This window comes from Ambystoma mexicanum, chromosome 6q (assembly GCF_040938575.1).
Source record: "Ambystoma mexicanum isolate Mex_15411 chromosome 6q, UKY_AmexF1_1, whole genome shotgun sequence".
Taxonomy (NCBI): Eukaryota; Metazoa; Chordata; class Amphibia; order Caudata; family Ambystomatidae; genus Ambystoma; species Ambystoma mexicanum.
In genome coordinates, this window is record NC_090937.1 from 1,548,854,481 (window position 1) to 1,548,998,659 (window position 144,179).

The following is a 144,179-nucleotide window of genomic DNA, read 5'->3' on the forward strand; positions in this document are numbered from 1 at the left end:
CTCTGAATTAATTAAACTAGGCACTCTTGCGGTACTTTCTTTGCACCTTAACAATGGATGATTCATCCTTCGCACGTTCGCTCCTTTCCAGAATAGATAGCTGACCTTGGCTGCTTCGGTCTTGACTCCAGGCCAGACAACCTTGCCATGCGGCTCGACGATTCAGCTTATTCTTGCTGCAACACAGTTTTACCTTTCCTCTTCATGAGTCCTGGCTTACTAAATTCATGATACCGATGTCCAGCTTCTATACAATGGCGGATTCGCCTGTATTCTATTCACTACGTATAGCCAGCTTCTATGATTACTTAGTCTACTTGCGTTTCAACGTCTGTACAATTACTGAACGGTTGGTTCTCTGCAGCACTTTGTGCATGTGTAATCTTCTTTTTCGTATTTAAAAGTTCACTTGATTCTTTACTTGTTCATTAGTTTCTGTAGAAATCATACTTTCTCTTCAGTCACTATCTCAGGACGTTGTATAGTCTCTTGTGATGTCACTAGCTCCTTTCTTTCCTCTTTTTCATATTCCTTCAAGGAGTTCCTCCCTTAGGTTGTCATCGCTTCGGGGATACATTTGGTATGGTTGTCTCAATGTATATCTTCTTTCAAACACAAGTTGCGGTATTGGCACAACTGCTACCGTTGAACACGGCACAATCTCAGGTCTCCAACATATGGGAGGTAGGGGGGCAGGGTTTCCTGCAGAGGCATGCAGCTGCTCCTCTACAAGACCACATGGTTGGGCTGTTAATTTATCCATCCCCCACCAGACAAGGACAACATCGACGAGATCCACAAGGCTATAGACTTCGTCTGTTCAGACTGGGTACTAGCAGGGGATCAGGAATTTATCTTGCTATGGGGTGACTTAAAAGCCGGGTGTAGAGAACACAATCCGAAATATACATGTGTCATGCTGATCAGCACAATGATCCATTCAAGGGGAAACATAAAAGGGTGCTAGTGGATTGACATGTTAAGAGAATGGGGGATGGTGATTTATAATGAGTGGTCCCAGGGAAGTATTCCGGGTCAGAGCGACTGGTCAATGGTCAAAAAACAAGCAACTCTGGACTACTTCTTCTGCACAAATGACTGTTCCCAAAGGGTGCAGTGATTGGAAGCCACTGGGACCCAGTTCAGTGACCATCACATGCTGACCATATCTTTTGCTGTTCAACTGCCTTCAAGGTCAAGGGGGGGAGTGCAGGAGGTGGCGATAAACCATGGGGGAAAGCAGATTAGTTGGACACCCAACATCTCGAAGGCCACTAGATATATTAATCTGCATCTTCAGTGGGAAACATACTGTTGGGACGGGTGGTCAGTTGATCAGTTTGGAGAAGGGCTGGATGCTCCGTCAGTTTAAACTGGGATGGTGAGGGTTAAGCAGGTGACCATACGGGAAGGTAGAGAGGGTAGAATTTTTATATTGAAATACGTGACACCAAAAGGAAGATTCGCCGAAAGTTGAGTAAGTTAGACAAATGGAACAGTCTACATTGATTCTCAAGGTCAAAATAAGGAAAATAAAAATAAAATAAAAAACTGGTTGAAGGCACACAGCATTAAATAGCTGTTGGCAGCAGGTGATAGTTACATTTTGTAGTGGAAATGCGAGGACCATCTGGCAATCATTGGCAAAGGCCAAGGGAGAGACCAGGGGAAGTATGATTAACCCAATCCCAGGGAGTAAATGGTTAGAGTTCATAGGGGCCAACTTCTAAACAAAAGAAGATCAACGAGTAAAAGTAGGTGAGTCGGGGAGATGGCCACTCACTTTAGAACTGGAGGACATCTACCTGGCAATAAAAAAAACTAAAGGGGTCGTGAGCTCCAGGACCAAACCGGCTGTCGAATGCTGTATTGAAAGACAACCCCACAACATGGGCACTGGTCCTGAAAACTCTTTTTGAAAGGGTGTGTGAAGAAGGTGTAATACCAGATTCATGTTTGAAGGTAATTCCTTTGCCAATTTATAAAAAGGGTAACAGGGAGAGTCTTGAAACCTACAGCTTAATAGATGTCACAGGCAAATTGTTTTCCGGCTTTGTGCTCCAAGCCCTACAGGGCTGGGCAAAAGAAAAGAACATCCTGGACTACACACAAAAAGGCTTTCGCTCGGGGTCATTACCACACACAATATACGAGTGCTTGACAGCCTAATCAGAGAAGCCAAGATCAAAGGTAACCCAGTGCTCTATCTGATTTGGGTGGATTTCAGTGTGGTGTTCGACTCCGTGAAATGGGAACAACTGTGGTTAAAGTTGAGAAATTGGGGTTCCCCACAATGGCTACTGGGAATTCTGATTTTATTATATACTAGGAATAGTGTACAAGTGCTACTGAATAACATGGGGGATTTGTCCAGCCCGGTAGAAGTAAACAGGGGTGTCAGACAAGGGTGTAATCTAGCTCCTCTGTTGTTCTGCCTCTATCTGGCAGTCCTGCCCGCTAAGCTATTTGAGAGTAGCGGCTGCCCAGTGAAGATCTGTTTGAAACACTTAGCCAGTCTGCTATATACGGGCGATCTTGTCTTGCTCGATCGTACAAAAAGAGGTGTGAAAAATAAATGTAAGACACTTCTCGAATCGATCTAACTGTCAACATGGGCAAGACAAAGATGATGGTGGTGTCAGGGCGGAGGATAGCAAGGGTGGGTTTGCCACTAATAAGAATACGGTAACATTAGACACCCCTTGCCTCAATCCCACCCTCTCCTCACCCACACATACCCAAACTAATAGCACCAACAATAAGACACCACCCATTATGGGTATTGACCTACTCAAAAGACTAATGACAAGAACTAAAGCTTACCTCCAAGTCACCTCACCCACCACCACTCCCAATACATCCACCAAACCAGACATCACCCCTAACAACCACCAACACAAAAGCCACCACAACACACATATCAATCATCAAACTAAGACCAAATCCATCAAACCCACCCCAAAACTAGGCAGCACGCCGCCTCCTGCCCCCACCTCCACACTCAAAGGCCCACTCATCAACACTCGCTCACTAGGAGCCCATGCAATAGAAATCCATGAGCTTATTGTAGACCAACATCCTGATGCGCTGGTAGTCACCGAAACTTGGTTACACCCAGCTGCAGGCCCACTATTAGCTCTTGCCATCCCTCTGGGCTTTAGTGTCCTCAGAACAGATGGGACTAACAATCAAGGAGGTGGAGTCGCCATAAAAGCCAGAACCACCCTGGAAATCAGAGACTGCCCTCTAGAACAAATACAGGGCTTCGAACTCCTGTTAGCAAAATATACATCGAACCCCAAAACCACCACAAACCTTTTGGTAGTGTACAGAGCACCCAACAAAAACACACATCCCGATCTGGACATTCCCCTACTCCTAACTCCCCACATTAAGCCCAAAACCAAATGCATAATCCTCAGTGACCTTAACTTTAACGCTCACCTGATTCCCACGGAGGCGCTGGTCTTGGCAGGAAGGTGTCTGTGACTTGAAAAGTGATGTGCAGGACTCGATTGGCTTCTGGGGTCGCACCTCTTCGCACTGTGTGTAGAACTCGTAGGGTGAGGTTTCTGCAGGTGAAAGAATATGGGGGTTAATGGTCTGGGTTGTTGAATGTCCCTCTCTCTCTCAAGGTCAAGGGGGGGAGTGCAGGAGGTGGCGATAAACCATCAGGGAAAGCAGATTAGTTGAACACCCAACATCTCGAAGGCCACTAGATATATTAATCTGCATCTTCAGTGGGAAACATACTGTTGGGACGGGTGGTCAGTTGATCAGTTTGGAGAATTGCTAGATGCTCCGTCAGTTGAAACTGGGATGGTGAGGGTTAAGCAGGTGACCATACGGGAAGGTAGAGAGGGTAAGATTTTTTATATTGAAATACGTGACACCAAAAGGAAGATGCGCCGAACGTTGAGTAAGTTAGACAAATGGAACAGTCTACATTGATTCTCAAGGTCAAAATAAGGAAAATAAAAATAAAATAAAAAGCTGGTTGAAGGCACACAGCATTAAATAGCTGTTGGCAGCAGGTGATAGTTACATTTTGTAGTGGAAATGCGAGGACAATCTGGCAATCATTGGCAAAGGCCAAGGGAGAGACCAGGGGAAGTATGATTAACCCAATCCCAGAGAGTAAATGGTTGGAGTTCATAGGGGCCAACTTCTAAACAAAAGAAGATCAACGAGTAAAAGTAGGTGAGTCGGGGAGATGGCCACTCACTTTAGCACTGGAGGACATCTACCTGGCAATAAAAAAAAACTAAAGAGGTCGTGAGCTCCAGGACCAAACGGACTGTCGAATGCTGTATTGAAAGCCAACCCCACAACATGGGCACTGGTCCTGAAAACTCTTTTTGAAAGGGTGTGTGAAGAAGGTGTAGTACCAGATTCATGTTTGAAGGTAATTCCTTTGCCAATTTATAAAAAGGGCAACAGGGAGAGTCTCGTATCCTACAGCTTAATAGATGTCACAGGCAAATTGTTTTCCGGCTTTGTGCTCCAAGCCCTACAGGGCTGGGCAAAACGAAAAGAACATCCTGGACTACACACAAACAGGCTTTCGCTCGGGGTCAGCACCACACACAATATACGAGTGCTTGACAGCCTAATCAGAGAAGCCAAGATCAAAGGTAACCCAGGGCTCTATCTGATTTGGGTGGATTTCAGTGCGGTGTTCGACTCCGTGAAACGGGAACAACTGTGGTTAAAGTTGAGAAATTGGGGTTCCCCACAATGGCTACTGGGAATTCTGATTGTATTATATACTAGGAATAGTGTACAAGTGCTACTGAATAACATGGGGGATTTGTCCAGCCCGGTAGAAGTAAACAGGGGTGTCAGACAAGGTGTAATCTAGCTCTTCTGTTGTTCTGTCTCTATCTGGCAGTCCTGCCCGCTAAGCTATTTGAGAGTAGGGGCTGCCCAGTGAAGATCTGTTTGAAACACTTAGCCAGCCTGCTGTATGCGGGCGATCTTGTCTTGCTCGATCGTACAAAAAGAGGTGTGAAAAATAAATGTAAGACACTTCTTGAATCGATCTAACTATCAACATGGGCAAGACAAAGATGATGGTGGTGTCAGGACAGAGGATAGCAAGGGTGGGTTTGCAGATAGACACTAATAAGGTAGACTACGTTGATAGTTTCACCTACTTGGGTCTGGACCTATCGGTAGATGGGGGACACAGTGTTATAGTTGATTAGTAAAAAGAGAAAGGCTCGACAATTAACATGTTTGATCTGCAGATTCAGCAAGCAAATGGCTGGCTGCTCGTTAGATGAGATCTAAAAGCTCTATAAAGAGAGCTTTGCGCTCCTGCCATTCTTTATGGTCTTGATGCGTCGGCAATGCAGGATATGACTTGGCTAAAAGTGGTGGAGGGCCAATTCTGGAGAAAGCTCCAGTGTCCCCCACCCGCCACTCCAATTGCCTATCTGAGACTAGAATTGGGACTAATGTCCCTCAGGAGCCAAGCCCTAAAGCAAAGGAGAAATCTGTACATGAAAGCGAGACATAGACCAGTGTGCAAATTGTTGAATCTAATGGGATCAAAGTACGGAAGGGAAAGCAATCATGACTTATGTCACCCTGAATGATTCATGCTTTTCTGCTCTAGGTTAGTCTGCAGATTTTGCAAGAGAAACTAGGCCCAAGGTATTGAAAACACTGTTTAAGAACAAAGTCCATTGTTATTTTCAGGCCCAAAAATACCTGCTGAGGTGCCCTAGTCCGGTGGTTCGCAAGTTCATCTTGAAAATATGGACAAACCAGTTGCAGTGATCCCAAGCCAAAATAAGGGCAGAAGAGAGATTCTGCTGTATTTGTGGGCTAAAAGACCATAAGGAAACACCTAGACACTTGTTGATATTGTGTCCCAGATGGGGCCCTACGTATATAACAAGGTTGGGGGAGTTTGTAGGTAACTATAAAGTGAATAAAAGTGATGAATTCTGGAGCTGTTGCTTATACAGAGACCACAAATCTGTACATATGGCTTTGTATTTGGTTTGGCAAGTGGTCTCGGGTGTCTGAATAAGATGACACAAGTCAATTGAGGAACCCTACAGGGGGTCCTACTAGCGGTATGTAAGAGGGGGTCCTCTTCCCATCCCATCAAGCATGCTGGCATCTATGAACATCTTTGAACAATTCTCTGAGACTGAGGCAGGAGAAAATCAGGCACCTGGGAGGTTCTCAGTAGTCTTTATTGGATGTACTTTCAAGACACACTCTTGACACACTCTCAAAGACACTATGCCTTTCCCCTGCTTTTATAGTCTGGTGCACACCAAGCCCACATTAGTCATAGTTGGCATTAACAATTTCTTCTGACACACAAAATTGATGAGCTTATTTTAGACCTGGCTAGACACATTTAGGACATTTCTCAACTTCTGCCAACAGCAACCTAATTACATCAATGTCAACTTTCTATCTACTTTTTCAGGCCCTGCCAAGTCAGTTAGTACCTTGTACCATGGAGAAATGCATAACCTCTATTATATGATGCCAAATAATGCAGCTGGTCTTCTCAAATTGGTCTACATAAAGTACAATCTGTTCTTCTTATTAACAAAATACATAAATGTGTCCAAGTTTCATCATTATTCTTGTCTGCTTTTCCTGCCAAGTTCCATTTTTGGTTAACAATCCAATTATCTCACAGCAAGGTGCTGCCAAAGACTGTCCCATGTATCAGCCTCGGTTGCTTATCAGCATAAGTCAGGGTTTTTCACACCTGTCCTTAAAACTAGACACCATTTTGTACTTGAGTCACCCATTTTGAAATATATCTCCGTGTGCCACTATATTAATTCTTTAGGGAGCGATTATTCATTAATGTAAGCATTTCTCACTTTGTATCCCTCATTCATGATATATCCTTATACACTTATGATATATGTGTGATATTCAAAGCATGCTTCACTTCCTGGGTCATTTTTACCCAAATATGCACAGTGCCATGTGCACTCTTTACCTCAAATAAATGCACTACAATCCTGATTTCTGCAATAATAGAACCATTTAATTTGCCTATCATATTTATCTATACTCAGTTGAGGGAAAGGGGTTGGCACCTCCTATACATTTTCTAAAGCTGGAATGTGTTACCATAGACCCCATGACCTGGAGAGAGAACTGGACACCACTTGTAGTAGGTGTGCGTCAAACACTCTTGTAGAGAAATCATTGGCACAATTGTAAGTCGAATCTTAAATTAATTTTATGAATTTTTAAGGGTTTATGAACACTGAGCTTATGAAACCTGGAAATCTTGAAATTAATTGTTTAGTATTGTCTTATATTTTATATTGTCTTGTTTTGTAAAGGTTCTTCGGAATCAACACAAATAAAATAAAATAAGTATGCAATGGTTTAAAACAGTAAATGCACAGTCCAACTGCTCTGTTCTGAAGACATGCTATTTCCACCCGTGTTGGATAGTTATACTTAACCCATTTACCTAAATGCTAATTGTGTTTTGCAACAGCCTGTCTCCCACCCGTGCTAGAAAATTGTATTTAGGCCATCTGTCCATTTGCTCACTGTGATCTGCCTCAGTCTACCATCTAATTATACTGGATAGTCATATTAAGCCTATGTGCCCAAATGCTTTTCTGAACCCTGCTTCAGCTCAGCTAGCCCCCGCCTACATAATGCTAGCCCTCCTGACTACCATCATGTTCCCTTTTTGAATAATACCCAACTCCACGCCATGCACAAGAGGACATTTCATTAAGATTAACGAAGGCCTAGCCAGACTAGGATGTCAACAACACTTTCCTATTGCCTGCCCCACCCCTTTCCTTCCCTCACTTCCTCCTTTCCCCACACAAATTGCAAATTATATCTGCCTTGGCTCACATGACAAGAGGCCATGATTTGGTCCATTTTGTAGGTTTTAAATGCTCTGAATTAATTAAACTAGGCACTTTTGGGGTTCTTTCTTTGCACCTTAACAATGGATGATGCATCCTTCGCTCCTTTCCAGAATAGATAGCTGACCTTGGATGCTTCGGTCTTGAATCCAGGCCAGACAACCTTGCCATGCGGCTCCACGATTCAGCTTATTCTTGCTGCAACACAGTTTTACCTTTCCTCTTCATGAGTACTGGCTTACTAAATTCATGATACTGATGTCCAGCTTCTATACAATGGCGGATTCGCCTGTATTCTATTCACTACATATAGCCAGCTTCTATGATGACTTAGTCTACTTGCGTTTCAGCGTCTGTACAATTACTGAAGGGTTGATTCTCTGCAGCACTTTGTGCATGTGTAATCTTCTTTTTCGTATTTAAAAGTTCACTTGATTCTTTACTTGTTCATTAGTTTCTGTAGAAATCATACTTTCTCTTCAGTCACTATCTCAGGACGTTGTATAGTCTCTTGTGACGTCACTAGCTCCTTTCTTTCCTCTTTTTCATATTCCTTCAGGGAGTTCCTCCCTTAGGTTATCATTGCTTCGCGGATACATTTGGTATGTTTGTCTCAATGTATATCTTCTTTCAAACACACGTTGCGGTATTGGCACAACTGCTAGCGTTGAACACGCCACAATCTCGGGTCTCCAACATATGGGAGGTAGGGGGGCAGGGTTTCCTGCAGAGGCATGCAGCTGCTCCTCTACAGGACCACATGGTTGGGCTGTTAATTTACATCTATGCCCCGCCAGACAAGGAAAACATGGACGAGATCCACAAGGCTATAGACGAAGAGGGTAATTCATAGAATTTCGCAGAAAAGTGTCGCAAGCGGCTGGCGCAGAGTGTCCGCGTGCGATTGACTGCGCCAGGCACGTGCGCTAAAACCGATTTCCGCGCACAGCGTATTCATGGATTTTAGGCTCCCAAACCAGCCGTGGCGCAGAGAATCGCAGCGATCCTGCAGCAGCGCCAGTAACGCCCCGAAGAACGCCCTCGCGCAAGGAAAATCCATCAAAATTGCTAAATCATCGCAAAGGGCTGCGCTAACCCTGGACCAGTTCACCGGGCTGGCAAACAGCAAACGCCAAGTGGGGAACGTGTATTTCAGGGGTGCGCGGGAAGTTCCACACGCGATTGGCCCAGTGCGAGCAAGGTATGTGTATTTCAGGGGTGCGCGGGAAGTTCCACACGCGATCGGGCCTGGGGGAGCGGGCTACGTGTATTTCAGGGGTTCGCGTGAACTTTCTCACGCGATCGTGCCTGGGGGAGCGGGCTACGTGTATTACAGGGGTTCGCGTGAACTTTCTCACGCGATCGGGCCTGGGGGAGCGGGCTACGTGTATTTCAGGGGTTCGCGTGAAGTTTCTCACGTGATCGGGCCTGGGGGAGCGGGCTACGTGTATTTCAGGGGTTCGCGTGAAGTTTCTCACGCGATCGGGCCTGGGGGAGCGGGCTACGTGTATTACAGGGGTTCGCGTGAACTTTCTCACGCGATCGGGCCGGGGGAGCGGGCTACGTGTATTTCAGGGGTTCGCGTGAAGTCTCTCACGTGATTGGCCCCGTGCAAGCAGGGTACGTGTATTCCAGGGGTGCGCGGGAAGTTCCACACGCGATTGGCCCCGTGCAAGCAGGGTACGTGTATTCCAGGGGTGCGCGGGACGTTCCACACGCGATTTCAGCAGGGTATGTGTATTCCAGGGGTGCGCGGGAAGTTCCACATGCGATTTCTGCAGGGTATGTGTATTTCAGGGGTTCTGGGGAGTACTACACGTGAATTGGCCGTGTGGGTCCTCCCAGGTGTATGCTCCACAACCTCCACGGCCCCTGCAGGCAGCCCACACCACGGGGGACTACCCTGCACCCCTGCTCATGTCCCGCAGGCAGCCCATCCACCATGGGCATGCCCCCCAGCCAACCCACATGTCACCTTGCACTACTGATCAACAATGCATGTCTCCCACCACCCCCACCCCCCCAGCAGTGCAGGGGCAGCCTCCACCAGGCCCCCACTCATGTCTCCCACCACCCCCACCCCCCAGCCACCAGGGGCACCCTCCACCAGGCCCCCACTCATGTCTCCCACCACCCCCACCCCCCAGCCACCAGGGGCACCCTCCACCAGACCCACACTCATGTCTCCCACCACCCCCACCACCCAGCCACCAGGGGCACCCTCCACCAGGCCCCCACTCATGTCTCCCACCACCCCCACCACCCAGCCACCAGGGGCACCCTCCACCAGGCCCCCACTAATGTCTCCCACCACCCCCACCCCCCAGCCACCATGGGCAGCCCCCACCAGGCCCCCACTCATGTCCCCCTGCACCCCCACCCCCCAGCAGTGCAGGGGCACCCTCCACCAGGCCCCCACTCATGTCTCCCACCACCCCACCCCCAAGCAGTGCAGGGGCACCCTCCACCAGGCCCCCACACAATTCTCCCACCACCCCACCCCCAAGCAGTGCAGGGGCACCCTCCACCAGGCCCCCACTCATGTCTCCCACCACCCCCGCCCCCCAGCCACCATGGGCATCCTCCACCAGGCCCCCACTCATGTCGACCACCACCCCCACCCCCCAGCCACCATGGGCAGCCCCCACCAGGCCCCCACTCATGTCCCCCTGCACCCCCACCCCCCAGCAGTGCAGGGGCACCCTCTACCAGGCCCCCACTCATGTCTCCCACCACCCCCACCCCCCAGGGGCAGCCTCCACCAGGCCCCCACCCATGTCCCCCTGCACCCCCACCCCCCAGCAGTGCATGGGCACCCTCCACTAGGCCCCCACTCATGTCCCCCACCACCCCCACCCCCCAGCCACCAGGGGCACCCTCCACCAGGCCCCCACTCATGTCTCCCACCACCCCCACCCCCCAGCCACCAGGGGCATCCTCCACCAGGCCCCCACTAATGTCTCCCACCACCCCCACCCCCCAGCCACCATGGGCAGCCCCCACCAGGCCCCCACTCATGTCCCCCTGCACCCCCACCCCCCAGCCACCAGGGGCACCCTCCACCAGGCCCCCACTCATGTCTCCCACCACCCCCACCCCCCAGCCACCAGGGGCATCCTCCACCAGGCCCCCACTAATGTCTCCCACCACCCCCACCCCCCAGCCACCATGGGCAGCCCCCACCAGGCCCCCACTCATGTCCCCCTGCACCCCCACCCCCCAGCCACCAGGGGCACCCTCCACCAGGCCCCCACTCATGTCTCCCACCACCCCCACCCCCCAGCCACCAGGGGCACCCTCCACCAGACCCCCACTCATGTCTCCCACCACCCCCACCACCCAGCCACCAGGGGCACCCTCCACCAGGCCCCCACCCATGTGCCCCTGCACCCCCACCCCCCAGCAGTGCATGGGCACCCTCCACCAGGCCCCCACTCATGTCTCCCACCACCCCCACCCCCCAGCCACCAGGGGCACCCTCCACCAGGCCCCCACTCATGTCTCCCACCACCCCCACCCCCCAGCCACCAGGGGCATCCTCCACCAGGCCCCCACTAATGTCTCCCACCACCCCCACCCCCCAGCCACCATGGGCAGCCCCCACCAGGCCCCCACTCATGTCCCCCTGCACCCCCACCCCCCAGCCACCAGGGGCACCCTCCACCAGGCCCCCACTCATGTCTCCCACCACCCCCACCCCCCAGCCACCAGGGGCATCCTCCACCAGGCCCCCACTAATGTCTCCCACCACCCCCACCCCCCAGCCACCATGGGCAGCCCCCACCAGGCCCCCACTCATGTCCCCCTGCACCCCCACCCCCCAGCCACCAGGGGCACCCTCCACCAGGCCCCCACTCATGTCTCCCACCACCCCCACCCCCCAGCCACCAGGGGCACCCTCCACCAGACCCCCACTCATGTCTCCCACCACCCCCACCACCCAGCCACCAGGGGCACCCTCCACCAGGCCCCCACTAATGTCTCCCACCACCCCCACCCCCCAGCCACCAGGGGCAGCCTCCACCAGGCCCCCACTCATGTCCCCCTGCACCCCCACCCCCCAGCAGTGCATGGGTACCCTCCACCAGGCCCCCACTCATGTCTCCCACCACCCCCACCCCCCAGCCACCAGGGTCACCCTCCACCAGGCCCCCACTCATGTCTCCCACCACCCCCACCCCCCAGCCACCAGGGGCAGCCTCCACCAGGCCCCCAATCATGTCTCCCACCACCCCCCACCGCCCTGCCACCATGGGCAGCCCCCACCAGGTCCTCACAATCCCCAATCATGTGCGTAATGGTCAGCCTCCACAGCCAAAAAGCCCTACCAAGTAACCCATTCACCCACATGGAAATGGAAATCACATGTTACACCCCCAATGTTCATGAAGCTAATGAAGCCATGTCCGTCACACACAATGTTTGCAATTGAATGGGAAAACACACAACATGACATGCATGAAACCAATGAGATGATACCACACAGTGAAGTATGCAAACAAAATTGTATTGAAAAAAAATAAGAATGCTAAAGAAAGAAAACTAACTACAATGTGAATGAGAAAAAAGTAAGCTGCATGTCCGTATGAAAAAATGAAACTTGAAATCCAAATAGAAAAATTTTTTGTCCAAAGTCAAATGTAAAAAAATCTCCATGCAATAAAGAACTATGTACAAAAATAACAAGGGTCCATGAGCCCAACTGAACAAAGGAAACCTACTAAAAAATCTACCTAAAAATCAACTATATACAAAAAGTGGAGCAGTGTCCGTCGACTCCAAATCATAATACGAAAGAAAGGAAACCTAAAACTAAAGAACTATATACAAAGGCGGCGGGCAAGTCCAGCGGCTCACTCTGTGGTGTCCCGGGCCAGGGCATCATCGAACTCCTGTTCGATGTCCCGGAGGCGGTCCAGTTCCATGGCCCCGAGGGTCCGCAGGGACGACGCTGTGCCCTCCTCCAACCCCCTGCGGATTGCCTCAAGGCACTCGGCCCGCCTCAGGGCCCTCCGCATGGAGTTCTCCGCCCTGACCATTGTGAGCCGCGCCTCTTCCGCCCGCCGCCGCTCCGCACCTATGGCGTGGCCCAACCGCTGCCACACGGAAGACGCTCTCTGTCCTGGGTCCCCCTGCCCTCCGGCCGATGCCTGCCCCTCCGATGTCGAAAGCCCCGAGCCTTCATGGCTCCCACCATGTTGCTGCTGCTGCTGCTCTGCCTCTGCCCATGCACTGCCTCCTGCTGCCTGCACATCCTCCGCCGGCTGGGGTGCACTTGTTGATGTGGCCACCCCTGCTGGACATCCGACTCCCGACTGTGGCAGGGATGCCGCCTCCACCGGCCTGGCCGCACCGTCTTAGGCAGCTCCACAGGGCACCCAGGTGACTGATGGGTGGGAAGATGGCACAGAGGACGATTGGCGCGTAGGGGGTCCAGTTGAGGAGGGGGTCGGAGCAAGCCCCATGAGACGGAGGAATCCGGCCTGGGTGACCTGTCCCAGCAGGCTGACGTGGTCAACGAGCCATTCGAGATGACGTGCAGTCTCTCCATGAAAAGACTGCAGGTCACCTCGCATGGCCCGCTGACGCAACGCCACACCAGCCAGGACAGGCTCAACCTGGACCTGGATAGCCACGTCCGCAGGCAGAGGAAGGCCAGTTGACGTCAGCTCATCCCCTGCCTGGAAACGGGTCTGGACGTAGGCATCCCTGCTGGTGCAAGATGATGCAGGGACAGGATCGGGGACAGGATTGCACACAGGCACCTCCGCTGCGGCCTGTGCTGCCTCCTGTCCCTGGTCCTGGACTGCACCACTAGCACCAGTGGGATCCCCACCTCCAGACCCCGTCTCTGGTGCTTGCACGGCCTCCTCCTCCACCAGACCCCCCACCAACCTGGATGACTCCGTGCCATCTTCCCCTGTTGGGCCCTGTGGGGTCCCAGCTGCCCCTTCTGCTGCCGAGGAGTCCAACTCCAACCTCCGCCTCTTGGACCTCCCCCCGGCAGCTGCGGCCTGGGACGCGGCACCGGACTCCTCACTCCCCGACGAGATGACAACACGGGAGGGGAGCCGGGCCTTGCGTCTCCGGCTGGCGGTCGGATCCCCGCCGCTGTGCTCCACAGCACCTTCTCCGCCCTCTTCATCAGTTGACGCTGCAGACAGGGAGAAACAAAACACAGGCATCAGGGCACTGTACAATGGACACATACACACATGACAGTTGCACATGAGTGGCATTGGCAAACCTCAGACATGTCATCACAATCCCCAACACACATGTCATTGCAACTCGCACACATGAGCCATACCACAGCCATATCGCAACTGCCACCACCATCCATACACATACAACAGCATGAGCAGCCAAAGGTGACCCAGACATCACATGCAACACAGGAAGTGCACCACACATGTACACACACCACCACACTTGCATGCATGTGTACACCTCGGCCAAGTGTCGCACTGTTCAGACGGGCATCCATGTCACATCTGCCAATCAGGCTTACACATACTGCAGTCACATGCATCCATGTTGCATCACTGTTGCACCCTTGTCAAATACACACACATGCACATGTACACAGTGCTCATACATGCAGCCCAATACAACATACATGCGTGACATCACGGACATGTCTACTTACATACACATACATACAAACATGTGTGCATGCACAACTGCATTTGCCATGCAAGCCTACACACACAAGCACCATCCATGTCTCACACATTACAGCCCTCGCATGTGTCAGCCCCACGGCCATGTACACCCCAACCCATACTCGACCCCATACAAACAGATGTGCAACCTGCACAATACCGAATAATCACCACACGCACTGCTCACAATCAGGATGCATGTACACTCACCACTCGACTCCAGACGGGTCTGCTTCTCCAGGACCTGGATGTGGAGCGCTGGGGATATGCGTTCCAGGACCCCCATCTGTTCTTCCGACAAGTGGCCCCGGCGCCCCTTGGCACCCGCTGCCTTCAAGAGGCGCCGGGCCTTGTTCAGGGTCCTGGACCTGAAGTCCTCCCAGCGCTTCCTGACATGTTGTAAGTCCCGGACTGCCACCCCCTCCGCGTTGATGGCAGTCACGATGTCAGTCCAGATCCGAGTCCGTCCTTCCTTGTCGGCGCGGGAACTTCCGAAGAGGGCATCATACTGCCCCAGGACTTGCTCCACCAGGACACCAACTTCGGTGGCACTGAAGCTGGTGCCCCTCTGCCTCTCTGGCCGGGGGTTGTCAGTGGTCACAGATGGTGTTTGCCCCGACATGACAACCCCAGAGGCAGGAGTGGGTGGGCAACTGGGTCCTGGGGCTGGGCTGTGGAGCGATGGAATTCCAGTCGGGAGTCTTCGGTACCAGCAGGGGTGGTCACAGCAACAGCACCCCTGGCTGATGTGCAGGCAGCAAATGGCAGTGCACGTGGGCAGCAGGCAGTCAGGCAGCAGCCGATGGTAGGTGGGAGCGTGCTCGGGGCTCTGGGGGGGCAGTAGTTCGGCCTTCTGGGCAGGAGCGTGGTCTTCCGTGTGCTTACCCGTGGCCAGCTTGGTACGGAGTGATTTGGCACGTGAAAATCCTGCACGTCAGCGTGAAAATCGAGGAAAGGCCCTTAGCGCGTAAGCGCGTCAGCACGCATACGCGATTCTATTGGACCAAAGGCCCTCAGCGCGTAAGCGCGTCTGTGACGTGACCCGCACGGGTGTTTCCCACACAGCACGTGATGACAGAGCACACGTGGAAAGACTGCACGTCAGAGTCTCATCGCGTGTGATTGGTGGAAATGGCCCTACACGTAGAAGTGACAAAGCGTGTAATTGGAGGAAATGTCCCTACACGCAGAAGTGACAAAGCGTGTAATTGGAGGAAATGTCCCTACACCCAGAAGTGACAAAGCGTGTAATTGGAGGAAATGTCCCTACACGCAGAAGTGAGAAAGCATGTAATTGGTGGAAATGGCCCTAGCGTGTACACGCCGCGTAAGTGACGCTGGACGTGTGGGCCTGTATAAAAGGTACGCGTAGAACACCACTTCCTTGTACGTGCTTTTCGTGGAGAGCGAGTGGGTGAATTCTGTACTTCTTGTCGTTTCACACGCGATTTACTTCATGGCGTTTCAAGTTCGTATTCCCTGTTACCTCTGACAGCTTTTTCTCTTCTTTCGCTTTTACTGGTTTACCTGGGCCTGTTCCCTCAAACAGTGTTCCCTTCTACTGTTGTCCTGTCTCCTCAGACAGCGTACAAATCTTCTTTTGGCGGGGGTGTTGCCAACCAAACGTGCTCCTTTTACACGCTCGTTTACCAGGCAGACGGTGAGTCACGCACGTATCTAACATCTGTGCTTGCCCCGTGTGTAGCCTACCCCTTCAGAGGTCATTCTAGGCTGTGTGTGACACGCATACGTTCATTCTTGTGTTTCTGGGTGCCACAGCGTAGTGCAGGTTTTTCTTTCTGCACACTTGGTCTAGGAGGGGTTGCGTGCACGTCATCTCCCTTTTTTGGGCCTCCTGTGCGTTGCGTGACCCGTCATCTTTCCCCAGGGGTTACATTCAGTCTTGCTAGAGCACTAGGGTACAATTACCATCTGGTACCCAACCCCTTTGACCCCCAATTGCCCAGGACAATAGTCTACATCCACTCCCATACGCACATTAACATCAGTGCCATGGCTGGGAGGCGAGGATTCCGTAAGGGTGGCAAAGGTGGAAGAGCCACAAGTGGTGGCCGTGGTGGATCCGGTAGGGGACGTGGTCGTAACTTGCAGGGTGAGCCTGTCCCCCCATGTGTGGAGGACCAGTCACGGGCACCCATAATCCCCCCCTTCCCCCCCTCCCATTGAGGCTGATGTGGCTGACACCATCCATGCTCAGCCCTTGTTGGACCAGCCCATTGTGGCACCAGACCTGGCTGACTCCATGGCTGACTTCCAGGTCAGCAGGGCTACGACACGTGCGCTGGTGCACGTTGATGCCATCATGCCACGTGGATCTGGGGCAGCAAGGTCATCTGCTGCACCAAGGAGGCAGGGCGGAGAGGCTGCAGGGGCAGCTGCGGCTCCATCCACCCCAGTCCTCACACACCCAGCCAGGACAGTGTCGGTCCTAGTCCATGCTGCTGACATTCCCCCTGACACCATCACACTAGAGCCAATGCCTGCACCAACTCCCATGCTGAGTGTGCAATCCCACACTCCTGATACAGAGTCCACCAGGGCTCCTGCCCCTAGTGTCCAGAGCGGCGCAGGACACTCAGGATCACCACCACCTTCCAAGCGGAAGAGGAAGAGTGCTCGTCCGGCACAGGCTGATGCCCCAGACACGGCTACACTACCGGCCCGTCCAGGAAGCCCAGCTTCACGGATGACGAACTGAATGCACTTGTCGAGTATGTGTCCGGACATGACAACGAGATGGTCATTGTTGCAGGATCCAAGACCACACCTGCACAACGCCAGGCACACTGGCAGACCGTTGCGGACATCGTAAGTGCCCTTGGAATTGTGAGGCGCACAGCCAATGATTGCTATAAGCGCAATCCGGCAATACCGCATGGGAGCAATCCATTTACGGTATGGCAACCCAACAGGCTGCATCATCCGAGATGATGGCTCAGGCCATGGATAGGGTGGCCACTTCCATTGTCCCCCCAGAAAGGCTGATGGAGCGACTAGAGCAGGCAACCGACTCCATCTGCCAGTCACACAGGGAGGACATGTTGGGGTCCAACAGGGACAGGCGGGCGGCACTGGCGACTCTGCAGGAGGCCATCTCCATTGAGTCCCAGGGCCACAGGGAAGCCCTGAGGCAGGAGCTCCTTCACCTCAGGACGACTCTTGTTGAGCTTGAGGCTTCAACACACCAAAGGACAGAACAGCAGCTGGAGCGTCTCACCCGTACGCTCTCAGCTGAGATGCAGGCAACGAGGGCGGAGGTCCGGGCATCCCGTGAGTTGTTGCATGGGGACCTCCGCACACTCATCCTCCAGAACCAGACCTACCACACCCGCCATGCTTGCAGCCATGGAGGAGCAGACTAGGGCCTTGCGTGGGCTGCCTCCCATAGTGCAACCACCTCCGGATGCAGCTGCACAGGGTGATAATAGCGACAGCAGTGATACTCCCCCATGGAGGTGTTTTATCTTCCCAGGATCCACGCAGGTGGGTTCTGGTGTGCATCCTGTCTTCGGACCTCCTGGGTGACCTCCCCAACCCCCCCGGGCCCATCAATGGCCATTTTTGATTGTTTCTTATTTTTATTTTTATTTTGATTTCTTTTATTCCCAATTTTTTTGGGACGATCTGTTGGCTTCCGTGGTTCCTGTGGGCATACGCTGCATTGTGGCTGGGCACATGCAGGCTTGTAATGTATTTGGTTCAGATGCTTGGGTTTGAGTCACACACACCCCTCCTGCTTCCCGTTTCCATGGGCTTGCAAAGGGTGTGCCCAAGTGACAGTGAATTACACAGTGACGTTGGACTCCCATGAGCTGTGTGGCCAGTCTGTAGTCAATACTGTGTATACATTCATAGTGCATATTGCTGTTGTGTTGTACACTGCATGTTGCATTGATGTGTAACTCTTCTTCTGTGTCTACCTCCCAATTTGCAGGTCCCTTCCTCATGTCCACACAAGGACCTCTAGTCTGGAGATGGGGACCATGTTGGCAGCAGTGCACCTACAACTCTACATGGCGACAACACTGCACAGTTGGTAGTGGTGGAAGTGCAGGCATTTCCAGGTGGTGAGACTACTAATATGTAACATTTGTGATGTCATGTTAATGGTACTACGTGCTCAAGTATGTTGTTGGTCCGGCATTGCTGTGAGCATTTCAGGTGTTGCAGGTTTCTAATAGTGCCACTGTACATAGTGAGACTGATGTCATGTTGTGGGGATTACTTTGTTTACCTGCAATTAGCATGACATGGCACAGTGTGTCGTGTGGCGGTGCTGGGGTTGGGTTGGCTGACATGGCACTGTCCTCTTGTTGCATTTTGCAAGTGGGTATTCATTTTAGCTGCTTCAATGTGTAACTTCACAAAACTGCATTGGTGGTGTCTGTGTGGGTAGGGATGCACACATTGTGACACTTCCAGGTGAACAATCTCAGGCTGACATGGTATTCCCGGTTCATTCTCCAGACATTCAGGATCAGTGTCAGGTTGAGTCATCATTGATTGTCAGATGGAATGTGCCAGGGCAGTATGCACTCCACAGGGGTGTGATTTCTATGTGAAGTAATTAGCCACTAGCTGTGTACGGGCTGCCTCCCCCCGTGCCCTTTCCCCTCCCATGCGCAGCGGCTGTGCATGTGGTTGGGGATGTGGGGCCACCACCATGTCCACGGCCAGGCCCCGGCGTGTTGCAACGTTGTGCAGGACACATGCTGCCACTATGATCCTGCACACTACTGGGGGAGCGTATAACAGCTGCCCGCCAGAACGGTCAAGGGAGCGAAAGCGTGACTTTAGCACTCCGAATGTGCGCTCCACTATGCCCCTGGTTGTAATGTGGGCTGTGTTATATCTTACCTGGGGTGGCGTGGTGGGGTTCCGAATTGGCGTCATCATGTGGGGGCTGAGAGGGTAGGCACTGTCCCCTGTGGAGGTGGTGATTGGTATCATTGGTGGGGTTGTGACCTTGCTCAGTATCCAACATGCATGCATGTGCAGTGGCATACATACTCACCAAGCAGCCATGTATCGCCATGCCGCCCAGCTTCTAGGTCCCGGCTTAGGGTGGACATTCGGTAAATGAAGCTGTCGTGGGTGGAGCCGGGATAGTTGGCATATACTGAGGTGATGATTCCCTTGGCATTACATGCTACCTGCACGTTGATGGAATGCCAGTGCTTGCGGTTCCTATAGATGTGCTCAGATGCCCTGGGGGGACGTAGAGCCACATGGGTGCAGTCGATGGCACCTAGCACTTTGGGGAATCGTGCCACAGCGTAAAAATCCAGGGCGGCAGCATGCCTTTCTGCAGGTGTTCTGGGCAGGTATATGTGCCTGCGGACTGATGGGTGTGCAGTGATGATGTTCAAGACCTGGTGTAGGCAGCGTGACTGGGTGGCCTGTGACACCCCACCCACTATGGCACTTGTCCGCTGAAATGATCCAGTGGCTAAGAAGTGCAGTACATTGAGGACCTTCTCCAGGGGGCTGAGTGCTTGGGAGCACAGGGTGGGTGATGTGAGGTCATCCTCCCACTCACTCACCAGGTCCAGTATGATGTGTGGTGGAAACCTGTACCTCCCATACACCTGGTCATCAGGCATCCCGAAAAGGCTGGTTCTGGGTGTGAATATTCTGGCCCTGACTATCCTCCTCCTCCTCCTTTGGTAGCCCACTGCCACCTCTGCTAGGAACGGTATGTTCATCCTGCCGTCTGAGCTTGTTATTGTTAAAGTCCGCAAATTTATGCTTTGCGCGTGTTCTAGGCGAGCGTGTGACCCGCGCACCCCTGGAATCCAGTTCCCAGTCCAATAGTGTGTGGAAATTCACACGCACCACGGGATACAGCGTGTGACCCGCGCACCCCTGGAATCCAGTTCCCAGTCCAATAGCGTGTGGAAATTCACACGCACCACGGGATACAGGTTCGCTGACGTACTTGCGTGTGTAAGTGCCCGCGCACCCATTAAATACACGTACATAGGCCAATCGCGTGTACGCGCACTTTTGTCCAATTACACGCGATGACACTCTGACGTGCAGTATCTCCACGTGTGCCCCGTCATCACGTGCTGAGTGGGGAACACCCGTGCGGGTCACGTCACAGACGCGCTTACGCGCTGAGGGACTCTGGTCCAATAGAATCGCGTATGCGTGCTGACGCGCTTACGCGCTAAGGGCCTTTCCTCGGATTTCACGCTGACGTGCAGGATTTTCACGTGCCAAATCACTCCGTATCAAGCTGGCCACGCGAAAACACACGGAAGACCACGCTCCTGCCCAGAAGGCCGAGTTACTGCCCCCCAGTGCCCCGAGCAGCCTCCCACGTGCCATCTGCTGCTGCCTGCCTGCCTGCCTGCTGCCACCGTGCCCTGCCATTTGGTGCCTGCACATCAGCCATCTGCAGGGGTCCAGTTGCTGTGTCCACCCCTGCTGGAACTGAAGACTCCCGACTGGGATTACATCGCTCCACAGCCCAGCCCCAGGACCCAGTTGCCCACCCACACCTGCCTCTGGGGTTGCCATGTCGGGCACTTCCACATCTGGCACCAGTGGCAACCCCAGGCCAGAGGGGCAGAGGGGCACCAGCTTCACTGTCACCGAAGTTGGTGTCCTGGTGGAGCATGTCCTGGGGCAGTATGATGCCCTCTTTGGATCGTCCCGCGCCAGCAAGGAAGGACGGCAGAGGATCTGGGCCGACTGTGTGGTTGCCATCAACGCGGAGGGGGTGGCAACCCGCGACGTCCTGAAGATCAAGAAGCGCTGGGAGGACTTGAGGTCCAGGACCCTTGTGAAGGCCCGGCGCCTCGTGGAGGGGGGCCGGGGCCGCATGAGTTCCATCCAGATGAGGGTCCTGGAACGCGTACGCCCAGCGCTCCACGCCCAGATCCTTGAGAGGGAGGCCCGTCTGGAGTTGAGCGGTAAGTCTCCATGCATTACTGTGTGAGACAGGGCATGTTGCGGTGTGCTGGTTCTATGATACTTGCCTGTATGTGTGCCATAGGCCATGTATGCATGTATGTGTGCAGGGACATCATGGTAATGCATGTGCGACCAGTGATGTGTGATGCACATGGTTGTTGCATGTGTTGAAATGCCGCATGGGGAGCCCTATGCAGATTTTGAACATGAGAGCATGCCAGTCTCTGTACCTGGACATGGGTGGGGGTGAGGGATGGGTGCTGATGCCAGGTACATATATGGTAGCCATGTCTGTGTGCCTGACCTGCGTGTCTGTGACTTGTGCATGCCATGGATGCATGACACATGTGTGTGACAATGCACAGATTCAGTAAAGCAGCCAAATTACCCTTGTATCCGCTGTTTTTGGTGTGTTTGGGGCCAGATGGATGTGACTGAGGTGAAGTGTGTGCATGTGATGGGCATGAGCCATGATGCATTTGAGTTACATATCATTGAATGTTTCAAGAGTCCATTGGACATGCATGGAAATGTCCATGGCATGCACCATGCCTGTTACTGTGTGTGTTTTGCCTGGACTGACCCATGTGTTGTGGAGGGACATGATGGAAGTGTACTTTGACTGTGGTGCTCATCTGCTATTGCTTCCTGTCTAGGGGACCATTGTACAGTGCCCTGATGCTTGTGTTCTTTGTCTCCCTCTACGCAGCGGCTAGTGAAGAAGAGGGCGGAGACGGCGCTGTGGAGCAAGGCGGCGGGGATGCCCCCACGGCTGCAGCGGAAGGGGTGGGTGAGCCCCCACAGGGGCCTGCTACGGTGGGAGACGGTGAGGAGCCATCCAGGTTGGTGGTTTGCACAGAGGAGGAGGAGGCCGCCACTGGGGCACACATGGGGCCTGGTGGGGGCATCCCTGCTGGTGCAAGTGGTGCAGTCCAGGGCCAGGGGCAGGAGGCAGCACAGGTCACCGTGGAGGGGCCTGTGCATGTCGCTGTCCCTGACCCTGTGAGTGCACCACCATGCACCAGCAGGGATGCCCCGTCCCAGGCCTGTCCGCAGGTAGAGGGGATGTCCATGTCACCTGACTCCCCTCCACCTGCGGACGTGAGAACCCCTGGCCGTGCGGAGAAGGTCCTGATTGGGGTCGCGATGCGCACGGCTGTGATTCGTGATGCCGTGCGTGCTTCCCGGGAGGAGCACGCACGTCATCACGAAGTGCACCGTGCCGACGTGGCCCAATTGGGATCGGCCATGTTCGGGGGTTTCCTGCATGTGTTGGACAATGTGGCGGCCCTCTCCTCCTCTGTGCAGGCTATCCACCAGTCGTTCTCCTTGCCGTCTTCCAGCCCAGATGCCACCAGGGCCCCCTGTGGACCTGCCCCGACCAATGCAGCCAGCTCAGTGGGGATCCCATCCCTGCCACAGTCGGGAGTCAGAGATCCAGCAGGGTTGGGCACCAGAGCAACTGGACCCCAGCAGATGGAGGATGTGACGGCATCATCGGGCAGGGCACGTGCACGACGGCGTCGGTGGTTTCCATCAGCCTGGATGCCGTCGTGCTGGCACAGGCAGTTGCGTCGGAGGCAGCAGCAGGCTCAACGTGGGAGGCATCATGGCTCGGGGCCATCAACATCAGGGGTGCAGGCATCGGCCGGAGGGCAGGAGAACCCTGGAATGGGAGTGGCTTCCGTGTGGGAGCGGTTGTGCCAGCGGATAGGTGCGGAGCGGCAGCGGGTAGTGGAGGAACGGCTCACGATGGTCAGGGCGGAGGACTCCATGCGGAGGGCGCTGAGGCGGGCTGAGTGCCTCGAGGGTCTTCGCAGGGAGTTTGAGCTTGACACTGCGTTATCCCTGCGGGACTTCGGGGCCAGGCAACATGCCCGCCTCCAAGCCATTGACCATTAGTTCGTTTATGCCCTGGCCCATGACAACAACCAGTGAGCTGTCCGAATAGCCCGCTGCCTTTGTATATAGTTATATAGTTAGGGTTAGGTTTCCTTTGTTTTTTTGATTTTTTTTTGGTTGCGATTGGACAATGCACCACTTTTTTGTATATAGTTCAGTTTTTAGTTAGTAGTCATAGTTAGGTTTAATTTGGTTGGGCTCATGGACCCAGGATGATCTTCTTCATGGTTCTTCATTGGCTTATTTTAATTTTTCAGATTATTTTCTTGGACATTCATCTTGTTTTGTTTGATTTGCTTTGTGTTTTTTCTTATTTCATTTCCATTCTACTTGCTGTTCAATACATATTATTTTTTTATTCTTCAATGTGTCGTATCATCTCATTGCTTTCAGGCATGTCATGTTGGGTGTTTTGTCATTCACTTGCAGCCATTGTGTGTGACAGACATGTGTTCAATTGCATTATTTAAATTGGGGGTGTAACATGTAATTGCCTTTGATATGTGGGTGGGTGTGATAGTTGGTTGGGCCTTTTGGCAGGGGAGGATGGGCATTACGGACATGATTGGGGAATGTTGGGACCCAGGTGCAGGGGGGCATGGATTGGATATGGGTGGGGGCCTGCTGGCAGGTGCCCCACAGTGCTGGGGGGGTGGGGGTGGTGGGAGACATGAGTGGGGGCCTGGTGGAGGGTGACCCTGGTGGCTGGGGGGTGGGGGTGGTGGGAGACATGAGTGGGGGCCTGGTGGAGGGTGACCCTGCACTGCTGGGGGGTGGGGGTGGTGGGAGACATGAGTGGGGGCCTGGTGGAGGGTGACCCTGCATTGCTGGGGTGTGGGGGTGGTGGGAGACATGAGTGGGGGCCTGGTGGAGGGTGCCCCTGGTGGCTGGGGGGTGGGGGTGGTGGGTGACATGAGTGGGGGCCTGGTGGAGGGTGACCCTGCACTGCTGGGGTGTGGTGGTGGTGGGTGACATGAGTGGGGGCCTGGTGGAGGGTGACCCTGCACTGCTGGGGTGTGGGGGTGGTGGGTGACATGAGTGGGGGCCTGGTGGAGGGTGACCCTGCACTGCTGGGGTGTGGGGGTGGTGGGAGACATGAGTGGGGGCCTGGTGGAGGGTGACCCTGCACTGCTGGGGTGTGGGGGTAGTGGGAGACATGAGTGGGGGCCTGGTGGAGGGTGACCCTGCACTGCTGGGGTGTGGGGGTGGTGGGTGACATGAGTGGGGGCCTGGTGGAGGGTGACCCTGCACTGCTGGGGTGTGGGGGTGGTGGGAGACATGAGTGGGGGCCTGGTGGAGGGTGACCCTGCACTGCTGGGGTGTGGGGTGGTGGGAGACATGAGTGGGGGCCTGGTGGAGGGTGACCCTGCACTGCTGGGGTGTGGGGGTGGTGGGAGACATGAGTGGGGGCCTGGTGGAGGGTGACCCTGGTGGCTGGGGGGTGGGGGTGGTGGGAGACATGAGTGGGGGCCTGGTGGAGGGTGACCCTGCACTGCTAGGGGGTGGGGGTGGTGGGAGACATGAGTGGGGGCCTGGTGGAGGGTGACCCTGCACTGCTGGGGGGTGGGGGTGGTGGGAGACATGAGTGGGGGCCTGGTGGAGGGTGACCCTGCACTGCTGGGGTGTGGGGGTGGTGGGAGACATGAGTGGGGGCCTGGTGGAGGGTGACCCTGGTGGCTGGGGGGTGGGGGTGGTGGGAGACATGAGTGGGGGCCTGGTGGAGGGTGACCCTGCACTGCTGGGGTGTGGGGGTGGTGGGAGACATGAGTGGGGGCCTGGTGGAGGGTGACCCTGCACTGCTGGGGGGTGGGGGTGGTGGGAGACATGAGTGGGGGCCTGGTGGAGGGTGACCCTGCACTGCTGCGGTGTGGGGGTGATGGGAGACATGAGTGGGGGCCTGGTGGAGGGTGCCCCTGGTGGCTGGGGGGTGGGGGTGGTGGGAGACATGAGTGGGGGCCTGGTGGAGGGTGACCCTGGTGGCTGGGGGGTGGGGGTGGTGGGAGACATGAGTGGGGGCCTGGTGGAGGGTGACCCCGCACTGCTGGGGTGTGGGGGTGGTGGGTGACATGAGTGGGGGCCTGGTGGAGGGTGACCCTGCACTGCTGGGGTGTGGGGGTGGTGGGAGACATGAGTGGGGGCCTGGTGGAGGGTGCCCCTGGTGGCTGGGGGTGGGGGTGGTGGGTGACATGAGTGGGGGCCTGGTGGAGGGTGACCCTGCACTGCTGGGGTGTGGGGGTGGTGGGAGACATGAGTGGGGGCCTGGTGGAGGGTGACCCTGCACTGCTGGGGGGTGGGGGTGGTGGGAGACATGAGTGGGGGCCTGGTGGAGGGTGACCCTGCACTGCTGGGCTGTGGGGGTGATGGGAGACATGAGTGGGGGCCTGGTGGAGGGTGCCCCTGGTGGCTGGGGGGTGGGGGTGGTGGGAGACATGAGTGGGGGCCTGGTGGAGGGTGACCCTGCACTGCTGGGGTGTGGGGGTGGTGGGTGACATGAGTGGGGGCCTGGTTGAGGGTGACCCTGCACTGCTGGGGTGTGGGGGTGGTGGGAGACATGAGTGGGGTCTGGTGGAGGGTGCCCCTGGTGGCTGGGGGGTGGGGGTGGTGGGTGACATGAGTGGGGGCCTGGTGGAGGGTGACCCTGTACTGCTGGGGAGTGGGGGTGGTGCGAGACATGAGTGGGGGCCTGGTGGAGGGTGACCCTGCACTGCTGGGGGGTGGGGGTGGTGGGAGACATGAGTGGGGGCCTGGTGGAGGGTGACCCTGCACTGCTGGGGTGTGGGGGTGATGGGAGACATGAGTGGGGGCCTGGTGGAGGGTGCCCCTGGTGGCTGGGGGGTGGGGGTGGTGGGTGACATGAGTGGGGGCCTGGTGGAGGGTGACCCTGGTGGCTGGGGGGTGGGGGTGGTGGGAGACATGAGTTGGACATGGGTGGGGGCCTGCTGGCAGGTGCCCCACAGTGCTGGGGGGTGGGGGTGGTGGGGGACATGAGTTGGACATGGGTGGGGGCCTGCTGGCAGGTGCCCCACAGTGCTGGGGGGTGGCGGTGCAAGGGGACATGAGTTGGTGTTCATTAGTTCAAGGAGACATGTGCCTTTGCTGGGGGGCATGCCCATGGTGGGTGGGCTGCCTGCGGGACATGACCAGGGATGCAGGGTAGTCCCCTGTGGTGTGGGCTGCCTGCAGGGGCCGTGGAGGGTGTACAGGGTACACCTGGGAGGACCCACACTGTCAAATCACATGTGGAACTTCCCGCGCACCCCTGATATACACGCGCCCAGGCTATTCGCGTGTGGAACTTCCCGCGCACCCCTGAATTACACGCGCCCCCAGGCTATTAGCGTGTGGAACTTCCCGCGCACCCCTGAAATACAAGCGCCCAGGCTATTCGCGTGTGGAAATTCCCGCGCACCCCTGAAATACACGTACCCTGCTGTAATCGCGTGTGGGACTTCCCGCGCACCCCTGAAATACACGCGCCCAGGCTATTCGCGTGTGGAACTTCCCGCGCACCCCTGAAATACACGCGCCCAGGCTATTCGCGTGTGGAACTTCCCGCGCACCCCTGAAATACAAGCGCCCAGGCTATTCGCGTGTGGAAATTCCCGCGCACCCCTGAAATACACGCGCCCAGGCTATTCGCGTGTGGAACTTCACACGCACCCCTGGAATACACGCGCCCCGAGGCTATTCGCGTGTGGAACTTCCCGCGCACCCCTGGAATACACGTAGCCCGCTCCCCCAGGCCCGATCGCGTGAGGAACTTCACGCGAACCCCTGTAATACACGTAGCCCGCTACCCCAGGCCCGATCGCGTGAGGAACTTCACGCAAACCCCTGTAATACACGTAGCCCGCTCCCCCAGGCCCGATTGCGTGTGAAACTTCACGCGAACCCCTGATATACACGTAGCACGCTCCCCCAGGCCCGATCGCGTGAGGAACTTCACGCGAACCCCTGTAATACACGTAGCCCGCTCCCCCAGACCCGATCGCGTGTGAAACTTCACGCGAACCCCTCAAATACACGTAGCCCGCTCCCCCAGGCCCGATCGCGTGAATAACTTCACGCGAACCCCTGTGATGCACGTACCCTGCTGAAATCGCGTGTTAGACTTCCCGCGCACCCCGGTATACACGCACACGTATTTTTTGTCAGCGGGTGTCCGTGTTTGTGGGTACCCCTTTGCACGTCATTTTTCCTGGAGGCCCACAGTATGGGACATTCATCATGGCAGTATATAGGTGCTATTTGTTGGCGCACCTTTTGGCGCACATTTCTTACAGCCGCAGAGACGCTACCGCCTGCTTTCTTGTGGCGGTCGTGTTTGTGCCTGTGCGCTGGTTTGAGCGTGCGCTTTTTTGCCCTATTCTATTCCATGAATACGTGTTGTAGGCGAGCGTGTGGGCGTTCCGCGCACTTGTGCCCTGTACTTCCCCCGTGACGCCCACGTTTTGGCAAGTTGTTCCCCATTCCGAGTGTTACGCCCGTGTTCCGCCTACTTTTGTTGCGTGCGCCGCGCTATGTGCGAATTTCGCTGTGGCCTGTGCGATTTTCGCTGTGACCTGGCGCACGCTGTTAGATGGCCTGTGCGCCAACGTGCGCCGCGCACTTTTTTATCGCACATCCGCTGGTTTTCTCGCGCACGGCCTTCCATGAATCGACGTGCGCTGCTTTTCGTGCGATTTTCGCAATTGCACTGCGATTTTCGCTATTCCACTGCGATTCGCACGTTTTTGCCCACTTGCGCCGCGCTAATTATTCCATGAATCGGCCTGTTAGTCTGTTCAGACTGGGTACTAGCAGGGGATCAGGAATTTATCTTGTAGGGGGTGACTTAAAAGCCGGGTGTAGAGAACAGAATCCGAAATATAGATGTGTCATGCTGATCAGCACAATGATCCATTCAAGGAGAAACATAAAAGGGTGCTAGTGGATTGACATGTTAAGAGAATGGGGGGTGGTGATTTATAATGGGTAGTCCCAGGGAGGTATTCCGGGTCAGAGCCCCTGGTCAATGGTCAAAAAACAAGCAACTCTGGACTACTTCTTCTGCTCCAATGCCTGTTCCCAAAGGGTGCAGTGATTGGAAGCCACTGGGATCAGTTCAATGACCATCACATGCTGACCATATCTTTTGCTGTTCAACTGCCCCCAAGGTCAAGGGGGGGAATGCAGGAGGTGGCGATAAACCATGGGGGAAAGCAGATTAGTTGGACACCCAACATCTCGAAGGCCACTAGATATATTAATCTGCATCTTCAGTGGGAAACAAACTGTTGAGATGGGTGGTCAGTTGATCAGTTTGGAGAATGGCTGGATGCTCCGTCAGTTTAAAGTGGGATGGTGAGGGTTAAGCAGGTGACCATACGGGAAGGTAGAGAGGGTAGAATTTTTATATTGAAATACGTGACACCAAAAGGAAGATGCGCCGAACGTTGAGTAAGTTAGACAAATGGAACAGTCTACATTGATTCTCAAGGTCAAAATAAGGAAAATAAAAATAAAATAAAAAGCTGGTTGAAGGCACACAGCATTAAATAGCTGCTGGTAGCAGGTGATAGTTACATTTTGTAGTGGAAATGCGAGGACCATCTGGCAATCATTGGCAAAGGCCAAGGGAGAGACCAGGGGAAGTATGATTAACCCAATCCCAGGGAGTAAATGGTTAGAGTTCATAGGGGCCAACTTCTAAACAAAAGAAGATCAACGAGTAAAAGTAGGTGAGTCGGGGAGATGGCCACTCACTTTAGAACTGGAGGACATCTACCTGGCAATAAAAAAAACTAAAGGGGTCGTGAGCTCCAGGACCAAACCGGCTGTCGAATGCTGTATTGAAAGACAACCCCACAACATGGGCACTGGTCCTGAAAACTCTTTTTGAAAGGGTGTGTGAAGAAGGTGTAATACCAGATTCATGTTTGAAGGTAATTCCTTTGCCAATTTATAAAAAGGGCAACAGGGAGAGTCTCGAAACCTACAGCTTAATAGATGTCACAGGCAAATTGTTTTCCGGCTTTGTTCTCCAAGCCCTACAGGGCTGGGCAAAAGAAAAGAACATCCTGGACTACACACAAAAAGGCTTTCGCTCGGGGTCAGTACCACACACAATATACAAGTGCTTGACAGCCTAATCAGAGAAGCCAAGATCAAAGGTAACCCAGTGCTCTATCTGATTTGGGTGGATTTCAGTGCGGTGTTCGACGTGAAATGGGAACAACTGTGGTTAAAGTTGAGAAATTGGGGTTCCCCACAATGGCTACTGGGTAATTCTGATTTTATTATATACTAGGAATAGTGTACAAGTGCTACTGAATAACATGGGGGATTTGTCCAGCCCGGTAGAAGTAAACAGGGGTGTCAGACAAGGGTGTAATCTAGCTCCTCTGTTGTTCTGCCTCTATCTGGCAGTCCTGCCCGCTAAGCTATTTGAGAGTAGCGGCTGCCCAGTGAAGATCTGTTTGAAACACTTAGCCAGTCTGCTATATACGGGCGATCTTGTCTTGCCCGATCGTACAAAAAGAGGTGTGAAAAATAAATGTAAGACACTTCTCGAATCGATCTAACTGTCAACATGGGCAAGACAAAGATGATGGTGGTGTCAGGGCGGAGGATAGCAAGGGTGGGTTTGCCACTAATAAGAATACAGTAACATTAGACACCCCTTGCCTCAATCCCACCCTCTCCTCACCCACACATACCCAAACTAATAGCACCAACAATAGGACACCACCCATTATGGGTATTGACCTACTCAAAAGACTAATGACAAGAACTAAAGCTTCCCTCCAAGTCACCTCACCCACCACCACTCCCAATACATCCACCAAACCAGACATCACCCCTAACAACCACCAACACAAAAGCCACCACAACACACATATCAATCATCAAACTAAGACCAAATCCATCAAACCCACCCCAAAACTAGGCAACACGCCGCCTCCTGCCCCCACCTCCACACTCAAAGGCCCACTCATCAACACTCGCTCACTAGGAGCCCATGCAATAGAAATCCATGAGCTTATTGTAGACCAACATCTTGATATGCTGGTAGTCACCGAAACTTGGTTACACCAAGCTGCAGGCCCACTATTAGCTCTTGCCATCCCTCTGGGCTTTAGTGTCCTCAGAACAGATGGGACTAACACTCAAGGAGGTGGAGTCGCCATGAAAGCCAGAACCACCCTGGAAATCAGAGACTGCCCTCTAGAACAAATACAGGGCTTCGAACTCCTGTTAGCAAAATCGAACCCCAAAACCACCACAAACCTTTTGGTAGTGTACAGATCACCCAACAAAAACACACATCCCGATCTGGACATTCCCCTACTCCTAACTCCCCACATCAAGCCCAAAACCAAATGCATAATCCTCAGTGACCTTATCTCCGTGCCATCCACTGTAGTAATGACGTCTTTTACTGCCTTAGGGACAAGGGGTAGATTCATCCTTGATACCATTTCACGGTCCACGTAATTACCGATTGCTCCGCTGTCGATGTAAGCTTCAATTGCATGCAAACGATCCGGACGTTCAGGACTAATGAGGACCATGGGCACCACGAAATGCGAGGTCACGGGACAGATCTTAACGCTCGGCAAGAGGACCTCTACACTTGCCGGGCTAGGTCGTTTCCCTGCTCAGGACTTGTGGTACAGGTATCTGCGGCTCCTACAGCCTTCTTAGCTGGTTTCACTGGACAGTCTCGAAGAAAGTGCCCTGAGTTCCCGCAATAGAGGCATAATTGCAGCTGTCTTCTTCTTTCCCGCTCCTTTTGGGTTAAAGGACCTTTCATGCCCCCTATTTGCATGGATTCCACAGTGTCAGCTCCCTTAGTAGAGGTCTGTGGTTTAGAAAACACTTGGGTATCAAATTTAGAACAATCAGCCTTCCTGTTCTGTAATCTGTGGTCCAATTGGACAACTAAGTCAATATAGTCTGAGCATTCTTGTGGAGGGTTCACAACTTGAGCTAACACATCCTTGAGCTCTCCACGCAGGCCTCTGTAGAAAAGCGTTATTCTCTTATCCTCGGGCCATTGAGTTTCCACTATGAGTCTGTTGAATGAGGCTATATAAGTCAAGAGGTCTTGATTACCCTGTCGTAATGAAAGAAGTTCATTGTCCAAGGCCTGCCCTTGTGCATGTCTTGCGAACAGTTTCTCCATGCTGGACTGGAAGGCCTGGAAATCATGTAAAACCGGATCATCCTGGGTGACTGAAGGGATCGACCAATCTGCGGCGCTGCCACTGAGATAAGAAAGCACGAAAGCCACCTTGGTCTGGTCTGTTGGGAATGCAGCTGGTCGACATAAAAAGTGTAGGCGGCACTGATTGATGAACACTGCAAATTTCTTTGGGTCACCAAAAAAGCGTTCGGCTTGATTTGCACTGGATTTAAAGATGATGCAGAAGGATAACTTCCTCCTGGAGCGGGCAGAGGTGTCTGTCCTGCCTGTGTTTGTAGCAATTGCCTAGCGAGGTCCTCTGTTCGCTCCTTGGAAATTATCAGTTCTCTTCTTAGAGAGTTTGTTTCCTGACGAGCTGCATGTACTTCTGCTCTTAATTCCCCGAGCAACTGGGCTAATTGATCAGTGTCTGAGGTTTCCATTGCTCCTGGGTAGGAGTTTTGCGGTGGGCTTCGCGTTCTGTAACGCTCACCTGATTCCCACGGAGGCGCTGGTCTTGGCAGGAAGGTGTCTGTGACTTGAAAAGTGATGTGCAGGACTCGATTGGCTTCTGGGGTCGCACCTCTTCGCACTGTGTGTCGAACTCATAGGGTGAGGTTTCTGCAGGTGAAAGAATATGGGGGTTAATGGTCTGGGTTGTTGAATGTCCCTCTCTCTCTCTCTCTCTCTTCCTAGCTGCTCCGTAGAGCCCCCAGGTCAACGTGCTCACCTTAGATAGGTGAATGCTGGACTCTCCATCTGCGTCTGGTGCAGGGTGCCGTTGCCAGTCGCTTCACTGGTGAAACGTAGGCCTCTTGAACTCAGAGGATCGTTACCGTCGTTAACTGCACGAGCGGTGAGTTTCCAGACACCTTTTTAGTCTTTATAGTCTTTAGGGGCGTGGCACGTTAATATTGAACAGGACTCTGTATAATGCTTTGCTCTTTTTGTCTTGCAGGACTCTTGAGATGGAAGATGGAGTGAAGCGCCTGGAAATGCGTAAGTAAATGCAAGCGCTCTAACTGTCTTTTTCCCTTGCAGCTTAGTTCGTGCTGAAGAGACGCCGGAGTATTTGCAGGCGTTTTATTGCGACGAGCGCGATGGGCGTAAGTAAATACCTGTCTAATGTCTCTTCTTTTGTCTTTCAGAAGTTGGGTTGCAGCGCCAGAGTCCGCGGAATGCCCGTAAGTAATAACAATGCTTTTGTCTTCACAGGCGGCGATGCAGCGTGAAGAAATCCGGAATTCGCGGAGTGCCGGTAAGTAATAACAATGGTTTTGTCTTCACAGGCGGAGGTGCAGCGTGAAGAAATGGCCGCAGCCGATGGATCAGGTGAGTAAACAATGCGAGTAAAGGTTGCCTTGCTAACCTGCTGTTTCTTGTCTTTGCAGGTGCTGCTGTTGACTGGATACAGGAATGGTAAGTATAATTCTTGCAGGTTCAGGATCGAAAGAAGAAAGGCTGGAACAGACTCGGTGAGCGTTCTGCTGCAGATGCAGAATAACGCGAAGCACGTTTCATCTATCGGGTGTGGTTTAAATAGCCTTGGAGTGATGAGGCGTCTTCCTCCACGGCCCCGCCTAGGTAAGAAAAGAGTTCCAGTTCCAGAAGAGTTCCAGTGCTGTATCCAGGGAGTGGAGCTTGCCCCACCCAGGTAAGAAAGTAGTTCCTGTTCACAGGGGACTTCTAAGTGGCTGGTAAGTAAGCAGCATGGTCTGCTGCAGGTAAGTCCACCCAAGCATCTTCATACATATTATGAGCCCGGCGCTTCCAGTGCCGGGACAGATGGTTTTGATGAGCCTGGTGCCACCGGCGCCAGGACAAGGTCCAAAAGGTCCCAGTGGGGACCGGCTGGTGCCTAGGATTAGGGTTAGGGGCCTGCTTCCCAGGACGTTGGGCTGGTCCTGGCTCCTTGGAAGCAGTGATCATGACATTAACCTAGGATATAATGATTCCCTAGATCCTGAAGCACTAACCTTCCATACAGCCATGGCAGAAATAAACTTTGCACAGCTGATAAACAAACCTACCCATTCCAAAGGAAGAACCCTGGAATGGCTCCTCTCGCTTAACTCTGATGTCTCCATCGACTCCATCCTCCCTGTCAAAAGGTCAGACCATTTTATAATCAATTTCACATTAGACAATGCTAGAACAGACTTCACCACTCCTCCGAAACCTATGAAACTAGAAATATTAAAAAACTCTCTCCTGACAACCTCACTTCAGCCCTGAGTTCAGCTTTAGCTAATACAGTACAAGGTACCAACAACCCTGCCTACCTTGCTGAACAATACCAACAAAGCCTTACCAACACCATCGATCTACTTGCTCCCATTACTACCAAAACCCGTAGACCCGACAAACGATCCTGCTTTTGGTTTAACGAGGAATTAGTGTCCCTAAAATGCATAAAAAGATCTCTCGAATACCTCCACAAGAAAAATAACACCCCAGAATCAGCAATAGCCTTTACGGAAGCCAACAAAAAATACAAAAACCGCAATAATCACCCAAAAAGCCAATGCTTTCAACCTACGTATCACCAATGCGCCCTCAGACAGTAAAGAACTGTTCACTATCCTTAGAGAGTTCGAAAACCCCTGCCAAACCACAGCACCCTCTAACACTAGTAAAGACTGGTGCACCACCATACAAAACGCCATATCATCCAAAATCCTACTGCTGCAAAACAAAAGCGACAGTAAAAAAACACTGCTAGCAGATAAAACAGCCCCCACCAGAGTAGTAACCCTAACCAACATCACTGCTGGCCCCCCATTTCAATTCACCCCAGTCTCTCACAAAGAAGTATTAGACACCATAACTAAAGTTAAAGCCTCCAACTGTAAAGAAGACCAATTCCCTTCTCACCTAGTGAAACTCTGCGCCCCCACCCTTGCACCGATCATTACTGAGTTTGTCAATGCCACATTTCTCCCCAACTCAGTCCCCACTAGCATTAAAAAAGCTTGGGTGACACCCCTTCTAAAAAAAAAAAAAACCTTGGACCCAACTATACCTACCAATTACCGACCCATTACAACTGTCCCATTTCTCCTAAAAATAATTGATAAAATAGCCTACTTCCAAATTCAAAACCATCTGGAACAATACCAACTGCTAGGAGACAGACAGTCAGGCTTCCGCCCAAACCATAGCACAGAGACAGCCCTTCTTGATTTAAAGATCCAAATGGATGCCACCAGAGAATCTGGCAAACTCTGCCCAATAATGTTGCTGGACCTCTCAGCTGCCTTTGATCTGGTCGACCACGACAAACTCTGTAATACATTATCCAACAATTTCAACCTTGCCAAGAATGCCACTGACTGCATCAAGTCATTTTTGGCAGATAGGACCTCTAGAGTATCCATCGGCAAAGAATCAGCAGTCCCTGTGCAAGTCCCCACAGGTGTTCCGCAAGGCCCTTGCCTATCTCCCACACTGTACAATGCCTATACTAAGTTGCTATTCGCAGCCTTGGACGCTATGGGTATCATCTACACCAACTTTGCTGATGACAACCAGATCCTCATACCACTCTCAGGTAATTACGAACAAGACTCGCTGTTAGTCAACCAAATCTACTCTCTCATACAAAACTGGATGGCCAACAACAGCCTCTGTCTTAACGACGATAAAACAGAGCTCCTCATATTAGCTTCCTCCACCAAAATTGACAACCTTAGGCCTGTCTTTAAATCATTCACCATTGACGGTACCACAATCCCCGTTCTTAAACAAGTCAAGACTCTTGGCGTTTACTTAGATGCCAGCTTAACGATGTCTAAACAAGTAAACACGCTAGCCTCATCCACGTCTTACACTTCCAAACTCATCACCCTTAGTCGCAAATTCCTCTCAGCCAAAAACTGTGTTATACCAGCCAGAGCTCTCATACTCTCCAAGCTAGACTATTGGAATATACTTTTCCTTGGCACCTCCAAATCCAACCTAGCCAAACTTCAACTTATGCAGAACAAAGCCCTCAGAGCTGCTCTAGGCATCAACAAATTTGAACATATCTCCAACATCAGAAGAGACCATCACTGGCTCCCCATCCAAGCCAGAATCACATTCAAAACCCTGAGCATCACACATAAATGTCTGGCCAATAAAGCACCCAAATACTATATGGGAGGATTGGTCCAAGAGACCCACCTCCCCTGCAGCCTCTCCCCCCTGTGAAGTCCCTGGCTCGTCAGGGATTCCCCCTGCCACCGGGCCCAGGTGGCGGGTGGACCACTGGCTGAAGACATTGACCAAACATGCTGTATTTAGCTAGGCCCTGGAAACCATTTTGTGAAATCAAAATGGTTTGAGCCCTGTGCACCACAGCGCGGCCCCCACCCCTGGAGAGTCTCACTTGTCCCTGCGGCCGCAGCTCCCTGGCAGATCCGCTGAGAGCCCGTTCCCATGAACAGACGGACATGAGCTAGTGTTAGATGCAAACACTGTAACATTTCACCTTCCGCAGTGTATCACTGTTCCCAGTATGACCCGGCCAGCAGGGCCGGGGTGGAAAAGAACTGTAAAATGGTCCCCTGACAAAAGCAGAGCCCCCAAATACTAATGAGCAAACTACCTGTGAGGAAACTCTTCTCTCCATGACCTTTCTGACTAAAAACATGTAACCTCCATGAAGATGGCAGAATGTGTGCTTATATGGCATTCGGGTTGAAGTACCCACATCCCCGTAGATATGCGCAAATGGTAAAAGTGTCCCGGGGTTTTCATGTTATATGTTTCGCCGAGAAGCCTGCACCCCAAGGTCCCATGCCATAACTGAACTAATGCTGCTAGAGTGCAATGGAAGACAAATACAGCCCTATTGTGAGCTCATGTAAATGGTGCACGAAAATGTACACTATGTATGTCCAAGTTCACCATGTGTCACTGCCATCAGTCTTATTAGCCAGTTGTTCCTGCATGCTCCACCAACCTTACTACTACCTCGCTTAATGCGCATGTATAGAAATGTAACAAAATGTTGTGGTTTTTAAATACTTAACATATAAGTAACGCATTTGAAATGGCCATGTAAAAGGCACTAACAATTTTGAAAACATAAGCTTTGAAAAGACTCAATGGGCCTCATTACACGGAAGGCGGTGAGCCATGGCACTATTAGCGCCATGGCTCATGCCGGTAAAATACCGGCACCGCCTTGGCGGAAAGGGGATTTACCGCCCCATTCCAAGGTTGGAGGGGCGGTAAATCCCCCTTCCGCCATTGCCCTTCCCCATTCCCATTTCTGCCCCATAGGGCTCTATGGGAATGGGGAAGGCGCTAATTACGGCACCGCAATTTTGCGGTGCCGTAATTAGCTCCGAGGTCCCTTAGCGGGTTGGTTTTTAACGCCTGCAAAAAGCAGGCGTTAAAGCACCAACCCGCTAAGGGACCTCGTAGTAAGGCGGTAATGGTTAACGGTCACCGTTACCATTAACGGTGGCCGTTAACCATTACCGCCTTCCGTGTAATGAGGCCCAATGAGTATTGTATATTATATGAATGTTTATGCCTCTTCCACGTAAATCTGCAACACACGAGGAAAATACCTTTATGGGCATATCCAAGGCCGTTCCCCCTTCCTCCCATTGAAGCCTGCCAGATGGAAAAGCAGAGGCCTGTGCTGCTCTGCTCCACCTCCCCCAATTCGGCTGGAGCCGCTTCAAACATTCATATTCCCCCGCAGCACCCAAGGCCACGGCCTGCCACCTGAATTATTTACAACCCAGCAGTAAACCCCGGCCATAAACACAGGCCCGAAGGCGCCCTTTCTTAGGCTCCATGACCCACCTGCTCACCTTAGGTTAATGGCCCCTAGGACACCCAATATTATAGCAACACTACAGGAACACATTCATAATGACTTCTAACGAGACATGATAACTCGGCAGCTCGTCCCTTGCCCTGAGACCCAACCTCGCGACCTATGATACCGGTCAACAGGACAATGGTAACCATGTATTGACGTATCACCACAAGACCCCACTCTAGGTGCATTCCTCCTGTGCTGCATTAACCTGTAGAATAACTTATTGGAAGATTGACCGGGGAAGATAATATTGCAATGTTGAATGACTGCGGTGTGTGTGTCCTTAGGGCAGAAAGCCAGGAAAGACATTCATCACTTACACTGGTCACGGCTAGCACAACAACACCGTCTGGATGAACCCAGCTGACCTGCCCGGCCCACGAGGGTAACCAGTGACGTCCACCAACCACGGCAAACCACATCACAGCGGCACCTATAGTTAGTTGTCGCCACCCATTCCCCACAAACTTGTGCCCCCTATAGTATGTAGGTTCTTATGACGTTTTTTGTAAATATATACGCCTGTCTTTGCTATTGCCAGACAGAGTGCTCTCGGAGTTTGCAGAGTCCTTTGCATGCCCTATTCTGATTGATAAACTCCCATTTAAGCTCACCCGCACTTTGTCTTAGCCTTATTCCCATCTTGGGAGAGTCCATTATTGTCTCTCATTGTGGGGAGGATCGTGCTATCTGGGGGACGCTCCCCTTCAGTGGTGACCCCGACAGCGTGATGATTATTTTCTCTTAACATATATATCCCTACCATCCCCTTTGGCACGAAAATCTCCGGTCGAAAAGGGATACGCACGGTGCACCGGCTCCGGAAGGCTGCCCGCCAACGGCGACCGGTACGCTCAGAAGTGCGCACTCAACAGAGAGAGGGTACGGGATCCCGGTTGAAAAATCCCCTTTGAGTACCGCTCGCCGGAGCCAGGGCTAACCGTTGAGCGTATGGCAACACTGCCTGGCCGGACCCAGTTCGGAGACTCTCGGTTCAAGACGGGCACGTGAGTATTAAGTGCGAGCGACCATAAAGGGAGTAGGGGAGGAAAACAGGACAGGGAACGAGGTTGTTTGAAAGGGGACACTTTGGGACTACTAAGAACCACTTTATGCTTTCTTTACTTTTTCTTCGTATATGGCCATTAGGATTAAGAGGTGAAAAGAGATAAAGAGATGGGAACCTAGCTCCGCGAGGGGGTAGAAGGCGTCGCCGCATAGTGCTATCTTGACTAGTACTGGGAATATATAAGGACGTGAAAATAAGATAAAGGTGTCAGGTAAAAGGGAGACACGGCAAACATATTAGTGACTGCTATTCTTTCTATTCTTCTCTCTGGGTTTATGGGGAAAAAACAGGGTTAGTACAAAAAAAAAAAATAATAATAATGTGAGAAGAAAGACGAGTGTATATCAAAACTACAAGACAAATTAATATCAGATTAAGAAAGAAAGGGACAGCTAGTAAGGGAGGAAAGGGATTACAAATTGAGCGGTGAATAGATTGTTGTCTATGAGTGGGTAAGCATCACATGTGCCAGAACGTATTTGTCACGTTGAATGTATAAGAATGGTCATAAGTGTGTAATTATGGTGTGGTCATGGTAAGTGCGACCAGAAGAAATTTTGCAAGGAAAAGAGCAATACAGTAAGGTGACTGTTTTTTTTGTTTTCCATTGGATAAATGTGCTGAAGATATTGGCGGGGTACGAAGGGTGCTTTGCTCTTGTATGTGCCCCCTAAAAGCATATGGGGAAAAAAGCTATGTGCAGCAATTCTTAGATTGTTCAGGTGACGGAAGCACACGCAGGTCCCCACACACAGTGATACGCAAATACTCAGATATATAAGGTGACACATCTATATAAGGATATATATATATACCCACTCATATATACAGATATACATCCGTATCGAGCAGCCACAAACTATGGGGACAGAAACACCATTAGCGCATATTTGTAAGAATTAACCTGGGTATGCTGAACGCATTAAAAAATATCACGATCAGTGGATTACAGAGCTGAAGGGGGAAGGGTTACCCCAAATATGGCCCGAAGGGGGATCGTTTGACAAGAGTGTCCTAGATATGGTAGCTACATGCATTTATTTGAAATACAAGGGGAAGAAGCTACATAATAGGAGAGAAATATTAGACCTATGGAGATTGTTTGAAGAAGTACCCCCACCTAAGAAAAGGGAATTAGGTATTGATCTGCCATCTACCACTGACAATCCATTACTGATACCAAAAGACGACAAGGTGTTGCCAGAAGGGGAGCCACCAGTAGAGGTAACTAGGTTGTACCCAATACTAAATAAGCCAGTGCACGCAGAAGGATACAGTGACCCAACATATGTACCCCCAACAACAGTCACTACGACTCAAGGGCCAACAGCACCCCCACCGTATGAGAGTCATAGAGAGCGTGACCAGGTAAGCACACCAATAGTGAACATAGAGAAACTAACAGAAGACATAGAGTCCAGGCTCTCTGTAGCAAAAGACGAACTCTCGAGGATAAAAAGCATATTTGAACAGACTGCGACTAATGCTGCTAGGTCAGAGCTCACATCAAGAGCGCAGAGTCAGGATAAAACCATTGAGGAGGGGTGGAAGAATGGGGAGATATTGTTTAGGATACAAGAAGAACCGGCCCGAATAATTGAACTAGAGGAGAGGGAGAAGCGCACTGACGATGAGATAAGGACCACAGGAGGTAGAGAGGAGTTATTGTGTGATATAGGAGAAGACTTAGAGGAAAGTGAAAGATTAAGCATGGCAATCGGAGGAGGAAGTGAGGGGTTGGATGGCGCATGTTCAGGGAGAACAATGGAAGAAGAGTGGGCGGGACGATTAAGGAATAGGTTGGGGAAAATGTAACCACTAGGAAAGAACGGAGTGAAGGCGAGTGCAGACAAGACAACAAAGGGGAGGTTACAACTCCCACTAATACACAGGGGAGGAGGGAGGCCGAATTACATACCCTGGGCTCAAATGGATAAGGCCAATTTGTTAAAGTTATTGCCCCCGCTATCAGGAGGGGCAAGCAAGTGGATATATGCATTTGAGAAACACACAGCCGGGGTACCTCTAGCAATAGGTGATGTGAAGAGTCTGCTAGTATCAGCAGTCGGGGATCAAGCTGAGAGAGTATGGGTAAAGGCTGGCTTCCCGGGAGTAACGTTAGACTGCGATCACCATGATGCTGCCTCTTTTAACACAGTACATGCCAGGGTGTTGGACGCATTGAGAGAGACGTTCCCAGACACCCCAGATTTGCAGTCAGTCATGCAATGTACGATGAACGATGGGGAAGATGCTATGGATTACATTTTTCGGGTCCAGGAGATGTGGAGAGCAGAAACGGGCACGCCCTGGTATCAATCAACATCATTATTCTACTTCATAATAAAGAGGGGGCTCCCTAAAGAGGTACAAAAGGCACTTGACAAAATCGCAGGTATTGAAGCAAAAGGATGGCCCGAAATACAGAGCATAATAGTTCACCACTGTAAACGAATAAAAGAGAATAAAAGAGAGGGAAAAGGAGATAGCGCAGAAAAGATTGGCAGACGAGGCAAAGTTATACAGACGAAGCTGGTGAAGATTGCTGCACACGGGAGGGAGAAGAGGAGGAGGAGGGGCTGGTAGCAATACAGGGGAGGATGGCAACGAATTGGGCAGGAGCAGGGCAACGACAGTGGAACGAGCAGGAGCAGAGTGGAGGTCCACAGTGGCAAGAGTGGGCCCCTCGAGGGGGACGAGGTGGGTACAGGGGTCGTAGAGGGGGTGGACAAGGGTACGGGGGAATGGGAGGAAGTGGATGGCAAGGTCCCAGAGGTGCTCAGGGAAGCTGTTGGAACTGCGGGAGGTGGGGGCACTTTTCCAGAGAGTGCAGGAGTAGAACAAACAACGGATTTCCAGAGATAGAACACTATGGCAACCCTCACCCGGGAAGCCCATATGGTCTTCCAATGGGGCGACAACAGAGGGAACAAGAGCAGGGGTACCCAGAGCAAAGGCAAATGCATCACTACAGAACACAGAATCACCCACAAAACAACGACATTATGCACTTCACCCCAGGCAACCCCTTCGCAACGAATGCCAATGGAACACCAGCACCAGCCCCCTACGGTGGTGTGTCAGTAGTTTCAGGAAGTGTCTTCAGCCAGGGGGGGACAACGAGACAACCAGCATAGGACAGCCCACAGAGAACACTTGCATGTCCTGTTCTACCTACAACCTACGATGCAGCGGAGGAACCATTGGTAGGGGCGCAGATAGGAGACAAGCAGTTCATATTCATGGTGGATTCGGGAGCGGAGAAATCATGTATTCGTGAGGGCCGGTTTCCGTTATCTAACCGGAAGTTAGAGATGCAGGGGTTCTCTGGGGCTGTATTTGAAGTTCCTTACACAGAAGATTTGGATGTGACAGTGGGGGGTAAAACGGTAAAGACACCCTTACTGTATTATGAGCAATCGCCAATAAACCTGCTCGGAAGGGACCTTCTTAGCAAGCTTAACATGACAATATCCTTTACAGAAAGAGGGATAGTGTGCTCGACACCAGGAATATGCCCATTACGCGTAATGCTGGTAGTGCAGGCTCGGACAACGGCACCGGAAATATGTGGCATGCCAGTGGACGAGAGAATGTTCATCGAAGGCTTAAAAACGCTGGCCCAAGTAGTCCCCGAGCTAAAAAAGTTGGAGTGGAAAATACCCGCAGAATTAATCTTCCGCCCAATAGTGCGCCCAGACATAGCACCAGGGTCAGTGGCATCCTTAGACCTGCATGCTGTACGGGTATCAGCAAAAAGGATTGCAGTGATTGGGATGGACATAGATGGGTGTGAATGGCGCACTGTACTGTGCATCAATGCTAATATTGCCCTACGGGACTTATCTGATGAGGATCTCTTTTCTGATGCGGAAAATGACGGCGATATAATAATGAAAATAGCAATGCCCTGTGACATTTTGATTCAGACTAGACAAGTTCCCGTCCAGTTGATGGCAGTGGTGGGAACGCCACCGTCCTTTTTTGATGATGACATGCGACTGGTGCCAAACAATTTGTGGACAACAGGCCCCCATAATGTAGGTTTGTTGCATGGAGTTACACCAGTGGTAATAAAGCTCAAACAAGGGGCAATTTTGCCCCGAGTGAAACAATATCAATTGTCCCGCGAAGCTGAGGAAGGGATAAACGAAACAATAAATGCATTGTTAGCACAGAGGATAATAGTGCCTTCTAACTCCCCATGTAACACCTGTATCTACCCGATCAAAAAAGCAAAGGGAGGAGCTTGGAGGATGATCCAGGATTAATGCCCCCTAAATGACGTCATACAGAAAGAGTTCCCTTTAGTCCCGAACCCTGCATCAATATTATGAAGCATCCCAAAAACGGCATCACATTTCACAGTGGTCGATTTGAAAAATGCATTCTTCTCCATCCCCTTGGCAGAAGAAAGCAGATACCTGACAGCATTCACATTAGGGGGAAAGAGATATGAGCATTGCAGGTTACCTCAGGGGTACTGTGAAAGTCCAAGCATATTCAACCGCATACTACACAAAGACCTGGGTAATTTATCAGTTGAAAGCACGATCATTCAGTACGTGGACGATTTGCTCGTCTGCGCACAGAGTGAAGAGGCGTGCAGAAAAGACTCAGTAACACTTTTGATGCTGCTGGCGAATAAAGGGTACAAGGTGGACAAGGGAAAGCTACAATACTGTCAGTCAGAGGTGCTGTACCTGGTACAACTGATATCAAAAGACGGGAAAAGAATAATCCCTGACAGAGTGGAAGCAATAAGGTCAGTGGGAGAACCAACAACAGTGAAGGAGATGCAGAAATTCTTGGGAATGTGTAACTATTGTAGAGCATGGATATTAGATTATGCAGCCTACACCAGGCCATTACTGCAAGCACTCAAGGAGGCCCAGCAAGAGAACAGGAAAATAGAGTGGTCCGAAGAAATGAGTGACTCGTTTAAGTCACTAAAAGAGCTGATTTTGAGTTCTCCAGTACTCGCCAATCCTGATTATGAGCGCAAATTTCACCTGTTCTCACATTGTAAGGGAACTCTTATGACAGCTGTACTGAGACAAAAGACTTCCCTAGGACACAAACCATTGGCTTACTATAGTGGCACATTGGATGCAGTGATGCAAGGCCACTTCGCGTGCGAGCAATCTCTCGCCGCCGCCACGTTCGCCATTGAGAAAAGTGCCACAATTGTAATGGAGTGCCCTGTCACGTTGTTCGTGAACAGTCATTATTTGCAATACTTGAAAGATCAAAAAGTACACTGACCACACAGCGAGCAACTGCCTATGAAATAATATTGTCCAGCGCCAATATTCACGTGGTAAGGTGCAGGACAGTAAACCCGGCAACATTCATCACAGAACCATGCACACTAGAGGACATGCAAGAACACAATTGTGCAACTTACACAGGAGAAACAGGGGAGGGCACGGTGGTGTGCGAAAATGCCCTGAGCGAGGGAGAGGTGTACTTTGTGGATGGGTCAGCGTCGATTGACATGGACACAGGAGAGAAACATGTGGGACTGGCAGTAGTGAGGCTAGAAGACAGTGAGTATGAAGTACTAGTACAGTACCGCCTCCCGTCCCATTTCTCAGCCCAAGCAGCGGAACTTATCGCCCTCATAGAAGCATTACATGCAGCTAAAGGATGTGCCGTAACAATATATACAGATTCAGCCTACATGACGACGACGGTACACGGAGGTCTAGCCCGGTGGGGGCGGAGGGGGTTTCGAAGGGCAGATGGGACCCCAGTGCAACATGCTGAACTACTGAAAGAATTGATTGAGGCCCTAAAAGATCCAACAGTGGTAGCAATAGTGAAGTGCCAAGCACATACGTCCAACACAGACATTGTATCTTTGGGGAACGCAGCAGCAGACGCTGCTGCCAAGGACGCTTCATATTTTGTAAGACATGGAGCAGGTGAGTACCTATTACATCACAAAATGAGCGAAGAGCTCCCAGAAGGATACAATGCCATGCCCATATCACAAATACTAGAGCTGCAGGAAGGGGCCAGTTATGATGAAAAGATGGTGTGGGAAAAAAGAGGGTGCAGCCAATCGGCAACAGACTTACTATGGCGCCAAAATAACTCAGGAAAAGTAGTAATGCCCGTCAAACTGTTAGAGATAGCATTTCAGCAATTACACTTTCCCGCGCATAACACCATACAACACATTGCAGCAGAGATACAAGAAGACTGGTTTGTGCCATGTCTCCAAGAACACATATCTAGATTGACGATGGAGTGCACAACGTGCCAAATATATAACTCTGGAATGACTCTACGAACACTCAGGGGGACGATTCCAAAACCCATAGGGCCCTTCAGAGAACTGCACATTGATTATGCAGACATGGGGGAGAGGTGTAATGGGGCACGCTACATGATAGTGGTTGTATGTCCATTTTCGAGGTGGGTGGAAGCAGGCACATGTGCACGAACTGATGCTAAAAGCGCTGAAAAGTTCCTAGTAAGGGAAGTGTTCCCGCGTTAGGGAATTTGCGACGTAATTCGCTCAGACAACGGCACTCATTTTGTGAACGAGCTCTTCAAAGAAGTGACCACGTTATTGGGAATAAAACATAAATTGTGCTCGATTTATCATCCTCAAAGTAATGGCATTGTCGAAAAGATGAACGGACTGTTAAAAGGGAGACTGTCTAAATTGTGTTTTTCGTTAAAGAAAAACTGGATCTACTGTTTACCCCTTACGCTGTTTGAGCTGAGGAATCAGCCGAGCAAGGACCACCATCTGTCCCCACACAAAATTGTGACAGGAAGACGGATGCATACTGCACATTCTCCACTACGCCAACACTCAGATGCACACAGAAGCGACACGATATTGGGAGATGAATTCACAGAATGCCTGAAGAAGCTAACTAGGGCAGCACGTGCAATCTCAAATCAGCTCTCACCGCCATTCACAAGGGAATAAGGAAACACAACGGTGTCCCTTGCAGAACTTGAGGCACAGGCACAATTAATGCCAGGAGAGTTCATTTATGTCAGGAGCTTTGTGCGCCAGTGGAATGCCACAAGGTTCCATGGGCCGTACTAAGTGGTATTTTGCACCCCTACAGCTGTAAAAGTAAAGGGGCTCAAATACTGGATACATCTGACAGATGTGCGAAAGGCATATAATAGTGTACAGGAAGAGGTGGATGGGGAGGCACAGACAACAGCAAACAAAAGTAATGAAAATGATGAGTGAACGTGAACAAGTGAATGGAGGAGTGTAACTGACAGACAAAAAAGTTAACGAAAGAAATTATATTATAAAATAATAGAAATTATAGAATATATTATCGAGATAAATGAATAAAAAAAAACGTTCAAGTGTAACTAACGATGTGAAAAATATGTATATTGTCTGCTCCCTTCTCTGTACTTTTCCCACCTTCCCCCCCTCCCCTACCCAACCCATCTCCTTTCCATGGCCTCCTGGCACAAACAGTGCCAAAAAAGAATGTTTACATGCACGCACTTAATGCACTTTTATATCTCAAACAGGAACTACCATGGCAACTAACAGGCAGCCTGCAACGGATAGATTTGTTAGATATAGAGAAGTTTTAGCTGAAAGATGTAGATATTCGTATGAGTGTGGATTGTCTGTATGCATTACATTATTTTTTACAATATTGTTTGGCTTGGTTACGTATTGGTTTATAGCGTTCATCTCTATCGAGATGAATGAGGGGGGAGGGAACAACGGGATTAATGCGACAAATGAAACAACAACTGCAAATACTAAAGAAGGTAATTTTTTGGTGTGGGACGGATCTAAACTTGTATGGGGATATTACACGACACCGCCCAATGTTGCTATCTCGCCAAATGAAAGACTGCAGGAAAAAACGCGAAACAGCACACCTTCCCCACCAAAAGCATCTAATTACAATGCCCACAGTTTAAATGATCGCAACCCCTCTGTTATATCATGGTTATACAACACCCCCACCAGCGTGTCCACTCCCGCAATAGAAAACACACTGCTAGATAGTATAAAGAAAGAGAATGAAAAGATGGCTGTGAGATACGAAGCATTATACAATGAATGGGGAAAGGGGGGCGAAGGGGAGAAAGGGGGGCCTACACTGTTCCTCGCCCACGGAGCTGGGAGATATCTTAGAAATAACAGGAGGAAAAGGGAGGCGGGAAGGAGAAAATACGACGAATATTACGGGTTGGGACTGGACAAAATGGAAGACCCACAACACCCCCACCAGACAAATAAATGGTATGCGGACATGAGTGAAACGGCTAAGCAAACAACAAATGAGAGCTGTTATGTCGGCTCCCTCATTGTCCATGCGTCAGGTACACCCAAAGTATTGCTGCCCAAAGAGTTGCCTATTGTCGATGCCCAATGTCTCCTTCATCTCACGTTGTGCAGAATTAAGAACACCTTCCAGGCACATGAGGTAACTTTTAAAATGCTGCAGAATGAGAAGACATGTTATCCAAAGGCGGTAGGAGTGATATGTTTGGAGGAACCATTTTTTTATAATACAAGGGACATTATTTTCAGAATATAAGTGGAAAGATGAAGAGATAATGTGCAAAGCTGAAGCGCTGTGAGGTGTGGCACCAGAGAAACTGCAATGGATAGAAAAAACTTGCACACCAGTCTGGAAGGGGCACATCTCAAAATTGACTTGGGTGACGGCCATTGAAAAGCCCTTCAAGCTACAGAAAGAAATAAACTATGAACTGTGTTTCAAGGGAGACGGGAAAGTCATCATGGGGGTAAACAAAAATTGCAACAAGACCCTCACCATCCCAGATATGAGAAAGGGGACAGCGGCCCTCATGAACACTTATTGGGTATGTGGCAACACGGCATATCTGCACCTCCCACAATCCTGGAGTGGCAGCTGCTCATTGGCTACCCTACATTCCGCACTAATGGTGATACCGGAAAGCCACATTGATGGGAGCAAGAGAATGCGAGAGACCCATCAGCAGAATGAGGCCCAGCCAACTGCAGAGTCACAAGTATATGTCCTGTCTTCCGGTAACAAGGAGGAGATGCTGTCACGAAACAGACGATCATCGAACTACATATCAAAAGCATCATCAGAGCTACTGGCACAGATCCCGGACAGATATCGATTATTCAGCTCTGCATAAACTTTCTTTGCCTCACTCATCCCTAGCATCCAGGCACGAGCAAATGAAAAATGGCTCCAAATTACACGCTGGGAGCTGATCCAGCTGGCGAATGACACTGAAGAAGGATTTAACGTAATAAAGGTGGAACTGCGAGCACTGCGGCTAATGACCATGCAAAATAGGTATGTCTTGGACCTGTTGACAGCAATGGACAGAGGTGTTTGCCGAAAAATTGGAAGTGCCTGCTGCACTTTCGTACCTTCCGAAGACGCGGATAATGGTTCCTTGTCCCATGTGATCGAAGCAGTACATAACCTAGGAGAAAGAATGAAAATGGAAGGTGGAGCAGAAGCAAGCACATGGTTCGACAACATCTTCTCCTGGGTCCCATCATGGCTGGGAATGACTGTTAAATTTTTGATGCCGACAGTAGTGTTCCTCCTTTTTATCTTTTGTATGTGCCAGGTGGGCCTTCGATGTTGTGCAAACGCAGTACCAAACGGTGCAATGATGATGGTGACAATGGGCAACGCTCGCGGTACGGTACAACATATGCAGGAAGTAGAGGTACAAACAGGAACAGAAAACACACCAAGATACCAGATGGTGCCTAGGTACCACAGCGGAGATGTGGTAGACAGGCTGTGGCACACTACAATTAAAGAGCCCCGTATACTTGAATGGTATGAGGAGGTGTGGGTGGATTTGAACGAGGATGAAGGGTTTATATATCTGACGTGCACCCCGGACGAGTATGCTAGAAGGGGAGAAAGCCTGCGAGGAGTGTGTAGGGCATGGATGCACATAAAAGGTACCCCTGCATGGGATGAGGCTGTAGCTGAAGAAGAAGAACGCAAGAGATTGAGGGAGTTACAGTATTCGTTACTTAAGTAACGAAAGGGGGGAAATGTTTGGGAGGATTGGTCCAAGAGACCCGCCTCCCCTGCAGCCTCTCCCCCCTGTGAACTCCATGGCTCATCAGGGGTTCCCCCTGCCACCAGGGCCCAGGTGGCGGTTGGATCACTAACTGAAGACATTGACCAAACATGCTGTATTTAGCTAGGCCCTGGAAACCATTTTGTGAAATCAAAATGGTTTGAGCCCTGTGCACCACAGCGCGGCCACCACCCCTGGTGAGTCTCACTTGTCCCTGCGGCCACAGCTCCCTGGCAGATCCGCTGAGAGCCCGTTCCCATGAACAGACGGACAGAAACTAGTGTTAGATGCAAACACTGGAACATTTAACCTTCCGCAGTGTATCACTGTTCCCAGTATGACCCAGCCAGCAGGGCCGGGGTGGAAAAGAACTGTAAAATGGTCCCCTGACAAAAGCAGAGCCCCCAAATACTAATGAGCAAACTACCTGTGAGGAAACTCTTCTCTCCATGACCTTTCTGACTAAAAACATGTAACCTCTATGAACATGGCAGAATGTGTGCTTATATGGCATTCGGGTTGAAGTACCCACATCCCCGTAGCTATGCGCAAATGGTAAAAGTCTCCCGGGGTTTTCATGTTATATGTTTCGCCGAGAAGCCTGCACCCCAAGGTCCCATGCCATAACTGAACTAATGCTGCTAGAGTGCAATGGAAGACAAATACAGCCCTATTGGGAGCTCATGTAAATGGTGCACGAAAATGTACAGTATGTATGTCCAAGTTCACCATGTGTCACTGCCATCAGTCTTATTAGCCGGTTGTTCCTGCGTGCTCCACCAACCTTACTACTACCTCGCTTACTGCGCATGTATAGAAATGTAACAAAATGTTGTGGTTGTTAAATACTTAACATATAAGTAACGCATTTGAAATGGCCATGTAAAAGGCACTAACAATGTTGAAAACATAAGCTTTGAAAAGACTCAATGAGTATTGTATATTATGTGAATGTTTATGCCTCTTCCACGTAAATCTGCAACACACGAGGAAAATACCTTTATGGGCATATCCAAGGCCGTTCCCCCTTCCGCCCATTGAAGCCTGCCAGACGGAAAAGCAGAGGCCTGTGCTGCTCTGCTCCACCTCCACCAATTCGGCTGGAGCCGCTTCAAACATTCACATTCCCCCGCAGCACCCAAGGCCACGGCCTGCTACCTGAATTATTTACAACCCAGCAGTAAACCCCGGCCATAAACACAGGCCCGAAGGCGCCCTTTCTTAGGCTCCACGACCCACCGGCTCACCTTAGGTTAATGGCCCCTGTAAAATTAGGACACCCAATATTATAGCAACACTACAGGAACACATTCATAATGACTTCTAACGAGACATGATAACTCGGACAGCTTGTCCCTTGCCCTGAGACCCAACCTCGCGACCTATGATACCCGGTCAACAGGACAATGGTAACCATGTATTGACGTATCACCACAAGACCCCACTCTAGGTGCATTCCTCCTGTGCTGCATTAACCTGTAGAATAACCTATTGGAAGATTTACCAGGGAAGATAATATTGCAATGTTGAATGACTGCAGTGTGTGTGGCCTTAGGGCAGAAAGCCAGGAAAGACGTTCATCACTGACACTAGTCACGGCTAGCACAAAATCACCGTCCGGATGAACCCAGCTGACCTGCCCGGCCCGGCCCGGCCCACGAGGGTAACCAGTGACGTCCACCAACCACGGCAAACCACATCACAGCAGCACCTATAGTTAGTCGTCGCCACCCAGTCCCCATGAACTTCTGCCCCCTATAGTATGTAGGTTCTTATGACGTTTTTTGTAAATACATACCCCTGTCTTTGCTATTGTCAGACAGAGCGCTCTCAGAGTTTGCAGAGTCCTTTGCATGCCCTATTCTCATTGATAAACTCCCATTTAAGCTCACCCGCACTTTGTCTTAGCCTTATTCCCATCTTGGGAGAGTCCATTATTGTCTCTCATTGTGGGGAGGATCGTGCTATCTGGGGGACGCTCCCCTTCAATACCTCAACAACACAATCTCGAATAAACCCCAGACCAGACTTCTCAGATCCAATAAGAACGCATACCTCGAAATCCCAAGATACAAAAGAGAGAAAGCTGGGGGTAGCAGTTTTAAAATCCTGGTTCCCAGACATTGGAATTCTCTTCCCGCTAATATTATGAATGAAACATCTCTCCCAAAGTTTAAAAAGTCGTTGAAAACCTGGCTTTTCAACAAGTACTAATTCAATCTAGACCACCATCCTACCCTGACCAATTGTACATATCTGACTGTAATGTATATAACTGACTGTTGTTTCTGTGTTTCTTTGTGTGCACATTTAAGATTGCATTTTCACTGTCTGTAACTACGCCGTGATACCTCCGGGTCTGGGCGTACAAAAAATGTAATCAAATAAAAAAAATAAAAAATGCTCCACAGAGAAAATCTTTGTGTCTGACAAGGCGTGTTCTTAATGGTTACAATAAGTAGCCACAGGCTTATCAACTGTATGTTTAATAATAGCTGATTTGTGTTTTCTGAAGCGAGTGAGGAGATCATTGATAGTTTGTTTTTTTGCATTTTGCTCGTTCACACTGAACCACATAAACAACATTGGATGATCGGCAGGTAAAATGATGTTTTATTCCAAAGGATCTTCCAGTGGGAGATGTGGTAATAGTGGGGGTTTGTAAAATATATTTACATGTGATACATCTTGTAGAGTCACAACAGAAGATTCCTGGGTTTGTGACTGTTTGTTTTGATCCCGCCCTAATAATACATTTGCTTAATACGTTTCACGATTAGCAATGACCGTTGGTTGAGGGGAAAAACGTTTGCCAATTTCTGAGGTGGCCAATATGGGAACTGTTTCTTGACTGATGCTTCGGTTGATGGGTTCTGCAGGATCATAATCCACCATCAATAGGATCCTGCCACATTTACTTTTGCTTTGGTGGTCTAAATAAGGGTTTTTCTGGGTAATTCAAATGATGTTTTAATCTGTCTCTGTATAGTATGCAAAGGGTAGCCATTCAGTTGAAATACATTAGTGAGCTCTCCTGTGTGTCTTCATTACTTCAGATGCGACTCATTCTCAGAACCCGCCTGCAGCCGATGTTTTCGGGAGGATAGCTATGGGGCAACACGCTCGTCGTGGAAGCAAGATGACACAGAGCAACACAGGTTCGAACCCCGGGTTAGCGCTTTGAAACCTCTAGGTATTAAGCGTGTTATAAATAACCAATTAAACACACTTTCATATGATGCGGGTGACATGGGCTCCAGTCTTTAGACAGATGGGTAGGCAGATCTCTTACTATCTTGTTTTGACAATGCAGAGTAACGCATCCAGGAGGAGAAGGTGGGGCCTTTGCAAGGTGTTGCTATTGGTGAATTTGGTGGTGGGATGGAAGCTCTTGATAAAGGTTGTACATTCAGCCAGTGTTTTTCTCTCTGCATACCAAACTATGAAGATGTCATCAAGGTGTATGAGTCACACAACGGGTTTATTGGAGCATTTGGAAAATTATTAGAAGTTTTGTTTTGCACATAAAGATGTTGGCATTGCAAGGTGTAATGGGAGTGCCCATGGCTATGCCCTGCATGTGTAGATAGTGTGTATTATTGAAGGGAAGGTTGCTGCCTGTTAGTATGAATCCTCCCAAGTTGGTGAGAACGTTTTTGGATGGTGTTTTATGGATCTTTGGTTGAGAGCCTCAGTAAGTGCCAGAAGACCATTGTATTTGGGTTTTTGGGTAAATAGAGAAGTTATCTCAAACGTAGACAAGACATTATGGGCCTCATCACGAATTGGGCGGTAGCCCTTAAATGCGGCAGTAACGGTATTACCACTGAATTTAAGGGTCTGCACAATCTCAGGTTTTTGCCCAATCTCAGTATTACGGCCGGGATACCGCCACGGTCATGATAGAGAAAAAAAAGACTGCGGGGGCTGCGGTATAGTGAGTGGGGTGTTGCGGGGGCAACCCCTCAACAAACCCGGAAAAATAAAAACGGGGGCTGCAGGGGTGTCCCCCGCAACCCCTGCTCACTATACTGACAGGTGGTGCGGGGGACACCCCTGCAGCCCCCGTTGTATGTAAGTGTGTTTGAATGAGAAAGGTGCGAACCTTTGGTAGTACATCCCTGAAACCAATTCATGAAGTGCTGAGGTGGAGGTCTATGGATATTCAATCTAAGCACGTCTTTCTTTAGTTTAATACATTTTATCTGTATTTTTTACCATTTTCTTGGTTGTCTTTCGTTTTACTTCGGCAATGTCCCGCAGCAGATGTGGGATCTCTAGGTCATCTGTACTGTACCTTACTTTTCATGTCTCACTTCTCTTTGTAGTTTGGCTTCCAGAAGATCCATCTGTTGAATGTTGGCTTTCATTGAAGCAGCCTGTAGGGCCAGAGAAGGGTTTTTATCAGCAATATATAACAAGAGGCAGACAATGGGCCTCATGACGGGTGTGGCGGTCCGGAATCAAGGGTGCTGGTAAGTTTATCGGCACCCTTGTTTCCGGGCCGCCACACTACAAGCCTGCCTACAGGGGCCATTGCGGCCGGCAGGTCTCACCCTACAGGGCACAACGCCCTGGAAGACAGAGTTGTTACAGAAGCACAAGCACAGTTAGCAATAGTGCCAGTGCCTCCAAGTCCCCATCCCCATGGAGTCGGGAATGGAGACTTACCAAATCTGATAGCCTGACTTCCAGTGCCGCAGGGACTTCCTGGTTGCACTGGGAAGTCCGGCGCCAGACAAAGTGTTTCGGGGTCAGCGGCAACCCGCCGGTGGCACCAGCGGGGTACCGTCTACCTCATAATGAGGCCTAATGTATTATTGTTGCAGATACGTTCCTCCATGCCTACTAACTCAAACTGGGATGCTCAAAGCAGCAGATGGTCCAGGTCTCTCAATGAGGAAAGAGGCTGGAAGAAGCTTGACGGCAGGATGTCTTGAGTGGCTTCCGTGGAGGGTAGCCAAGCATAGCATGGCTTGAAGCAAAGAAAGCGGTGCAAAGCGTCAAGCATTGTGTAAGTCCGTTGGGGCTTTAAGACAGCTTGATTGCTTAAAGCAACCCTACGACTCTAAAATTATTCTGGGGACGAAGCCTCTATTTAGCACTTCCTTCACAGGAGGAGCAATGCCAACTACATTATATGCTCACCATACCCATTCTGGGTACTGGAGTGTCCTGGTGAAAAGGGTCCCTGGGCTGGTAACATCCAAAGCCAGTTAAATTTTGCAGGGACAGTACGGAAAAGGTCTCTATCCTTCCTTGGATCAGCCATTGTACACCTGTGTAACACGTGTACATGTATGTCTGTGTATGATTGTCCATGATTCAGATATGCACTCTGTGGGCTTGTACGCACAGCTGTTAAAAAACATGAAACCCTCTTTTGAACACATAGGGCCTCATTACGGGTCCGGCGGTAACCCTGATGGTGCTACCGGTGGGTGTCCGCTGGACCCATAAAAAATTACCGGCGCCTGACTTTCCGGTGCCACCGGACTATTACAAGATTGGTGGCACGCTCAGAGGCCCTCTTTCATTTCCATGGCAATGACCAGGAAGTTAGGGGGTGGGTGCAGCCTGGGCGGAGGAGCCCGGTTCAGTTAAGGAATTGGTGCGTGAGGGATTTTGAAGGGCTGGATTTGGGGTACAGGAAGCCGGGGAGGAAGGAAAACAGCAGCGCTGGGTGCGGCAACCCGTCAGTTTGCTCTGAACCTGGGTTTGCATCGTTAGATTCAGCCCGGGTTTGGAGCAACCTGATTGACTGCCGCACGCACAACCACAAAGGGTGCTATTATTATATGCATCCCCCATTGCCAGTTATAGAATTGAACCGGTTAAATAAGAGGGTAGACGGCATAGTTTCCATGCGGGAAACAAGAATGTCCAGATGTTAAGGCGCCAGTCGCGAGAGCAAGTATACCAGTGAGCTCTGTTATCTAGCCTTTTAGTTGTAGGAACTGTCTCTCTGCCACACAGACAGCTGATAATTGGTTATCCATCAAATGGGCATAGCTGGAATCATTGGGAAACCAATGATTCCGGATAATAACGTTTTTACACTACTGCGCCAGCTGGCACAGTAGTGCTTGCCCAGCGCAGGGTCTAGAGACACATTCAAGCAGACCCGACACACTCTCCACCCCCGCATCTCAACATACATACAAAAACAAAAAACACAGTCAGGACGGACCCGAGACAGACACACACACACACAAACATACAGCCCCCCCCACCATGTACTTACCCAGACGTGCTGGAATGCTGGCGAGGTCTCTGTTACTACGGCTGGCGTGGCAAGCAAGGCTGAAATGCCTTCCGGCATCAAGCCTTTCTGGCCACGCCAGCCATAGTGCTGGCACTCCATTGGTGCAGCACACACGCACTACGTGGCTCGTAGGAGCTGCGTGGTTCGTGTGCACTGAACCAATGAGGGCCAGTGTTTTGTCCGGCCCGTAAAACAACAAACACTTTCCTAATGGAGGGCGGCCGATGTTGCTTGCGGACCGCCCTCCATTAGGAAAGTCTTTGTGCCTCGCAGGCCGGACAAGATGGCATGGCGGGCCGCAACTGGCCCGCGGGCCGTATGTTGTGCACCCATGGTCTAGACAGATGGGTTCTACATATTTTTTCAAACTTCTTTTTTTTAAAGAGGTCATTTTGGCCGAGTCCTTTTGTTTGAGAATAATTTGACCAGTTTTGTTTAATTAATTATGGAGGGGGGTTTGCCCCACCTCCCACTAACCCACGCCCCATCTCCCATCCGCCAGCTACAGCATATCTGTGCAGCTGAAAAGGTGAAAGGGGATAAGGGGTGGGGAACAGGGGGGCCAGAAGCCACTTGAGTGGAGCTAAAACTATGAATTGTGTGAGAAAGCAAATATTTTGAATTTCACATCATTAGAGGCCTGTGTAATTGGAAGATCACTATCATTATGTATTTATTGTGTTATTAGTGTTAAAGAAAACAAGGCAGAGTTTGTAAGCAGTGATAGAAGTGTTCCGAAAAAGTAGTGGAACTGTGACTCAGGGAGGACAGAGTAGGAAGGAAGGGAGCAACAGATAACACATTTTAAGGGTTGCAGTCATGCTGGCTGACAGCCAATTGAGTTGAAACGGATTTCAGTTTAGCTGTAACTGACATCCGGTGGTAAAGTGGATACATTTGCTTTAACTAACTTCACAAAGAACAGTTCCGGAATGTGGAAAATGGTTGCAAAAAGTAGTGGAGCTCTTAACAGTAAAAAAAAAAGTAGTGGAACACTGATGCCGACCGTTCCCGCTCACTTCGACCACTGTATGTAAGCAGCTTTGAACAAAAACAAATTTCCTTTGCCATTTGGTTCCTGCGCATAAACCTGGCCGCGATTTTCAGAGTTCGCTGCAGACACACTCCTTAAAGGTTTAGTGCTCGCCAAAGGGAAGGGGGTTTCTATTAATCTGGTGGGCTTTTTTTCGGAGAAGCAGTCTCTGCAGGAGGTGTGCATACGCCACCCCCAGCTACGGTGCCCGAGAAGAATTAAGAAGGCCGCGGATCCAGGAGGACCAAGGTCAGCTCGGAGCAGTAAACCAGGGGCACGCTGTAATTGGTGCTTTCCTTTGTAATCTCTTCTCTAGCCCTTTTCACAGCCTTCTGCTTGTCTTTTGGGTCTTTTGTTTACAGATCGTGCCTGTCTAAGACATCTTTGCATAATTGCCTCTGGCTGATTTCTCCAGAGCTCGACTGCTGCATGTCACTCTTTGCAGCATCTCCCTCTGTGCTCTTTATCATTTTGCACATCTGTTTAAAGAAGGTGAACATCTGATGGTAGGTTTCTGTGCATGCATTGAACTCTGCCATGTGCCCTCCAACCAGCCTGGGGATTTGCTCAGCAGAAGGCTGTTTGTCATTTCCAGGTGTGCTATTGTCAAATTATGCATGCATCCGGTGTGGGTGTGGGCAATTGTATTAGGTGTAGCTTCAGTGACATATTTTTGTCTGAGGTGAATCCGGTCACTGTTTATGCCTGATGAACACAGAGATGCAGGGGCACAGAAGAAACTAACATTGTGGGGTAGAAGAAAAATCCTGGGGACGCTGCTACTGACACCACACCACACATCCCAACCAAATGTGCTGTATATCTGGAAGACATAGGCCCTGATTCACAATGCTTTTTCCAATGAGGTTTTTCCATTATGAAATGCCCATAGCCTTTCCTGCCCCTAGAAAAATGGTTATTGCTATATTTGTTATGGACTGTGGGAGGGGTTGCTATAATGGGATAATGAACGGAACCAAGTTATGGCCCGAAGCGATGCTACCCCGGGAAACGTACAGGCACTCCTCTTGGGCTGCTTTTCACTTGGATCCATGCTAATCTGTATCCTTTTTTGTATTCAAGTTGTTATTGTAATGAACTAACATCATGAATAATCAAATGTGGGGAGAAGGATCCTAGTGGCATCCACAGGCAGTAGGTTTGGAGCACGTCTGAAATGACCTGTATTACAGTAGCTGCTCCCAGACCTACCCCTCATCTATATCATTCTGCTATCCATATCTGTAAAGGAATTCTGATCACATTTTCCAGTGGGTACATAGTTTCTCCTTTCTTTTCCTCAAATTCTCTCCGCCTTACCACAAACAACCGCAAACAAACCACTCAGGCACAGCTTTTAATAAAAGACTCTCTACCCAGACTTCGAACACCACAAACGTACACCTCTAACTACAACTTGCGAACTCTGTCCATGGCCAACACACATCCACACTACAGATACAAGACCATCCCATCCCCCCTGGACACAAAGCCTTCACTAGCCCTTACATGTGACACCTGGATAGCTAATAAGCATGTAGAGCTCAGGGTACTTCCGGTCTACATCCTCAATGGTAAGCACTGCAATCTCACCTTTCCCTCCCTTCCAAACTAACCAAACCCACCCACTCTCTCGATCCGACATTGTAGCGCAATGATTATTCTTTAGAAAAGATTGAAAGGGAAACTTGATTTTTGCTTTTTTGTGTGTTTTGGGGGAATAGGAGATCATTGTTTTTGTTTTTGTATTTTTAAGGAGTTTTATTACAGAAAAGAATATTAAGGAAAGGATGTCAAAAAGGAACAGTAAACCAAGTCACAAACAGACAAAAAACCTAAAGGGAGACTCAAAACATTCGTCCAGACTGCGGTCGGACACACTTGCTAAAAAATGACGTCAGCATATTCACAAGTCACTATCACCTGTGAAAATTGGGTAGTCACATTTGGGTGAAAACCGCACCCTGCCGCGTCCCTCCAAACCACATCTTTACCCTCCTTCTCCATGGCCAACCTTGCCCCCATCAGCCTATCAATAGCTGCAACTTTCTTTCTATTTCAAGACAAAAGAGAGCTAGCCAAAGATTACAAGCGTTACTTGCTCCACGTGTCTGCTGCCTGCTAGGACGCATGCAGGGCATGCTATTTGGTGCTGTGGGAGGTGGCAGCAGTTTGCCCTCCTCTGTAGGGCCCCCATTTTTGACACTTGGTCAAAGTGTAAAAGAAAATTCCAGATGAACTTAAGGAAAAGCTTGAAATGTTCTCAGAACCTACATCTACTGAAAATGCAGGTGATTTTGGCAAATCCCCAAACTAGTTTACCCTGTTTGTTTTCTTTTATGTATTTATTTTGCATTTGTAAGGCGCTTATACATCAAGTAAATTAAATTAAACGCACCCACATGGCAACGGGGAGTGAACATGGGAACGAAAGGCAAATATAATAACAATGAAGAGAAAGAAAGAGGTGGTCCTACTAGGCCTTGTGAGCATTCAGAGCGTGCAAGTGCAGAGAGAGAGAAGGGACGAAGGAGGGGCTAAGTGCTGTTCCCCACTACTCCCGACTATAAAACGCAAGGTAACTCTCCTGTAAAAACTTTTCTAGCACTCTCTCTGCCTTCAGTTTTGGGCTTGCCCTGTGTCGCGAGAAGCAGGTTGACGCGGGTCTGTGCTTAGAAACCTCTGCGTATTAAGATGCGTTATAAATAACCAATCATAATCATAGTCTCCTTATAAATAACCAATCATAATCATAGTCTCCCTACAAGAGCGCAAAATAAAGCTACAAAAGAACAAGCAATTCCCTTGGCCTCGTTTTGGAAATTCCAGGCCTCTACTTTGCTGCTCTTAACCCATTCCTGGAGTTGAGGTCACGATTGGTTCCTCAAATTGTGAGTCAAACCCTGGATTCTAGCATGATTTCAAACACAGGGACAAACCATTGTGGGACTCAAACACCAGGCAAGATTGGGCCTTAAGTATGAGTAGCCAGGCAACCCACAGGTGTTCTCAAGGGCTCATATGTCCCTTGGCCATGTCGATTACACTTTACAAGGCAATACTGCATATGTGGTGGTGGACGGTGCCAGGAGGCATGCTCCACATGCGCTTCGTGGTGAAGTCTTGCACTATCCCTGTGCTAATTTCACCACAAATGTCCACAGAATAATAGTGATCTGAAGAAGCAAATCCGGGCGACTCCAAACACTATTTAGAGCATATTCTATTTTTCAACAAAAATTACCAAAGAAGGAACTTGGTCTGATTTCTCAGCATGGTTTAATTGCAATATTGTGTCTTTCATCAAAATGAGGCCCTTGCCTTGTGATTTATAGAAAGCTCTGGCAATGTAATCTGGGGATCTTTAATAAATGAAAGTCACATTTAATTACTGACTATTTTCTCATTTTGATAGCACAGCACACATTCCAGAACACACCTGCAGGCATGAAACCCAATTGGAAAAAATAGCTAAATTATTTAGGCTGTTTCAGTTTTCAAGACCAAGTCAATTATGAATAATACTGCCACATTAGCTCGGAGCTTCATCGGGTCATTTTTCAAACAGTAGTAATGCTCCACCTGAGCCACTTCCCCTTCCTAATGAGGACAATTTCTGCAAGAATGAATGAAGGTCAACATTTTGGTTCTTTTTTTAGGTGCGGCAAGAAAGAACGTTGGCACTCTCACACATCTATTGTATACCTATCTTACATGGACTCTTCTGTCACCCAGGTGCTTACAATTGGTTCATCGTACCTTCGTTTGGTTCTCTGATTGGTCCATTGCACCTTGGCTTCCTACTGGGATTTGTACCGGCAGTTGTGCATCAGCTGGCAGAATGAAGAGTCTTGTTGGATGGAGGTGAGGGCTACTGAAGGCAGCTGCAGGCGTTATTTCTTTTTACAAAGTGAATGAAAAGGGTATATCAGCCGAGGAACAGGTGCATTTTAACTAAATGCTTATGGCTATTCAGAATCTCCATATAGAGTGGACACTCTGGCAACACAATACACATTACAAGCTTACTAGGGAGACACTCTGCAGTGCGGCTTGACACTGCGGCTTGACACTCGATTGTTGGTCATCGCTGGACTCTGCTCCGGGACCTGTTTTTTGGGTCATTTCCTCTAGTACGAGGCTGCGGAGGCAAGGAGTGAGTGAGCGAGGAAGAAAAAAAGTCAGCGAGGAAGAAAACTCCTTGACTACAGCGTGCCCACATCGGACAGAATTGAGTCCTTCTGAGGCTGCCAGTTTCCCAGGAATGAAAGCCCTGAAGTGAGCAGTGAATGGAGTGGGGGACGCAAGGCAGGTTGCTGTGCCTGTTGTGCACCGGTGTGTGTGCCACGTTGAATAGCACATGTGCGGTCCGCTGTGCTCAGAATGCCGCTGCCCTTGGTGCATTGGAAGGCAGGGAGGACTAGGGTGACCTTACCAGGATCGCGAGCGGGGACTGTGGGCTTTGACCCATTCGTTTGTCAAACTAACAGAGGAATGATAGGATGGATCACCAGAGTCAGAGATAAGAGTGCTGACGAGCGCAGCGTAAGACTCGTGACTCGTGACAAGTACGCGTTTTACTTCCCAGCTATCTAAAACCAGGAAGTGCACCTCTCTAGAGAGCAGTGCCAAACTTGACACAAGAGGGGCTACCAAACGGAATTAAAGGAACCTGAGTATAAAGAATTAGTGTGAGGCCATAAACAACAAAGGGCTACACTATCTTACATAACACTAGAAACCAGGGGAAAAAATACTAAATAGTAATCAGCCCAAATGGAAAGTGGGAATAGAACGGAACGAAAACTCAGGTATAACAAGCCCCCCCATCCCCCCGATAGTGGGAGGAGTATAAGGAACCCCAGTAAACAAAGGCCAACGAGATGACACTAAAATTATGCAGTGGCAGGCTTGCCATCACAGAGAAAGGAAAGGAGACGCTGAAAGCATATCAGGAGAGGTCTGGACAGACGAAGGAGATCCAGAAGGCCCCCACACTTGAGGCCTGCGAGGGTAAAAGAGGAGGGGAAGCAAACCAGCAGGAGACACAAGAAATAAGTGAATCACCCCAAAGCCCTATGCACCTGGATATGCTGGAAGAGGGGGGCAAAAGGCCCACACTATATCCAGAAATAGTATGTCTGGGAAAGGTTGTTAACGTAGTCAACTGCTGTTCCCTTGGAACACACACTAACAATCAAAAAACACGTCACCTTGGTAACACCGAAAAAAAAGGGCAATGACATTATATATGGAACAGATACACTACCTTAAGGAAAGGGAAAACTTGATCCAGTAAAAGGGTTGAACACCTCCCACCTATTACTGGAAAAGGTCGACACATGCTTTAGAAGAAAGCATAAATGAAGAAGAAATACTGGACCACTCCTTTGTGCAAATATGCAATGACATTGAAGGATTTACGCAGAGGTCCTACCGAACATCACTGAGAGGAGGGGAACACGGCTCTAGTGAAGGACAAGTTCAACAAAACAGCCCATTAAGTAGCACCAATCAAGACCAAAGGCAGGATCAAGAAAAGCAGACTTAAATGCAGACCCAGGTAATAAATGAAAACTGCTTCACGCCAAAAAAACATTACGATCAGACGAGAGTCAAACATCATGCAACAAATGGATACCCTAGGACCAGCCTCCATTTCAGCACTACATTTGGTCCTGGAATCTGTTACGATTATACGATAATATTAAATATCTGGTGCAGGGAAACAGATAAATTAAAAGTGGTGGAGCAAGGATTGAACATATTGATGGCAAATAAATATGACAAGGAGATATTGGTGGAATCCTGTCACAAAGGCATGGAAGTAGAAATCAACCAGGGTGTTGGAAATCAGAAAGCCACCAAGACACCGAACCAATGATGTGGATAGAGACATCCACGGGATGGGTGTAGCCAGACAGAGAAGAGAGTCTCTTTATCGATGACCAGGAACAGCTAGACTCCCCTTCACCACTTTGCACACAACTGGAGGCGGAGGCTACAGAACTAGACCGTTCTCTGTAAATAAGAGGAAAATGTGGACACGTCTCAAAACCAAGAAGGCTGGGTGAAAACAAATCAACAAAAGAGGAAGGGAAAAAATTAAAAGAATAAAAAAAAACAAGAACCAACAACCCCGAACACAAACAAAAGATCTAAGACTAAGCAGCTTGTTGGAGGATTAACAATTGGGGGAAGTCAAAGAACACTTCTGAACAAAGAAGTGGAACAAAGCAGTTACCAGACCAACAAGATAAAAAGGAAACACTGTAAAATAGCATTCCAAAATAACAAACTTCCTGGACAAAAGAAGACACAAGCTTCCTCAAACAATGAACAGGAAGAAAATGAAACACTGCCAGAGGTAACCAACAGGGAAGACTTGCCAGCAACACCACCAGGGGTTCCTCAATTGGAACAAGGGAAAGAAGGGACTAAAAAGGTATCCCCCGAAGTATCGGAAGTTGATCCACCAGGCAACCAAAAAGTGGATAAGCCGGTGGAAACTGAAAGAGACTTCTTCCAGGGCACTGGGATGGAGATCGGATAACAAACTGCACCTGAAGGGCAATAATAAAAGAGTTCCAAGCAGTCCCTCAGTTAAGGGACATCCTGCGAGTGGCATTCCCCAAGACAGGTGCAGAACGATCCGTCTGCTACTTTGCTTCCAATCTGCTGGCACAGATGGTATGGAGCAATAGAGAAGCCCTTAAAACCCTAGGCTTTCACCTCCGCGAAATGAATACACAAGAAGAGATACAAGAATATCTAAATCTGTTGCCAACATCAAGCACCCTGCATTTCAGGACTGGAGGCGAAGTCACTTTGGCAGGCCTAAGGGTGAATGGGGATGATTGGGCCTGGTTGGAGGGGGCCCTGGACATGCTCCAGAAGGTAAAAAAGGACCAGGAGCAACTTCAACAGATGTGATCTCAAGATTACCACTTGGAACATCTGTGGCTTCCAGAAACTAAAGGAAACTGCCTATGAAGCCTTCGAAGTGGCTAACGTGATTATCCTCCAAGAGACAATGGCGAGAGAACACCTGGAACTCAAGGGGTACAGAACCTACTGGAAACCGACAGTCCAGAGAATTCTGGGGCGACCAAAATCAGGCTTGGTTATAGCTGTTGATCAAAGCTGGGACGAGATACACTACGAGCTGGAGGTAGTTTCACCCGATCTCATGGCTATAGACATTGCCATGACTTCTCAGGAGACAAATCTCCTAATAGTGAACATTTATGGAAATGCATCCCAAAAACACACGTCGGAACTGCAAAATGATCTGGGAACACTGTTTGAAGAATGGCCGGAGAAAGAAGAAAACATTTATATACTAATAGCAGGAAATTTCAATGCGCTCTGTGCAGAGACCAAACCGACAACAAATATAAGGAGAGGAGAAACTGCAGGATCAAAGAAAGACTATCTGGGAGCACTATGGAGGATATTCCATGCCCAGTGGGACCTAGGGCCCTGTGAGCCAGCTGGGGACACAACAAACTTTTACACCTGGAGGAGGGGACGGCACGTATCATGGATCGATCACATTTTTGTCTCAGCTGATTTGTTTAAAAGAAATAATGCGATATTCGAGGGGACTCTAGAGATAGCGACCATTTCCCACTATTCTATAACTTAAATCTATCCCCGCATATGCATAAAATATACCCTCTTATGAGCTTTGCTGAGGTCGCCAGGGGAGGGGCAGCGATAAGGTTGAATAACAAGGCAGTTAGGGAATTCACAGTCGCATGGGAAAAACCGACAAGAACTATGGTGGAAAATGGATTCCAACTAACCGCTTGGAATTACAATGAGATGCTGCAAATGTGCCTGATATCTACCACTAAGAAGGGTCATGGAGGTAAAAAGGAGTAAAAGAGCGTAGATTAACACGTGTAGGCTAAACTCAGCTTCCTTTAACTTCTACCTAGAGAACAAGAAGAGGAATATAACTTATTATAGACAGGTTCTTAAGTGGACTAAAAGGGAAACAATATTCCAAAGAAACAAAGAGATGGTGACTTCCTTTCTAAAAAAGGAGGCAGGAAACTTCTGGTCAATGATGGCAGGAGTAACAAAAGGAAATACGACCTTTAAAGAAGAGTTCAAAATTCCAGCAAAGGATTGGGTTTAGTTTTTCGGGAAGAAATATATGATCCCTGATAACGAACCTCTACTTAGTCTGAAAGAGAGGGTCCAGGAGGAACCAAAGTGGCCATGCGACCGAGAAGATGTGGGCAATGGGAAGAGCAGAAGCTTCAAGAGCCCCATGCCCTGACAGTATCCCTCCTTTAGTTATCAAGGAAAATGTGGAGATATGTGCAACACCCTTATGCAAACTCTTTCAACATATACATGACACTCTGATAGTCCCACATACGTGGAAACATTCCCACATTGTTCCAATTTATAAAAAAGGGGTCAAACTAAACCCAGCATATTTTATGCCAATAGCTCTTCAAGATTCCAGCAGCAAAATATTTGGGACCTTGTTACTTAGAGATCTTAAAAGAGAGATACATGCACGAGGAATACTGTTGAAGTCAAAGATAGGCTTTCAAACAGGCATGGGTACTCCATTAAACACATTTACCCTAGCCCATATAAGAACAGCAGTGAAGAACCAATCCATCTGGAACGTGTACATGTCTTCAGTTGACATAGCCAGTGCCTTTGATACCGTTAGTCATGGTCGACTGTGGGACAAGCTGGCAAGGTACGGGATTTCACCAACCTTGGTGAAAATGCTAATGTTGCTCCACAATGGAACAACAATTAGAGTCAGATTGAATAGGGAAGGAACCATGACCCGTCTCCTAGAGACCCATGTGGGGTTAAAACAGGGGTTTGTTGTGGCCCCAACCCTTTACAACCTGTACACAGCAGACATCGACAAAATTTGGGAGGGGGGACCAACAAACGCAGTGAAGTTTGGGTCGGCAACACTAGATTGCATCGCTTCACGGATGACGTAGTGTTGTTTGACCTCACAGCCCGGGGATTACAGTGTAAATTGGCACTCTTCCACAGTTACACGTTACAAAACAACCTAAAGGTAAATGAGGAAAAATCTAAGGTACTCATCTTTACAACAAAAACAAGACCAAAAAACATGAACTGAAAGGTGGGGGATGAGCCACTAGAAAGGGTTACTGCACTAACCTACTTAGGTTATGAGGTTCTAAATTCAACATCCAAAGTAGGAGGGGTAAATTATCTGAACCTTAGGTATGGCCCCTTGCTTACGATGATGAGGCGGGTTTATGCAGAACTGTGTAGTTTTTCACTGGTCCGACTCATTCGGTTTTACCAGATGCAGGTGGTACTAAGAATCCAGTATGGTCTGGACATAAGTCTTAATGATTTTGGACAGTACCTAAACACGCTCCAAGGGAAGTTATGGAAAGATACCTTCAGACTAGCCAAAACAATCCCAAATTCAGTAATTCGACACAAGTTCGGTTTGGTCTCACTCGCCAGAAGGGCTGAGTGGAGGAAACTGATGTCCTATTCCAAGCTACTAGATCCACCAGCCCACTCCCTGTATGAAGCATGGGGAACGGCACAGACTCGAACCTCAGCAGACTATATTACTGGACTGAAAGCAGAAATGAATAAAACGCTCACGGAAATAGGGTCTACCGTGGAAGAGCTTACTGCAAATCAGGCAAAGGTAAAGAAAAAACTGTTTGAGCAAGACTGGGGTAAAACAAGAGAAACATACCAAAATGAGTCCTGTACAGGGAGTACGCTAGGCTTGTATATAGGAGGGAACAAATCCTGAGATACATACTTATTTTCCCTTGTTACAGGAGAAGAATACTATATCTACGATTCCGACTCAACCAACTTACGACACTAGAGGGCGGGAAGTTGGTACGGTTTGACAACAGAGCTAAGTTGTAGATTGTGTCGAGACGTGGCACAAAAAGAAACAACAAAGTACTTGGTACTCAGCTGCAGTGCGTTCAAGGAAGAGCGTTTAAGATGCTTAGAAAAGGAACAGGGCACAGAGGCCTGCTGGGCTATCCTGATGGGGGGGGGCAAGCACATAGCCGTATCCTTGCTTTATGTGAATTGCTTTACAACATTTTTGAAAAACTGGGTAGAGTGGGGGTGGAAGGGAACAAGAGCACATTAAGGGAGGAAGCTGGCTAAGAGGCCTCTCCACAGCTTTTCCCTCTCCCCAAGTCTGCAGGGTATAGGAGGACTGGGGTATGAGGTACTTTAGGGGCGTAAGGAAAGGGGCGCAAATTGGACTATGAATCTTCCTCTGATTTTGTTTTGAGCATAAATTCTTTGCAGCGTTCTCGGTCATTTCCGCCCCCCTCGTCCCCTCTCTTCATGTTTTTTATTTCATAACTGATGCGCTGAACTTTTATTATTTTAAAGTTGCTCCTATTTGTATTTTCTTGTATCTTTTGTATTTTTTGTATCTTTTGGACTGTAAGAATTGCATAAATTGTGAAAGATTTCTTTCTATTGTAGTTGGAAATCAAAACACAAACAAAAACATTAAAATTAAAAATTAAAAAAATACACATTGGGGGTCATTTCGAGGTTAGCGGTCTCGCTGTTTCCGGACCGGCAAACTATGAGCTCTGTGAGCGGGTGCCTTTCTGCCCGTCAGGTCTGAAAGGCACCCGCTCGCAGACCTTGACAGATGCACCAGCACTGTTGCACACAGTGCCGGTGGATCCGGCCTCCCCATTTGGACTCGAGTCCAATGGGATTCGAATGGGGATTTTCTTTTTCCGGCTCCATAGGGCTGTAATGCCTCGGTAAATCCCCATTGATGGGCACCGGAAAAAAAATGACTCTGGCGGCAGCCGTGCCGTTTTTACCGACACGGCTATCGCCGGACTCATAATGAGGCCCATTGTGTGTGTGCATGTGTGTCTATTTGTGTGCATGCCCATGATTGTATATGAGTATTTGTATGTGTCTGTGAGTGTGATAAGCCTTCCATATGTCTTGACATGCGTTTGAGTATGAGAGTGCATATGTGCTTATGGTGGGGAATACATAAGCATATCATGAACTTTACCAGTGCACATGGAGTGACTACTTAAAAATATGAGGGTGCTACCTGCCATATGTAGGGAATCCCAGGGATTATTTCAGACCAAGTAGGGAGGGGCTAAATTGTGGAGGCATTTGAAAGCCACGAAAACTATTTTAAAAGGAACTTCCCATTATTAGAATTAGAGCGCCCTGCATTAGTAAACCATTCTTGAATTTGCTGCAGTGCCCAATACTAGCTCTCTATGCCCAGGTTACAGCAGGGGAACACTCTTTCCTAATAGTTTAAGATTAAAAAAGGCAAGTGCTTATTATTGTGTTCATTGGATGGGCAAGGCTGAGGTCTTCATCAAAGTATAAGCTCAGATTTGTAACTTTGGGGCTGGGCACCAAAGCAAAGTCTAGAAAGGGAGAATACCCGTGTTTTCCAATGTGTTCCTATTCCTGAACCCAAAGGGGATTATTTCAGTTTTGGCATCATTGAGCTAGGGGAGATGAGTCTCCAACCATTATATGCTGGCCACGAGGCAGGATTGTACATTTGCAAACTCCCTTTCTTCCCCCCACATTCCTCAATGACTTGATTTCCCTTGCTTAAGACATCAAGATTCTACGTCTCCTTATTAAAGGGGAAGTTCTCTCAAGAAAATATTAATCTTAAAATAGTGGCCATAATTAAAATGATATACTGCAAATGTGCCTGCAAGTTCTGACTTGGAGGCATCCATTTTGTGTGCAGAACACTATCATGTGTTTATTTAATTCTCTGCTCTCACGGCAGCAATCAAGCTGGAGCTTGTTAATGCCGGATAGCACAGAATGAAAATACACGTTTACTTTATTTTTAAAATTTTATTTTGCATTTAGTTCAGCGCACAAAACCAGAGGCATCTAGGCGCTAGTTCGATAAAATACATAGCACATGGTATAGTTCATAAAGTTCAGGAATACATGTATAGGTTACAGCGTGGATGGCGTGGGTGCTGCTACACCCATGCAGACAGGCATAAGAATAGATAAGTGTATACATACTGGCACAGCCTCCCTTCCTGGAGCGGGGGCTACTTCCAGCATGCAGACAGGCATAAGAGTCTTAATTTGGTGGAGAAGGGGTAATGTAGTTGTTGGGATACAAACCATAGACAGTCCTGTAGGTTTATATCATATTTATTTAAGTTAAACTGGAACAGCCCCCCAGCACAGCTTCTCCCTTGATCACTCTCCACCAACCGCTGTGCTTAGAATCCAAAACATAAAATACATTCTATATGATACATTCTATATGGAGTGTTGCCAACAGCACACTCCTTACATAGCAGAATACACAAGAACACATCTCCCTTCGTTTAACTAACACATCCTCTTTTCACCACTGCAATCCTATTCTTGTTCCATACCTGACCAACACTCACATGCACAGCACCCTTGAGCACAACCACCACACGGATAGGATCTGAATATAATACATCTCCCTTCTTCTTAATCACTCTTTTCTTTATCCCCACCCAATCACCATTCCCCACTCTCAATTATTTCTTTCCCCATCTCACATTCTCTCTCATCACCCACCTCTCTTTCTTTTCCTTTAAACTTCTCCTCAATTCATCCACCACACAATCTGACTCTCTCTCTCTTCCCAGCCAAGGAGGACTAACCTTGGTATTGCATCCTCTCATGAGTTCAAATGTACTCACACCAGTTTTGGAATGAGGTTACATGCGTAAGGCATATAATCTCTCCTGGATGGCAACTTTCTTGTCCATTCACATGCTCCAGCCATATGAATAGCATCCATAGCACATCTATTCATCCTTTCCACCATTCCATTCCCTTCTGGATGGTACAAAACTGACCGCTTATGATTCACACCACACTTGATGTATTCCACAAAACATCCACCTGTGAACTGTGTACCATTGTCCGTAAGTATACTTCCTGGGAAGCATTCCCTCACAAAAATGTCTTGAATCAATTCAACAATACTGTCACCACAAATCTCTCTTACAATCTTGAATTCAGACCATCGCAAGAACATATCCACAAGCAACAGAATATACATTCACACCCATAGCCTCTAAGGGCCCTAAAATATTGAGTGCTACTTCTACCCCCACTTTACAACGAATGCCAAACTCCACGATGGGTTGACCCTTGGCGTCCACACCTTTGCCCACTTTAATACTTTGAATGCAATTAGCCAATCTTCATTCAACATCTCTATCGAATCCCGGCCACCAGTATTCACCCCTCAAAATAGCTTTTGTCCTTGTCACACCAACATGTCCGCTATGAGCTAAATCAACAATTTTGGCCCTGATAACCTCAGGAAAAACAGCACGTTCCCACCAGAATATGATATCATCAACTACACTCAATTCCTCATGCACCTCCCAGTACGCCTTTTCACATTGTTGTAACTCCACCTTTTTAGGCCATACAGATTCCATATATGCCTTTACTCGCATAAGGACTGTTGGGTGTCTTGGCCCACGTTCAAGTTATTATGCGGCAACACTTGGTGCTGTGGGCTTAGGAAATCCAAGAGGGCGGAAAAGCCCACATTTGCGCCAGAATCCTGGAGAACCGCGCAGTTTTGCGCACAGCAAAATGGTCCCCTGACCTGCCACCCACCAGTGCGAGCGTGAGGGGCCAGGAGTGCCATGAGTGAAATGTGTGCCAAAGGAAAAACAGCAGTGCTGGTGGCAAAAATAAAAAAAAGCGCGTTGAAATCACCTTTGTTTCTCTGAAATGCAAGCTAAAAATGCCTATTTTAAACATTGCAAGATATTCAAAAATCTCAATGAACACCAGGAGACATTTGGCAGAATGTATTCTTGTGTGCATACTAAATATGAAAATAGAAAGAGCCCAAAACAATGTTTATAACAAAACTGGCTGAGCTGTGGATGTCAGCAGCTGAAGTGAAATTGGACTGAAAGACACTAAAATCTAAATGTTTAAAATAAGTGAGTGACCTACTGTTGAGTGGCACATAGTTTGCAACTGTTAAATGCCATAGTTTTGAACTTAGAATCAGCGTTCTAGCTGCATGTGTAAAAATTGCAAGTTTGGTTGGAATGTAGAAAACTGGGAACTAAAGTGACATTTAGCTGAAGCCTGGCTTGAAGAGAGTGAATTCTGCCCGGCAACTACCCACGACAGGAGTGAAACTTGCTCAGCCACTCTTCCCAGGCCTGGCTGCATTCTGCTGCCACTGCCAAAAGGAGATGACACCTCTCTGATTGAATTAGGGGAGGAGCACCTCGGGACTGCAGGAAACTAAACAAAGCACTGTCCTTGGCCCAGGCAAATGTTAAATCAGGGGGGTGTAAATGGCTTCCTCTTGGAAGGAATCGGGGAGGGGCACTGCATCTGTGAGCCAGCTGAGCTTGGGGGAAGTGGATAAACCAGAAATTCCACCATGTGCTTTGGAAAACCACCCCCCTTTGGGGCCAGAGCATAATTTTAAAAAGATGTATAATTCATAGTGCAGACTTGTAAAAATTATATATAACATCATCATTCTTGTGATTTTTCTGTGCACATTTTAAGAGGTGTTAGGACCCTGTGGTATGTTCTTGGGGATAGTAGCGAAAAAAGGTTGTTACTCCAAATGTATGCATGTTAAAAATCTGACACTTTATCATCTGAAACCCATATCCCTGGTGCACATTTGTGTAAAATCTGGGAAGGTTTAGAGGTCGTTATCTGGATGAAAAGGGGAGAATTCTGTCATAAGTGGACACAACATCTTACAAAGACAGGGATCGGATGGTTTGGTGCTACAGAAAATATGTTAACTGGACATATAATATTAGAAAAATGGTACATAGATAAATATGTATTTGGATCAGAAATAGATTTGTGTGCAATTTGACAAGAGGAGGATCCTCTGACCATAAACCTACCTCATCACTCTGACTCACAACCCAGTTCCCCCAATCAAGGGAGAGAGGAGAAACTGGCCAATGATAAGTTGAGAGGGTTGGGCATAGAAGATGAGCCGACTCTCCCACTTTCTAAACACATAAAAGGAGACTGTGCAGGACAGGTAGGGACATTCACTTCCCACTTCAAGCTGATTTCTTGCGGAGCATTTTGCCAAAAGACACCAGATCCAGCACTTAGACTTCAAATCCAGACAGAGACCAGAACTTTGAATTCAGATTGTCAGCAGGCCTCAAAATCTTTTGCAAACTGATTCACCCCAGACTTCCAAGGGGCACATCAGAGTAAAACAGCCGGGCTGAGCTGTTTGATTCTGGCCTAAAACCCTGTGCCAGAAACACCAAGAAAGCAGAGCTGTACCCGGAACCAGAGACCAGACCACCGTGCAGTGCCAAGAACTTTTGCCAGAACCAGAGATCCAGACCGCTGTGCAGTGCCGCTAGCAGAGCTGACCCAGATCGCTGTGAGCAGAACCAGACAGAGACCGTCCGTGGCGAGGGAACCGCAGTCCAATCCTGACCTGATCCGTGGCGAAGTCGCATTCCTGTCCAAAATATAGTGTGAACCGCCAGAACTGTGCAAAACCCAATCTCTTAGTTTAAAATAATCTAATTCAAACTATTTTAACCTATTGAGAACTGCATCCTAGAAATCATGTGTTCCTTCTGTGATCTCAAACCTGAAAACTGTCATCTGTCATTCTGAGCTTGACTTTTCTTTTGAGAATCCGGAACCGTTTGTCCTAGGAACGAAATTTAACTTTCATCTTAAAGCTAAGATTCTGGGATTTGCAATGAACCAATAACTGACTTTCTATTCATTATACTTTTTCCGTAATCGCGCTCGACACACTCGGAAAAATTGCAGCGAATTGCGATTTGGCTCAATTTCTTCACTTGGCAAAATAGCAGCTCCTTGCTTTCCTTTGCTGAAATTCGTTTGCCACCTGACAATCATTCATAGAGCATTGCTAAAGTGATCCTGAACTAATACAAAGTAGCTGTCACCCACCCTGAACCTCTAGAGGGAATTAAAATCATTTTAGCATATTTTTCACTTCTTTGCATGCCACCTTTAAAGTACATTGCCTGTGTTTAAAATCATCCCTGTTGATCTAATGTTGCTAGGGGGGAGCTGAATTGGGATTGTACTGTGATTGTCTTCCTGAAGACTGTGTGTGTCACTTCCACCTCCTTACATTGCATAGAGGGGGGTGAATTGCCAAAAGGGGAAAAGTGATCATATTATGTTTTGCTGAAATCATATCAAGTTTATTCCTGTGTTGCTTCTTTTCCACCTTGCATTTCCTTGTACCATATAAAGCATTCTCAGCTACCTTATCCTCTATACTACTCCTAAGTAATTAAACCAGCGTGCTAGTATCACCTCATCCATTGCTGATTACTGCTCATATTCACAAGTGTGATATCAATTATTAATTTATTATAAAAGTGATATATATATATATATATATATAAATATATATGTATATATATATATATATATATATATATTGTTTCATTCTCAAATAAACCTTTTAAATTTGCAAAACAAACTTACTTCTTGGGTCAGTGGGGTCAGGGGGATTCTAAGAGAGGGGTGTTATATAAGGGTTGTCATCCAGAGTACACGAACTGGACATAAAAATATATAAATAAGGGCTTCCCTTGAGCAATCCCAGACAAGGCACTGACTTAGTGGGATTGCTTGATTGGAGTCTTTAACAAAGTGGGGGATCGTAGCCGGGGATTCTGGATTAGATCTATCCCTTGTGCAGATTAATACAGTGTGCCAGCTGACAGGATACATATCCGGTTAAATCACCACGCTGTGTTACGCTGTAAAGCACTCCTCAAAGGAACGCTCTGAGGAAACGGTCTGTTTTGCAAAATAAAATACAAACTTCTGTAAGTCAGGAAGGAAATCAATCTCCAGAATGACGACCTTGGTAGATATGAAGATTGCTAGGGAGCACCTCTTACATAAACTGTTTGTGAGAGGTGAATGGTCGGAACAGGACCAAAATGTATGGTTGCAGGCGATCACTACAACTGGGTCAGATATGTGGAGAGATCAGGGTCCCTTACATGTGGCCCTGAGTGAACTATATATGGCTCCTGAGGCCAAGGAGGAGAACAACAAGATTGCCAGGGTAGCGGCATATTTATATTTACATATGGGAGCCATGCAGGACAAATGTGCTGAAGGCCAAGATCTGGCAAATAGGCAACAGATGGCGTTAGAAAAGGCCCAATCTGACCTGGTCTCTTCTGAGCAGAGGCTGCACAGAAGCCAGGAGTCAGAAAACGAGAGTAGACAATACATCATTAAAATGAAGGAGGATATGGATATCCTGCAACAAGAAAAGGCTGACCAGGATACCAAAATTCTGGCTTTGCAGAAGGAGCACCAAGACAGTTTGGACTCCTTACTGCAGAGCCAGAAAAAGCTGGAGCAACAGATTTCAACAGGGCATGCACAAAGCAGGTAGACACCCTGCAAAGCCAATTGGATAGAGAAAAAGAGGAGAGCAATAAACTGATTCTGAAAGACCTGGACACCGAGACAGAATTTCAGGAAGAGCGCCAGAAAGCTGGTGCCTTTCAAAGGCAGAGGGATGACCTGGCGGCACAGATGCGGGCTCTTAGTCAGGAAAGGGACACCTTAGGCTAGGAAGTCTGCCAATTAAAAGAAAAAATTGAAGGAAATCACCTGGCCCTCCAGGGGCTGGGTGACCTCCAAAAAGAGCATCAGAACTTGTTAGAGCACACCAGGAGGGTGGAAGATGCTCTGGCAAGAAAGGAGCAGACCATTAGGGATGGGACTCAGGAGGTAACCCTCCTGCAGCAAAGACTGGCCCAGTACTCCAGGACCAATCAGGAGGCACAGAGAGAGAATGAGGCTCTCTGTCAGCACAATGATAGGCTCCAGCAACAGGTAGCCATGCAGGAGAGACTGATAGAGTCTAGTAAGGCCTTGGTTGAGGAACTGAAAGCCCAGGCTCTTGCATTGCAACAAGGAGCAGGGGCTGATAGAGAAGAGGTTCGCTGGGAAAGGGAAACACCTGAGCATAACCTCAGGAGCCCTAGTACCAGAGGCCTTCATCTCTCCCAGTCCCTGGACTCTGCCACCCTCATTTCCCCTGGTGCACATGAGCACAGGGTCACAGGGATGGCAGATTACTATCCAGCCAAAAGGATGGGGCTCATAGGCCAGTACCTCCCAGGAATGGATGGGTGGGCATCCGGGTATGGGCACCCAAGCGCAGTGCAATTTAGTGGGGAACCCCAGGAGAGTAGGAGAGTAGGCCCACTAAGGGCATCCTGAAAACCTCTGCCCAGTTAGGTCAGTAGGGGAGGTACCCAGCAAATCCTGGTAGCAAGGAGGGATCTGAGCATCACAGGACACAGGAGACCAGGTCCCCACATTCTGCCAGCCATTCCCAGGCTCGCAGAATCCGGGAAAACCTGGAAGATCAGACGGGCACCTCTGGGAGCAGTGCTTCTGAGTCGGAGGATGAATGGACCAGGGTTACCCGAACCAAAAAGGCCAATAAGGCAAAAAGGGCCTTGCTTAAGGACCCCTTAAAATAGATTAAGGCAATCAGGAGTGTCATCATGCCTTATCACAAGAACTCCAAGTATTCTGTGTGGGAACACTTGGAGCTCTTTCAGCAAATGATGGAGACCTTCCATTTGAAGGACAGCAGTAGCTGCATCCAGTACGTCAAATGGACATTCTCCCCAGAATACTCCAGTTTCTTTGCGGGGCTGGAGGACCAAAATCATTCAAGATGGTCCACCTATAGGGCGGCCATCTTGAAACACTTTTCTGTGCATAGAAATCCCCAATAGGCTCGCAAGGCAGCCTACAATTTGCAATGTGGGGAGGATCAGGCACCACAAGAATGTGTGCAAGAATTGAAGCGTGCCTTTGCGCAGACCACCAGAAGGGTGCGCACAGACAGCAGAGAATTCATCAACACATTTTTCCATGCACTCCCCAAATACATAATGACCCAGCTCGTGAAAGATTTTCACGAGAAAAGATCTTTAGACTGGGTCATTGAGCAAGCCACCCGCATCTACGAGGTGCAGAAACCGGTGGAAGATAAGAACCAGCCCAAAAACCCCAAAACCAACAGCACCCCTGCTGCTGCCAAAGTGGCAGAGGTAAAGGTTGCCCCCGTTTTAGATTTGGAGATGGGGGGACCTAAAAACCTCCCTGCACCAAATAATTCACAGCCCAGAAGGCCCTCGGGCCAGTCACAGACAAGGAGACAAGGAGGTAGTCCCACAAATGGGGTCCCCCGCTCCCCTGGCTATGTAAGTCCCCGTTACAAGGGAAACCGACCCATCCTGGGTTATGTGTGGACTCCTCCAGCCCAAGGGGGGGGATCCAGCCAAGCGCCTAACCCGGGGAACTTCCCTCCTAACTTCCCCCAGGAGGGCAGAAATTCACCAAATCCTGGGCAGAACTTTTTCCCCAGGTATCCACCCAATTTCCAACCCCAAAACCATCCATCCTTCTTTCCCCAATTCCCTGAGCCCAGACAACCTAATCTGGGAGAGGGTAGGCCAAGGGTGCAGGGGTACCCAAATCTTCCCAACCCAGGGTATTACCAGAGAAGGGATAGCTACCCTTCCCGGGATCAGCCCAGGGGAGAAAACAGGACCCCGTATCAGCCTGAGCGGGTTTCACAGTTAGAGCGCCAGGTTCAAAATATGGCACCGGATCTGGGTCACATACTGAGGGCTCAACAGAACCCTCAGATGAGCATGCCACCGCAGAATGCCCCAAACCCTGGGCCTGGTGCTCCAGAACAATGACGGGGGCAGCACCCCGATAACCCACCGGTTCCCAGGGAGGAGGCACAAGGGGAAGGGGGGTGTAAAGCCTTGGAGGAAGCTTCCTTCCCCACTTGTAAACAGCCCCTGGAAACCCAGGAACCGGAAACAAAATCTCCTACCCCTGAAAGTCTGCCACCCAAGGAGCAGAGAAGAGGTAGGAGAAACAAAGGACCCAAACAGACCCATTTTGTGGAGGAGGTACAGGTCTTCCAATTTGAGGGAGAGGGATCCCAGGAGGATCCCGGGAAAAGGATCTTCTCCTTCAGAGATGGGGGAACTCTTCCCAAGGAAAAATGGGTCCCAAGGGATTCCAACCTAGACTGGGTAGATGTGGTGATTGAGCTGTCGCCGCCCTTTATTCTATCCCAGAACCAACAATACCAAAAACCCCTGGTTCAAACCCATCCTGGTGACTGCCTCCAAAAAGGCTGGGGCGGCCCAGAACTGGAATCAGGGGAACCTAAAACCGAATCAATAGACTGGGTAGATGTGGGGATTGAGCTGTCGCCGCCCATCATTCTATCCCAGAACCAACAATACCAAAATATCATGGGTCAAACCCATCCTGATGACTGCCTCCAAAAAGGGGGGGGGCGCCCAGAACCCGAAACCATTTCCATTTGCCAACTTTTTCTTTCAGATTCCCCAGGCTCTTCACAGAATTCTGCCTAAATCTCTTCTCTCGCCATGTCCAAAACCAGAAAATTAGCCCACCAGTTGTCCAAAAATGTGCATTATCTGTGCCCCCTTGAGGAGAAGGAGGGAAGATACTATGCTCCGGTACAATTACAGGGGCAGGGTACAATTTTGGCACTGGTGGACACTGGATCCCAAGCTACCCTTCTGTCCAAAAGGGCCTTTGATTAACTGAATTCAGGTAGGGGGGAGAAGTACCAAATTCCTCTCACCTCTCTTCCTGGACAACTGCAGAACTTTGAGGGGAAGGAAATTCCCTTTGAGGGGACTGCAGATTTGGACATCAAAATTGGGCGACACAAGGTGAAACACCAGGTCACAGTAGTGACTCCAGAGGGCACCCCTTGTTTACTAGAGAATGACCTCCTGAGAAGGTTGTCACCCCTAATAGATTGTGTAAACAAGGTCCTCTGGACCCAGACAAGCCGACCAATAAAATTAAAACAGAGTGTCAACCATGTTAGTTTAAACGGCACCTGCCACATGGTTGAACAAAAATCTGACCAAGTCGAATTTCACTTCCAGAACAACCAGATTCCAGATGTGACAGTAATAGCAGTAGGACAACAGACTGGTGATGGGGGGTCCTCTCTATTTCTGAAAATCAACCTTCCTTCCAGTTGAAGGTGATATTCCACACTGGAAGGAAACACTCTGAAATTCTTTACCAATCCACAATCAGACACTCCCACTCCTATAGTCCAGAAAGATGTGAAATCAGCTCAGAGCCTGGCTGATATTCAGCAAATTGGAGAGCAGTTGTTCATCCCTGTTCAGTTAAAAGATGGGAAGGACTCTGTTCTCGCTGGAGTATGTGTGAACAACGGTAAGAGCTTCATCAGCGAAGCCATGTTCCACCAACTCCCAAAAGATCCAGCCATTCCCACATTCAAACTGATAGACAAATGGGAAATGGATATGGAAACACCCTATTCCAAACATCTCCTGCCAAGCAGGTGTATCTTCAAAATCTCCATTGGCAACAAGAGCATAGTCCATAATTGTTGGGTCGTGCGAGACGTCACTGCTGCCTTTTACTTAGGCAGTGACATTCTCAATCGCTTTGCCATTAGTTTGGACCTAATAAAGTTCAAAGCTTGGTCCCGATTAGCGGATAATCCCATTCGCTTTGATGATCCAGAAAAAGCATTTAGGTCAGCTCAATTGCTACCTTATGCAGTCGAAATTCAGATTAACGAGTAAGTCACCATCCCAGAAAGGACCCGACAATTCTCCCTGGAAGTGAAAGTTAAAAGGGGACAAAAATTGGAAAACCCTGATGCTTATATTCATCTAAATACTTCTCTCCAACAGCAAGGGTTGGGGATAAACCCAACACCATTAGTCAACATAGAACATGACACCATTCCAATAGAGGTGGATAACAGCGACTTACAGAGTATTACTCTAGCCGCAGGCACCATTATTGGAATGGCGGTTGATGACCGACATTTCTCCATTGATTTAGGAAATGAAATATTAGGACCAATCCCCAAGGACTGTTTTGAAAGTGACAGTGATGACAATACAACACCAGACAGGATCTTTACCCGGCATGGGGGGAACTTCCTGGTGTACACTTCTTGCCCTTATGGTAAGGAAGACGTGACTTGTGACTTTAGAAGGGATGAGGTGATTTTCCATGTCCATGAGGGCTGCCTTTCCCACCTGAAGCCTCCAGTCCAAATCAGCACTCTGACCAGGGACTTCTCCACTCAGCTCGAGGAGGCCGCTGACTCTGGAACAGAAGCAAAAGTTGAAACAAGTTTTCTTGGATTTCCAAGATCTCTTTGCGGTAGACTCATATGACTGTGGTCGCACCGACATCCACACAACAACAATTCCCACGGACCCTGGCATGACTCCAGTGTTTGTGAAGCAATATCGCTTGCCTCTAAAATCCATGGAGTCCCTTACTGAAATAATTAAGAACCTTGAGTCCCGGGGAATAATCCGTCCAGTACACAGCACCTTCAATAATCCGGTGCTGGGAATATTGAAGCCAAACGGCCAGTGGAGACTCTGTGCCGACCTTAGGGAGCTCAACAAACGGGTCCATACTTCCCGATGGCCTCTGCCGTACATTGACCAAGGGCTGGCCCATATTCAGGGGTCACAGGTATTCACTGCAATGGACCTGACCAATGGATACTGGACCGTGCCTGTCAGTAGGGAGGACCAATACAAACTGGCTTTTACCTTTGGGGGCGAGCAGTACACATGGACCCGGACTCCCTTCGGATACCTCAACTCTGGCAATTAATTCAACATTTTCCTACATAAGGCCATGCCCGACCTGGGTGCGAGGGGTAACCTGGCTTATGTAGATGATGTCCTCATCAAAAGTTCATCTGTGCAAGAAGACATAGCGGAGATCCATTAGGTTCTGACACAGTTGAGGGCCACTGGAGCAAAACTGTCCTTTCAGAAAGCACAGTGGTGTAGAACCCGTGTTAATTTCTTGGGGCATGAGATTGCTCCTCAGGGTCTCTGTCCCCAAGAAAAGAAAGTGGAAGCACTTCAGAAACTGAAGGATCCCACAACTCTGCGGGAACTAAGGAGCCTCCTTGGACTGACTAATTACAGCAGAAAGTTAATTGAGGGCTACGCAATGATCACTAGACACCAGATTCATCTTTTCAAAGGGGGGGTCAAGTGGGAATTGGGTCCAGAACAATCCGAGGCAGTAAGACAACTCAAAAGAAGCCTCTCACAAGCGCCTTGCCCTGCTTACCCTGTCAGAAACAAGGAGTTCTTCCTGGAGACAGGGTTCTTTAATACATGCTTGATGGCAGTATTATACCAAAAGCATGACAAGGTCAATAAAGTAATCTCCTATGCGAGCAAAACTTTATCCTCTGTGGAGGAATAATTCAACGATTGTGAGAAGGTACTCATGGCAACGGTGTGGGCATTGAACAATTACCGCCCGTTCATCCAGGGGGAACACATCATAGTGGAGACTCCACACCAGCCTCTGCAATACCTCCAAAGTGACAGAATCCGGGCCGGTAATGTGAGTAATTCCCGAATTACTTCCTGGATTCTGTCAATGCAAGGCTTTCCTGTGGAGGTCAGATATGGCCAAAACAAGAAGAGTCCCCTCGTGCAAGGTCTGGCTGACTTGCATGATTGTGCCAGAGAAAACTGTCTTGAGGACGAAAGTCTAAAAATCAAGGACAACATGGTGGCATACCTTAATTCCCCCCACAAAGTCTTTGAAGAAGACAAGTGTGAGGGAATGCCCACTGTCTATGTGGATGGATGCTCTTACCATGTTGACAACAACGGGGAAAAAGAACTGGTGGCCGGCGTAGGGAATGCATGGGTGAATGAGTCCCCAGAACCCTCTGCTGGGTACAAAATTGGTCCCCGAAGTAGTCAGGTAGCAGAGTTGATGGCTGTGCATCAAGCCATCCTCACTGCTGTCCAACATCAACTCAACGAACTGGTCATAATCACAGATTCGGATTATGTACGGAACGGGTTTGTGGAGCACCTGGTTAATTGGAAAACCAGAGGCATGTTATGTGCTAATAACAAACCCCTGAAACACAGGAAGTTAATCCAAAATATTGATGATCTGGTCACATCGAATGGGATGACCATCTACTGGAAAAAGATCAAGGGTCATTCCAAAGTAGATGGACCAGACAAAACTGGAAATGACTTAGCTGATCAGCTTGCCAAAACCGGGGCCATCCAAGGGGATCTAATAGAAATAGGGTCCCTGTTGGGGGAAATCCAGGTCACTGCTATCACTAGGTCCCAGACAAATGCTCACAATGATCTCTCAAATGCAAAATGGAGTAAGGAGACCCCTGATGCTGTTTTAATTACGGCTCAAAAGGGGGATCCAATAATTGGTAAGTTTTACCAACACATTGAGGACCCTGAGAACTTTCCCCTGACGGATACCGATTACATTGGGAAGGAGGACCTTAGAGTGTTGATGAAATGTCCAAAGATGTTCCAAATCCAAGACGGTTTGTTGGTAAGGAAATCCCAAGCTGGCCATGATCAGTGGGTGGTCCCTACCTCATTCCGAAGCCTGATGTTAAGTCACGCCCATGATGCGGCCACCGCCGGTCATAGGGGGTTTCACACAACACTGGAAATCTTAAGAGAGGTTGCATACTGGCCACACATGGGGCAGGACCTCGACCAATACTTGAAGGGGTGTCTTGTGTGTGCACAATTTCAGCCAATATCCCTCACACACCGTGCGCCTCTCCAAAAGAGGGGGATGACATTGCCAGATTTGCAAATCGACTTCGTAGGCCCTGTATTCTGCTCGTCTAGAGGAAACAAGTACATGTTGACGGTTACATGCTTGTTTACCAAGTGGGTGGAATGTCTTCCGGCCCCAAACTGCAAGGCAGAAACAGCAGCTGCCCTGATGATTAACCACATCTTTTTCCGTTTTGGTCTACCTCAAAGGATTGAGTCAGACAGAGGTAGCCATTTCACCAGCGAGGTAATGACAAAGATGTGGGAGATACTGGGGGTCAAAAGGAAGTTACATATTGCTTACCAGCCAGCTTCTTCTGGGGCAGTAGAACGCTACAACCGGACCATTGTGAGCATCTTAAAAAAGTTTGTGGCAGATTCTGAGCCAAGTTGGGATATCCGATTACCTCTGGTCCTAATGGCCATCAGATCTACACCTTCATCTGCAACTAAAATGTCACAATTTGAGCTGATGACTGGACGCCAGATGGTGCTTCCCCAGCATTTACTCTACAGGACTCAAGAGCAGACTTTGATAAATGCCTCCACAACTCATGAGTATGTGGAGAATTTAAGGAAACACCTCCAACATGCTTTTGCCTATGCTCAGCGGAATCTAGAAAGATCAGCTGATAGCCTGAAGACCCATTACGATTTGAAAACTTCCAGGTAAGTATATAATGTGGGAGACCGGGTCTATCTATACAATTTCCAAAGGAACCAGGCCAAAGAGCGAAAGTTTTTGCCTACATGGAAGGGACCGTTTGAAATTATAGACAAGATCTCCCCAGTAGCTTATAAGATCCACATCCCCAAAGGTAGTCTGGCGGAAGGGGAAGACAAGTGGGTCCATATAAATCAGCTAAAGTGTTGCCATCCCAGGCACACTCTGCAGCAACTGGAGGAGTCCCCTGCAATACCAGAGGGGACCGCTCCAGATTAATTCATTTCCACCCTAAAATATTCCACATATAGCCTATAAAATTCTATGATTCTTGAATATGTTCTTGCCTCCTGAGTTGAAAAAAATGTATATGTCCATGTATTTGACTATAAAATGTATATGCCGCCCCACTATATCAATAGTGGGGGAGAAATGTCTACAAATAGGTATTGCCGCTTTTGCTTTATCATCCTAGGAGAGATGAAACCATGGAGACTGTCAAGGAGAACGACCCAGGGACCGGGAGCAAAGATCCGAGGGGCCCAGGGTACCGCCCAATATTCCCATCAGGACTGGCGAGGAGAACCGATCGATCCAACCGGATGGAGGAAAAGACGCTGAACTGTGCCATCTGCGGAATTGGAAGAAGAGGATGCGGACATACCAACGCGTGGATCAAAACATCCTTTGCACCCGACTCCCCCTCGACTCGAAATCAAAGCGCAGTCAGGCGGGGAGGCTTGTTGGGTGTCTTGGCCCACGTTCAAGTTATGCTGCAACACTTGGTGCTGTGGGCTTAGGAAATCCAAGAGGGTGGAAAAGCCCACATTTGCGCCAGAATCATGGAGAACCGCGCAGTTTTGCGCATAGCAAAATGCTCCGCTGACCTGCCACCCACCAGTGCGAGCGTGAGGGGCCAGGAGTTCCATGAGTGAAATGTGTGCCAAAGGAAAAACAGCAGTGCCGGTGGCTAAAATAAAAAAAAGCACATTGAAATCACCTTTGTTTCTCTGAAATGCAAGCTAAAAATGCCTATTTTAAACATTGCAAGATATTCAAAAATCTCAATGAACACCAGCAGACATTTGGCAGAATGTATTCTTGTTTGCATACTAAATCTGGAAAGAGAAATAGCCCAAAACAATGTTTATTACAAAACTGGCTGAGCTGTGGATGTCAGCAGCTGAAGTGAAATTGGACTGAAAGACACTAAAATCTAAATGTTTAAAATAAGTGAGTGACCTACTGTTGAGTGGCACATAGTTTGCAACTGTTAAATGCCATAGTTTTGAACTTAGAATCAGCGTTCTAGCTGCATGTGTAAAAATTGCAAGTTTGATTGGAATGTAGAAAACTGGGAACTAAAGTGACATTTAGCTGAAGCCTGGCTTGAAGAGAGTGAATTCTGCCCGGCAACTACCCCCGACAGGAGTGAAACTTGCTCAGCCACTCTTCGCAGGCCTGGCTGCATTCTGCTGCCCCTGCCAAAAGGAGATGACACCTCTCTGATTGAATTAGGGGAGGAGCACCTGGGGACTGCAGGAAACTAAACAAAGCACTGTCCTTGGCCCAGGCAAATGTTAAATTAGGGGGGTCGTAAATGGCTTCCTCTTGGAAGGAATAGGGGAGGGGCACTGCATCTGTGAGCCAGCTGAGCTTGGGGGAAGTGGATAAACCAGAAATTCCACCATGTGCTTTGGAAAACCACACCCCTTTGGGGCCAGAGCATAATTTTAAAAAGATGGATAATTCATAGTGCAGACTTGTAAAAATTATATAAATAACATCATCATTCTTGTGATTTTTCTGTGCACATTTTAAGAGGTGTTAGGACCCTGTGGTATGTTCTTGGGGATAGTAGCGGAAAAAAGGTTGTTACTCCAAATGTATGCATGTTAAAAATCTGACACTTTATCATCTGAAACCCATATCCCTAGTGCACATTTGTGTAAAATCTGGAAAGGTTTAGAGGTCGTTATCTGGATGAAAAGGGGAGAATTCTGTCATAAGTGGACACAACATCTTACAAAGACAGGGATCGGATGGTTTGGTGCTACAGAAAATATGTTAACTGGACATATAATATTAGAAAAATGGTACATAGATAAATATGTATTTGGATCAGAAATAGATTTGTGTGCAATTTGATAAGGGGAGGATCCTCTGACCATAAACCTACCTCATCGCTCTGACTCACACCCCAGTTCCCCCAATCAAGGGAGAGAGGAGGAACTGGCCAATGATAAGTTGAGAGGGTTGGGCACAGAAGATGAGCCGACCCTCCCACTTTCTAAACACATAAAAGGAGACTGTGCAGGACAGGTAGGGACATTCACTTCCCACTTCAAGATAATTTCTTGCGGAGCGTTTTGCCAGAAGACACCAGATCCAGCACTTAGACTTCAAATCCAGACAGAGACCAGAACTTTGAATTCAGACTTCTGAATTGTCAGCAGGCCTCAAAATCTTTTGCAAACTGATTCACCCCAGACTTCCAAGGGGCACATCAGAGTAAAACAGCCAGGCTGAGCTGTTTGATTCTGGCCTAAAACCCTGTGCCAGAAACACCCAGAAAGCAGAGCTGTACCCGGAACCAGAGACCAGACCGCCGTGCAGTGCCAAGAACTTTTGCTAGAACCAGAGATCCAGACCGTTGTGCAGTGCCGCTAGCAGAGCTGACCCAGATCGCAGTGAGCAGAACCAGGCAGAGACCGTCCGTGGCGAGGGAACCGCAGTCCAATCCTGACCCGATCCGTGGCGAAGTCGCATTCCTGTCCAAAATATAGTGTGAGTACCGCCAGAACTGTGCAAAACCCAATCTCTTAGTTTAAAATAATCAAATTCAAACTATTTTAACCTATTGAGAACTGCATCCAAGATATCTTGTGTTCCTTCTGTGATCTCAAACCTGAAAACTGTCATCTGTCATTCTGAGCTTGACTTTTCTTTTGAGAATCTACCTTCACGAAATCGTCCGTATATCCGGAACCGTTTGTCCTAGGAACGAAATTTAACTTTCATCTTAAAGCTAAACCGACTCTCTATTCATTATACTTTTTCTGTAATCGCGCTCGACACACTCGGAAAAATTGCCGCGAATTGCGATTTGGCTCAATTTCTTCACTTGGCAAAATAGCAGATCCTTGCTTTCCTTTGCTGAAATTCGTTTGCCACCTGACAATCATTCATAGAGCATTGCTAAAGTGATCCTGAACTAATACAAAGTAGCTGTCACCCACCCTGAACCTCTAGAGGGAATTAAAATAATTTTAGCATATTTTTCACTTCTTTGCATACCACCTTTAAAGTACTTTGCCTGTTTTTAAAATCATCCCTGTTGATCTAAGCTTGCTAGGGGGGAACTGAATTGGGATTGTACTGTGATTGTCTTCCTGAAGACTGTGTGTGTCACTTCCACCTCCTTACATTGCATAGAGGGGGGGTGAATTGCCAAAAGGGGAAAAGTGATTATATTATGTTTTGCTGAAATCATATCAAGTTTATTCCTGTGTTGCTTCTTTTCCACCTTGCATTTCCTTGTACCATATAAAGCATTCTCAGCTACCTTATCCTATATACTACTGCTAAGTAATTAAACCAGCATGCTAGTATCACCTCATCCATTGCTGATTACTGCTCATATTCACAAGTGTGATATCAATTATTCATTTATTATAAAAGTGTGATATGTATATATATATATATATATATATATATATATATATATATATATATATATATTGTTTCATTCTCAAATAAACCTTTTAAATTTGCAAAACAAACTTACTTCTTGGCTCAGTGGAGTCAGGGGGATTCTAAGAGAGGGGTGTTATATAAGGGTTGTCATCCAGAGTACACGAACTGGACATAAAAATACATAAATAAGGGCTTCCCTTGAGCAATCCCAGACAAGGCACTGACTTAGTGGGACTGCTTGATTGGAGTCTTTAACAGGACGACATCCTTGTTGTCTGCTTCCAACCATTCCTCCTTGCTTACAATTCCTTCATAGTTAACAAAAAACATTTCTGATACAACATCCTCTTTGACATCTTCATTACATCTACCCAACCTTGACAAGCAATCGGCCAGGATATTCTCTTTCCCTGGTAACACTTGCATTTCAAATCTGTGGGTTTTTAATCTTGTTACCCAACTAGCCATTCACTTTGTTACTTTGTCCAAACCCTTACTCTCAAATATAACCTTAAGTGGCTTGTGATCTGTTCTTATAATAAAATCAGTACCCCACAAAAAAAATTGGAGCCTTTCAACCGCCCATTGACATGCCAGTGCCTCCTTTTCCAGAACAGAATAGTTATTTTCTGCTCCTCTCAAACCTCTTGAAGCATGGACAATTATCTCCTCCTCTTCAGGATTTTTCACCTGTGACAGGGCAGCACCAATGCCATTGTCACCTACTATAACAATACTCATTCTATGTGTAAACTTCCCAAATTTCGGGCCAAATCAATTTCCTCCTTTGTCTTAAACTCCTCCTCACACTTCTATTCCAAATAAACTCTGCATCATTCTTAACTATCTTTCTCATTTCACCAACTTTGTCAGCATAATACTTCCCAAATTTTGGATAAAGTTCAATCATTCCCAGGAATGAGTCCAATTCTCCTTTTGATTTTGGCCTTTCCACCTCCTTTATGACACACACCGTACTACACTTAGATTGCACACCATCCACAGATACCTCTTGACCGAGATACTCAACCTTATTCACTTTAAGTGTACACTTTTCCTCCCTTAATGTTATTCCCTTAGCTTCAAAAATTCTCAGAACTTCATCCAAAATTCTGTCATGTTCTCCTTCCGATTCATCACACACCAACACGTCATCATGAAAACAAAACCCTCCTCAACCAACGGGGATGTCCACTCAACCCCACCAGCCCTTTCAATTATACCCATTTGTAACAAATTGTATAATTCCTTTTTGACACCTTCCCTTAGGGCTAAGTGAACAGGTCGTAATTTTGCTGAAACGGGCATACTCCCTTTGTTTAACTCAATTTGATGTTGCATACCACTCACTTTCCCTACTCCCTTCCTGAACACATTACTGAATTTCTCGCTCACTGTGGATCCCACATGCAGAACCTGGGCATTTGTATTGGGATCCAGTCTTATCATAAGCTTTTTTTGATTGCTCCATCCCTGTAGCGTCATCCCTTTCTTAGTCACATCCACTTTTCCTTGTGCACACCTCCCTTTGAACTCAAACTTAGCTTCAAAATAACCAAGTAGGTCAATCTTATTCTGGTTATACCCCCCTGGATTGACATCAGGATCTAACAATTTTCAAATATCACCTTGCTTGTCTTGCTTGAACACCATCCTAGACATGAGGAATATTTTTGCACCCGAGTCTGCCATCATTGATAGTTCCCTTTCATTTACTATTACACTTGCATAAGGAAGCTCGCACTTCTCCTCATCCACACCCTGGACCATGTTAACCGTATTTACAGTAACATTTTCAACATGGCATCCTTCCTCCTCCTCAGAAGATCTATGCCCTTCCTCCTCATTTTATTAAACCGAACGTTTTTGCAACAATTTTCAAAATGTCCTTGTCTTTTGCATTTCACACACGCAACTCTTCTTCCTGGACATGCCATCGATCCGGCGAAGTGTGAATTGCTAGCACACCGGAAACATAAGCGTTCTTCTATCCTGTCTCCTCTTACTCTATTTGTTCAAGGTATCACAATTTTCTTCCACCACAGGCTTTTCCTTCATTTTCTTCTTCTGCTTTCTGTCCACTATGTTTAACACCTCCACTTTATTTTCAGCACTCGCCTTTTCCGACAGTTTAGCAACGCAAGCCAACGAGTGTTCAACCCACTCGGTAACTTCTAGCACCTCATTCAATGTGGGTTTCTCTTTCAACCACAGTTCTTCTCTGAACTTACTGCAGTTTCAGTGGATCATGAATTGATAACGTATATGTTCATCAAACGATTCTTTGAATTTGCTCTTATAGACAGACACCAAAGTTGTACTGCTCTAATATGGTGCTTGGTTTGGGGTTAAATGCAAGTCCAACTTGAGCAATGCATTGTTTAATTCATTTGCACTATCCCCACTACCCTCATTTGCTAGAGGAGATAAATTGGCAAAAATGCTTTGACCGTCATATCTTAAGAAATGCATTAACAGCGAAAGATTTCCATCATTTGAATAGGAATTTCTACAGGCAGCTCTTATGTAGTGAATACATCCTTTCTTCCATTGTGCCCATTTCACTTTAAAAAAAATAATAATTGTATTTTTATTCAGTTTATTACAAACTTTAAAAAGAAATGCAACAGAATTAGACAGAAACGAGAAAAAGGATCATCTGAAAATGCCAAATGAGCAACTCCTCAACTTCAAACAACTCGGTCCCTTATGGTTTCATCAAAATGCATTATTTTATTCATTAGAATGTGACTTCAGTGTTCCCATGAGTTGATCCAAGGGCACCAAAATACTCAACACTAGTATGTTGCATTTTGAGTTCAATGTTCAGTGATTCATGATTGGAGAGCGTCTCGCACGAGTTAGGAAGTGGATCAGAGCATATGTCCATTTATTGTTCACTCCTTCAAAAAGAGCTGACCACCAGTCTTCACAGCTCCATGTAGCTCGATTTTCAATTTCACTTCCAAAAGTCAATGATCTCTTTTCTCGTAAAGCAGGACAGAAGGCCACCAGATGTTTCAAGGTCTCTATTTCGTTTTTGCAGAGCCTACAAGTTTGATCGTTTTCTGATATTTTGTTCCTTTGTTTTAGGATCTCCTTGATTTCAAATTGGTTTAGCCTGAACCTTAGAAAGACATCACGGTATTTTTGTCTGGAAATTTTATTATGTAGCTTGCAAGCTTATTGTGGGCTCTAGCTTCTATCGGCACAATTTGCATGTATTTGTGCAGGGACCTTTGCTGACAGGTTTCTAACCAGTCCCACTGCCATAATTTTAACTTCACCTTATTCGGATTGCTCCATAGCGTTTCTTCAGGTGTGTTAAGAATTTCAAGCACCATCTTGCAATTTCTTACCCAGAGATTTTGAATCGATTTGTTGTCTGTTCCATGGTTCAATTTGAGAATTTGGTATTGTGGAATGGAATTCGGATCCATTATTTTGCCATAGAGTGATAATGAGTTCCATATGACCTTTGCTGTGATTGATGTAATCCCAGCTCATACCTTATGCAAGCTTTTGGAACTCCATTTCCAAGGCATAGGATTTTTTTTCAGAATAGATGTTCACATACTTCCCAGATGTTGTATGAGCAACCAAAAGCAGTCTCCTCACCATGTATTAGAGCTGGTACCACCTTGAGTTTGTAGAAGTCGATGACCGGCTTTAAGCTAAATTTGCCATATTTTTTATTAACAAGCAGTCCTTGTGATGTCAATTGCTTGCATCCTTTATCGCTTTTGCCATCGGTTCATCATTAATGTTTGCACTTATTATTACTTCAAATGCTCTTTTTAAGGTATCCAATCCGATCTTCCATTGAAAGTTTTCTTTTCGAGTACTTTTTTGACCATGTAATTTCTTTAATTCAATAATCACAGTTTTTTTGCTGTTAATCACCATGTCATTCTCTTTGATGTAAGAATATAGGGCCATTAGTTTTCATTGCAAGCCGATCTCTGTTAAGTCTATGAGCAAAATATTGTCTGCATAGAGCATCCACTCTATTTTGGTGTTGTTGATTTTTGACGAGAGCGATCTTATGTCATCAAGAGCAGTTCCCATGTCTGCAATGAAGAAGTTAAAGAAGACTGCTCCCAACGGACAGCCCTGTTTTACTCCTCGTTCAGTTGTTATTGCACTTGGGAGTGAGCCCTTTCTATCAAGACGAATTCTTATGTTAGTACCCATGTAAAGTTGTCTTATCGCACGGATAAGTCCTTCTGGACAATGTTTATTCTTAAATTTTTCCCATAGCCGATTGCGGTCAACTGCATCAAAAGCATGGGCAAGATCTACAAATGCTGCAAAGATTAATCCTGATTGTCTTGTGTCAAATGCTCCTGAATTTTTTGACCACGTTGTCAGTTGTTGCTGAAGCTGTGTTGCAAAGATCTTACCCACAACGTCCAGGAGTGCAATTGGCCTGTAGTTTTTGGGGTCAGATCGAATTCCCTTTTTAAAAATCGGCACAATTATGGCACTCTTCCATGACATCGGTATTTGTTTTTTCTTCATGACGATGTTAAAGACTATTTCGCAAAACTCAGCCCACTCATCCGGGTTTTGTTTTAACATATGCTTTGTTAAACCATCAGGGCCACATGCCCGAGAAGAGCTTAGCCTTTTGATGTTATATAGAATATCAGATCTTTCAATGGCAGTCCCTCATCAAAGATAACCTCTTTTGTCTGGCACTTGCTCTTAAACAATTCAGTATAATGCTGGATCCATTGAGCTTCGCTAACCATGTTGCTTAGGAGCTCCTCTTGTTGTACTTCAATGTTGTTTATTATTTTCCAGAAGTCTCTCGATGTTTTCTTCGCTAAGTATTGTTGCATTATCTCAGCATTATTTTGTAACATTATACTTCTGTGACTTTTTATCCAGTTATTATAGGATCTCTTGATTTTAAGTATCTCATTTCGGTTGGATTCCTTTTTATTGCTTTTCAAGGAACGTATTTTCCGTCGTAGTTCACGTTTTTTTATCATAACTTCTCGATCAAAGATATGCCGTGGTGAAAAATTATATTTTCCATTCAGGATCCTTACTTCTCTGTTTTTTCTAGGAATGGGACATAATTCATGTCACTTTCCTTTTCAACACAGCTTGTCATTCTTTTATGTTGGGAATGGTTAATCTCAGGCAATTTCGCCCCATAGCTATTTCAAGAACAGGAGCATATAAGACTTGATCTTTGTGCGGTTGGTAATATCGGATCCCAATCTTTACCAGATTGTGATCGCTATTTGACATTTCATGGATCTTTAGGAATCTTATGTTCTTAAATAGCCTTCTGGATACAAATACATAGTCCAACACTGAACTTTGGTTGTTCCTTTTCCACGTTGGCTTCGGGGGTATGTTGCCTGCGGTGAATCCGTTCAATCTCTGAAATTCTCTGATATTCAGCTCTTCTTGTATGTATGTTGCAAGTGACTTTTCTTACACATTTTCGGACTTTTTGCGAGTTGCTGCCCAAGTCAAGTAATGCTACAAGGTCCAAGTTCCCATCTCCACACACTATAATGTTTGGTGATTCAACTACTGACATTATGTTATCGATTTCATCACATAGCATGTCAGCAAAGGTCCAAGTCCCAGTAGCTTTTTGTTGCCAGTAAATGTTTATTAGATATAGCCTCTGATCCATATCAACCTCTTTTCCATCATGATCAATTACTGACACCTGTATGTAGTGTGAGTTATTATAACACTCAGTGATCCAGAATCCACATCTCAATGTACCAGGGTTGGCAAACCAGGTATCGGTCACCCCTTTTGAGGTCTGATCGCTGGGTTCATTGCTATTTCATACTCATCAACAACTGGAAGGGTTGAGAGCCAAGTTTCCTGTAAACACAATATGTCTACTGCCATTAATTCCAATGGCTGTTCTTTGAGTAAATGTATGAAACCCCTAGTATTCCAAGACCCAACTTCCAGGTCTTCCTTTTTTGACTGCTTTTGGCATTAACTTGATTTGTTAAAGCTCAAAGCACTTGCCAGCCAACTCCAATTGTCTGAGTTGGAGGTCGCATCTATGTCGTCATGCGAACCCAGTCGTGTGTTTTCCGAATCTTGAAGAGGAACTGTAATCTTAATTTGCTTCATATTTGCCTTCATTTCTTAATCATGCATGTCACAACCCTGTGGTTGTCGAGTAACAGGTTTTGTCACGGCAATTGGCGACTCCTTTTCCTTTCCCTTTTGTGTTGAATTCAAATCCCTTTTTCTACGATTTGGTGGAGAGCTTGTAAAGATCTTTTCTCAGGCGACAGAATCGCCACATTACAGTTCTCGGAAGTCACTTCAGCTAGTGTAAATCCCAATCGTTTTAAGGGATACTCGCCATCCAAAATTTGATCTTTTTTGTAATTAGAGTGGATGTGTAATATTACCCTCTCTGTTTGAGTTCCGTTGGCAAATTCAACTGTTTTGATGTCACTAGATACTATTGATCGTAACTCTGGAACATGTTGGAACAATGCCATTACATTTGTTCTGTTCAGAATCAAGCCATCATTAGAGCTGCGACTCCTTTTTAGTTCAATGCAGTAATTTGAGTCAGCCTTTTTTTAATCTTTTGCTCCAATCTTTTGTTCTGAGTCTGTTTGTGTGAATCATTACTCTCATTTTCTTAATTAACTTTCATTGACTTTTTCCGTTCACTCAGTTTAGTGGATTGATTTAACAGTAATTGTTGAGTCATTTGGAAAGAGGTTGCTTCATCACTCAGGCCTTTTTTCGATGTTTTCTCAAACTCTCGTGCGTCAGCGACCACCATCTGTAATTTTTCGTGCATGATTAGCCTTTTTTCTTCCAATGTTAAAAATCGGGAAGCATCCTCAGATTCAGGGTGTTTGGTCTCTGCAGATTCATGTTTCGGTAAGGTCGTGAATTCCACTTTTCTTATCATGCAACCTTTTTTCTGATTTTTTACTTGTTTTGGATTTGCATTATCGCTAGGTATAATACTATTCAAGTATTATACCTGGTCAAGTGGCACAGCGAGTATAGCGCTCGCTTTGACACCCGTGCAGAGCTTGCTAACGCAGGTTCGAATCCCGGCAGGGCCAAACTCAGCCTTTCATCCTTCCGAGGTCGATAAATGAGCACCACACACCGTGGATAATAATAAGCAGCGCTTAGATACCTGAGGGTTTGTAGCGATATATAAATGGCAAATTATTATTATTATTCGGTAGCTTGATCGTTTTATGACCATCTTTTTCACCTTCCAACATTTACTCACTTACACACTCCTCTTCATCACTTATTTCGTAGGTTGATGCATTCATTAGATCATCTGTGCAGTCCATGACGTTCTTGGGGTCGGAGGTAGACAAGCTTCCGCATCCCTTCACCTCGGATGTTGGATGCGCCTCACCACAGACTGTGATGACCTCTTTTGATGGTACTGTAGTTATGACCGTCAGATTTAAGGATTTTAAATTTCTCAAGAACTTTCTAGATCCATTTCCCATCATTTTATTTTGACCAGTCAGGTTATTTTTTTTTTGCATTTCCCCTGTTTTATTCTTGGGCACGTCACAATCTCTGATGTTTTTTGCGCTTTCATTTCGAAAATCGGATAGATTCCGACGATTTTTGGAGTAAGCCCCTTTGAAGTTATTTGCTCTTCCGCATTTGAGATTCCATCATTTTTAGGCAATAGTGACACAACACCGGTCGATTCTACCTCTTTTGGAAAATAAGTACTTTCACTTATTTGTAAGTGAGACCCTTCGTCAACACCTACACGTCTTTGTCCTGTGTGATTTTTTGAATTATCACAGGAGTTTAGGTTGGTAGTTGTGTCCTTCTGTTTATTTGACCATACCAGGTTCAGATCTACCACGGGCATCTTACCTATAGGTACATTATGTGATGGTGAACTCAAGTGGGAAGGACCAGGCACCTCCCAAGATTTATTATTAGTAGGAGCCGACATCGTCCCACTATTACCTGGTATATCAATAGAAACTTTTTCGGACGCTTTTTAACCAGGACTGGGTTCTAGAGCACTGTTTCTGCAATTTTTGCCATTATTGAGTTTTCCACATTCATAATCAACCTGTTGTGTTTTTTCAAAATTAGTAGTGCTTCTCGCGCATCCTCAGCTAGAAGTCTTTTGTCTTCAGCCGAATTCCGTAGATGTTCTCTCAATATGGCATTAGACGCTTCCAATGAGAGCAGATCTTTGTGTGATTGAAACTTCATTTCACGCATTTCCAGGTCAATGGTTGCCATTTTGGTGTTTAGCATTGCCAACAGGGTGTTCTGCTCCCTGTAGCTCTCATTAAATTGTTCATACATTTTCGAGAAGGGGGCTGTCGCCATTGTCACCGCAAGTGAGATTTTTGGCACCAGCTCAGCACACAACTTCTCTATTGAGACATTTGTAAAGTTGTTAGAATTGGTAGGCTTCATTGACTTTTGGCTTTATCCCCCTTCTAACTTTTGGGAATGAACTTTCCACAAACGATGAGTCCGAGGAGTTCTCATGAGAGGATGTTTCCACGTCATCGTCATCACGTTGGTATTTTGAGTTGGTAGATGTAAGCATCACTTTTGGACCATTCTTTTGGTTATAGGGGTTTTCAGGCACTCTTTTCTGTGTGCTGAGTATATCATTTTGGGGGCTCACATCCATGCGTCGCCTCTTAGCTATTCCAGATATTAAGCAGTTCACTCTTTCTTTGGAGTGGGGAGTGTGGGCTCTCTCCTGAACTTTTCCCCCATTCTTCTGTGGATTGACTTCACTAGTGTTGTCACTAATAGAGCTGGAGATTCCTGCTATTCTTCCAGATTGCAATTTCTTGTTGAGTGTTGTCAAGTCCAATAGTAGTTGGTCGGCCACAGCCAGTGAGGACCTTTTGTTCCCAACACAAAAAACTTCATCAAGCAATCCATTAGTTTCAGCCTCTTTGAGAGGACAGAATTGGTCATTGGGCTCAACCGTGCCACATTCAGGTGTTATTGGTTTGAGTGGTATGAGTTTGAAATCTACAGGCGTTTGGACATCAGGTAGTTTCACTGAATCGGCCTTCACTCCCGTTAGCCCTACTTCGTTCTCATTTTCTCTAATGTAGTTGTTTGGGTTACCCCACATTAGACCATTTGGGATCAACAGCTCTTGGTTGGGCCATTGACCAGACTCGACATGCTTGGACGGATCCAGTAAAGGAGCATGTTCTGTCATTGCTTTTTCAACAAAGTTGTTTGAATCAGTGGCACCATCACATGTTCCCGGGACTGTAATCTCTACTATTACTTCAGAACTCCCCGTATTTTCCTGCGTTCGGTCGTGGACATTAAACAGATTGCTCAGGCTTTCATACCCTTGCACTTGAGGGGTCGTGAAATCATTTGGTGAGCCATTAGGAGGAACAGGCGACTCAGCTTCACTCACGACCATGCTCTCTCCGGCTAATCGATGCAGCTACACCCAAGAGTCATGAGCAGAGCCCGCTTCGCATTGCTCCTCCTCCAAAAGAATCACTGCAGTGGCAGTCCCAAGCTCCGCTTCCCGCTGCATCGACGCGGCTATCCCCCCACTCGGGCACACAGACGCCCGTTCAGGGCACACATCAGCAGAGCCGCCAACGGGAGGGACACGAGCCACCTCCACTCGCCCAACGGATACCCCCACCCCTATCACAGGTAAGGGGTTTTGGGGACGTTTGTGTTGATTCCCAGTTGTGGTTGTAGAATTTTGGAAAGTTACCTTTATTGAATCAATGGGGCGCGAATCACTACTGCTATGTGAGGAGCGCCCGGATTGCTTGGCAGGGTAAGGGTAAGGACTCGATATTTCAAGTGTTGGTATATCCTCCAGCCCCCCCTGCATTAGTCTCTGCTCAATTGCGGAATTACATCGTCTGTGGTGTAAACGCGTCTGCGGGTAACCAGCTGAAGCAGACGTTTTATGAGCAGCTCCGCAGGTTCCAATTGTTTTGTTGTTTGTTGCCATCCCGTATAAAAATAAAAATAAAAAGTCTGGAGAGGAGTACGAGGGTGGGTGGGGGGAGTCAGCAGAGTCAATTTGTGAGTGAAAAGTGGAAGGACAGGGATGTCAATGACACTCTTACCTCTTACCTTCTTACCGCCTCACAATGCCTCACACCGCGAACACCACCAACACACTCTACGCACTCCGCCTTCACTTTTGAGGGCCTGGTGATGCCATACACACAGGAGGACCAGAGTTTGCTGGAGATAAATGTATTCTTTTCTTTTCCCCCTTTTTTTTGCCTTCTGCCTTTTTCCTTGGTTTCCGCACAAATCAGGGGAGGGCGTGCCCAGAGAGCAATGCTGACAGCCTCACGTTGTTTCTTTTTCCTATTCTGCACATGCACGATCTTCCTCTGTCCCAAGCTGCAAGGACAGGCAGATCCGCGCATCCGCAGGGCCCACGACTGTGAGTAAGACACTCAGTAAGAAAGGTTGCGCGCAACTTGCAGGTTTTGCGGCCTTCTTCGTGACAGGGTGAGACTTTTCACTTACTTGGGGTTGGCACTTAAAAGGGTTTCTCCCACGTTGGCCGCGTCCACTTCCAGGTGGATGGAGCGGCTTCCAGTAGGTGAAAGAGCTTACACCTATAGTTTGTTGGCTGGCTTTGGGTGTATATGTTCACACCCACTCGCCAACTCCCTTGCTGGCTGCATCGACGCCATGGGGACAAGGCGGAGCGGCAGAAGAGCGTTTCACTGACAGGAGACTAGTTTTGGTGGTGCCAGGGGCCTGAGTCTTCAGGGTCCTCGTCGCCAATGTTGGAATATAAACCATAGACAATCAGATCGGCTTATATTATATTTATTTAAGTTAAACTGGAATAGACCCCGAGACCAGCTTCTCCCTTGACCACTCTCCACCAAATGCTGTGCTTGGAATCCAAAACATAAAATATGTTCTATATGTCACATTCTACATGGAGTGTTGCCAACAGCACACCCCTTACATAGCAGAATGCATCATAACAATAGTATAGTGCAACCAGTTAATTAATAGTCTAAGGAATGACAAGGTTTGGTGTAGGCACCGCTATAGAGATCAAATAGATGAACATATATCGTAGTACTGGGAAGATAATCAGTAGGTAAGTGCAGCCGGTGTTTGGTGCCACCAGCGTGGAGGGTGGTGTGTTAAAGCTTAGTGGAAGCTGTGTTGAGTTACGTGTGTGGTAGAAGTGGAAAGAGTGGAAAGTCACATACCGAGAAGGCTGCGTCAGGGGTGCCGGGGCCAGATTGGTGTGGCAGTGCGCTGTGCTGATTGGCGAATGGTATGAAGGTTGCAATGAAGTGAGGAAGATTGACATACATCTGTGGGGCCACAACAGCTTTGCAGTGCAGCATATTGAAAGGAAATATAGATATGTGATGAGCTTGGGAATGTACCTGGGAGGCTCGGTGGAGCAGCGGCAGAAGTGATCTTGGGGGTGATGTAAGGGTGTGCCCAATAACAGCTGTTTTAAAGATGGGAGTGGGAGAGACAGATGAGGAATGATTTGCAGGACTCGAACAGCATCTACTGAGCCTCGCAGGTAGGGTGGAAGTCACAGAACTTGTTGGAATGCAGGAGGCAGGCTTCTGAATAAAGGATAGCAGGCCACATGGTCGAGCACGGACATGCACAGATAGGAATCGGCAAGGGCCTTTGTCTCAGGTCTTGCTCTCGTGCCGGCGTCACTTGCTGGCTTTCAGGGCAGAGTGGAACATGAATGGGAGAAGCCCATACAGGGCTTTCCTTGGTCGAATCAGTTGCCCAATCAGGCTGCTGCATCGATGTCAAGGACTCCAGGCCTGCAATGGAATTGGGCATCTTGGTGTGCAGCCGAGGCTCTGTAGAAACGAATAATGCGCCTGGATGGTGTGGTAGTAACACCCTGGGGGATGCCTAGGGTGCAGGACAAGAGAGCGGTCTCACCTGGACAGGTGCACACAGGCATTGACAAGGACCTTGGTCTTGGGCCTTTTTCTCATGCCAGCGTTGCCTGCCGGCTTCCAGGACAGGGTGGAACATGAATGGCAGAAGCCCAGTCAGGGCACTCCTTGGTGGACCCAATTGCTCAATCAGGTTGCGGCATGGATGTCAAAGTATCCAGGCCGGGGATGGCGTCAACCATCTTTGTGTAGAGCAGAGGCTCCGTAGAAATAAATAATGCGACTGAATGGTTTGTATGTATGTATGTATGTATGTATTTTATTTTATATAGCGCCGGTAGCCCGTGGGCATCAGGGCGCTAGCACTTACAATACAGCAACAACAAGACAGACATAAAGTAAGTGGTAGTAACAGCCTATGGGAGGCCTAGGCTTCAGGACAAGAGAGAGGTCTCTCTTGTAGATATGAGACAGTCGCAGATAGGAATCAGCAAGGGCCTTAATCTCGTGCCTTGCTCTCCTGCCAGCGTCACCTGCCGGCTTCTAGGGCATAGTTCATAGGGCAGGCAGTCCTATGAATGTCAATCCTAATACAACAAACAAAAACCTTTCTGAAAAATCTGAAAAGCGTTTGTTTATTTTATTTGGATGACATTCATAAGAGTGCCTGTCGTGTGAACAAGGCAAACACGCCCTGTTTATTTAACATGGCGTGTTTGCCTTCCTCTTAGCAATGGACTCCCACGGAAGATATCCTGCCATCAAGCAGGCCCCTAGCCTCAACGAGATCCTGAGAAAGGACGGACTTGGCTCACACTGCGTTTGCTAAATTATGATAGCCACCAGCCTTATGCACACGAGAATGAGTCAATTTCAAGTTCATATTTATTTTTTACAAAAGCCTATAAAACAATACAATTCATCATATTATGATGCAAGACTACACATTCAAATAATCGCAAATAAAAAAGGTTATGCTATTTAAGAAGTTACAGCTCTCAACAAAAGTCACTTCCATTCAGAAATCCTTCAGTCTCTTATTTCTAATAACAACCGCTAATAAATGTACTGATTGAAAGCCCAATAAGGGGAACAGGTATTAGCCATTAATAGAAATAATAATGCGGGTCGCATTATCTGAAGTGAAAAGCTGTCAAGACAGGAACCAAAAGAGGTCTTCTTGGGTTCTTGTACCAGGGGCAAAACAACAAAGAATGTACAATTGTTGGTTCGACCAAGGAATAAACGTGAGATAAACTTGCCCCGACCAGTTGTCACTGACCTGTTCCCCTTATTGGGCTTCACTGGATTCAACCACAGTTAAGATGAATTATAGATATGGCTAGAAGATGCTTGGTATAAGGAGATCTCTGGTGAGAGACACCTACAATACCTGACTCATTAGATTATCATTTGAACTATTTATAGACTAATTTGATTCTATTACTTCCCTTGCAGCTGCATTATATGTCAACAGCAGTAGCATAACAATGTTAATGGTGTTGTTGCTTAAATTACTCAATGCCTGAAACTCAAATGCAGCAGCTTGTGTCTCCTGGTTAATTCTTTCTTCAGGTGGCAAAACCACAGAATAATAACATCCTTGAAGAACTACACGTTTCAGCAATAATGGTGCCAGACAAGTTTGGCATAAGGGTTGGATAAGCTTTTCAGTAATATTACAACAGGCTCCACATGAAACTGATCCTCAGGGCTGTACCTGTTTCACATTCATGCATCGGATCAATGCTGGCTTGGTTGTCCTGTGGGGCTGAGTAGGAGATCTATTCACTACTTTCGATTGTATGCCTTAGAACCGAAAGTCATTTTCTCAAGTGGTTGTAGAGCATAGAGAAGAGATAAACAAACAGAGAAACCTCAACAGGGAACTAAGAATCACGGATGATCAAAGAGCGAAAGAGTAGGCTAGGATACAGCAGGTTTAACAACAGAAAAAAACAAATGTAACGAAACGATCTACCTTGACTCTGAATTGTGCCTACAACCAGTGAATGATCCTGGTCCACGAGTCAGACCAATACGTACAAAAAGGGGGTTCTATTCCTAAAACCTACGCTCATATTAACATTAAAACTTGGAACATTTCATGGCAGCGACGGCAAGTCAGGCAAATATATTTCAAAACATGAAACGCGAAAACGGCACATTTTAGAAAAAAACATCAATGAAGAAATGAATATTGAACGTTTAATTTCGTTAGAGCTTGGAAACATAGATTTAACCTGCCAACCCATGTTTCCACCTATGGGTCATCTTCAGTGCTGTCAAGCTGAACAATCAAAAATGTACATGCACAGATATGATTGCAAAATACATATATACAACCATAAAACCAAACATTGTACATATTCATGAAATCTAAATATATTGGTAGTGGTATACATAAAGGCAAACACAAAGATAAAAAAATCTAATCGTAGAACACCAGATTGACAGAAAAGAGAAAAACATGATCATGAAATGCACACTTGGAACTCCTTGATAGTGATGGTTATAAGAGCACTACATCTGCAAACCCAAGCGTGATCACATGAACACCACAACTGTGATCTGCTGAACACGCATGGATTATATAATCGCCACCATCACGGAGTTCCAAGTGTGCTTTTCATTATCTTATTATTCTCTTTTCTGTTGATCTGGTGTGTAATGGTTTTAGTTTTTCACCTTTGTGTTTGTCTTTTTGTGTGTGTTGTCTTTATGTATCATTGTTAGCCATGGGGAATAAACTAACAATATGTTTTGATCTTATAAATATGTACAAAGTTTGGTTTTATTGTTGTTTGTATATATCTATTTTGTAATCATGTCTGTGAATGTACATTTTTGATCGTTAAACTTTAGAGCCCAGAAGACGAACCATAGGTCGAAACACGTGTTGGTTGGTTAAAAAGAGGAATCACCCACGTAGGAAGAAGAGATGCTAGGAGGGTAGGTGAAGAGGGGCCTACTGTTGCAGGGCATCAAGGAACAAGATTGAAAAAGGACTAGAGTGAGGGGGTTGATAAGAGGAAGAGATTTCCTGCGGAAGGAGCAATGGGCACCAGAATACCAGGGCCCATACTCAATGCACCATGGACATAGTGAGCTCTGGGCAACACGACCCACGTGTGATAAGACCAGAGGCAAGTTTGGGCTGCACAAGTCCAGAAGGTGGAGAAGACCACCTAGAGAGTGGCATCTGCGGCTTAGATGAAATGGCCTATACTAGACTCGTTTTCAACTAGTTACCATTTTTACAAAATGGTGTATTTCTTGGCTGCTTGTTTGTATCAAAGAAGAATACGCATAAAAGTCACCTGTATATCTTTCATCGGAATCACACCCTCACTCACAACAGTGACGGGTATTAGACGCTATTCTCTAAGTAAAAGTGGTCGATTAGAGAACACTTCCACTTTGTAACGGAAACAGTGCACAGCTGGCTGGAAGCCAGAGTGCCCTACTACAGAACAAATACTATCTCACTGCACCACAATGTGTCAGAGAGCACATGTTTCCCGAGGCCATGGGAAAGGAGGCCTACCAGTTCTGTTTTGTTGGACTGTGGGACTTGTAGTTTTTTTATTTCCCATTTTGAAATTTGAGAAACTACAAGCCCCAGATTTCAAAGGAAAAATAGGACCGGATGACCTCCTTGCGCATTGGGCACGGGAAACTCGAGGGATCTAATGTGTGCCTTTGACATGCCTGCCCCTCAGTATCCCCAGCCATTTCTCCCTGAATGGGATTTCTACATAATAAAAGAGCAACGCCCTGTTCTGCTCACAAGCTCGTTTATACATCAGACCCCACCTCTGGGGTCTTTGCATAGAGAAGGCAGCGACTAGATGCAGTGGTGACTTTGCGACTGCAAAGCCTGTTGGTGCAAGTGGCCCATGGTCGCTTATCGTTGGCTCTGTGGTTGCCCTACCACCTGTTTGTGGTCTTGAGTAGTTTACATTAACCTCCTTACCTCTTGCTGCAATCAAGGGTACATTGCAGTTCTAAGACCTTTAGGGGAGGGCTTATATCTATGTTTTGTCAGCAACTTCATTCATGCAGCCCTGAATCCATTGGTGCCTACTCACTAGGGGACTCATTCAAACAGATTACGTGACCTTGGAAGGTTTCTTTTTTTTACTGTCCCACTTATTAAGTATTTGCACATCCCACCAGAAAGAAATTGAATAAATCGATAATATTCAATTGCGGATGCTGCTGTAGAAAGTAAACAAATCAAAATGCAGTGCCTGGCTCTCTCCTGAATTACCTATCAGTCCAATAGAAAAGTAGCACTATAACAAGAGGGCCATTTTTGTCTAGTGCATATTTCACAAAGGTTTCAGCAAATGTTGGAGGTATCACTGTCTTTTTCCAGTCACTTTAAACTATGGAGGTAAAGGACAAAGGGTAAATAACATACATCTGCACAATTTACAAGGACGAAAATGGTCCGTGTAAATTGTGCAGAATGCATGTTTATTAGCTTTCGGCCTTTCATCCTTGCAAATAGTATACATTCTTCACTATTTACCCTTCGTCCTGCCAAATATTCACTATTTACTCTTCATCCTGGCAAATAGTATACATTCTTCACTATTTACCCTTCGTCCTGGCAAATATTCACTACTTACTCTTCGTTCTGGCAAATAGTATACATTCTTCACTATACATTCTCCACTATTTACCCTTCATCCTGGCAAATATTCACTATTTACTCTTCATCCTGGCAAATAGTATACATTCTTCACTATTTACCCTTCGTTCTGGCAAATATTCACTATTTACTCTTCATCCTGGCAAATAGTATACATTCTTCACTATACATTCTCCACTATTTACCCTTCATCCTGGCAAATATTCACTATTTACTCTTCATCCTGGCAAATAGTATACATTCTTCACTATTTACCCTTCGTCCTGGCAAATATTCACTATTTACTCTTCATCCTGGCAAATAGTATACATTCTTCACTATACATTCTTCACTATTTACCCTTCATCCTGGCAAATATTCACTATTTACTCTTCATCCTGGCAAATAGTATACATTCTTCACTATTTACTCTTTATCCTGGTAAATAGTATACATTCTTCACTATTTACCCTTCGTCCTGGCAAATATTCACTATTTACTCTTCATCCTGGCAAATAGTATACATTCTTCACTATTTGCTCTTTGTCCTGGCAAAGAGTACACATTTGGTGCTATTTATCTATCGTCCTTGAAAACAGTAGAACTAAGGCGCTATTTACCCTTCGTCCCTGCGCACAGACGCTACCTTAAACTATACTAAGACGGGTGCCCTTTGCTGCACTGAACATCTTCTCATCCTGAATACTCTTGAAACTGGTAACTCCCGCTACCCGACCCCCTCTGTAAAATGTGCTTCCATTGGCTACCACATAATAATAATACTAAGGCCCCCTTGAATTGGGGTTGGTCTCCTCGGTCTAGGAGTGAGTGAAACTGACCACAATAAGATTGACTTTTTTTTTGCACAATTTCATTCTGCAGGACAAGGTCAAATTTTCTGTAATGAGTCTTTCTTTGATGCCTGCTGCTTCCTGCTGGGGCGGAGGAGGTGAAACGTTATTGGGTGCAGTGGATACGTGGATATTTGTCTTGTGTTCTAATGGAGCTGAAGCTGTGCTATAGGCAACGTTGTTAACGTTCTGGGAAGTGCCGAGCTTTTTTAATTGCATCAAAATCTCTGTTTTGTCTTGGGGAACAAAATCTGGAAGCAAACCAGATGGATTGTTCCCATCTCAGGAGGAGAGGCTTCTCGAGGTCTAAGTGGAGTCTGCTGGTGAGTTGTGGTTGACCACTCACTGCTGTAGGTTGACATTTCTCACAGATTTGTTTTAATTGAGTTCCTTTTTGAGTAGATGCATGCTTATTGTGCAGTGAATGTATTATTATTAATATTTGGCTACTTTAGGATAGAACAGGTTTAAGCTAGGGCTGCCGGGATGTCTCAAGTAACTGGGTTGCTCCTTTTTCCTTGTAACCCGTTGGGCCATGTATTCTGGGTGGCCAGGGCTGCAGCAGTTGGATGGGGCCCACAGGCCTGGGGTAGTCCTAACATTGTGAGGGGGCCTTGTGCCCTATCAGGCCAGGGCCTTATATGTCAGGAGCGGCCTCTGCAAATATGGGAGGAGCAGGGGGATCCCGGATTAAATCTTCACTCTGACTTCGTATGCCATATGTGGCCCAGGGCTTTTGTGCATGCAGTGGGACATTTCCTGGGCTGTCTGTCCTGAGCAGTTGGGGGCTGAGAGCAGGCCAGTCTGCTTCTCTAACTGGTTACCTGGCCACCCTCTGAACCTAATGTGCACCAGGGTCCTTCACGACCAGTAGCCCCGTGCACTGCCTCCATGCCTACCACGCACTTAGGGACTGTATCTGCAACCCTACAGTCCCCTGCTTACCTGCACTTATTTAAAGCTGGCCATCCCGGCGGCACTTACTTGAACTTTGCCTATTGGACTCTACCCCCTGCCACCTCCCAGCACTGCTCCTCTCCCTTCCCTCTTGCGCCATCTGAATGACACAAGGCCTAGTAGGCTCATTGTTTTGTCCTCCCCTTCACTCCCCTCCCTTGTCTTGTCAGGCATACAATCACTTGTGTACAGGGGCGTTATAATTGACTTATCACATCATATTATACCATTCCGGAGCAAAGAGCCGGGCCCAGCTGTGGTTCCTGTGGTGCTCTCTCTCCTCTTTGAGCACGTCACAATGAGCCAAGGTGAGGCGGTGATCTGCTGTGTGGCGTGCCTCCTGACAACAGGACACTGTGTAGGTAAATGCATCCTGTCCTGCAACAGTGAATTCTTGCACGGCTACCCTCCAGACAATGACTTTGGGTACCTGGAGCGCAATATAAAAAATAAACATATACAATGGAGTGTCGCAGTTGCAGGTCCCAGGCTGTGGCAGTGCTGGGGTCGGGGGTGCTGTGATCCTAAGAGGCATCAACCAGGGATTTCTAAATGAGGTGCACTGCACACGCCCTGAGGGACACTTCACTTAAGGTGATGCCTCCTGGGCTGTACCACTTGAGTTGCTATTTGTTTTACCACATGCCTCACAGAAAGGTGCCCTTTTAAGGGGCAGTGCAGAGGGGGACTGTCAGTCTCTCTTCTGTCTTTCTCTCTCGTTCTGTCTCTGCGCCACTCTTCGTTATTGCTGTCTGTACATGTGAAGGCCTTGAGAGGATTCCCACAGTTGAAGGAAGGCCCTTTTCTTTACCAGTGAGTACCCAAGTGAGATGTAATGTTATGTTAATTAGTTTGCCATACTTGAGAGGTTTATTGTAGTATAACGGTAAGTAAGAGATGAATGTGCAGTATAATAGGGGATTAAGTATTTATTCTCTCGCGTTGACAAGTATTCACATCAGGCCCCACCGACTAGTGATCGCAGGCGTTGGACTTCGAAACCCGCATCTCCTTGTCCTCGCTCTCCCACGTTCCATCTCTCGTTCTTCTCTCTCTCGTGCCTCACCAGCCGATGCTACACATCTCCCCTTCTTAACTTATATAATGCTACAAAATTAATGTTCAACAAAATTTATCAATACAGTTCAAAATATACATAGTCTTCCATTGGCTCAATGATCCCACACAAAGTCTGTCATTCCACGGGGATCATGAATGATTCTTCCTCTGCTTGACTTGCGTGGTATATCTGTTTTAGGCTTTGGCAAGGAAACACTTTGTATGCTCTTCTTATTCTCTACACTCCTATCACAATCTTTCACACCACTGGAATTATCATCATCACTGTCTCTCTCATCACTACCACGTTTCGTCACATTCGCTTTGGGTACATCCCATGTGCATACCCTCTCCATATTCCAGATTCTACCATCCTGAACTCTCACTGCATGCTTAAACACTTCGACTATGCCGACAGGTTTTGACCATTTGCACGGGCCATTCCTCAAAACAGGAGGAAGCTTGATCCTCACCAAACCCCCCACCACCAATGGTGACTTTTTCACAAATTTTCCTACGGATCTATCATAATTGTTCTTATTCTTCAATTGCATATTTCTGATGTTCTCACACACATCTCCAAAATCTTTCTTTATAGCAGACATCCTTTTCATCCAGGATGGCGTCAACTTAGTGTTGGCCTTTCGACCTCTACTCATTTCAAATGGTGATAAACCTGTGGTGCAGTGTGTTGTGAAACGATGAGCATTAATTTTTTGTCTGACAGCCTCTTCCCATCTCACACCATTAGCCCACGCCCATCTTACTGCATCTTTTAATACCCTGTTAAAACGCTCAACTATTCCATTGGTCTGAGGGTGGTATATTGCACTTCTTTTGTGCACAATGGAATTCTCATCACAAAATTTTTTCATCTCTTTCGAACGGAACTGGACACCATTATCCGTTAGTATGCTCTTTGGTAAACCTTCCCTTCCACAGATCTCTGTTAAAAATTCAACAACCATTTTTGCAGTCATGCATGGTTTGATCATAACTTCTACCCATCTAGTCAATAAATCAATGACTACTAGGCAATATTGTTGTTTTCCCTCGCTGTAAATTGGACCTAATATGTCCATACCTAGATCAGCCCACACATTACTCGGAAGATCTGTAACTACCATGGGGTATTTCTCACTCACACACCCTCTATCACTCTCTTTGCAAAGGATACAATCACGTATATTCCTTTCGATTTGTAGATCATATCCTGGCCACCAGAATTCATCACGTATTCTCCTTTTTGTCTTCACAATACCCTGGTGACCTTCGTGGCCCAGCGTAATGATCCTTTGGCGCAGACTTGCAGGTGGAATGATTCTGTCATTTCTCATAACTCTATTATTCTCCACCTTGAGTTCATTCGCTACCTTCCAAAACTCGTACAATCCACTTTCTTCATATTTGGTTTTGATCAACGAATTACCACTTAGTAATATTTCTCTCAATTTCTCAAATTTCATGTCTGATTTCTCCGCATCTTCCCATTCCTTCTCTGATATGGATAAATCTTCAATATTAAGTACAACTTCTGGGTTCACATCTTCATCATTATTTATCTCCGAAACATTGGTGAGTCTTGAAAGACAGTCAGCAGCACGATTATCCGTACCTGGCACATATTTCACTACACAGTTGTATTCTTGCAGGAGTATGACCCATCTTTTTATGCGGTTCGAAACATTTTCCAAGCCTTTATTCATTATGACATGAACCAGTGGTTTGTGGTCCGTGTGGAATTCCACTTCTGCACCCCAAATAAAATTTCGAAATTTTTCTGCAGCCCATTTGATAGCTAATGTTTCTTTCTCAATAGCTGCATATGTTTTTTCTGCACCTTTTAAGAGCCTAGATGCAAAAGCTATTAGTCTTTCTTTGCCATTGATCTCTTGTGTGACCACTGCACCAAGGCCTACATTGCTGGCATCCGTTGTGATGATTGTTTTCTCTCCACTCCTGAAATTTTTTAGTGATGGTGCCTTATTCAACTCATGTTTTATCCATTCGAACTCTTCTTCACATTCAGTGTCCCATACAAATGATTTCTTCTTCAAAAGTTCCCGGAGTGGAATTGTATGTATAGCGAAGTCGCGCATGAATTTTGAATAGTATTCGGCCATGCCAATGAAAGTACGCACTTCTTCCTTAGATTTGGGTCTTGGCATGTTCTCAATGGCATCTAATAGTTGTTTCTTCGGCCTCACTCCTTCAGCTGATATATTGTGACCTAAATATTCAATCTCACTACAATTAATTTTGCATTTCTCTTTGCTTAATGTCATACCAGCTTCATACAGTTTCTTGCACACATATTGCAATCTTTCATCGTGTGTTTTTTGATCAATAGCGTGTATTAGTATGTCATCCTGGAAACATATGACACCTTGGTTTTCTGCAAACAGGTTATGCATAATTTTCTGAAAGACAGATGCCGCCGATATAAGCCCAAATGGCAACCTCTTATATTGATATAGACCATCTGGTGTGATAAATGCTGTCATGCACCTGGATTCTCTATGTAATTTTACTTGATGATACGCTGAGGTTAAATCAAGAGTGGAGAAATGTTTCGATGGTCCAATGGTGGAAACTATTTCATGAATGTTGGGAAGTGGGTGTCTGTCAGGAATTACACACTTATTTAGCTCCCGCATGTCTACACATATTCTCAATTTCCCTGACTTCTTCCTCAGGACAACCAATGGAGACACCCATTCACTGGCATCGATACTTTCTATGATACCTTGGTCCTCTAAACTCTTTATTTCTTTTTTCACTTCCTCCCTCATGGATAAAGGGATGTTGCGAAGTCTCTGAGCTACTGGAACACAGTTTGGTTTCATCTTGATCTTATGCGAGTAACCCTTCAAACATCCAATCTCATTCCTGAAAACACATTTAAATGCATCTTCGTTAGTTTTTGTATCATTCATCTTTATGTGTTTTCCTAACTTCTCATTTTCAATGTTCATCACAGATTCATCTGCACTGGCATCTAACTTGACTTTGAGTTTACTTTGATGAGTCCAGCTTAGTAAAGGGATTCTGCCTGCCCTTGTGATATAAATTTTTCCATTTGCCTTCCTGTCTTTAAACTGTAGTTCACCCCAAAACCATCCGATAACGTCAATTCTTATTCCGCCATAAGCTCTAGGTCTTATGTCTGACTCATGTAAGTATTCATGTCTTCTTTTATCCCACATACATTGCGGAATCAAGGTATATTTGGCACCAGAGTCAATCATCATGTGCATGTTTACTCCATCAACACGCACCGTAGCCTTGGGGCTTTCCAATTCCTCCTCATGCTCTTCATCCATTATGGTAAATACGCACTCGTCATCTTCTCCATTGCTGTCATTATCATCTCCGATCCAATTCATGGAGTTACTTTGTGCTCTGCAACACCTAGCATAATGGCCCTTGCCTTTGCATTTCCCACATATGATCTTAAGTGCTGGGCACTCAGGATTGTCTGCCCAGTGATCTGTGCTATCGCATCTAAAACATTTCCCGGTATTTTTCCTTCTTGGACTGTTCCTCTGCTTACGTGAAGGAGGACTTCTCCTTCTCGTGTGCATGTTGGATATTCCTTTACTCCTTTTGTTTTCATTCCATGAAGGTTTACGATTTTTGTCCCACTTGTTCTTCCCACCGGTTACTTCCATCACTTGGGCTAATGATTCATTATTCTTGTTAATGTTCATCCCATTATTACTCTTTGGCATGTCATGTCTGACTTCAATAGATTGTACTCTGTTCTCCAGTTCTTGAACGCATTTCTCAGTGTGTTCAACTTCCTTGGCTATTCTTACAACCGTATCAAGGGGTGGGTCATCTTCAGCCCACAACTTTTCTCTCACCTTGCTGCTTCTGCATTCCAGCATAAACTGATCACGTATCCTCTCATCTAATTGAGCATTGAATTTGCACGTCCTGGCCAATTTTCTTAATATAGTTACGTATTGTTCAACACTTTCGCCTTCTTCTTGGACTCTTTTTCCAAACTTATAACGTTCAAGGATGGTGCTCAATTTTTTTTCATAATGTTTACTCATCTTCTTTACTGAGCACTCATATTCATTTAGGTCTGCACTATCTTCCGGTGATAATTCAGGCAAGTCTTCAAATTTTTCTTGTCCAGCTGGCCCCAAACAGTGCAATAGGAGTGACTTTCTTTTTTCTACGCTGCAATTCTGCCCACACACTACTCCTGCATAGTGTTCGAAAGCTTTAATCCACCTCTTCCATGGAATTGATGGTTCTCCTACTTCTGATAGGAAAAACATAGGGGGGGGAACACCACTGAATGCCATGGTGGATTGAGCGTGTGTAGGTTTATAGTTTGTGGAACATGCAGTTCAACTGTATTGGTATTCAATTGAAGAATGCACTGTAATGCTCCTTATGCCTGCCTTGTGCGTTTGAAAATTGCTAGATTCAGCTGAGATATTAAGTTTTCAATTTACATTTAGGTTGTGAGCTTGTATAACTCTCAGTTTCCCCTTGTATTACTCTCAGTCTCCCTGTCGTGCTTTAAAATATGTATCTGCCGATTTCACTGCTCATTTACTCTATGTAATACGGTATGTGCCGATTTCAGTGCTCATTTACTTTATGTAATACGGTAGTTTTTGTTGTCCGTAATGTTAGTAGAGATTGATTGGCCCTATGTATCCGGAAAGGGCGGAGACTTACTTGTTCTGGCCGCTGCAACGCCAGGAAAAGCGGAGCGGCCTCTATGGATCCAGTCGTTCCTCCCCGGCACTGTGGATTGATCAATGTGGCCGCTGCAACGCTCAGAGGGAAAAGCGGAGCGGCCACTGGGATACCGTATCCGTCGCGGAACCGCGGTTCTTCAGGGGGGGGGGGCGGTGGAGCCTGAATCCTCGTCGCCACTTGTAGTATAACGGTAAGTAAGAGATGAATGTGCAGTATAATAGGGGATTAAGTATTTATTCTCTCGCGTTGACAAGTATTCACATCAGGCCCCACCGACTAGTGATCGCAGGCGTTGGACTTCGAAACCCGCATCTCCTTGTCCTCGCTCTCCCACGTTCCATCTCTCGTTCTTCTCTCTCTCGTGCCTCACCAGCCGATGCTACATTTATACAGAACCTATTAGTGAGGACCCAGGATGGTGCTCCCTAAGTTAGGAAAACAAACAACGGATGGCTGGCAGTGATGTGGTCTAATTGACTATTTTCTACTCTTCTCCAAGAGGATTCTGGGGGAATGTATGTTAAATCGTATTTCACCTATAGCCATAGAACCAAAATATAGGGAAGGAACAAAATGTGTATGATCCAACGGCTGACAACCTGACTCCTCTGTGGGCCATGGCCTAGTGGTGGACAAAGTCTCAATACCTTCTTATTTCGGCAGTGGCAGAGAAGCAGTGTTCTGTGAGTCAGGGCCCAGGCTGAGAATGCAGTCTCCACACCATCGTTGACTTACCTCTTACTCAGCGAGCTTCCTGTCATTATTTATGGCCAGCCGTCAATCTGAACACAGACTGTGCAATTACTGTCATGAACTTTTATGGAGTGTAACACACATGCTCCAGACATTTACATACATTTTGTAGACATTATAACACCATTCTATCAGTCTTCTGCTGTTAAAGATAGCCAGCAACACCATATGATGGGAACTGCCGCAGATGGCACACTCAGCTCCAAGTGCAGGTTCAACCAACTTCGTCCCTTTGTGCACTGCTTTCGTGAGTGCTGCTGTCTCTAATTGCGCCATTACCACAGTGAATGGTAGTACTGGCAACCCAAGGTTGCAGAATGTATGTGCACACAATGTTGATGTGCTGAAAGGCACAGCCTGAAATTAGCATGCAGTAGTAAGTGATCACCAATCGCATTTCCACCACACTAGCTTCCATTTGCACAGCCTCACTTAGTACTCGCATGGCTTTCGAACATTCCCAACCTTACCCGACGCCTATGTTCACTCAACATTAGCTGCTTGGTGTGTCACTGCCACAGTACACCCCACAGCCACACAGAACATCGACCTCAGAGATTGAGCTGTTATATTGCTAGACTGGCACGCTAGGCTAGAGTGCGGACTATCAGAAATCGTCCATATAGCCCACCTCTCTACGATGCCACCCAACGAGTGATTTAGGGATTTGGAAATGCCATGTGATATAAAATAACAACATCCTCTGTCCCACTGTATCCCCCAGCGCCAGGCTCAGTAACACCCCCAACCCCGCACTTTCTGCCCCTCCTGCTCTTGTAACATCTGTGCACGTAGGCCTCCACATATCCCTAAAAATTTCAAATGCTTCTGCAGCCTGCTCAGGTCAAAAACCTTAGTCCAATGCAGCCTCTATGGCACAGCCACTCAAGTACTTTAGGTTTAGGACACGCGCTCTGAAGCCTAGGCCTGGCTGCCGTGGCCTCAAAGGTTATCTGGGCACCCTAGGCAGGGAGGCTTCTACCGAATACTGATATCCCTGTCCTCCAAGAAGCCTCATCTACCTTGGAAGTATATTAGATATATAGGGGAAAAGTACCTGGCAGCGCCCCTTGCTCTATCTTCACCTAGCAAACATTGGGCCTCATTATATGTTTGGCGCTTCGCAATGAAGGGTGCTGGTATCAACGTACCGACACCCTTTCCGGACCACCAAACTACCAGTTTGCCGGTAGGGGCACAGAGTTCAGGCCCCTACCAGTAGAATTTGCACTGAAGCGCCAGCACCGTTAGTATCAGTGCTTCAGTGACCCCCTTCCTGTGATACATGTCATTCATAACCTGCATGTACACAAGTGTTTCTAGGCGTGACAAGACAAGAGAGGAAGGACAGAGGGAGGACAAAAGAAGCCATCTTACTAGGCCTTGTGTCATTGGATCGTGCAAGTGCAACAATGTTAAGAGCAGGGGGAGGGAGAATGGGGAAGTGCAATCAGAGCAGCATTGCTCTGAGCACGCGCAGCCAGGGCAGCACAGCTCTGGGTAAGTGCAAGGAGGCAGGGGACTGTAGGATTACAGTTACAGCCCCTAAGTGCGCGGTAGGACCGGAGTCAGTGCAGGGGGGACGGGTCATTGAGGAGCCTGGTAACCCAGTGAGAATCTGAGGGTAACCAGTCAGCACAGTCCTATGGGACTCCGCGGGAATGGGGATTTACTGTTTCCGCCGCCTGCCATAATATCCCGGTGGCACCGGGATGTCAGGGGGCAGCAACAGTGTTACGGGGTTGCTTGTAACCCGCCTAAAACCGGTGGGTTTTACCGGCAACCCCGTAATGAGGGGCATTATCTCTGCGTTCTCTCAGCAAATGTACTCCTTTGATAGAGAGCTAGAGGACAGCTTGAGGCTTTCTGTGACGACTCTGGGGGAAGATAGCTGAAACTGCTGTCCTACTCTGTGGGCCTCATTACGAGTTCGCCATGGCTGCCTCCAAATCCTTACCGACTCTGCCCTGGTGAATGGAGCTAGTACCGCCCCATTCCAAGTACTCGCTAGTACCGAGCTAGTACCGCCCCATTTCAAGGTTGGCGGGGGCGGTAATTCCCCATTCACCAGGGACCTTCCCCATTCCCATTTGAGCCCCCATAGGGCTCAATGGGAATGGGGAAGGCGCTAATAACGGTACCGCAAATTAGCTCTAAAGTCCCTTTGCGGGTCCTGTCCTTAACGCCTTGAAAGACCAGTCGTTAAGGGAGGACCCGCAAAGGGAACTTGTAGTAGGGCAGTAAGGGATTACTGGCACCGGTGCCCTTACCGGTGCCGGTAATCGCTTACCGCCCACCTCGTAATGAGGCCCTGTATCTCGCTCACTGTCACCCCTGAATTATCTTCCACAATCGCCCCCTCCTTCCCTCTCTCTTATCCCCCTCCCGATCTTCTTGCACTCTCCCCTATAGTGCTTTGAAACTGCATGAAGGTTGTGTTAAGCACTCTTATATTAAACACTCGTACGTATATGATCTCTCTTCACGAAGACCTTTTGCCGTTATGGGTAGTGGGGCATCACAGCACTGCCCATTGTAGACAAGCAGGCACTGACCTCCTGAGCACCCCTCACTATACCAACAGGCTACATTTATTTCAAGGAGAATGTTGTACAGATGCACTGTCAACAGCTGTATCCTGAACCTTTGGAGAACGTGTAAGAATGCTTCGAAACTTGAGAGTAACAGGATCCAGGCGGCTGCTGAGACTTCCTGGAGAAACATCCTGAGCAGCCTTTTGAATCTTTGAGCTCCCACCGAGACCCCCCCCCCCCAACCCTGTCCACCCACAGATGTCAATGAGAATATATACCCTTGCCACTGCCAGTAGAGGCTTACCCTTTAATAGGTTCCATGCCCGAGCAATGTATTCAGCATCTCCATGTCACCAGCTCTCTTTGGACCTCGCCTAGGTTTCCTAAGCAACCTCCACATTCCTCTTCATCCAAAGCCAAGGTATTTCTTCTCTCTTGTTTTGCTGCAGGGGACCGCAGAGCAGGGGAAGCAGAGAATTACAAGTTCTCTACCTCTGTGATGGGATAGAAGGTTCCAATCCCACAGGGTCACTGCGGTTGGGTTGCATGCTTTTAATTGGGGAGGTGGCCAGATCAGTGAGATTTTTTACTCACAAGCTCGAAGTGATTTTTAAAAAAAAGATCAGTTTTAGACATGTACTCCAAGAAACATCCTGTAAAGCCATTTATACTGTTATAAAAACCTTACTTTACGTAATGGCGCTCGTAAAGGTACGGTTTATGGCCTCTTCCGTCTGGTAAAATAGCTCAATGGGGTAAGCGCTGGATGCTGATATCAGTAGAGTAACTTTGCTGAAATGTTTAGCGGGGGCATAACATCTAAAGGAAAGGGCTCCCAGCCAAGTGATGGGGACAAAATGTAGTGCCGAGAAAGTTGGGGGGTGGGAAAAAACCTTGCCCCCCAACACTTGCCCTTAAAATTACGGCGATGGCTGATATCTGTGTGTTGTCTGAAAGTTAGAATCCCGACAAGGTTAACTCAGCCTTTCGTCCCAACAAGGTTCACTCAGCCTTTCATCCTTCGGAGGTCGAAAAAGTGAGTGCCATTTACAATTGGGTAATTAAGATTGTATGCAAACATGCTTTACAGAAAGCTTTTTGGACAAAATGCTGTATAAATATCAGGTTATTATCATCTCTCACAGCTATAAAATCAATGAATCAAGGCTTTACTGAGGCACTCATGGTATATCAAGGTTGTGTCACAGTGGTATGCCCCCACCCACCTGACCCGATAGGCTATTCCAATAGTAAGGTGCTTTGTAAAGAGGATGATTGACTAGAACAGTTGGCCTGCATTCTTGGTAATAGAGGAGGCCGCACACCTCTTAGCACAGTGACGGATCCTCTGCTGTAACCTTTAACCTCCAGAGGACAGGAAGTGCTGTGCAAGTGCCAGATGATCGGTGTTGGGAAAAGGAAGGAGGTGGTTGGGCCTGTCTGGTCTGAGTAGAGACTAAGGTAATGATATGATAGGTTATATATAACGCGCTTAATACCCAGATGTTTCTAAGCGCGGACCTGGGAATCGAACCTGTGTTGCTTCATGTCATCTTGCTTCCAAGGCGAGCACGTTGCCGCTGAGCTATCCTCCCGAGATAAATAATGAATAGTGAAAGGCAAGGTGGGAGGCTGCGTGACATGGAGGTATTGGCCTGCAGTAGCCTAATAATGTGCCTTTGAAGGTTGAAATGGCATGTGTATCACCATGATGGTCGGGTGGTTGTCGATGTCTATTAAACTACCATGCCATTATGGTGCGCATGTTTCCAAACTGCTAAAAGCAGGCGTTAAAGTACCAACCCGCTAAAGGACCTTGTAGTAAGGCGGTAAGGGTTAACGGTCACCGGTACCATTACCGGTGACCGTTAACCCTTACCGCCTACCGTGTAATGAGGCCCTGTTTCTTCGTTTTAATAAATATTTGACCTTGTAACGAGTATGCTGGGGGATGGAAATCCATTCCGTATGAAAATAGGGCATGTCGCTACTGTGAACTCGAGGGTGAAACAGCAAGACATGTACTTACCATGTGCCCTGATTTAATTCGTGTTTTATTATAGAGGCTCCAATCAATTGGTTAACCACCTAAATATGATTGTCTCAGATCAATTTTGGCCGGCAATATTTGCGGGACACAGGCTGGTTTACATTGGTGCCGCTGATTACATATGGAAACGAATTTGTAAATAATTTTTTTTTGATTATGAATTGATATATATGATTTTAATTGCATTGTATTGTAATAGGCTGTAGTTTTTTGGTTTTCTTTTATATGTGTTTTAAATGCTGTAATGCTGTGTATAAGGTTTTAACTAATCGAAGTACAATACAACAGTTATGTGATGAACAATTCAGTAATTGAATGATTTAATGTATCAATATCTATTAAAAAGAGTAAGGGATACAATTAATAGTGATTAAATTGCCACAATTTTCACTGCGCACAGCACAACAAACACATATTATTATTATTATTATTATTATTATTATTATTATGGTATTTATTGAGAGCAAACCTAGCTCCGGTATGCAACAGAGCACTTTACAAATCATAGGGCAATGTACACGGTGATGAAAGTAGACAAACACAGGAGCGGGGAGCTAACAGTGGGCGAGAGTGAGGGCAGACAATTTGGCAGCAAGGGAAGTCCAAGCAATCAGGAGAAGAAATAGAGGGGAGTAAGAAGGCCATTCACAGGTAGGGTGGGGAGTGGAAGGTGTGTTGACCTAGGTTTTAGTGAACAGACCTTCATTGAAGAGGAGGGTCGTGAGCACCTCTCTGAAAAGTAGGAGTGAAGAGACGAGTCTTGTGTTGACAGGGAGGAGGTTTCAGAGTCTTGGGTGATAGAAAGACATTCTTGTTTACACCGGCGGAGTTCAAGCATGAACATGTCAGTACCTCTGGTGGATCATAGGCCTCCAGAGCTCATGAAGAGTGCTCAGGTTTAAAACTTTAGACCTTACATCTACCTTTAATTTATTTTCAATCCTCTAGAACTGACACCCCTCTAGAATCTACAACTAAAATGGTCACCACCCCTGACGACCATGAAATAGATACCACAACACATCTCAAGGGAGCCCTCATGAATGCCAGATCCCTCCTGGCCCATGCCCTCAACATGCCCTCAACATTGCCAATCTCATTACCACCAACAACCTTGACCTCCTAGCAATCCCGGAAACATGACTGCACCCTCCTCGTCTTCTCCTTGGCTATACCAGAGGAATATACCAGCTTCAGGAAAGATAGATTGATATCTAAAGGAGGCGGAGCAGGCGGCATCGCCAAAAATGGCCTTCTCTTCAGAGAAATTGCTATACAATCTATCCCGCCTGGAGAACTGATCTCACTCAAAATCTCTGTATCTGCTATAACTACCCTCACGATCCACCTAAACTACAAACCTCCAGGCCCCCTGCTCTCCTTCAGGAAGACATCGTACAACTCCTCTCAACCAGCACCAAACACTCCTCCAAAATCATTATGGGAGACTTCAACCTAAGTCTGAACGACCCATTAGACTCTCAGGCACTTGCCCTTGTAAACTCCATTGAAGCTCAGGCTTTTCTCACCAAATATCCAACCCCACACATGATAAAGGACGCACACTAGACTGGCTAGCAGACCACAAATGCTACACCAGTATACCAGCTAACAATCCGTGCCCTTGGTCTGACCACAATGTCATCATATTCTCTATCAATTCTATAGCTCAACTAAATTTCCCACCTCAACCAGCCTCAGATGCCCTCTCAAGAAACTCATGCAACATCATGCCAGACAACATACTCCCCTTGCTTCGTCCACTAATAAACTTCCTTCAGACCAACACCGATCCCACTGTCTGACGAATCAACTTCCTGGGCAACAGTGGACCAGGGATGAATATCTGTTTCTAAACCATCAATCAACCCCACACCTCTAGTACACCAGAAGGGACCCAAACAGATTGGAATACAAGTATATTATAAGACCTCCTTGTCCAATTTTGATAGCAACGATGGAACGGCAGGCTAATCTCTGCAAGGTTGTGGATCGTTGGTTAGTTGCAACACAGCGAAAATACAATTACCCAATGATAAAAGGGACGGTCCAGTCAAGGTTGTACACAAATATCTACTTTATTATTACTACAACAGACAGTTCTAGCACACTACAATTACAACCCACATTGTAAAGGAACACAAAGGACAGCCAGTTTCACGAAGGAAAGGGATGCACTCTGGATACTGACAGGAGGGTAGTTGGTAAAGGAAGTAGTCTTACAGTTCAAGGTTATTTGGTTTCAACACCAAAGGGGAAAAGGGTTGTAACTGTCTCTAGGGGCCTTTGGAGAAGGACCAGGGTGGCAGAACCACAATGTACCTGGTGCTGAAGAGGATCTCAGTGCTCAACATGATCAAGGCCATTCAAGGCTATACGTACGTCTGCAGGCTGATCCTACAGTGCGGCTCGGGCCAAGAATCATCTCTGTGCTGGTTGGCGGCTCTTGAATACTGGTCAAGGCGTCTCAGACAGATCTGGTGACTGCGGCATGACAAAAATCAGCGGTGCAGTCGATTGCGGTTTGAGGATTCGCCTGTCTCAAAATTGTCCTTAAAATGATGGGCGCTGGATGATGCTTTTGTGCCACTCCTTGTAGCTTATTCGCAGGGCTTGTGTCTTTTCAAGGCGGACGGCCCAAAGCTCAGGAGGGTGTTAGCAGGCAATGTCCAGAGGTTCTCCGGCACTTCCCACCTAGGGAGCTTGCTGTCAGAAACTAGCAGGGCACGCTGTGTGCTGCCTGGGCACCGGTTCTGGAGCTGCTGGACGGGTCTTCTGAGTCCGGTATCTCCCTCTGTTCCATGGGAGATGTTTAGGGGAGGGATCTTGCTTCCCTCTTGGAACTCCCGGCCTTCCTTCCCTGGCAGAAGATGTAAGGTAGACTGGCCACCAGCTCGAGTCCAAATGAGGCCTTCTTCTTACTCTGAAGTCTTCAGATGATTTGATCAGTGAGGGGCTCAGCCCTCTTTTAAAGCCAAACAGGCCCCAGTGATTGGTGCAGACTAAACCCACCTTAATGAACCAATCCTGGGTCCCCACCAACAAACTTCAGTGATGCTTCAGGCCAGAATCAGAGTGCTTAGCAACAGACAGGGGAAGGATGACAACATATACTTCTAAGTCCCACCCATCTTCCTGTCTGCTGTACATCAAAGTGTCTCCATAATTAACCAAGCCCCATGCAGCGCTTGATTACGACATGGGCCTCCTTTGAAGTAGGGGGTTGCAGGCAGACTTTTGTTACCCACAATTCACATACTTCCCTACTCTGTAAGGATTGGTTCCAGAAAGGACATTCACTGCCCTTTCATACCAAGCAGGGGTTTTACTACCAAGTTGACACATTGCATTGCACAGAGTGTTGGTCTCTGGTCCACATTGCCACTTCCTGCGCCCAGGCCTTCCTTAAGGCCTGCTTATTAACATTCTTCAGTATTTGCCGCCACCAGCAAGGTGTAACAATGGAGATGCTAATCCATGGGGCCTTGAAATGATAATCAGGCTGCCCACACCCAGAAGCTTTTTATGTATCCACAGCTGTCAGGTGTCAGCTCCACATGACAGGGGAGGGCGGGGCGCTGGTATGCGGTGTCCTTCCAGAGTACATGACTATTTTTCTGCTGTGAGGTGAGCATGGAAAATATGTGCGGGAATGGCCACACATATTTTCTGGAGGTTGATCTCCCATCATTCATTCTTTCAAATAAATCAAAAATCGAGTGCACTCTCCCTGTGCGGATGGTCGAATTTCACACACACTGCAATGGTTTCGCTTTACAACCAAACTCTCCTAGAAGCCATTAACAAAGTAGCACCCCTGGGCAACTGTATATCCAGACCAACAGCCCACCTAAATTCCTGGTACCCCCAAATCGCAAAGCCTTACGCTCCTCAAAAAGAATCACAGAGAGTGTCTGGAAAATAACTCCCTCTAATGTGAACAAACGACACTTCAGTGGCCGTGAGAGTACAAAGAAGCCATTCTTCAATCCAAAGGCAACTCTTACAACGAGAGAATGAGAGAATCACAAAAGCAAACTCTGACACAAGAGAACTCTTTACCATTCTACGGGAACTCGAAACGCCAGCCCTTTCACCAGACCACTGTTTTAAAGATTTACCCTGGTACAAAAACATCCAAAACACCCTCCTCAGCAAAATCTCCCTACTCCAAAACAAAATCACTGCAGAGAAAACCAAACTTGCCACACCTCACCTGACCACTGACCACTGACTCACACCCTCTAGCCCTACACCTGGTTCGAATGTACCCATGTAACCACCACTGAAACTGCCAAAATCATCAAAGGCCTGAAACCTTCCAGATGTCAAGGAGACTTTTGCCCAGCCTCTCTCATAAAAGACTGTGCTGAAGAGCTTGCCCCCTTCATCACGGCCCTGATTAACAACTCCTTCTCTTCTAACAATTTACCAGAAAATCTTAAAGAAGCTTGGTTACTACCACTTCTCAAAAAACTACATTGGACCCCAATGTCCCCACTAACTACCGCCCTTTCGCAACAGTACTGTTCCTCCTGAAAATACTGGAGAGAGTGGCTTATTTGCAAATTCAAAAATACCTGGAAACCTGGCTTCCGCCCTGGTCATGGAACGGAAACCACCCTTTTAGACCCCAAAATCCAAATGGATGAGATTAATAACAAGGGTAACTTGGCCACCCTCCTCCTGCTCGACCTCTCAGCAGCCTTTGATTTGATCAATCACAATGTACTTTGCCAAATCCATAAAATGGATAGAATCTTTCTTGTCCAACCGCTCAATGAGAGTGTTCTTAACCACCGCGGCAGCCCAGCCCCCCCAGCCTCAGTCACCTGTGGATTGCCCAAAGGCTCCTGTGTCTCGCCAACACTATACAACATTTTCACCAAGCCGCTTTTCAACCTCTTGGACAAACTGGGTGTCACATACACCAACTACGCGGATGGCACCCAAATACTCCTACCCATCACTGGCAATTATGGCACCGACTCCAACGTACTGAGCGAAATATATCTAACCATTCAAGCCTGGATGACGCAACACGAGCTCTGCCTAAACGACAGAAAAACGGAACTACTCCTCAATGGCACTCAATCTTTGCTATATAACCTATCTGACTCTTATAAATGCTTTACCATTGATAGGAACATTATCACTGTAGCGAAAGAGGTAAAAATCATAGGAGTATATCTAGACTCCTCGCTCTCCCTAACAAGGCAGCTAAATGCTATCTCTTCTGCCGCAGCTTACACTGCCAAACGTATTAATGCCAACAGACCATCCTGACTACTGACAACTGTATCACCCCCGCAAGAGCCCTTATACTATCTAGGATTGACTACTGTAACTCCCTCTTTGCAGGATCTAATTTGCGCGACATTAACAAATTACAGATCATCCAGAACAATGTCATAAGAGCTGCACTCAATATCCCTGAAAAAGATCACATCTCATCAGTTAGATGTACTATCCACTGAGTCCCTGTCCGGGAACGCATTACATTCAAAACCTTATCTCGGACCTACAAATGCCTATCAAACAGTGCCCCAATCTATCTAGCTAGACAAATCTCCAAGCCCCAAACCAACAAAGCCAGAGGTTGCAGCTTCCATGTGATTGTGGCCAAACAATGGGATTCCTTGCCCTTAGCACTTAGATCAGATCCTTCCCTCTGGTCCTTCCACAAAGGCCTCAAAACCTGACTTTTTTCCCAAGATATCCAGAGGAACGAGAACTATATGACTTTTATCTCTTAACTATGCACCAGCAATCTACCTGTACCGATACCAGTGACCAACTGTATCTATTAAGCCATGCATATAACGTAGTTTACTGCATAACTGCATCCACAACTGCACAACCTAAGACCAACTGCAATATTTAACTAGCGTAACCATCACTCTTATGTAACCCAGCGCCCAGTTGCCTCTGGGTTAGGTGTACTTTACAAATGTCAAAATAAATAAATATAAATAAATATGTATAACCTTCTAAAGATGTCTGTATTGAGGACTCAGTATCCCAATGGCAGTGAGGTTCTCTTCATATGGAAGAGTAAACAGAGACAGCTCTTTAGCCCAAGAGAGTGACAGATGTCAGAGCCATTTATCCTCTTATCCAAATCTTGTGACTGTCCAAATGAGTGGAATACATCTGATGTTTTGGAGCGACTTCTGAATTGACAAGTGAGTCAGCGACACACCACGTCACCATCGACCGGAACGAGGACAGACGGTGTAACCGTTCCACGATATAGGCGACCATTGATGATTAATACAGAGCAGCAGTACTATTCCAGGACGCACGCGATGATGTTTGAAATTTAAGCCTGATAATCTTGGTGCGTGACTGCTGTGATGATAACGATGAATTCCTTATCAGTCTCCAGACAAGGGATATTAGCCCTGTCCAGTCCCTGCTATGAAGTTGTTTGTTGGAACCGATGTAGCTGTAGGGGCATGAGTCTCTGATGTTGTCTACACGTCTGTGCTTCCACATGCCTTCCCTTGAAAATCCCAGATCTACTTACCCCTGAAGAATTTCCGCAAAACGAATGATGAACGGAAAGAAACATGTTGGGTTGGGGAATTAGAAATTGTTGTAGGTTGTACTATGTAATACACAGTGAAACACATTGATTTAACCGAAGATTTTGTGTATGCTTCGTTGTTTCTCTGTTTATGTCTATTGTTTCTCATTGATAGGACAGTAGATTGTATTTTAGAGTGTGGTCTCTTTTTTAGATAATGAGGCTATTAGCATATGAGATATTTGTGAAGTGAGGATGCTTGATTGTTTGTGTGAGAATGAGGTATGTCTGGAGTATGTTTTCAGGAAATGTGAGAGAGTCATGTGTATGAGTGCATAGGATCACTATCCTTCTCAGTATTTTATAGGATATTGTGTATGCATTACAATTGTTATGGCACATTGATGTTTTTTAGAATGAAATTATTAATTGAATTGTGTGTATCTTTGTACGAATTAATAAAAATGTTATGTATTTTGAATTTGAAGTGAATCGAATTGTTTTACATTACATGTTTATGTATTTTGAGGTATTGGTCATATAGACATGTGTCCATGTCTAGAGCTCACCCACAGAAACACAGGTGCTGTGATCTCTTCTGTTTAAGTAGATATATTGCTACATTCCAGGCCAGATCACAGTACAGAGATAAACCTGGTATCCCCTGTTACTCCTGTTTGTTGTTGTCCAAATGAGTGTACATTATTCATGTTGGCACACACTGTAATGTTAGGGTCAGTGTTATAAAACATTAAATGACATTGCATACAAGTGATTCAAACATATAATCCTTTTATTTCAGACATATTAGCCAAATATAAAGTTCTGCGCTCATCCTTATGTTCTCAAAATTCCTGTTTATTTTATTCAAAGCAACCAGGAACCAGCATTGGTGCTATTAGCCCCTTTAACGTCTACAACTGCTTATTTAACAAAGGTACAATAGGAGAATACCAGGCTGTCCATCTAGGAAAGATAATCTCCTATCATAATTTTCTATGGTTATTAGTGGATTTAGATGCACTTTTCTCAGCAAGAAACGTGTAATGTTTGTATCACTATAGTGCATACAGGAAGCGATTATTAGGAATACAAAATGTAAATTAACAGATTCAGATGACAATGTTAGTACAATTTATAATATTTTATTTTGAATTGCTCTTTTTTCTGAGAATACAAACATTTTTGTCTCTCAAAATATCCTTCTTTCTTGGAAAGGGTTGCTCTCAGATTAAAACCAATTTTCTGTTTTTATAATGAACAACACATAAATACTAAACACGATTGCAAACCCTGCCACCTGGTCCTCTGGTTCCTCACACGGTCTCCAGAATTCCTCCCATAGCCTAACCACCTCCATCTTACCTCCCACCGTGCAACTGTTCAACCACAGCAAAGACGCACTTGACAATGCACCTGACGAAACCACAAATAGGTAGCGGAGGGAGGGAGAGAGAGAGTGGGAAAGAGAGAGAGAGAGAGAATTCGAGAGAGTCATACAGAGAGTAATAGAGCGAAAGAAATCAAAGATAGAGAGATACTACAGAGCGATAGAGTGATAGAACAAAAGAGAGCAAAGGGGGGACAGAAAGAGAGCAGATCGAGAGATAGTGTGAGAAAGAGTGGTAAAGAGAGAAGGCGAGGGGGAGAGAGAGTGAGAGAAAACGATATTTCTGTATTATATGTCCAGTACCGCGGGTTTAGTTGTTGTCACCGTATGTAATCAGAGGGACTCGTTTTTAGGCAGGACCCAGACCCGTATCGGGGGAACAGGAGAGTGCACAGATGCCAGATATCCAGCAGTTCAGTGGCCATGGCGCAGCCCCTCACCACCACCCCATGGCACAGCACCACCCAACTCACCCTTCCGCTTGCATATTTGGTTTAAAAATACTAAAGCGTATATACGGCAAATATGTAGTGCTGTTAAACATAGCAATTTGGTATTAATGGAAAAGAAGAACTTTTCAGCAAATCAACAAATACTGATGTGACTTCCTGAGTTCTTTATTTGCTGATTTGATCTTATTTTCCACTATAACGGGATTGCAATGTTTAAAGGCATATCATTTTTGTTGCCTGTGTTCTTTAATTTGCGAGTATTTTTAAATATCAAATATGCAATTTGAATGGTGGATTGGGAGCGCTGCATTGGAATACACTTTAATCGGGACCTCATGGGAGTGCTGCTAAGAGTGCAGTCAGCTGCACGGGTCTTTCTGTGAGGATTTACTGTTTCCCAGGGACCCTTTCAGACACTACACACACTGACATCAAAATCTGCACCCAGCGCAGAGCGCAGCGAGAGAGTGCAGCGGTGAGTGCATTCAGCTGCACGGACCTTTCTGTGAGGATTTACTGTTTCCCAGGGACCCTTTCAGACACTACACACACTGACATCAAAATCTGCACCCAGCGCAGAGCGCAGCGAGAGAGTGCAGCGGTGAGTGCATTCAGCTGCACGGACCTTTCTGTGAGGATTTACTGTTTCCCAGGGACCCTTTCAGACACTACACACACTGACATCAAAATCTGCACCCAGCGCAGAGCGCAGCGAGAGAGTGCAGCGGTGAGTGCATTCAGCTGCACGGACCTTTCTGTGAGGATTTACTGTTTCCCAGGGACCCTTTCAGACACTACACACACTGACATCAAAATCTGCACCCAGCGCAGAGCGCAGCGAGAGAGTGCAGCGGTGAGTGCATTCAGCTGCACGGACCTTTCTGTGAGGATTTACTGTTTCCCAGGGACCCTTTGAGACGCTGCACACGCTGACATCAAATCTGCTCCAAGCGCAGAGCGCGGTGAGAGTGTGCAGCAGTGAGTACAGTCAGCTGCACTGACCTTTCTGTGAGGATTTACTGTTTCCCAGGGACCCTTTCAGACACTACACACACTGACATCAAAATCTGCACCCAGCGCAGAGCGCAGCGAGAGAGTGCAGCGTGAGTGCATTCAGCTGCACGGACCTTTCTGTGAGGATTTACTGTTTCCCAGGGACCCTTTCAGACACTACACACACTGACATCAAAATCTGCACCCAGCACAGAGCGCAGCGAGAGAGTGCAGCGGTGAGTGCATTCAGCTGCACGGACCTTTCTGTGAGGATTTACTGTTTCCCAGGGACCCTTTGAGACACTACACACACTGACATCAAAATCTGCACCCAGCGCAGAGCGCAGCGAGAGAGTGGAGCGGTGAGTGCATTCAGCTGCACGGACCTTTCTGTGAGGATTTACTGTTTCCCAGGGACCCTTTCAGACACTACACACACTGACATCAAAATCTGCACCCAGCGCAGAGCGCAGCGAGCGAGTGCAGGGGTGAGTGCAGTCCGCTGCACGGTCCTTTCTGTGAGGATTTCCTGTTTCCCAGGGACCCTTTCAGACACTGCACACGCTGACATCAAAATCTGCACCCAGCGCAGAGCACAACGAGAGAGTGCAGTCAGCTGCATGGGCCGTTCTGTGAGGATTTACTGTTTCCCAGGGACCCTTTGAGACACTTCACATGCTGACATTAGAATCTGTTCCCAGCGCACAACGCGGCACGTTGATTTTAACACTTGGATTATGCACTACCATTTTCTTTTATGTTTTATTGAGGTCCCCCCAGATGACTTGTTATGTAGACCCTTGGAGCTAAAAGGAAATCTTTGGCGGCAATGCTGGACTAAGACGATTGAAGATTGTAAAAGGTTCAGATCATTTTCATATGTCATCTTGAGGGAGGAGCCACGTAATGTCCCAGTTTACCTGAGGAAGTTCCCTAATGTTTACCAGAGAGGGGTATTTCCTAGAGAACGGTTTATCTTGTTCCCTACAGTTGAAATATTGGATGAGAGAGCAAAAGACGGACAGGCGTTATGGCGTGGCGGGTTCTATAACTTGCCAGACCAAGTTGAGACATTTGAGCATTTGGTGGTAGAAGGCAGTGCACCTGCAATTAGCAGAGATCTATACCTGGGTACATTTATACAGACCTCCAGATCTGTTCCCTAGCAGAATTCTGGCATAAGATTCGCACAGGTTTCCCGATATCCTTAACACTTGCACTTATTAGATTCCTCCTGCATATGTTCCCTCTTGTAATTAATCGTGGATCACTAGGCAATGCGTGGTTGTCAGTCTAAGTGTCATAGGGTGGCAATGTCTTATGAATTGTACTTGCTATATGTGTATTTATATGTCTGTTGTTTTATGATATTTTATCTAAATTGTCTTTTTGTATTTTATATATTTAAGTGTATTGTAAAAGGTTTGAATAATAATCCGAAGCGCAATTAAATAAAAAATAAAAATAAGGATCTCACTTACACTCATTCACCCATACTCACTCACCCCCTCACACTCTCACACATTTAGTGATTCAAGCACTCCACCCGGGCAGACGCATACTCATTCATTAGCCCACCCATTCATTCACTTATGTGGTCACATATACTACACCTTTGCATATGACCGAATCACTCACTCCCCAACCCAGTCACTCACTCATTCATTCACACTCACTAACTCCACACCAGTCCCTCTTAAACGTACACAACTGCGAACACAAATGACACCTAGTAAAGGAACCTTTTACTCATGATTTTAAATCTATTACAAATGATCAGTTGTACAAAAGACACACCATGTTATATCAGTCTCACGTTGACAAGTAACACACTTACATGGGCAGGCGTGCTCGTGCTGGGCACATGCTTAACACATGTGAGGCCTTATCATATGAATGCATCTACGAGTGAGTATCCTTATATTATTGCCTTTACATGTCCTTCAGCTCATAAGCATGTCAGTGACGTGCATACTGCCCTTATTTTAATGGTATGTCATTTATAAAACTAGTGCAACATTGCAGTGTTTGCACGACCATCAATGACAGACATTGCAAACTCCCACTGATATGAATGTATGGCACCAATCGTGTAGCGCTATTATGTCACACATTACTTTAATGTGATCTAATGAATTGTATATGGCGCGCCGCTGCCTTTTTCATGGTCTCCAGGTGCTCAGCAGAATAACCAAAACTGTGAATCCCACATTGCAGAGAGCCTTCTACTAAATAGTAATGTCTGGCTGATATGATAATTATGATATGATGTGATGTGGTGTTTATAACGCACCTTTACACAAGTATTTCTAGGTGCGACAAGACAAGGAGCGGGGAACAAGGGAGGACAAAATAATGATCTTACTAGGGCTTGTGACATCAGATTGCACAAGTGCAGGGAAGAGGGAAGGGGGGGAGAAGTGCCAGGAGTGAGGGGAAGGGGGAAGTGCAGTTAACTCACGAGTGCAGCCAGCGGGTGGCTCATAAGTGCAGAGAAAAGGGACTGTAGGGTTGTAAATACAGACCCTTTTGTGCTGGGGAGCCCGGAGGCAGTGCAAGGGCATCTGGACATGCAGGAGCCTGGGCCCGAGTTCAGAGGGTGACCAGGTGATCAGTGCGCGGAACATAGGTGCATCAGCAGGGGAGAGGAAGAGAGAAAGCGGAATTTAAAAGGAAGGTCTTGAGTTGCTTCCGGAACCAGAGGTGGTTCTGCTCAAGTTTGAGAGAGGCAGGGAGGCCGTTCCGGAGGCAGGCCCCAGCCGAGGAGATAGATCTTCCCCCAACTCTCTGCTTGGAGAAGCGTCTGACCCTCAGAGAGTTGGAGGAGGATGAGCGAAGAGCTCGAAAAGGAAGATGTTTTGGAAGAGAAAGTTGGAGGTAGAACATTCCCAGGCCCCAGAAAGCCTTGTGGGTGATGCAGAGGGTCTTAAAGTTGATCCTTGCAGCCACAGGGAGCCTGTGAAGAGATTTCAGAGATGGAGAGATATGATCCCTGGGCTTGAGGCCGAGGACAAGTCTCGTAGTCCTGTTCTGGATAAGTTGTAAAGAGTAGAGTAGAGGCAGGACGATTTAGAAAGAGGCTGTTGCAGTAGTCTAGCCTAGAGAGGACCAGAGCTCTGGAGACAGTGAGATTCTGGGGGAAGTGAGAAAAGAAAGAATACCTTTGAGGAGGTGCAGCTGATAGTTTAACTTCTTAGAGACGTCAGAGATGTGACGAGAGAAGAAGAAGGTGGTGTCGAAGATAACACCAAGGTTCTTAGCTTCCGAGGAAGGAGCAAGAAGAGGGCCCAGAGTGTGTGACCAGAGAGCGAGAGGAAAGGAGGGATCGGGTGTCCCAATGAGGAGGATCTCAGACTTACTGGCATTAAGGCAGAGATCATTGGCGGCCCACCATTGCTGAATTGCGGCCAGACAGTCTGGTATGAGAGAAGAAGCAGAGATTGCTGAGGGGAGCCTGAAACAGAGCTGAGTGTCACCTGCATAACATTGAAAATTGGAGCAGAAGTAGCGATGCGGTAGGCAAGAGGTCCCAGGTAGTGATTAAAGAGACAGGGACAGAGGTTAGACCCCTGGGGAACACTGCAAGTAGAGAGAGAGAGATGGAAGAAAGACCACAGTTGGACCTGAGAGGGTCGGTAAGAAAGGAGGGCAACCCGGCCAGGGCCTGATCATTAATACCAAGGTTGTTGCAGAGACGCTTGAGCAGGATGGCATGGTTTACCGTGTCAAAAGCAGAGGATAGATCGAGGAGAGTGAGGACAGAAGGGAGATTAGAGTCAACATTGGAGATCAAGTCTTCACGGGTGTTCAGGAGAGCAGTTTCCATGCTTCTTGCAGCTCTGAAGCCAGACTGGTGGTCATGGAGGCAACAAACAGATTCAGTATCTAGTTTAAGCTGGGCGATGGCCAGTTTTTTTCCTTTGCCCAGGAAAGGGGTGATGGAGATCGGACTATGGTTAGCCTCAGAGGAAGATTAGCAGAGGGCTTTTTTAGGAGGGGGTTCACAAGAGAGTGCTTACGAGTGAGGGAAAAGTTCCAGTGGTAAAGGAGTGATTGCAGAAATCGGCTAAAGCTGGGGCAAGGGTGTCAATGTGGTCCTTGATTGTTCTGGATGAGCAGGGGAGAACCTGTTTTGACAATACTTTAATCGATCAGACTTGTCTAGAAACGTCGTCAGGGGTGAACAGGGGAAAGGAGGAGAAAGGAGGAGGAGATTCAGCAGCTATGAGTGCTCCCTCCACTCCCTTTTGCCTATTCGTTCTGCTGAGCCCGCCAATAAGGAGAGCCAAATCAGTTCCAGGTGTGTTTTTGGAAAAAGGGGATACACCTAGACGCCCCCTCAAAAGCCCTCAAAAATACCATGTTTTCAGAGCTTCAAGGAGAGGGATAGAGGTAAGCAATTTTCGATAATATATTGAGGCACATTAAAGCGGCCCAGTTGGTTGAGCACCTGTTTCAGAGTGCTGGATTTAACCTGAATGTAACAGAATATAAGAAGGTTGCTGCCTTTTTTAAGCTTCGTAAAAGTTGACCCAATGAATGTTCTTGAGTTGAGTGGCAGAGGCAACTGTTGTTTTAGCACTAAGTGGCAATTAAGGTCGTGGTGTACGCTGTATAAATGGCACTACTAATGTACACAAGGCACAGCAAATCCCTGAACTTCGACTGCCTGATCTGAAAAAAAACCGGGTGCACTTGGAGTGGGGTTGTAGGAAAACTGAGTATTTTCATGTACTCTAGAAAAATCCTTACACTCACGAGGGATCAGTTGAATAGCGGTCCTCTAACAGTGAGGGCCCGATTTTTGGATTTTTTTACACGGGGCAAAGTGACTTTGCACTACCGACACAAACCCTGATTCATGGAACTGTGCAAAGTGTACTTTTTCAGTGCAAAGTTCGTGCAAAGTCATTTTGTACTGCAAAAATGACTATGCAGTGAGTTTTCACGGACTTTGCACTGCAAAAATACACTTTACACATTTCCATGAATCAGGGTTTGTGTTGGCAGTGCAAAGTCACTTTTGAGAAGTGCAAATAATTCCATGAATCGGGCCGTGAGTGTCAATGTAAGGTTAAAAGGCCTAACTAGTGTTTTTCTTGCTTGTGTTTTTGCATTGTTTACTCTGGTAAAATGTTGCAGAGATAGCTGCCTGCTGCAGAGGCATACTGCAAGCTCAGCCTGCCAGCCCTCCGAGGTCATCAAAAGGATGAGGAAAGGTGTACCGCGGAAGTGAGATTAATATAAAATCCTGATTCTGTCTGTGATGATGCAAAACAACAGGAGTAAATGCCAAAAATCAAAAGAAACCAGTGAACGGGTAGGGGGCGGAGAAATCAAATCGAAGTGCGGACCTTATACTGATTTAAGCACAATTGGAATTAAAATAAAAAAGTAACCGTTTTTCCTGCCCTTTTGCCAATGTGTAACTGTCGGGTAATCTCGTTGTCAACTGACCATCCTTTGATGAGCTCTGTGTGATCTCTGATGGGTTCACTTAATTCCCCTGTCAGCCTACTGTCAGTTGCATATCTCTTGATGGGCACGAGTGGCAAGGCAGTCCTGCTTGTTAATGCTTAACGCAGTGTTCTCTACAAATCATTCCTGCAACTCAGCATGATATGAAACGGGAAGAGCATCATTACAATATTACAGTTCCTAGCTAGGTGATACACGGACGTCATCTTTACAGCAGGTGTGGTGCAGACACAATGAGAACAGTATCAATGTATACATGGTTTAAACATTCATAGATGAAGCATTAATCGCCGAGGGTAAAGCTGGAGATCAGGTACTGTCCGGGCATTAATGATATGCATGGAAGACTGACTGGCTGACCTCAGTCTGCCTGGCAACCTTAGATTTTCTGTCATATGAGGGGTCTGCAAAGGAGAGTGGGGATACCTACACTCCAATTCTCAAATGAAACCTATGAAAATGTGCAGCTCGTTGAGAGGTTCTCTCATGATGCGCCTGTCAGAGCTATATGCTGGGCTTTAAGTGGGCCGGGGCTAGCTGGAGCCAAGCCCCGGCAGTTTCTGAGATGGGCTCCCAAGCCTGGGTGCTGCTGGAGCTCACCCCAACTAGCCCCAGTCTTACCAACTTCTTAGACAGCCGTTTAGCCGAGTGCTGCACAAGTACACAGTCGCCTGCAGCTGTTAGCATTTTGAATTAGAAAGAAGAAAAGGCATTGTTACCTCTTTACTCAGATACAAAAGGAGAGGCTGGCCAACCCAGCCCTCCTCATATTTCAGAATCAAGAGACATCACGCAGCAGCCAGCCCATTGCATTCAAGGAGCCGTGCGGTTAAAGGGTTGCCTGGGAGGGTCAGCGACCCCTGCAGGCAATTTTTTTAACCATGACACCTTGAATGCAAGATCTGGGGTGAGGGGGCTCTTGTTTGGGGGTCATGGCCTATACACTCATACTTAGGCCACACCCGCTAACTAGAGCCCCCTAATCCCCAATGTCCCACCCCACTTAAAGCACTGGCTATATGTAGTCAAAAATATCACAATCCCACACTCTTGTAACGTCGCTCGGCAGGTCAAGCGCCGGCTGCAGGTAACTTGCAGGCAATTCTGGTAGCCTCGATTCATTCATTCACCAGTCTGACAGTGATAAAAAGGGTGCCACTGGGTTGGGCTATACTAAAATCCGTATTTATGATGCTTAGATGATGATGATGACGTGCTAGGTATAAGCTGCTATTTTATTTGAAATGCCTGGCGGGTGCACAGAAGCTAAAGTAAATCCAGCTGCAAGACAGAGGACAAGAACACATTGTGGTAGTCTTATGAAGCAACACCAGAATCTTTTGTTCTATTTAAGAGGAAAGGCCCCACTCTCATTATATAGATGATCTGGATCTGTGAGACAATCATGCTTTGCAGAAACTCAAATGATGACCGCTCTCTGAAACCTAAGGTATACACAGCAGCTTTAAGCATAGGTAGGTTTCTATAGGGGGAATGGCATTTTTCATTGACTCCTCGAATGTCTTGAACAATATGAGGCAATAAAAAGGTTCTCCAAAGAGATGCCAAGAACCATGAAAGAAAAAAAGAAAACACTCGTCACTTATTTGCATCTTGGTAAATTGTGTTGTTCTCTTAACGCCCTATCAAAGATTTAACAAATGATCCTTCATCTACTGGTCAAAACTAGGCTTTATATTGAAAGGCATCTATTTGTATTTGTAGGTCTATTTACTTGAAGAACAGGGATGTCAATTTCGGTCACACGTGACATGGAGGAGGCAAGTACAGGCGAAGTGTGCCTGTAGAATAGAACGAAGATCAGAACACGCGGTGAGCCTGTTTACGAGGGTGTAACGAAAGTGGGCCATAGACCAGGAACACAACAAAATAAACAGAGCAAATAAATAAATAAGAAAAAGGTGGCTTACAACGGTAACAACCTAAGATGGCATGTGCTGAAAACTAACAATGACGCGCCATTGGAGACAGTGGTGGGGTTAGGTGGGGAGGAAGGGGAGAGGGCAGAGAGAGCTCCTTCTTTAGCAAGGAGAGCTCGGGCGGTGGGGATAGTTCAGGGGCAACGCATTTGTCTTGGAAACAAGACAGTGCAGAGCAATACAGGTTCAAATCCTGGTCCTGTGCTTAGAGACAGTTCTCCAGTGTTAAGCGCGCAATAAAAGATTCATTCATTGAAGTTTAACCCGAGCTTGAAGAGAGCCACAGTTGGGTTTGCTTTGATAGATTGTGATGTCAGCAGGTACCAGGGGACCAGAGCGAGTAGGTAGAAAGTGTGTAAGGGAGTGGAGGCACAGGGCATGAGACAGTCAGGTTGAGTGCAGAGCAGGAGTCACAGGAACCAGATGGTGAGTATACAGAGATGCAATCAGACAGGTACTGAAGAGCAAACCCATTGGTAGCTTTGCATACTAGAAGAAGAAACTTGAAAAGGGAGAGGTTGTACATGTTGTCGGTAGGTAACAGTGGAGAGAAGTTGTAGAGAGTGTGTGTAGCACTGTTGAATACTTTGCCAAGAGGGAGGAAGGAGTAGAGAGGAAGGCCAAGGAGTAAGCTTGAACAGAAGTCAAGTTTGCTGAGCATTAGGGTGGAGCTTGGACTGCTTGAATAGTTAAGAGTGACAGCAGGAATTGTGAGTCAAAAATAATGAGGTTGCTTGTGGAAGGTATTGTTAGGAGGTCTTTGGTGTTTATTAAGAGGTGGCGACCCTTCCTATGTGATTCATCTTAGACTTGAATTCTTTGAATGATTATTCATGTAGTTAAGGTGCTCACTTCATGATATATGCACGCTTTATGATATATGTATGAAACATCATATTAATTATGACCACTGTACAATAATAATAAAAACATTTTGTAATATCAATGAGGTTACAATCTATATCTACTCCACCAAAACAAAATAGTTAATGGCTGGAAGGTTTAGAATTAATCCTAACCTCTGGCATTGCTCTGGCGATCCCCCAGATCATTGTTCTTCACCTGCCAAGCCATTACAAAAGGGGAAAGACCATACACAAATCTGGCTTGGCCCGACCCGAAAAGGGTCAGTCCAGTACGAACTGCTTGGTCACATACTTTCTGCAAGAGACCACAAGTATCCCTAGACATGTGTCAGCCTCTTTGGGCCTCATCAGTGAGGAGTAGCTTGGGTCTTTAGGCACAGCAGGCACATGACCAACGTCTGGACATAACCGCCCCACTCGGACTGACTGCAGCAAAACTAAAGAGCCTGATTTGCATATGGTTTTTCCCCTTTTTCAATGGCTTGGCAGACGAAGAATGATGGTGAAAGAATGGAATCAGTCTGAGGTGAGAGGGAGGTGCTGGAGAGAGCAGGAGGTTTTTGGGATGGAAATGAGTATATCCCACCCCGCTAGGCATTTTCAGGTGAGGCGAATTCCATATGAAGTGATGTAGCGTACAATGGGGGGAGAGAACCGCACCATAAAACACAAATTAGAATCAATGCAGCACCAAAAGTAGGTAAACAGCATTTTAAAAACAAATAGCATATGACTCAATTTTCTAATAGGTCTAAAAAGCATAGGCTTGCATGATCGTGCTGTCTGCGAACCCAGTTCACTAAGCCCAAACTCATTAAAACAGAATGAATTTGCAGAGCCCCCTTCTCAGGGAAGTTCACTTCCCCCCCGTCCCTCCAGTGTTGCGAATATTTTGTATCTTCCACAGGAATGCGCCCTGCATGATCTTGAGACAAAACTAGGTTCCACGCTGTGTCCATTCATCTCCACTAAACTGCCAAATAAACTCCACCCTGCCAGTCCGGAGCCAACCCCACACAATTGACCCGACCCCCACATATTTGCCTTCCCTGATAAGCAAGTGACCTCCCTTTCCTAGCACAAATCAACTGTCCGCATACGCGGCTGTATTTGTTCAAGCATGAAAACACATCTCTTGTAACACAAGGTACATCGAGGGATACATTAAAGATCAAAATCCCGGGTGGAGACCTTTGAGTGCGGGATCTGCGTTATCAATGAAGCCCTGAATGTGTGGGGCAGCATGTCTGTATTTTATCCTCCCTTCCCCCTGGCACCATTTCCTGTGCCGCCCAGGTGCATGACACAGTGATGGAATAGGGAGCTTTTCCCTCTCTCACTTTCACCACTCTCCACTCACGCTTAACTTCATCTATAATGTAAATTGTTCCTTGTACTATTTTCTGGTTTGATTCAATTGTCATGTAATTCTTGCTGTATTTTTCTTGTTCCTCTTGTAAAGCACTTTGGATTAAAGCGCTATATAAATCTAATAAAATACAAAAATACAAATACGAGCAAGCCGACCTTCAGCCAGGAAGGCAATGAGCCTAGCTGACCCAGGTGGATCCTGATCGACGACAACAGAACTAACCAAAGGTAACAAGGCATCCCCAATGATGACGTCACAAGGCCTTTTAAGTTTCTGCTTTGCTTTAGAATAACCAGAGCGCTCTCGAGCAGCAGAGTCCTTTGCTTATATATGTATTCTGTACAATTAAACTTTGTTATCCTTGCAGCGCTATGTCCTGGCCTATTTCCCTAGAGGGTTGTTTTCATTCTGGAATGTGCGTTCAAAGGGGCTTGCCTTCATCTGGTGACCCTTGTAATGTGATTCCATCGTCCCGTACTTGCGGAGGTATCCAGGTGGTCGCTCTGGAAGGGCTGTGCCCACCTACAGTGACCAGTCCCAAAACGCATACGCTGAGTAGCCCTTGCGGGTACTGTTTTCGCAAAATACCCGCCAGCTCGTTGAAGCAGGCTACGGCCCCAAGGAGCAGCCGGTTGTGGATCCCCCGTGAAATTAGGCTTTTGGAAGAACATGAACACGTGAGTATAGCCTGCAAGGGATAACAAAGTAGGGTTGGGTGTGTAGAGCAGTGTGAAGAGGGTGATCACGCGGTGAATGAAAGTGAGAGTGTATTTTGGTTTGTAGATTGTGGAGGTTTTTTATGGCAATTTTTCATTTATTTTTGAAAAAATATTGAGGGTAAGAAAAAAGGAATACGGAAGCCTTCCCGAGTGAGGGGAGAGGGTGGCGCCATATATGCACTGTCTCGACCAGTGCAGGAGAAAAATATAAGGAGAAATATAGAAGCTCTGTATAATTAGAGAGCCCGGGAGAAGTAGTGTTTGTTATTATGGCTTGTTATTTTAGTTTGTTTTGTTGGTTTATGTAACGTGTTCGGAGGAGCCCCAGGAGGGGCAAGTATGACGTGTGTGAGTGCATCAGGGGAGCGTGCAGGGAGTTTGTGACAAAGCTCTAAAGGGGAACAGGGAGGGGAAAGTAGATTAATGATTTATCTGTGAAGTTATTGATGGCTTTGACTGGTGTTAACGACACAATCAAGGTGCACATGTGTTCACTAGTTTGGACACATTTTTGTTTTGACTTTGACATAGTACTGTAAGCGTAACACTAACTCCTGACACCTACTACACACGACCGTGGGGATGCACCCCTAGACCATATATGTAAAGCCTTGCCCCGGTACTGTGAGAAAATCAAAAGGTATCACATAAAATGGGTGACTGAGACAAAAGGGGAAGGAATGCCCCACTCCTGGCAAGAGCATGGATCTTTCGACAGAGGCGCCCTGGAACATATGTCCATGTATTTAACTGTTAGGTATAAGGGGAGACCACTGCAAAAACGAAGGGAAATATTAGACCTCTGGAGAATGTTTGAAGAAACAGAGGTCCCAAAAGGGGATGAGGAAACATCTTACAGTGACCGAAAAATGAATACAGAGGAGATTGGAAAGAATGGGGACATGAAAAAGGGAATATACACATCAGCAACCCGCCCAGTAGAAGGGTATACAAACCCGACCTATGTGTTGGCGGGCACTATGGTGGCCACCTCAGGTATGGCCCCACCCCCACCATACGTCTCACCCCCAGAAGCATCGGCCCACACTGGGGTGAGCGCAAGAGACCTAGAGGTAGCATTAACTTCAACGCGCACAGAACTGGCAAGATTACGGGCATCATGTGACGCAACTTGGGTGGCAGAGGTTCTAATGTTGCCTGCAGGGGCACCCCGACAACTACCAGGGGACGAATGGAAGTCAGGCGACTTCCTTTTCAGTACAGACAGTGCCACCATAAGAAGAGTTCACTTAGAGCGGGACGGGGAAACAGAAAGCTTGGGATATGAGAATGTGGGGTCCCGAAGCGGGGATGAGGAGTATTGGAGAGACTGTGATGATACAGACGAAGATGGAGAGGGAGGGGCTGAACAGCCGCCCCAGGCCACACCGAGATTAGAGAGCCTATGGTATGGAAGACTGCGGGAAAGTTTGGTAGAATAGCATTGGCACTGAAAAAGGGAAGCGCAATTAAGAGCGGGAAAGGAAAGGCGAAGTTGAAAATGCCCTTAATACACAAGGGCGCGGGGCGACCACACTACGTACTATGGGCACAAATGGATAAGAATAACCTCCTCAAGGCACTTCCGCCACTGACAGCGGGCCGGGAAAATGGGTCTGTGCATTTCAGAAAAACACAGCAAGGGTACCCCTAGCAATAGAGGACATTAAGAGTCTCTTAGTAGCTGCAGTGGGAGACCGAGCAGAGATGGTGTGGGATCAATCAACATCATTGTTTTATTTTATTGTAAAAAGGGGACTTCCCAAAGAAGTTCAGAAAGCACTTGATAAGATAGTGGGGGTGGATGCAAAGTGGTGGCCTGCGATTCAGAGCATCATAGTCCACCTTTCTAGGAGGATCAATGAGCGGGAGAAGAACACGGTTCAGAGGAGGCAGGAAGGGGAAGCAAAATGAGTTCAAAACAAACTAGTCAAAGTAGCGGCAGTATCGACATGGCTGCCCCAAGAGCAAACGAGAGAGGAGCGGTGCACCACACTTGAGACATAGGCAAGAATAGCAGCAGTTTGTGCTGACGGCGGACAAGGACAGTGGGGAGAAACCCAGCATTTCTCGGGACCCCAGTGGCAAGGAGGGCAACAACGAGGATGAAGTGGGTTCAGAGGGTCTAGGGGAGGGGGATTTGGAGGCCATGGACAGAGCAGTGGCAGACCAGGACAGTGCTGGCCATGTGGAAGGTAGGGGCACTTTTTGAGGGAATGTCCCAGAGCATTTGCTCCCTAAGGGGTATGCTAGTAATACATGCGGTGGCCAGCGAAGTGGCAGTGAGGGGGATCCCTGTCAATCCATACTTGTTTGTTTATGGCATCAACGTACTGTCCCGAGAGGTCCCCCAGATCATGCGAAAAGAGTGGAGGGTATCCACTGAGTTTATTTGCTGCTCCCTGAGTTGGTGTCTGGCACCATTTTATGATTAGACTTGGAAGGGCTGCTTGTGTTTACTAAAAGGATTGTAGTGCTGGATACTGACCCCCACGGGTGCCAATGGTGCACTATATTGTGTATTGATACCAATGTGCCCCTGAGAGAATTGTCTGATGAGGAGCTTTTTGAGGATGGCAATAATGATGGAGAAATTATACTCAATATTTGTATACCATGTGAAATAATGGTACAATATAGAAAAGTGCAAAGCCCCCTCATGGCTGTTGTTAGTGGGCCATGCCCATTCAGCGAAACAGATATCCCCACACATTTATGAACCACAAACCTACACGATGTAGGGATGTTGCAAGAAGTGACCCCAGTAAAAATAACACTCAAACCAGGAGCAATACTCCTGCGGGTCAAACAATACCCCCTGTCCAGAGAGGCAGAGGAGGGAATTCAGGAAACACTGCAGGCCCTATTGCACCAAGGGATCATAGTGCCCTCCCCCTCTTCATGCAATACGGCTATGTACCCCATTAAAAAGGCAACAGGGGCAGTTGGAGGATGAGCCAGGATTTACAACCCCTTAATGATAGTGTTCAAAAAGAGTTTCCACTTGTCCCCAACTCGGCATCCATTTTGTGTAGCATTCCCAAGGTTACTACATATTTCACTGTGGTCGATTTGAAGAATGCATTCTTCTCAGTACCCCTCCATCCAGACTCACAGTACCTTACAGCATTCACCCTGGGTCGAATTTGATCCCAAATTTACAAGAGCACCTCGCAACAATGGTGGTCCAATGGACAATGTGTCAGGTGTTCAGTACAGGAATGACAATGAGAAAACGAAGCAGGACTCTGCCACGCCTTTCGGTCCATTCCATGAGCTGCATATTGACTACACAAACAGGGGAGAACGATTCAATGGGGCATGATATTTGATTGTGGTGGTGTGTCCGTTCTCAAGGTGGGTTGAGGCCAGTCCGTGTGCACACCCAGATGCCAAGTGTGCAGCTAAATCCCTCATCAGAGAGGCCTTGACCCGCTGGGGAGTGTGTGACCTCAAAAGGTAAGATAATGGTACCCATGTTTTCAACTAATTCTTCATGGAAATAACTACCCTATTAGGAATAAAACATTGTATGTGCTCCATTTACCACCCACAAGCAAATGGGGTGGTAGAGAGGATCAACAGCCTCCTCACAAGCAGACTTTCCAAACTATGCAACACCCTGAAAAAGGATTGGGTGTTCTGCCTGCACCTGATCCTGTTTCATCTCTGCACACAGCCCAGTAAGGACCACCACCTGTCCCTCCACAAAATAGTGACTGACCGACGCATGCAAGCACCCCTGTCACCAGTACGAAGAGCATCAGATGCTCATAGAGCAGCTGCAGTTCTAGGGGAAGTATTCAAATAATACCTATCCCAAGTGACACGTGCAATTAAGAGTATTGCAAAACAAATGGCTCCGCTACACACAGATGACGTACAAGCATCACCTGCACCACAAACTGACACCACCCGGCGCAACCATTGTTGCCAGGGGAAATGGTCTATGTCAGAAGCTTTGTGTGAAAATGGAACAATCCCAGGTTCCATGGGCACTACAAGGTTGTGTTTTCCACCTCCCTTGCAGTGAAAGTGAAGGGGCTCAGGTACTGGAGCCACCTCTAAGACATTTGCAGGGCACCACATGATGCAACTCCAAGTGTCCACATCAAACATCTGCCTAAAAAATGTAGCTCTATGCTGTCCATATTAGTGCATGTGAGAAGATACAGAATACATGCTTTGCTGCTAGAGCATGAGCTACGTAAATTAAAACTCTCACTCTCTCTGGTTATTTTCCCCACCACTTACCTTCTCCCTCCCCTCCCCATTTTTTCCAAAACTCACAGGTGCAACAAAGATGGAGATGACTTCACTGAGATATTAGTCGAGTAATGATAGAAATAGAGATTTTTCAAGTAATGAAAGACATAGCATCATCAGCACTAGGATGTATAGTTATAATCGAGGTCTTCATTTTACAGCTATTTTGTTTACTATAATGACCATCTAAAAGAAGCGGGAATATGGAATGCGAGTATGTAGAGGAGGGGTTAGATTTGCTAGGCCCCATCATCCCCTCAAACTGAATGCAGATAACTTGTCAGGCTGATCAATAGTTCCAGTATTGTGAACATCTGAATCGTAGTGCTTTTCAGGCCAGAAAAGCACCTGGGCTAGATAGGGTTTTGTCTTTAGCTACCAGACCCAATAAGAATGTGTTGTGTAATAAATGATTAAATTACATGAGCCTTGAAACTGTATATAAGAAGTTTATGCTAAGAGAGTGCTCAGTGCGGCTGGTGTTATGCTGTCAGCTGTTTTGATTCCTGGTATCCTGTGAAGAGATAAAAGATGTCTTTGAAATCCAGCCTGAGTGTCTGCTGTCTGCCTTCCTGCTTGATGTCCAGTCTTTGCTCCCCAGTCCAGTGGTGTCAGAGGGCCAGAGATGGCATTCGGCCCTTCTCTTCACTTGGCTGACCACGAAGGGGACCTTGTCTTACCAGAGTCATGAATCCAGACAGAAGTACATGCTGACAGGACTAGGAGATGAGACCTGATAAGGATGGTGGAGGTAAGCTGCAGTATGCCCACACATTATTGCCGGGAGGAGGCTCCTAGAACTGACAGCATGGAAGGGCGCTTTGACACCTTTGGATTGGGGTATGTATATGGGGGGCTGAGGTATGAAGGCGGTAAGGAGGAAGAAAATGAGGGGATGTATTCATTAGGGGTAATTTAGAGGTAGTCAGTGGGTTTCCTTTTTGTATTAATTTCAGAAATTTAACAGGAGGGTTATTTTAGCATTTTATTGTAGCATTTAATTAATGAATTAAGGATGTGAGGACTGCGAGATGAGGAACGTCACAGTCAGGTTAAGCCCATAAGATTTGTGAGAGAAGACAATTCACTCTCCCCATCAGGAGTCTTTAGGTGCGTGAAAAGCCACGAGGAGTGTTGGCAGGGGAAGGAGCCGTGATGAGCGCTGGAAAAGATATATGTGGAAACCGGTGTGTGTGTCTATGTTGCTGTCTGTGTAGTGTGTGTTATGTGTTATGTATTGTATGTATTATTGAAATAATGAGATGTTGAGGAGTAAAAATGAGGAGTCAGGAAAATATATTAATATATTTATATATTTTATGTATAAATATATTATTAAAGAAAAAAGTTGGCACCAATCCAAAATATAAAGTGAGGTGTAAATGAAGGGAAAAGTAGTAAGCAGTAAGCTAGTGATGAGAATGCACATATGTGTGTGATTTAAATTGTGATAACAGAAAAAAAAACAGGCCAAATAATATCCAGAAAATGCAGTCACTTTTGAACACTTGTAGCAGCCAGACCGTGGTAGATACAGGGTTAACATTGTAGGCTATTCAAAAAATTTTATAAGATAGAAATACGCATTTTCCATCATAGAAACGAAGGACGCAGAAGTTTTGACAGAAATGAAAAATGTTAATATGGCTTTAAATAGCCAGCTATGTAGTTGCAAGTGAAACGAGTGTGAATCCATCACATTCCTTTCTTGCATAGAGAGCGGAGCTAATGAGATGCAGTATATGTCTTGAAAGAAAAACTGCAGGAATAGACATATTTTCTTGAAGTAATGTGCATTGGCAGTCGGCTAGCGCAGAACATACACAGTAAATCGTGATTTGCTTACTGCTGAAAGAAGCTACCGTGCCCCGTTCAAGGACAGACAGCTCATTCAAAGGGATAGTTCTCAGTTTGCGTGAAAGAACGGCAATGAACGGTGATAAGAAACAGATGTTGAGAAAAGCGCTTGTCTTTGAAGCAATTTAACCCCTTGGTGGTGGGTATTTTGAAAAGTTGGTGTTTTAGACGGGGGAGCTGCATGGTTCAAATGTTATTTTAAAGTGTATTGTTTTTGTGATTGAGGGCTGTTTCCGATTGTGGAGCATGTGTCAGCTGGAGAGCTTCACTGAGACGTTGGATTGCATAAGGATTGCATAAGCTGTTTTTCATTGAATATAGGCTGCCTAGTTATTTGATGGAATAATGATGGAAGTTTTATGTGTGAGCACACAGTGAGAAGTGCCACTAAATTGTTAATTTTATATATGACAAAATAGCCGTACCTTATTAAGAAGGGAATGAGGCATTTATTCTTTTGACAAAATGGTCTTTAGTGCCCTATGAAAAGAGGAAGAAAGACAGAATGCCAAATGAAAACACAGGAGGAGTATTTTAGGCAACCAGAATGATAAAAAAAGTTAGGAGTTGGTCATAGTAAGAGAGCATGAGATAGGTATTGTAAAACATGTATTTAGCATAAAGTAAGCAGTGAGCATAAAGGAAGGCAAGCATACACAGATGCAGGCACATAAGAAGGCATGCATACACAGATGCATGCAATGAGGAGGCATGCACACAGATAAATTCACATAAGAAGGCATGCATACACAGATACATTCAATGAGAAGGCATGCACATTGATGCATGCACTGAGAAGGCATGCATGCATGCACATGCATGCACACAGGTACACACTAAGCCCCTTTTCGATGATTTGGATCATCTCGGTATCACCTACACTAATTATGCAGATGATACTCAGATCCTCCTTCCGCTTTCTGGAGATTATGGAAAGGATTTGGCCTTGCTGAATAGGGTGTACATCATCATCCAGGCATGGATGGCCACTCATGGACTATGCCTGAATGATGAAAAAACAGAGCTTATCATCTTGGGAACAACGCATAGTCTAGGGAAACTCAGCCCGGCCTACAACTCTTTCATGATAGATGGGAACAACATCAAAGTTGGACAGGAGGTCAAAACACTGGGCTTCTACCTGGATTCTAACCTCTCCTTCAAAAGACAACTGAGCTCACTGGCATCTTCATCTGCATATACATGCAAACTAATTCGCTCAGCTAAACCATTTCTGTCAGACACTAGCTGCCTTACACTCGCTAGAGCCCTCATTCTATCCCGCCTTGACTACTGTAACGCCCTCTACTTGGGAACCTCCAAGGCTACTACCAACAAGTTACAAACCCTCCAGAATAACGCCCTGAGAGCAGCCTTGGGCATCCCTAGAAGAGAGCATATATCAGGTTTCAGCCAACAGAATAACTGGCTCTCCACCAGAGACAAAATTATCCTAAAAACGGCCTCACTTACCTACAAATCTCTTAACAACGCTGCCCCAATTTACTTGACTAACAGATTCCACAGACAAGCCTCCGCAAGACCACTCAGAACTGCTTACAAAGACTGCCTCTCTGTCCCAAACTACAAACTTGCCACCATAGGAGGTAACAGTTTCCCGGTAAAGGCAGCCAAACTATGGAACTCTCTGCCCCCCAACCTCAGAGTAGACATGCCCTACCTGAATTTCCGTTCCAAGGTAATTTCATGGCTTAAACTGAAGGACAGCCAAATAGATAAGTGTTAAAGCCACCCTCTCGCGATCCGCAACCGTTTAACCTGCGTGCCACCTTTTCAATTTGTATATACTGTATATATTGTGTGCTCTCATCTACTGCTCTGTACATTCTCTATGCTATTTGAACTTTGTACACTTTGTAACTAAGCTTTGCATATTCTTGTAAATGCTGCGCCCTGATACCCTCGGGTATAATAACGCATTATAAATAATAAAACAAACAAACAAACAAACAAACAAACATTATTTTATGGAAGTATGTGCAATCAATGAACTATGGACAATGCATTTAAAAACACTCACACTCTTGCACACATGTATCCATACACACACACATATGATGTTTTTTTGTTTTATCTTTAAGAATGCTAGATGACACAAAATATGAGGATAGTTGGTCCTTTTTGAGGAACTATAAAGGACAGAGGTTTGTGTGTTTATAATTAAGAACACTGAGATTCTTGCAGCATGAAAAGTGAAGGGAAAACAGTAATTATGTTTCACCACAGTGTATAGCAGAGACTTTTTGAAGTGGTAATAGAGATGTTTGGGAAACAAGGAGGAGCAGAAGGCAACGTCATGAGAAAAGAATGCAGCGACTACCGTGCAGGCTGATTGCAAGCGGAGAAAAATTTGAAAAGCTTGAGGAAGCTCAGCTGGTTAAAAGAGAACGTGTCAAAATGATGTTGCAGGAGGAGGGCTGGGAATGTAGCAGCGACCAGTGGATGCATCATAGGCGAATCGTCAGCGCCAAATAAATCAAACAGGGAACGAGTTTGTGCCAAAAGGCAAGGGAGTGTGAATGGAGAAAGAGATGGTTTGTAGAAAAGACAAGGCAGATTTCAGAATATGCACAATGGTGAAATGTGCAAAGAGGGACTTGTCAGAAGAGATCCTCCTGTACATACAAATGTATGGGCTGACAGAGCACAATTTGCGCAAATATAAAACCCATGGATGTGCAGAATGGACAAATCTCAGTAGGCCTGTTCAGTCTTGATCCTAGAGCCTTGTCTTTGGACAGGTGGACTTTTAACAGAGACTAGTAAGGTGATAGCCACACTAGTTAGGGACCAAATATGTCAGACCAAGAAGGGGAAACCTTTCAAGAGGAGCAGATTGGATGACAAAGCTTAGCGTGATGATTTGTTCATTGGAATCAAGGGATAGTATGTTCCACTTTTGGAATGCACCACTTGAGCGTGGGTGAATTCATATTGGTGTGGAAAGGGCAAGTGGCTCGGAGAGGTGTTTCTGGTAAACCAGAGGTTTTATTGTTGTGACGTGTGCACTGTGTTAAATATAGCTATCTGGCCAAGTGGAGAAAAGTGGTGAGAATATTTGATGAATTTAGTTTCAGACCACGGATATCTATGAAAAAAGAAGGGGGACTGATAACCCCCATGAAATTAGAAGCAGCCATACTGCAAGAGAAAATGGCGATGCTCAAAGGAATGGACAATGAGAGCGGACTATGGAGGACAGTGATGGTTCTCAAGAACGGGTCTAGGTTGATTGGCGTCACTGATGAAGTGACGTTTCTTTAGGAGCATAACACACTGTAAAAGAGAAAAAGAAATCGTGTAGTGTGTGGCAATAGTGAAGCCACATGAAGCATAATTTCAGGAAGGCTTGGAGAGAATGCCAAATGTCCTGTGGACCACCGGCCCATATAGCATGGGTCCACTAAAATGAATAGGGTAAGATTAATATAAATGATTGACCTTAAACAGCACAGGAAGTTAGAAACTCAAAAACTAGAGGTTTGATGAAAACAAAATCAAGAAGCCAAATAAAAAAATAAATAAAGAAAATAAAAATAAAAATGAATGAATGAATGAATAAATGATTGAATGACTGGATATTAAAGCAGCATAAATAATTAAATCATTCATAATTGGAAAAGTAAAGAGCATCATTGAAGGAAGAATTTTGTATAGAACTGATTCAAAGAACATCGGAGTAAGTAGAACAATAGCTTTTGAATGTACATAATGGTGTTGGTTTATATATATAGTTTTTTAATATGTTTATTTTAAATAGGCAGGTTATAACAATACAAAGCTTATCATTCGCGACATGAAGCATAAAACAGTACAATTCGATGCTCTTCCCCCTCCCTCCCCAGGTCTTAAGTTCCTTCTTCCCACCCCCACTGGGGATCCCCATCTTGTACAGTTCTCCTGGCTA